The sequence below is a fragment of the Phacochoerus africanus genome, chromosome 8 (genome assembly GCF_016906955.1).
Source record: "Phacochoerus africanus isolate WHEZ1 chromosome 8, ROS_Pafr_v1, whole genome shotgun sequence".
Taxonomy (NCBI): Eukaryota; Metazoa; Chordata; class Mammalia; order Artiodactyla; family Suidae; genus Phacochoerus; species Phacochoerus africanus.
Genome location: NC_062551.1, coordinates 147,715,211 through 147,837,106, shown reverse-complemented (window position 1 = coordinate 147,837,106; position 121,896 = coordinate 147,715,211). Strand labels below are relative to the sequence as shown.

At 39.2% G+C, this 121,896-nt stretch overlaps 1 protein-coding gene across 1 annotated transcript; it reads left to right on the top strand.

Moving 5' to 3' along the window:
• The first annotated feature begins 390 nt into the window (after window positions 1-390).
• On the top strand, window positions 391-47,553 carry UBE2U (ubiquitin conjugating enzyme E2 U). Its single transcript, XM_047788807.1, has 8 exons — window positions 391-884; window positions 2,394-2,475; window positions 3,475-3,567; window positions 11,635-11,732; window positions 17,311-17,431; window positions 32,997-33,045; window positions 40,860-40,948; window positions 47,468-47,553. Exons 1-8 carry the CDS (start codon window positions 819-821, stop codon window positions 47,551-47,553), a joined length of 684 nt encoding a protein of 227 aa, XP_047644763.1. The 5' UTR covers window positions 391-818.
• Window positions 47,554-121,896: the final 74,343 nt, after the last annotated feature.

The following is a 121,896-nucleotide window of genomic DNA, read 5'->3' as shown; positions in this document are numbered from 1 at the left end:
GTGTACTACTGGTCATTTATCACCTGATAGTTTCTGATATCCAAAGAAAAAGAAAGGATTATTTCGGTGAAGGACCACAAGCGAAGCCTTCTCTGATTTATGGACTTAACTTGCTGGATTCTCTGACTTTACCTCCACCCTCCAACCCCCTAGTTGGAAAGAGTCCAAAGTTGGCTGACCAAGCGGGGCAAGGGTGTGGAGGGGGAAGGTTTCCTTAGCAACGGATCTCATTGGCCTTTCAAACAGAAGCGGTTGAACGATTGGCTGCGGAGGTTTCCAGAGGCTGCCCCATATCGCTGATTGGATGAGGAGAGTCCAAGCTCCCACCTCCTTCTCTCCAGTCCCACAAATCCTGTTGCTTGGCAACCGATTTGCGTCCTGCAGCTAAGCGGGCACCCAGTGAGTTACACCTGTGAAGCGGAGACAACCACCGGAAAAGACAGCCCTAAGCTTAGCCTTTCACGCCCACTTCACGCACAAACAGCACGGGTGGCCCCAGGTCGTCATCCACTTTGCGTTCTGACTGGGCTGTGGGCTGACACTCCAGCAACACACCACACACTGCATTGGAGAAAGTGTCCAAGCTTTCCTTCTGAAGTACTCCTTTAGAAGAGTCAGGGGAGAAAAGAAAGTCACTGTTTTATGCCCAACTTAGAGTCACTTATCTCTGGGGCACACAGCGTTCTGAAGCTCTTTAGAAAGCAACTAACTTATGTCAGTTAACTAGGTTTGGAAAGGTGACCCAAAATCTCAGATATCTGCCTCAGAGTGAACTCTGGGAGTGCGAGGACCAGTGCCAGATCCTCTGTTGCCTTATCATGTACAGCAGAGCTTACATCTTGCTGCAAAGAGACTTCCAAGAGTTGAAGAGGAACAATTATAAGGTGAGTACTGGAGACCTGCAGGGTGTGTTTCATTGGAGTGGGAATTTTTAAAAGCTGTTTAATCCACTTAACTTATCGAAAGCATAATTTAGTTAAACCTAATTTACCAGTGCAGAATTGTTTAGAGAACCTATTTCACTGTGATAATCTATTTCATAATAACAATTATTAGTACTTCGTGATAATAATAGTTAATATTGGACACGTTGTGCAGAGTAATTTATGTACATTTAAGCTCTGAATATCAGGGTCTATCAGGTAGTAAGTGACTAGTAAGTGCAGAGTTGAACTCATTAATTAAGATACTCTAAGTATGTAGCGTTTTGTTTCACCTGCCAGAAACCTACGCCTCAGAAAGTTTCAGCAAATATTTGGCCACAAGATTCCATCATGGAGTTTTCTAACTCCAAAATCCCTTGCTCTTAAGGCTTGGGTTCTATTCCTTCCTGTCTAGTGCACTTTTTGCCGACTGCTGTCACATATAGTACTTAAGTGCCTTTCACTTACAAGTTTAACACAGAGGAAGGCTTTACCCCAGGTGCCACCAATGATGTTTTCAATGTCCACAGGTGCCATAGCTGTTTCATCACAAACAATATGGAGAATTTTAAAAAAATGGAAGGGGCAAGGGACTACTTAAGACTAGAAAGCTGTGCATAGGAAGGTGTGGAGTCCTTATCAACAGCTCCTTCAGGTATAGTTCAATGGCGTTGCTCGGTTTCCACTCCTGCCGTGGAAGCATTGTCTTAGTGGATGCTAGGAACAATTACTGAGTTCAACATCAAACATCCTAGAGGCGTGAAAGTAACATTGGATACTGTTCCTGCTCCACCTGAATTTGTGGCTTGCTGTTGAAAGAAAATTTGATGAAGGGAGAAATGATATGTAAATATAGTTGATGTAGATAATAAGAGATGTAATGGTTATTCAGACTAGCACTCAACATAGCTAATAACTGTGTGGTTGCTCAGAAGTGTTTATTGACTATGTTTAAGCATATTCCTCAGTGTAATGAATAACCTTTATCTATGAAATGTGTTCTTGTTTCTCCATTGGAATAATAGCTCAAGTGTTTTATTCTTATATATGAGCGTGCTATTGGAGTTGTGTTTTACTTAATGAAATTTTTCTTACTTTATACTTATATAGCGTCCATATGGCTTTTAAAGGCTTTGAAGAAATGCATGCTTCTAACTATTCTTTTCAAAATTTGAATCTTATATTGTCTGTTGATTTACATAAGCCACACATTCCATTCATGACCTTCCTATCCCATGCATGATTTCCACACTAATGATTTATTTTAAATGTACTTTTTTTTGTGTTTTCTGGTATCTGCCTTAACTTCTGTGAAGTAAGACAATATATAACACCTTCCCAAATCAAAAAATAAATAAATTTATCAGAAAAAGAAAATGCAGAGCTTCGGGAATTTATTGCAACCTAATATTTGATTTTCAAAGCTGCAATAACTAATCCTTTTTCTGCTTTGATTTTTCTTAATTAAAGGGTATTAATGCCTTTCCTATCAGTGAAGATATGTTGGAATGGGAAGTTGATATTAAAGGTCTGCAGAATACAATTTGGCAAGGTTTGTGCTTTCAAACATACTTTACTTTTTTAAAAGTCTTTATGTTATTAGTCTAATTTCTTTAATGTTGCATTATATACTTTTTTGAGAATTCTAAAAGTATTCACATGTTATTTTTTCATCGTATGGCTTAATTTTATTGCTATTTGTCAACATGGGTGTGAATTTCAGGTCTGAATTTTTCTTTATGCCACATCTTAATATCATCATGTTTTTAAGAAGCAGAACAGTAAAGCATATCAATTGAAAATATCATCTCACAGTCTTCCATGAAACCAGAGAAGGGAAATTAAAATGCATACTGGCATAAAAATCCCACAGCTATGTCTCATTCTTTTCCCTCTTTGATTTTCTCACAAATCTCCACAAATCAAATTCTCAAGAAGACTAGGGTGCTATAAACTTTAATGACCATGCACTCGTACAGCAGCAGATTAACAGGATATATTTGTTTGGGTGAAGTAGGAGAGAAAAACAGGTTAAGTGGATAATTACAGTAAAATATAATGTGCCATTATGGATTTTGAATGGACGACTGAGAAGGCCGTGATTAATTGTGCCTTAGAGACTCAGGAACAGCTTCCCAAGGAAGTGACACTTGAGTTGAGTCCTGAAGAATGTATGAGTGATGGCCAGATTGAGAATGAGAAGGTGATCCAGGCAGAGCAAAGAGCCTAGCAAAAGCCTCTATACAAGAGAGGGTTCTGAAGCAATGAGCTCAGTAAATATGAGGTGCACAATGAAGGGGACACAGTAAATATGAAATTCCACAGAGTCTGTGGGTGGAAAGGACTGGTGGGAATGGAAATGCTGAAAACAGGAGATTAGATTGTGAGCACTCTTATTACACTGTTTAGTGGGGTCTATAATCCAATTTACCTGTTCATAAAATCTTTGGGACCTTGGGGAGTCGAAACTGCAAAGAAACTCCAGTGTTAATCAGGTTACAGTTAATCAGTACATGACACTTTAGTAAAAATGTTTATTTCTATATCATAGGATCATTCTTCCAACTGACAATAAGTTTTACATCAGAGTACAATTTTGTCCCTCCAGTTGTGCGATTTAGAACGATTCCTTTTCATCCAAATGGTAAGGAACAAATGAAGTTATTTATTGTCATGGGCTTTTTCCCTATTAACCTATTCTTTGTAGTGTTTAACAATGTTTCCTTTTAATCACTTTGTTATGATTATAAAAGTCAGCGTATTTACTCAGGAAAATATTAAAAGGCATAAAAAATTATCCATCTGAATCCTAATTCAGACAGATGCAACTCTCAACATTCAACCAAATTTATTTCCTTTCTTCTGCATATGCATTTTATCTGCATAGTTGAGGTATTTCCACATAAAGTTTTATATCTTTTTTACTTAAAATGACAGAATACATTTATTTCTGTATTATTAACCATTCTTCAAAGAAAACTTTTAATGACTGAATGATAAACGTAACCATTCCTGCGTTGTTCAGTATTTTCGTTGGATCTAATTTTTTACTTAAAAAAAATGATGCACTGACAAATTAACATCTTAAAAAGAAGTTAGATTGCAACTTCAAGTTATATGCAAATTGTTGATCAGTTATAAATGTAAAAATTTCGACTATTAAAAAGAAGACAACCTAATAGAATTTTTAATAGGCTGGTGAGGAAGGCTTTTCTAAAAATAACAAAACCTAGAAACTATGAGAAAAGCATGACACATTAAATTGCATAAACTTTAAAAAATGTCTCTGTAACTAACAACATTATTAAGAGACAAAAATGCATTGACATTTGTAAACTGAGGAAAAATATTTGAAAGGCATAAATTAGAATGTTTATAATATGTAAAGACCACCTGTAAATCAATAAGAAAAACATGAAGCAATAGAAAAGTGGGCAAAGGTTATAAACCAACATTTGATAGAAAAAATGTAGTGAAAATAAACATAAAAAGATGTCAGCTTCACTAGAAAGAAAATAAATGTTAAAAATAATAACACAGGCATTCCCATTGTGGCCTAGCAGTTAACAAACCATGAGGACGCATGTTCGATCCCTGGCCTCGTTCAGTGGGTTAAGGATCTAGCATTGCCATGAGCTATGGTGTAGGTCACGGACGTGGCTCAGATCCTGTGTTGCTGTGGCTCTGGTGTAGGCCTCTGACTCCAGCTCTGATTCAGCCTCTAGCCTGGCAACCTCCATATGCCGTGGGTGTGGCCCTAAAAAGACAAATAATAATAATAATAACAACAACACAGGAGTTCCCTCCTTGTGGCTCAGTGGGTTAAGGATCTAGCATTGTCATGCTGTGGCTTGGGTTGGGGCTGTGGTGTGGGTTCGATCCCTGGCCCAGGACCTTCCACATGCTGTGGACATAGCCAAAATATAATAATAACATACAATTACAGTACGGGTGGGCAAACAAGAGTTCTCTGATATAATGATATATAGAGTGACCTTGTGGGGAAGCAATTTGACGGTTTCATATCAGATATAAAGTGCAAATAGCCCTAAATCCTTATAATACCATGTTTATAAATTATTTCATAGAAATGCTAGCACAAGTATGAAAGAATATGTTTTCTTCTATTTGAGGTATAATAGATTTACAATATTATGTTAGTTTTAGGTATGCAGCAAAGTGTTGCAGAACTTTGGCAGATTATATTCTAGGTTATATTATAGGTTATTAGATTATATAATAGATTATATTATAGGTTATATTATAGGTTCTTGCAAAATAATGAGTATAATTCCTTGTGCTTTACAGTATATCCTTGTTGCTTATCTATTTTATGCACAGTAGTTTCTGTTAATCTCATGCCCTTGATTCATCTTTCCCTCCTTTTCTTTCCTCTTTGATAACCACAAGTGTTTTTTTTTCCTTTATCGGTCAATCTGTTTCTGTTTTGTATACACATTCGTTTGTATTAGTTTTTGATTCCACTTATAAGTGATTATTTGCCTTTATCTAACTTATCTCACTAAGCATAATATTCTCTAGGTCCATCCACATTCCTGCAAATGGCTAAGTAACCTTCCATTGTGTGTAAATGGCACTATTTTATGTTTTCTATAGCTAAGTAATATTCTAGTGTGTATATGTGTGCATCACATCTTCTTAATCCTGTCATCTGTTGAGGGATACTTGGTTTGCTTCCATATCTTGGCAATTGTAAATAATGCTGTTGGGGTGCACATATCTTTTCCAATTAGTGTTTCTGTTTTTTCTGGATATATACCCAGGAGTGGAAGTGCTAGATCTTAGGCTAGCTTTATTTTTAGTTTTTTTGAGGAACCTCCATATTGTTTTGCGTAGTGGTGGCTATTTATATTTCCATCAACTGTCAACAAGGGTTTCTTTTCCTTCACTTCCTTGCCAGCATTTGTTATTTGTAATGTTGATGATAGCCATTCTGACAGATGTGAGGTGATAGCTCACTGTTGTTTTGATTTGCCTTTCTCTAATAATTAGTGATGTTGAGCATCTTTTCATGTGCTTGTTAGCCTTTTGATATCTTTGGGAAAATGTCTGTTCAGGTCTTCTACCCATTTTTTGATTGGGTTGTTTGTTTGATATTGAGCTGTGTGAGCTGTTTGTGTATTTTGGATATTAACCTCTTGTTTGTTGAATCATTTTCAAATATTTGCTCCCACTCTGTAGGTTGTCTTTTCATTTTGTGGATAGTTTTCTTTGCTGTACAAAACTTTTTAAGTTTAATTAGGTTCCATTGTTGTTTATTTTTGCTTTTACTTCTTTTGCCTTAGGAGACTGAGCCAAGAAAATGTTGCTATGATTTATTTCAGAGCATTCCACCTATGCTCTCTTCTAGGAGTTTTATTTTTCCTGGTCTTACATTTTGGTCTTTAAACCATTTTGAGTTTAGTTTGTATAAGATGTGAGGGATTGTTCTAATCTCATTGTGTTACATGTTGCTGTCCAGTTTTCCACTTTGTTCAAAAGGCTGTCTTTTTTCCATTGTATTTTCTTGCTTCCTTTGTTGGAGATTAATTGGCCATAAGTGTATGGGTTTATTTCTGGGTTCTCTATTCTGTTCCACTGATTTGTGTGTCTGTTTTTGTTCCAATACCACAATGTTTTGACTCCTGTAGCTTTGTAGTATAGTCTAATGCCTGGGAGGGTTATACCTCCAGCTTTGTTCTTTTTTTCTCAAAATTGCTTTGGCAGTTTAGGGTATTTTGTGGTTCCATGTGCATTTTAGGATTATTTGTTCTAGTTCTGTAAAAAATGCCCTAGGTATTTTGATATGGATTGCATTAAATCTGTAGATTGCTTTGGGTAGTATGACCATTTTAACAGTATTAATTCTTCCGATCCAAGAGCACAGGCTATTGTTCCACTTCTTTGAATAATCATTTTCCTTCATCAATGTTTTATAGTTTTCAGCATATAGGTCTTTCATCTCCTTGGTTAAGTTTATTCCAAGTGTGGGGGGATTGGAAGCACTTTTAAATGAGGTTTGTTTTTACTTCCTCTTTCTGATATTTCATCATTAGTATATAGAAATGCAAGGTATTTCTATATCTTAATCTTGTATCCTATAACCTTGCCAAATTCATTTATTAGTTCTAATGGTTTTGGAGTTTGCTAAAGAATATTTTTAACATTCTTATTAATATTCAATTAACAAGGACATTTGTTTCTGCTAACAATGTTGGAGATAGGGAAAAGGGAAATAACTCCAAAGTCCATTAATACAGGAATTTTTAGATAAAACACCCTATAGCTATATACATTGCTTTTAAACATAGCAAGGAAGATATATGAAGACTTTACTTTTTGGTGATTGTTATATCCCTAGACTCTTCACTACCTGGCATAATGGTGCTCAAATATTTTTTGAATAAACACGTCCAGAAGAAATACGTTGACAATTTACTCTTAAGTGAAAAAAATACTTTTAAACCTAAAATGTAGAATATAATCCCATTTAATAAAAAAGCAAAACAAAAATATATGTGTATTTGTGTGTTTGTATATACCAGGTGGTAAGATTCTGAAGAGTGGCATTAATAGGAAGTGGGACATTCATTTTACTTCATACAGATTTTTTTTTTTTTTTTGCTATTTTAGGGCCACACCCACAGCATATGGAGGTTCCTAGGCTAGGGGTTGAATTGGAGCTATAGCCGCCAGGCTATGCCACAGCCACAGCCACGTGATATTCAAGCTGTGTCTGCGACCTACACCACACCTCATGGCAACGCCGGATCCTTAACCCACTGAGCAAGGCCAGAAATTGAACCTGCATCCTCATGGATCCTAGTCAGGTTCATTAACCTCTGAGCCATGAAGGGAACTCCATTACCTTATACACTTTCATGTTATTTTTCTCCAAGTACATTATTATTTTTGTAATTAAAACCTATTTTTAAAGGGTAAAATTAGGCATTAGAATTAGTAGCATTAAATATGGTGAGGAAGGGGTGGTATTCTTATCCTCAATCCTTACCCCTCTCACTGCCATAGGGAATAGAGAATCTCTGTCTCTAGGAGGGAAAAATACCAGAAAACTTGTGATTACTCTTCTTTCCCTCCGTCACTCCTCCTAGAGTGACTTATCTAACTGGGGACATGGGAGCAAGAATTGAGCATGCGTGGCCCAGCACTTTCTCTCCATTCTCTTTGCAAACAGCCTGGCCTTAGGGTGGGTGCAACCTTGATTTCTCCGGGTAGGAATCTTAAGCAGGCCTTCCGTTTAGGGATTAGGTTCAAATCAGGATGAGTTTTGTGGAGGTTAATTAAAGCCTTTGATCAAATGCATTCTCCGTTTCAGTATGACGGTAAAGTTGATATTCTTCACGAACATCTTTAAACATTGTGGCCTATTTCATTGTATGATGAACGTGGGAGGGAAGGAGTCTCATTTACTAGCCCCCAAACTCCAAAAGATGGCTCTATATGGTACTGAGTTTTTAGATACATGAAATGAAATTGCCTTTCAAGATCTTATTTTCACTCCCACCAGGGAGTGTGTATAAAGTTCTCATTTTAGCACTCTCCACTGAACATTGAAACTTGAGAGAAATTTTTTGCCAAATTGATAAGAATCTTGCTGTTTTAATAAGCATGTCTTTAAATACTTGTGAGTTAAACATTTTCTCACATGCGTTGATTGTATTTCCCTTTTTTTTTTTGTCTTTTGTTGTTGTTGTTGCTATTTCTTGGGCCGCTCCCGCGGCATATGGAGGTTCCCAGGCTAGGGGTTGAATCGGAGCTGTAGCCACCGGCCTACGCCAGAGTCACAGCAACGCGGGATCCGAGCCGCCTCTGCAACCTACACCACAGCTCACGGCAACGCTGGATTGTTAATCCACTGAGCAAGGGCAGGGACCGAACCCGCAACCTCATGGTTCCTAGTCGGATTCGTTAACCACTGCGCCACGACGGACACTCCTGATTGTATTTCTTATTTTGTGAATTGTCAGCCTTATGATCAATGTTATCACCTTGTCCTAGATGTGTCCTAATATTTGCCTTTATCACTAATTCTAAAATTCCATTTATGCTTTCTTTTTAACATCAGGAATTTAAAAATTTTTATGTAGTCATATCTATTCGTCTTATCCTTTGAGACGTTTGCAATTATCTTTAAGCTTAAATGACCCTTTCTCAAAACAGTCAAATCATCATTTTCTGATTCTATAGTTTTATTTTTCATAGTTAATTGTACTTTTTCCAAACACTGATTTTGTTAATGAACTGTGTTAGGGCCTAGGCCAACCTTCTATATGTTTTTCCAATTTGTATTTAAAAGAACAAAGCTGGCTGGGAGGTTTTGCCATCTTCAACGTGTAGGTTCCATTTCGGGACCTAAGGCATTTACTCTGTCACTGTTTCCAGCCAGTGGGAAGGAGAAAAAGAGAAGAGGGCAGAACAGCTTCCTTAAGAAAATGTGCTCTACATAAGACTGAAAGCCAGGGACTGGGTTGTACCTGGTTTTCACAGTCAATAACTAGTTATAGTAGATAGTCCAGTGGGACACAAAGTGTTCAGTGGACAAGGGTTTGTGTCCAACTTCAACAAAACTAAGGTGACTCTACATTTCAGTTCATCATAGAATGGATGCTTCTAGTCCAACAACAATTTAATTTTGCGATAATTTTGTTAATAAAGGTTTTAGCTGATAAAATTTTAAAAATTTGACATTATGTCAGAGGAAAAATAATTGCTTGGTTATGTCAGCTACTGGATTGTTTCTATGGTTATTACACTGTAAACCTGCAGTACCAAGTAGATACTTCCCACTTAGGTTAAATGAGGGACAGTATACTTTTTTTTATTAACATTGTACTCTATGTCCTTTATTTTACTCTTTCTGTATAATAGTTGTGTGAACATAAAAGTATTCATATTTTTATCTACACTATTTGAAAGTAAAACATAAATAAAATGACACTTCACCCCATGGGAAAAAAAAAGAAAAGAAAGAAAATGTGCTCTAGGAGGTGCACACTTTACTTCTACCAATATGCCATGATTAAGAAGACATAGAAGGAGTTCCCATCGTGGCGCAGTGGTTAACGAATCCGACTGGGAACCATGAGGTTGCGGGTTCGGTCCCTGCCCTTATTCAGTGGGTTAAGGATCTGGCGTTGCCATGAGCTGTGGTGTAGGTTGCAGACGTGGCTTGGATCTTGCGTTGCTATGGCTCTGGCGTATCCCGCGTTGCTGTGGCCCTGGAGTAGGCCGGCAGCTGCAGCTCCGATTCGACCCCTAGCCTGGGAACCTCCATATGCTGCGGGAGCGGCCCAAAGAAATAGCAAAAAGACAAAAAAAAAAAAAAAAGAAGAAGAAGAATACATAGAAGACACCTGGCCACCTCTTGCTAGAGGAAAGGCTGGGAAAATGTGAGCAACCGTGTATACATCTAAAACTTCATGGGAGGATAGGGTTAGGGGCAGGCACCATTTTTCTTATTACAGAGAGAAGAAATGGAAAAGAGCAAATGCTGGAGGGCCATATGCTGCACCTGTGGCATATGGCAGTCGATTCAGGGCTACAGTTGCCGCCACAGCCACAGCATCACCAGATCCAAGCCACGTCTGCTACCTACACCACAGCTCATGGCAACGCCAGATCCTTAACCCACTGAGTGGGGCCAGGGATCGAAACTGCGTCCTCATGGATGCTCGTCAGATTCGTTTCCACTGAGCCACTCTGGGAACTCCTGTACCATTTCTCGATCATCTTTTTTTTTTCACCACTGAGTCATAATTTCACTTTTGGTGTACAACAATTTTAATTCAGACTAGGATTTGTTTCTAAATTTGCTTATCTCATTGTTTAATCTTGTGTCCCAGTGCTCTGTGACAGTTATTGTAGTTTTACAATACAATGGGTTAAAGACCCCTCTTTTCACCTTTCAAAATTTTCTTCCTGATTAGATTGTGGTGATGGTTGTACAACTATAAATATAATAAAAAGTTTTACCTTTTTATTATAAAATTGTTCTATTGGAATATAAATGTTTTTCTCATTTAACCAAAATTATTTATTCATTAATAAATGTATCATTAATAGTGATAGCCATCATTTTTTGAGGATCCACTATATGCTAAGTACCCTGTTCCTTGAAGATAGATACTTTAATTATGTCCCCGTTTCACGTATTAGGCAAGTGAGAACTAGAGGGTAAAGTTTATTTTTTTTTTTAATTTTTAATTTTTGTTCTTTTTGGGGCTGCACCACGGCATATGGAAGTCCCCAGGCTAGGGGTCAAATCGGAGCTGTAGCCGCTGGCCTATGCCACAGCCACAGCAATGCCAGATCCATGCCGCATCTGCAACCAATACCATAGATCACACTAGATCCTTAACCCACTGAGTGAGGTCAGGGATCAAACCTGCGTCCTCGTGGCTACTAGTCAGATTTGTTTCCACTGAGCCATGACAGGAACTCCTAGAGGATAAAGTTAATTGCTCAACGTCACATACCTGATAGGCAGAGGCGTCAACAGTCAAATTTGTGTGTATCTGACACCCAAATCCATGTTCTTGACAGCGACCCCCCAATAACTGTCACATTCATTATAAATAATTTTCCTGATTTCTCATTTGCTTTCTAACTTTGCCTATCATATGTTGATGTTCATAAGTTTACATAATAATTTTGTTATATGTGTCGATATTAAACTATTATTTTGATACAGTAGACCCATACACTGGCCGGCCTTGTATAGATTTTTTGGACAACCCTCGTAAGTGGAATAGAAACTATACATTGAGCAGCATCTTACTTACCCTCCAGGTAAGAATAGATTAATATAATGCTCTCTTAATACTTGAATTACCCCAGTTATTCAAAGTATAAGGAATCAAATATATACCGCATGTTTAAATATTTAAAAGGTTTGAGTAAGCTTATATAAATCAATAGCATTTCTACATCAAGCCTGTAAAATGGAATTTGAATCATCAAGACTCTTATTTTTAAAGTGAAATTGATAGTTTAGGTCCTTCCCCACCAAAGAATATGTATTTTATAAAAGAAGAAAAGAACTGTTTGGATGGTTTCAATTCTGGAAATACAGTCTTAGATTTGCTTTTGGCTCCAAACTTCACTTTATAATATTGAACAGCCCTCTTAGATCTTTTCTCATTCGTGAGCCTTGCCTTCCTCAGAGAGGTGAATCGAGAGACTACAGCATAAAATGTTCAGCTTTATCCTTTGTTGCTGACATTGTTAGCGACTCGCTTTTATAAGTTTTCATATCAAACCCAATGAACACGAACCAGGAATTTCCTCCTCTTTTCAGATAGATGCCTGTTTCTAGAATGCACCCTTTACCTCCTGGATCCATGGTCTTTAGAAGAATCCTCAGTGTTGTGTTATTCCCAACCCTCAAAGAGCCTCCCTTCTCATCCTACCTGAGGTGCTAAAATAAATGATTTCAATGGCACTTGCTTGGACCACTCCCATCTGGCCCAGCAAGATTCTGTCCATGCACCTACTCATCATTAATCACATCTAGAGATAAACTATTGCATTTTGATTATCTGGAATACCTGGAGTATACAATATTCTGGCTTAATTGAATTTTCTCAGTAGCATAGAACTATAACACACACGTTCCATCTCTCCCATTTCTTTCTTTCTCTTTTCTTTTTAGGGCCACTCTTGTGGCATATGGAAGTTCCCAGGCTAGGGAGTCAAAGCCAAGCTTCAGCTGCCAATCAACACCACAGCCACAGCAACACTGGCTCCAAGTTGCATCTGTGACCTAAGCTGCAGCTTGCAGCAGTTAACCCACTGAGTGAGGCCAGGGATCAAACCTGCATCCTCATGGACACTATGTCGTGTTCTTAACCCACTGAGCCACAATGGGAACTCCTCCCATTTCTAATTTTTGAAAATGAAATAAAACTGACCATTGATTTTCTAGTCATCTTGGTATGCTGAGTAAAATTTAGCATTTTTTAAAATGCAATGTTCAATTTATTCATTCACTCATTCTGCAAATCTGTATTGAGCCAGATGTACCAGTGCCAGGCCAGGTCTGGGAGAGAGATTTGAGCAAAAACCCTGAGGAAGTAAGTGGGCATAATATGCAGATTTGTGGTTGATCTTTTGGATTTCTTCAAACTGAGTCATCCTATCTCTTCCACCTAAATAGGACCTGCCTTAAAGATAATAAAAATGAATGTTCTCAAAAACGTAACAAGTGAGGGTAAACCAGAATGAAATGGTGGACATTTGAATTGCAGCATAATTTCATAAAAGGTAAATTGGGGACTTGCTTGGCTTCATATCTTGGTTCTGCTTCTTAATACATTTGCACTATTGGACAGGTTTCTTCTCAATGCCTCCGTTTCTTCATCAATAAAACGAGGCTCTTAGCAACTACCTCATATAGTTTATGATGACGAAATGAGTGAATACGGAACCATGAGTGGTCCAAGAAAGTAAATCAGTAAAACCTAGTTAATATTTTGATCTTAATTTTAACCAGTAATATAAAGTGGCAACTAACTGTTACCATATACATCATGGAAAGCCAGTAGATTACACAGTTGTTGTTGTTTTTAATAGATTTATTAAACAAATATGCATCCATTAGAGGAGATTTTTATGATGATGGAAAGGAAAAGAAATCGTTGATAATCATAAAGAAAATTCCTTACCCTATTGTTATTAGCATTTTCTTCTGAGCTTTTCTCCTGTGTTTTGGTTTAAAATCTTCAGTTCCACATTTCCTACAGGGTCAAGTCCAAATTTTATTGCCTGACAAATGATTTACTTCTCCTCACACCTGGGCTTTAGACTCTTCCAAACACATCGTGCCATCTCACTCCTGTTTATGTCTTCAAGCTTTTCTTCACTCACAGTGCTTAGTTCAATTCAGGTGAAAAGGCATTTAGAGAGTTCTAAACTTTAAAGGTGGAAACCCCAGTCAGCCTTGGACCTTAAAAAGTGCTTGGTCCCATTCCCCTTCTGACTTACAACCCACTTTCTTCCCCCTTTCTCGGTCTGTCTGGAAAGCAGCTTCTTATGTTTTAAGAGGGAGATAATGGAAAAAAAGAAAAATCATAAAATTAAAAAAAAATTTTAAGTAAATAAAATTAGGTGTGCTTTAAAAAAATTAAAAAAGAGTCAGATCAAATGAACCCTCCTCTGGGATGTCCTTCCTGATTTCCTTTCCTAGGTGAAATTAATGGCTTTGGTTGTGGGGGGAAGGTGAGCTTCCTCTGAGACCCACCCAGTAAGGGGTACCCAAAGCAAATCTCCATCAGAGCACTGTAATGCCATAATGCACATACTCTTTCATTATCTGTCTTTCCCTATTGAACTACAAGCTTTCTGAGTTCAAGAAACAAGTCTAATTCATGTGGGAGGTACTAAGTAACATGATTGAAGCCACAAATCTGGATTTTTACATGATTACAATGATGGTATATTTACGTACAAATTACATAGCCTATTTCTTTTTCACTTAATATTTTATCTCAAGTAATTTCCAGATTGTTACAGTTAATTTTTTTTCTTTTTACGGCCCCACCTGTGGCACATGGAAGTTCCCAGGCTAAGGGTCAAATTGGAGCCACAGCAACATCAGATCTGAGCCACACCTGTGACCTATGCTGCAGCTTGAGGCAACACCAGATCCTTAACCCAGTGAGCGAGGCCAAGGATAGAACTTGCCATCTTCACTGATGCTATGTTAGGTTCTTAACCTGCTAAGCCACAACAGGAACTCCCAGTTAATATTTTTATGGCTACTTAATAGTCCTTTGAAGGTCAGTGCTGCCCCCAAAAGCGTTCAGCTCTTATAGAAATGTGCAATATCTGTGCTGTCCAATATAGTAGCCACTAGTCTCATGTTCAGTACTGAGCACTCGAAATGTGGCTAGTGTAACTAAGGAACTGAGCTTTTCATTTTATTTAATTTTAAGTAATTTAACTTAGACTGATTTCTGACTACAATCAGTAGTACAGGTGAGACATCTGTAATCATCACACTGTTATCCAAGGAAGTGATACTTGAAATGGTGTTTAAAATATTATAAAATCTAAATATGCTAATCATCTCCTCCTAAAATTTTTCCAATCTTAATTTCTTCAAAAAGTTGTACTTCCATATTCAATGCAAGAGTAAATATCATAGAAGAAATTTCATCCATAGAAGAAATTGGCAATGGGCTTTAACTACTGAATATTATAAAATATAGACATTGGTACAGTTGCTATTGATGCTTCAAATTTTTGTGTTTATCCTCTGGCTGGCCTTTTATGTTATTTCATACTATCACATGGCCAATTTAAAGGTAGAATTAAAAAAAATTTTTTTTACTATTTTTAGCAGAGTCTTATTTGCACACTTTAATATAGTCCTCATGTTTTTGTTCTTTAAAAATCTTTAAATATACTGAATACCTTGTGTGCATGTTATATGAGCGGTAGGTAAATGCAAAGACTTGAATAAACTTTACCAAATGTGCCTCTCTGAGTAAGATTATCTCTCCAGCCAAAGACCAAAACTTGCTCTTCAAGCTGTTTCATCTGCTTCACACCTGCTTTGAAAGATAAATGTAATCCACATTGAATCCCTTATTAAGCAATTATAATATTCCTTGAAATATAGCCAAATGTATTTTCCAAATAGGAAAAAAAAAAACCAGCAGAAAATTCTTGTTGCCTTTGAAATAGCAGATGCCAAATATCAGATGCTTTCATTAGTGAAAGATTGCCTTTATTTCCATGACTCTTAACCCACAATAACCCCCGTTGACCTGTACCTACACTTAGACATTCTGGTAGTTATTATTTTGGCTGTATTTTATTATCCAGTTTGTATGTTATAGTGTAAGAGTCACTATACTGAATTATTAAATAAATATTTAAAATTTGAGCTAATATTCATTTTGAGATGCCAACTAATAAATAAGATCATGGTCCAGCAGAACTATTAAGTTGTGGTTATTGCTGGTCACCTGTTTTGTCCAGATGTCCAGATACTATTGTAGGCAGAATTTTGAAGATGTCCCCCCCCCCCAAGAGTCCCATCCTCTGGTTATTCAAAGACTAATTTGGCTGTGAAGGAACTTAGCAGATGGAATTATGGTTCCTAACCAGCTCTCCTTGAAATAGAAAAGTTATCCTGAATTATGCAAGGGAGCCCAAGGTAATCGCATGAGCCCTTAATGGTAGAAGAGGAAAACAGAAGCGTCACTCAGAGAAATTCAGTAAAGAAAGAGAAAGGAGGGAATTCCTGCTGTGGCTCAGCAGGTTACAAACCCTACCAGCGTCCATGGGAAAAAAAAAGAGTAAAGACAGGAGAGGTCCAAGCATGAGGATGAGGCTTTTACCTTTCCCTCTGAGATGCAGGGATTCACGTGTAAGGTCTGGCAAGAGACATCTCAGGGCTGTAGGCAGCCCCCAGTTAACTGCCAACAAAGAAACAGGAAACTCACTCCTACAAATACTGAATTTAGGAACTGAATTCAGCCGACAAACAACCTGAATTATTGGGGAAGCATATTCTTCCCAGAACCTCTGATAAGAGCCCAGGCAGCTGACACTTTGATTTCAGTCTTCTTAAATCTGGAAGAGAGAAACCAGCCCAAGCAACTCCGACTTCCTACCTCTAGAAATGTGAGATTCTAAGTCTGTATTGTTTTAGACATTGAATTTGTGCCAATTTGTTACTGCAGCAGTAGAAACCTACTACAGATAGCAAATTAATCATTCAGTGATCTGGAGGGATCTTAAACTGTATGCAAGCTTTTTTTTTTTTTTTTTTTTTTTGCTTTTTAAGGCTGCGCCCATGGCATATGGAGTTTCTCAGGCTGGGGTCCAATTGGACCTACAGCTGCCAGCCTACACCACAGCCACAGCAACGCAGGATCCTTAACCCACTGAGGCAGGCCAGGGATCGAACCCACATCCTCATGGTTCCTAGTTGGATTCGCTTCCACTGCACCATGATGGGAACTCCAAGCTTTTAATACTTTTTTTTGTTTATCCATGATTTAGCATGATTGGTAGTAAAATGTAATGTATTTTTAATGAAAATGTTTCAATGTTTACTGCTATGTTTGCTACAATGCTGTTTAGTTCCTTTTACACATAAATTTAAATTTATATGATAGGAAGGGGTGAGTTACAGGAAAGAACTTGTAACTTGCTTTGATCCTAAGATTTGGCTCATGAATATATAGTATAAAACCAAGATAGATCAAGAGTTTCTTGAGATTAGGGACCACTTCTCGTTTGTCTTTGTATACATTGCAGGTATTTAATGAATGCTTTTTGAATATTGTATGTATTGTTTCGTTTGCTCTAAGAAAAAAGTTACTTTAAAAACTTTATTCTGTGTGTTATTTTATAGGTTATGCTTTCTAATCCAGTGTTAGAAAATCCGGTGAATTTGGAAGCAGCCCAAATATTGATGAAAGATGAAACTCTGTACAGATTAATAATTCTAAGACTTTCCCGCCAGGCATTAAAATGTAAGAAGTGCCTGCTTACTGTTATTTTGCCAATTGTTAATTATTTATAGTAAGGAAATGATCTCACAAATAACTTGTATATGGGAATATTTTCTGTACCCATTTTTAGTAATGAAGTCATACTAAGATCTCTCTTACGATCCCTCTTTGTCAAACCCATCCGTCTGATCCTTTTTTAAAGATTATTAAAAACTGTAAGCTTAGTAGCTTTAAATGTCATGATCATATGGACAAATGGTGGCCACTGAAACTAGTCTACCCATCGTAAAGATAGGACATCAGTGTTAACGCTCTGATCTATAGCGGATACTTCTTGTCTTCACCTTTCTTACCCCAGATCTCACTGATATGGGACACCTTTCCCCTTGGTTAGCAAAATGTTCCATTTTGGTTTTCTGGAGAGTCCTCCTTCCACGTATTTCTTCAAAGATCCCATGTGGAAATGACACCTGTGGCTCTTCAGTTTTTCTGCCCTTTTGACCAGAGTTTTTCTGATACCCTTGGTTTGCTCTCTCTCATCCTTCCAGCAACCTTTTCATGACTCTTAGCTCCATCACCTCTGTTGCTCCTGTGCTCTCTCTGCAGTTAGCAGAGCAGTGCTCTTGGCTCCTTGTGCCCAGAGGGGTTTGCCACAAATGAAGGCTGGGCTCCTGGTGACACAGCTCTTTGCTTTATATTTGGCCCCTCTTTTCCACAGGGCGTACTAACTGGTATTGTCACCTCTCCAATTGGCAGGCCTTGTTGTTCAGACTCACCATGCCAAACTGATCTCTCTCGTGCCTTTTCTCTCTTATGTCTGTGATCTCTTTTTCCAGTCCCTCTAAGACCTGCCAGTCCATTAGTCAGATCTGTATAATTTGTGACCAAGTTCAGGTGCTCCTCCACAGGGTGTCCAGGTCTGATGCAGTGCTCATCAGGCATCTTTTTCAGTATCTTCAAATATGTCATGGTTGTCCCAGAGTTCTTCAAAATCCCCTGACGGTTTTGAAGTGGGTTTGTATACCGAAGAATGGTACTGCTTCCCTCTGATCATACTGGAATACTGCAGCATCCACCTCCGTGCCCAGTATCCTTGACACTCATTAAATGTTTGTGGAATGGCTGAATGAATGATGTGCATCTCTTAACCTTTTGTTGAGCCCCACAGTACTATCATCATACAGAAATATTCTACACAAAGCTATGTTCATATTCTGGAGGATGGAAATTTAAAAACAGGTTTTAAAGAATTTTCTATGGCAAATAATTCTGTGCGATAGAATTTGGTTTTGCCCTGCAGAGAGAAGGATGAGAAGAAACCAGAAGACAGATTGGCTCTTTCTTTTCTCTTAGGCTGACGTCACCCCTCATTCCTTTCAGTTCCCCAGCATTACCATCAGACCAGACAGGAAAACTGTCCGTGTTGCCAAAGCACCCAGCAAATGAGTGACAAAGCAAATAGTGCTTTGGCAATTTCTCACTATAGTCTTTATTTGTGTTGCTGAAATATATGGAAATCCAAGACAGAAAATAGTTATTATCTTGCCTGCCACCACAGCAGGACTGGAATGGTACCTACAGAGCCAGGAAGAGAATGATTTTCTGCAGCTTCATATGGGTAAAGTGCTGTGATATACAGTGGAGGCAGTTGCTATGGTGGGACATGCAGAAAACTCATTCACTCTAAATTAAATGGTAGAGTAGTATTGTGTGGATTTCTGTGAAAAATTGCATCCAATGAGAATGAATTACCGGTAAAAACTTGGGGGAAAATAAGGTCTCTACTACAATGCTGCAAGAATCAGTTCTTGGAGTTCCCTTGTGGTGCAGAGAGTTAAGGATCTGATGTTGTCATATATATTGAATATATTAATAGATCTAGAAAAATGTAGAGGAAATTATTGTCCTGTTTTTATTTTTTGATTTTTAAAAATTAAACCATAGTCAGTTTATTATGTTATTTTAGATTCAGGGGTACAGCAAAGTGATATATATTTTTTCAGATCTTTTCCCTTCTTGGTTGTTGCAAAATATTGAGTATAGTCCTTGTTGGTTATCTATTTTATATATAGTAGTGTGTATATGTTAATCCCAAACTCTTAATTTATTGCTCTTTTCCTTTCTCCTTTGGTAAACATAAATAAGGTTTTTATGTCTGTGAGTCTATTTCTGTTTTGTATGTAAGTTCATTTGTAAAATTTTTTAAAAGATTCTGCATATAAGTGATATTTGATATTTGCCTTTCTCTGAATGGCTTACTTCTTAGTACAATAATCTCTAGGTCCATCCACGTTGCTCTAAATGGCATTATTTCATTCTTTTTTATGGCTGAGTAGTATTTCACAGTCGAAATATATATGTATTCACACACATCTTCTTCATATTCATCACATCTTCTTTATTGATTCATCTATCGATGGACATTTAGGTTGCTTCCATATCTTAGCTATTGTAAATAGTGCTGCAGTGAACACTGAGGTACATGTATCTTTTCAAATTATGATTTTCTCCAGATATATGCCCAGGGGTGGGATTGTGGGATCATATAGTAGTTCTATATTTAGTTTTCTGAGGAATCTCCATACTGTTCTCCATAGTAGCTGTAACATTTTACATTCCCACCAATTGTGAAGAAAGGTTAATTTTCTCCACACCTTCTCCAGCATTTATTATTTGTAGACTTTTTGATGATGGCCATTCTGACCAGTGGGAGGTGATAGCTCACTGAAGTTTTGTTTTGCATTTCTCTAATAATTAGTGATATTGAACATCTTTTCCTGTGACTTTTGTCTATCCATATGTCTTCTTTGGAAAAATATCTTTTTAGATTTTTTTACCTTTTTTGATTGGGTTCTTCAGGTTTTTTGGGGTTTTTTTGGGGATATAAAGCTGTATGAGCTGCTTGTATATTTTGGAGATTAATGTCTTGGTCACATTGTTTGCAAATATTTTCTTCCATTCTATAGGTTGTCATTTTGTTTTGTTTATGATTTCTTTTGTTGTGTAAAAGCTTTTTATTTTAAGTCCCAGTTCCTTATTTTTGTTTTATTTTATTTTTATTTTCCTTACTCTACGAAGTAGATCTGAAAAGATATTCCTGCAATTTATAGCAAAGAGTGTTCTGCCTATGTTTCCTCTTAAGAGTTTTATAGTATCTGGTTTTACACTTAGGTCTTTCATCTATTTTCAGTTTGGTGTAAGAAAATGTTTTAATCTCATTCATTTACGTTTAACTGTCCAGTTTTCCCAGCACCACTTATTTAAGAGACTGTCTTTTCTCCATTGTATATTATTTGCCTCCTTTGTCATAAACTTATGAATCCATAGGTGCATAGACTTATCTGAGCTTTCTATCATGTTCCATTGATCTATATTTCTGTTATTGATGATGACAACTTTGTAGTATAGCCTGAAGTCAAGGGCGTGATTCCTCAAGCCACAATTTTCTTTCTCAGAATTGCTTTGGCTATTTGGAGTTTTTTGTTTACATAAAAATTAAAAATTTTTTTGTTCCGATTCTCTGAAAAATACCATTGGTAACTTGATAGGGATTGCATTGAATCTGTAGATTGCCTTGGGTAGTATAATCATTTTTGACAATATCGGTTCTTCTAATCCAAGAATCTTTCCATCTGTTGTGATGGAAAGATCACTGTCAAATGGTTTATCTTTTCATGTTTGTGTCATCTTTGATTTCTTTCATCAGTGTCATAGTTTTCAGAGTATAGGTTTTTAGGTAGGTTTATTTCTAGGTATTTTATTCTTTTTAGGTAGGTTTATTTCTAGGTATTCTTTTCAATGAGATGGTAAGTGCAATTGTTTCTTTAATTTCTCTTTCTGATCTTTTATTGTTAGTGTACAGAAATGCAAGAGACTTCTGTGTATTAATTTTGTATCCTGCAAACTTTTCTAAATTCACTGTTGAGCTCTAGTAGTATTCTGATATCATCTTTAGGATTTTGTATGTATAGTATCATGTCATCTGCAAACATTAACAGTTTTACTTCTTCTTTTCCAACTTGGATTCCTTTTATTTATTTTTTTCTGATTGCCGTGGCTAGGACTTCTAAAACTATGTTGAATAGAAGTGGTGAGAGTGAAATCTTTGTCTTGTTCCTTATCCTAGAGGAAATGCTTCCAGCTTTTCACCATTGAGTATGATGTTATCTCTGGGTTTGTCATATTTGGGCTTTATTACTTTATGAGGTAGTTCCCTCTATGCCCACTTTCTGGAGAGTTTTTATCATAAATGAGTGTGGAATTTTATCAAAAGCTTTTACTGCATCTATTGAGGTGATTGTATGGTTTTCATTCTTTAGTCTGTTCATGTGGTATATCACATTGATTGATTTGTAGATATTGAAGAATCCTTGCAGCTCAGGATAAACCCCACTTGATCATGGTGAATCATCCTTTTAATGTGTTGTTGAATTCAACTTACTAGTATTTTGTTGAGGATTTTTCCATCTATGTTCCTCAGTGATATTGGTCTGTAATTTTCATTTTTGTGGTATCTTTGATTTTGGTATTAGGGTGATGGTGGCCTTATAGAATGAGCTTGGGAGTGTTCCCTCCTCTGTAAATTTTTTGCAATAATTTCCAAAGAATAAGTGTTAGCACTTCTCTCTCTCTCTCTCTTTTTTTTTTTTTTGGTCTTTTTAGGGCAGCATCAGTGGCATATGGAAGTTCTCAGGCAAGGGGGTCAAATTGGAGCTGTAGCTGCCAGTCTATGCCACATCCACAGCAACACCAGATCCAAGCTGCATCTGTGACCTATACCACAGCTCATGGCAATGCCAGATCCTTAATCCACTGAGCAAGGCCAGGAATCAAACCTGCATCCTTATGGATACTAGTTGGGTTCGTTGCTGCTGCACCACCACGGGAATTCATCTTCTCTAAATTTTTGACAGAATTTGCCTGTGAAGCTATCTGGCCCTTGACTTGCATTTGTTAGAAACCTTTTTTTTATAACCAACTCAGTTTTAGTACTTGTAATTGGTCTGTTCATATTTTATATTTCTTCCTGGTTCAGTCTTGAGAGATTATACTTTTCTAAGAATTTGTCCATTTCTTCTGGGTTGTCTATTTTATGGGAATATGGTTGCTTGTAGTCATCTTTTATGATCATTTGCATTTCTGTAATGTCGATAGTAGCTTCTTTTTCATTTCTAATTTTATCGATGAGTCTGGCTAAGGGATTATCACTTTTGTTTATGTTTTTGAGAACCAGCTCTTAGTTTCATTGAGCTTATCTTTTTTTTTTTTAAATCTCCATTTCATTCATTTCTACTGTGATCTTTATGATTTCTTTCCATCTACTTACTTTGGGTTTTGTTTGTTCTTTTTCTAGTTGCCTTAGGTGTAAGATTAGGTTGTTTATTTGAGATTTTCCTTTTTTCCTGAGGTAGCCTTGTGTCACTATAAGCTTCCATCTTATGACTGCTTTTGCTGCATCATATAGGTTTTGGATTGTTTTGTTTTTGTTTTTATTTGACTGTAGATATTTTTAATTTCCTTTTTGATTTCTTTGGTTATTTTTTCGTTATTTAGTAGCTATTGTTTGGCCTCCATGGGTTTGCTTTTTTTTTTTTTTTTTTGCAGTTTTTCCTTATAATTGATTTCTAATCTCATAGTTTTATGTCTGGAGAAGACATTGATGTGATTTCAGTTTTCTTAAATTTACTAAGAAATTTGTGGCCCAGCATGTGATCTATCCTGAAGAATGTTTCATGTGCACTTGAAAACAATGTGTATTCTGCTGCTTTTAGATGGAATGTTCTATAAATATCTCTTAAGACTATTTCATCTAATACATCATTTAAGGCCTGTGTTTCCTTGATTTTCTCTCTGAATGATCTGTCCATTTCTGTAAGTGGGGTGTTAAAGTCCCCCACTATTATTGTGCTATTGTTGATTTCTCCTTTTATAGCTGTCATTTGCCTTATATATTGAGGTGTTCCTGTGTTGGATGAATGTATATTTATAATTGTTGTATCTTCATCTTAGATTGACCCCTGATTATTATGTAGTATCCTTTTTCTCTTGTAACATCTTTATTTTAAAGTCTATTTTGTTTGATAGGAGTATTGCTACTCCAGCCTTCTTTTGATTTCCATTTGCATAAAATACCTTTTTCCATCCCTTCACTTTCATTTTGTATATGTCTCTAGATCTAAAGCATGTCCCTGTAGACAGCATATATATGGATCTTTTTTTTTTTTGTATCCATTCAGCCAGTCTATATGTTTTGGTTGGAGCATTTATTCCATTTACATTTAAGGTTATTATTAATATTTAGGTTCTTATTTTCATTTTATTCATTGTTTTGGATTTGTTTTTGTAGGTCATTTTTTCTTCCTTTCCTCTTTTGTCCTCTTCTCTTATGATTTGTTCACTGTCTTTAGTGTTGTTTTTAGATTCCTTTTTCTTTTTGTATGTGTATCTATTATAGATTTTTGGTTTGTGGTTACCATGAGATTTTAAAATAGAAGTACATATATTTATGTGTATGATTGTTTTGAGTTGCTGATCTCTTAATTTCAAATGCATTTCAAATATCCAGCATTTGTACTCTCCTGCTCTCATGATTATTGGTTTTGATATCATATTTGTGTGTGGATAATTTCTTACCTTTACTGTATGTTTGTCTTTATTGGCGAGCAGTCCCATTTCATAATTATCTTGTTTCCAGTTGTGGCCTTTTCTTTTCTGCCTAGAGAAGTTTCTTTAGCATTTGTTGTAAAGCTGTTTTGATAGGGCTGAATTCTTTTAGCTTTTGCTCATCTGTGAAGCTTTTGATTTCTCCATCAACTCTGAACTAGATCCTTGCTGGGTAGAATATTCTGGTTGTAGGTTTTCCCTTTTTCATCATTTTAAATATATCATTACACTCCCTTCTGGCTTGCAGAGTTTCTGCTGAAAAATCAGCTTATAACCATATGGGAATTCCCTTGAATGTTATTTTTGCTTTTCCCCTTCTGCTTTAAAATTTTCTCTTTGTCTTTTTGTCAATTTGATCACTGTGGCATGTTCCTCCTTGGATTAGTACTGTATGGGACCCTGAACTTCCTGGACTTTGGTGACTGTTTCCTTTTCCAAGTAAGAGAAGTTTTCAGCTGTTATATCTTTAAATATTATGTTAGGCCCTTTCTCTCTCTTCTCCTCTGGAACCCCCATAATGTAAATGTTAGTGTGTTTGATGTTATTCAAGAGGTATCACAAACTATTCTGATTTCTTTTTTCTTTCTTTCTTTCTTTCTTTTTTTTTTTTTTTCAGGCCACACCCCTGGCATGTGGAAGTTCCCAGCCCAGGGATTGAACTCAACACCACAGCTATAACCAGAGCCACAGCAGTGGCAATGCCTTTCCTCATTTCTTTTCATTCTTTTTTCTTTATTCTGTCCCATAGCAGTCATTTCCACCACTTTATCTTCTGCTATTGATTCCTTATAGTATTTTTTCATTTCACTTAATATATTCTTCAGTTCTGTTTGGTTTCTCTTTATATTTTCTCTTTGTTAAAAACTTTTTATAACTTCTCACTCTGTATGTCTATTTTTTTTCCCCTGATTTCTTGGATCATTTTAATGATCATTACTCTGAACTCTTCTCAGGTAGATTGCCTTTCTCCACTTCACTTAGTTCTTCTGAGAGTTTATCTTGTTCCTTTGTCTAGAACATATTCTTTTGCCATCTAATTTTGTTTATAATTCTATTTGTATTTTTATAAATGTAGTAGGATAGTTACATTTCTTGACCTTGGAGAAGTGGCCCTCTGTAGGGGATATCCTATATGTCCCAACAGTGCCCTCCCCTCTCATCACCTAAGGGCCAGAGACCAGTTGGCCCCAGGGTAGTTTCTGACCTGTCTTTGAGGATTCTGTTCTGCAGGCTGTTTATGGTAAGTTTTCTTGCTTCTGGTGTCTTCCCTCTGGAGGATAAGGCTGGTCTAAAGGCTTATGCAGGCTTCCTGGTAGAAGGAGCTAGTGCTTGCCCACTGGTGGGTGGAGCTGGGTCTCGGCCCTATAGTGGGCAGGACTGTGTTAAGGGGTATGTCTAGAGGTAGGTCAGGAAGTATTTAGGTATCCTCTCTACTGATGGATGGGGCTGTGTTCCTGCCCTATTTGTTGTTTGGCCTGAGGTGTCCCAGCCCTGGAGCCTACAGGCTATTGCATGGGGCCAGGCTTGGTGCCAAAATGTTAGCCTCCTAGAGAGCTCATGCCAGCAAATACTCTGTGATTCCTCCACCACCATTGTCCTTGTCCCAGAGTAAGCCAGAGCTGCCCTCCACCTCCTCTGGAGACCCTCCAAGACCAGCAGGTAGGTCTGGCCCAGAATCCTATGAAGTCACTTGCTTTTGCTCTGGATCCTGTGGTGTACAAGACTTGTTGTATGCACCCTCTAAGAGTGTAATCTCTGTTTCTCCCTGTCCTATGAAGTGCCTGTAATCAAACCCCAGTGGCCTTCAAAGCAAAATTCTCTGGGGGCTCCTCTTCCTGATGCCAGACCCCTATGACATGGGGTTCAGGGCTCTTACTCCTGTGGGAGAATGTCTGTGATATAATTGTTCTCTAGTTTGTGATTGCCCACCTGGGGTGGGTATGGGCTTTGATAATATGAGTTTGCCCCTCCTCCTGTCTCATTTTGGGTTTTTTTTTTATGTCTTTGGATGTAGAATATCTTTTTTGGTAACCTCCAACCTTTTTTTTTTTTTTCATTCAATGCTTGTTCAGCAGTTATTTATTTATTTATTTATTTTGGCATTCTCATGAGAGGAGGTGAGCTCAAGGTCCTTATACTCTGCCATCTTGTATCTTTCCATCCTTCTATTATCCCATTTTTAGATAACACAAAACTAGAATAGATAGTTAATTGTATCATGAGAAACTCAAGAGGCAGCTAACTGTATCATCTCTATAGGCATTTATTTACAGCAATAACCTCAGTGCCCAGCATGGCAGTATCTGGTTGTAGGTATTGAATAAAAAAATTGAAGATTGAATTAATGGAAAAAATACATGTAAACTTAGATCCTGATTTTACTTAATAGTTTAAAAAATGCTTTCACATCCTTTTATTTATCTAATTCTCTACCTCTTCCTCAGTGAGGAAACTGAGGACCATGAAGGGATTAGCCCAAGGCCAAGCACAGCAAGCTGCAGAGCCAGAGGTCCAAACTGTGCATTCCCAGTGGTCCTGTATCTCCAGTTCTATGAGATGAGCATAAAGTCATTCATTCCTGATCAAAGAATTAAAATTTTTAAATACAGAATAAAATAGACCTGACTTCATAGCAGAACTTTATGAAACTATGAAATAGTTTTTGGAGAGCTATTTGAAAACAAGCTTAACGTGAATAGAAAGTACCCTCTTATAAAACATGTGTAGTGTGATAACTTTCCCTACTCTGGTTTGGGGTGGGGGCTCTCTACTAGAATACCAGCATGCTCAATTTGGAGCATCACATTTCTTGTGGCTGAAAAAACTGTGTTTAGCTAATGGAAGAAAAGGTAAAAGACAGCTGCAAAAGCTGTTTTTAAAATTTTGAAGGAATTTCCTATGGAAAAGGGAAATTTCTTTTTTTATCACTCCAGGAATCTTAAGTCAGGCTAATGTTGAAGCTACTAGTCAGTCACAGCTTCCATAGGCTTGCTAGGTTATAGCCACTGATGTCCAGGATATATGCTTGTCCCTTATTTGTGCCAGAACATATCTTGAATGTACTGGGGGCTTTTTTCTCATAATTAGTGGTCTAGAATTAATTTTGTTAGCCTAAGTCTAAGCCTGGCATTTGATATGTAGACATGCCAATGCCTCTCATTCCCCAGACTTTCCCTAACATCTGTTCTTGGCAAAAAGCTAGGTCTTTGCCTTAGGGTACTGACAAGAACACACAAGCTCTGAGTTTAGATTCTATTAGTGGAGGTCCTAATGACCTTTCCATGTCCTGGCAGCATCTTCTTGTGGCCTAGACCCTGACTCCCTTACTTATAGTTTTGGTGCTCATACAGACCAGACTACCTAGGATAGTCCTGGTATAATTATTTCTAGTTTTCCCTTTCACTCCATGTTCCAGTTTGGACAACAAGTTACATGGTCAGTTGGATTAACTGATCTTCCCTAGAATCAAATGCCATCATAGTTGTAGCATACCCAGTGGTAAAGTCCATCCACGCCCCAACTGGCCAAAGATGAAGGACTTTCTAACAATTCAAGTTGCCTAAGAATGAGCAAAGCTGTGTTGGCAGGTGGTAAACTCCCTATTGCTAAAGGTATGTTTTTGTAGCTAGTATTCATTCAGTAGAACTTACAGACTGTTTTTCAGGGATGTTGTCAAAGAGCATTTTGCCCAGTGTTGGAAGTTGGACAAGGGGATCTTTCAAGTGCCTTCCAGGTCAGACTTCAGTTTGGTTATGAAAACTTGGAGATCTGGAAAGAGACAGTGCATAACAACTGTTTGACCTCCTAGACTCTCAGTATTGCTACTTATTTTCTAATTTATTACAAAAGGATTTCATATATAGTAGTTCCCCCTTATCTGCAATTTCACTTTTCCAGTTTTCCGTTACCTGCGGTCAACCATAGGCTGAAAGTAGGTATTAAGTAGAAAATTTCAGAAATAAACAATTCGTAAGTTTTAAGTTGTGCACCATTCTGAGTAGCATGATCCAGCTTCGACCCTCCTGGGACAGGAATTTTCTCTTTGGCCAGTGTCTCCTGCCTGTTAGTCACTTAGTAGCTATCTGGGTTATCAAATCAACTGTCTGATATTTAAGGTATTGCAGTGCTTATGTTCAAGTGACACATCTTATTTAATCATGGTCCCAAAGCACAGGAGTAGTGCTGCTGGCCATTCAGATATGCCAAGCAGAATCCATAAAATGCTTCCTTGAAGTAAAAAGTGAAAGTTCTTGACTTAATAAGGAAAGAAAAAAAATCATATGCTGAGTTGCTGCTAAGATTTATGGTAAGAATGAATCTTCTATCCATGAAACTGTGAAGAAGGAAAAAGAAATTTATGCTAGTTTGGCCATGATACCTCAAACTGCAAAAGTTACAGCTACAGTACCTGATAAGTGCTTACTTAAGGAAAAAAAGTCCTTAAATTTGTATGAGCTATTTTGTGAGAGAGAGAGATCACATTCACATAGCTTTTATTATAGTGTATTGTTATAATTTTTCTATTAGCTATTGTTATTAATAGCTTTCTGTTCCTAAGTTACAAATCAAGCTTTATCATAGATACATATGTAAAGGAAAAAAAAAAAAACAAACCCTAGTACATATAGGGTTTGATACTATCTATGGTTTTAGGTATCCACTTGGGGGCTTGGAGTGTATCCCTTGCCAACAAGGGGAACTGCTGTAAACCCATATGGCTTTTCTTTTTTCCAGTTTGTCCTAGTGCATTTTTGTTCCTATGTGGTTATATGGTCAAATTACTTTCTGTTTATCATGTTTGTTTTGATGTTTAAAACATAGGGATCATATAATCTATAAAATCTTTGGTTGAAAGAAAATGCAAGCATATAAAAATAATTGACTAATGGTACCAAGCCTAAGGTAGTAATTTTTCTCGTAGCCAGATATATCCCTATAGCCTTTGTTAAGGGAGAATCATTCTACTAATAGTAGTTTCAGATTCTTATCTAAATGAACTAAACTGTAACACAATTACTGACAAATATTATGACAATCCTAATACAAGAATAGAGAATTATAGAAATAGTAGGGAGATTATACTACTAATTCACATTATGTACTTTTAAAAAACCTGATAATTGTGCAAATACATCCCGTTCTGCTTGCAGTTAGGAAGGTGTTGTGATAAGCGTCTGATTCTTCTTCAGTTTTTCAATTTATCCTCTGTTTTTCTTTTTAAGTCCTCATCACTATAGATCATTTCTATGATTGGAGCAGGTGACAGATCATAGGATTTTAGGTGTTGGTTTTTTTTCTCTTTTAGAGGGAGTACTTGTTAGATGCAGGAATGCTCTTTCCTCTGTTTCCAGAGGAACCTTCTTTCTGGATGTCAGAAGAAAACTTGAGTGCAGCAGCATATAGCTTACTCATTAAAGAACTTGAGCTTCAGCACCATTATTCATGACTCCGGTATTATTACAGATACTCTGTTGTCACATGTGGGAGACCTGAGTTTAACAGGATGGTGTGCAGGATCTGTTTGCTGGGGTCACAAACCTCTTTTTTCCTATTTGTATTTCATTGCACCAGATAGTCCAGTAACTTTTAGCAAAGTCTCTAAAGTTGTTTGTTTTAAATAACACTGTTAAAGTATTTATTTTCTGTCAAAGAAAAATTGTTCATGACTTTATTTTATTTTATTTTTGCCATTTCTTGGGCCGCTCACGCAGCATATGGAGGTTCCCAGGCTAGGGGTGGAATCAGAGCTGTAGCCACCAGCCTACGCCAGAGCCACAGCAACGCGGGATCCGAGCCGCCTCTGCAACCTACACCATAGCTCACGGCAACACCATAGCTCACGGCAACGCCGGATCATTAACCCACTGAGCAAGGGTAGGGACCGAACCCGCAACCTCATGGTTCCTAGTCGGATTCGTTAACCACTGCGCCACAAAGGGAACTCCTGTTCATGACTTTAAAGGACAAATAATACAAATCATTTTTTTTAAGAAAATAAAGCAGGCCTTGGAAGCCACACCCACCATGGATAAGAGCCACCCCACAAGATACCAACAGCTTTCAACACTTTTAGTTGCTTCTTTTCGTATTTACCACTATATTTCTAAGTTTATTCTATACTAATATTTCTGAGGTTTTCAGTTACTTCTTCTGAAAGGTAAAGATTTTTGTTTGTTTTGTTTTGTTTTGTTTTTTGGCTACACCTGAAGCACTTGGAAGTTCCCAGGCCAAGGACTGAATCCAAGCTGCAGCTGTGACCTATGCCACAGCTGTAGCAATGCCAGGTGCTTAACCTACTGTGCCACAGCAGAAATTCCAAGATTTAGTTTTTATACTGCCATTTTCATGCACATTTTCTCCCTCCCATTCTCCTAACCTAATTTGTCTACATTAATATGACTTAGTAAGTATGTATCACAGATGAGCCATAAATGATTATTTTTCTTTTCTTGTGAAAATAGCCTATTTTCTCATTTCCTTGTCTTTGTTTCCTGGGATTTTTTTTTTTTTTGGCTTTAAAAGAAAATCTACCATTTATTCTTTCCATAAATTTTCCGACAGAGCTATAGGAAAAAATGCCAGGTGTTCAGTCAGTTTGGTTTTTCCCCTGGGAGACATCGTTCCTGAGGCACTCAGCCTCCTCCTCCAGTTCTGGGTTGGCAATTCTCTCACTGGGATCTTGGGTGACCCTTTTAGCCTGCTTTTTGGGCTGGAGCTCCTGCTGGATCCCTCCTTTTCCTCTTGGTTGGTTTGTGACTTCATTTTGTTGGAGCTCTTCCTCCAGGAACTTCCTAGTACGTGAGAGCTGAATCTTTTTATTACTTGGCATGCCTAAAAATGTATCTGTTGCATTCTGAGATGTTCATAATTTGGTTAAACTTTTGGTTAAATAGTTTGAAAATAATTTTCTTTCAGAGTCGTAGAGACCCTTTTACCTCCCAGTTTCTAGCGTTGCTCTTAAGAACTCTGGTTTTATTCAGACGTCCAATTCTTCACAAGTGATATATTTTCATTCTGGAAGCTTTTAAAATCTTTTCTTTATTCCTAGTGATCTGAAATTTCTCGATAATGTTTCTTAGTGTAGTTTTAATTTTTTTTCTTCCTCATTCATTATTTAGGGCTTTTAGTAGGCTGTTTAAATCTCAAACTCTAATTTTTCAGTTTTGGAAATTTTTATGTGATTTCTTTTATAATTTCTTTTCCCTCCAGTTTTCCTGTTCTCTATTCTAAATCTCCAAAGGTTTGAATGTGAGATCTCTGATCTGTTACACTCATTTTTTTAAAAAATTCAATGAATTTTATTATATTTTTTGTTGTACAACCATCATCACAACCTAATTTTGGAACATTTCCATCCCAAACCTCCAGATGATCCCTCCCCCCACCACCACCCTGTCTCCTTTGGTAACCAGAGTTTTTCAAACTCTGTGAATCCATTTCTGTTCTCAAATAAGTTCAATGTATCCTTTTTTAGATTCCACATATAAATGATAGCATATGATGTTTGTGTCTCACTATCTAATTTCACTTAGCATGATAATTTCTAGGTCCATCTGTGTTGCTGCAAATGCCATTATTTCATTCCTTTTTGTGGCTGATTAATATTCCCTTGTGTCTATGTACCACATCTTCTTGATCCACTCCTCTGTCAATGGGCATTTAGATTGCTTCCATGTCTTGGCTATTGTATATAGCGCTGCAATGAACATTGGGGTACATGTATCTTTTCAAGTCATGGTTTTCTCTGGATAGATGCCCGGGAGTGGGATTGTTGGATCATATGGTAATTCTATTTGTATTTTTTTGAGGAATCCACATACTGTTTTCTAATTTACATTTCCACCAACAGTGTAAAGGAGTTCCCTTTTTCTCCACACCCTCTCCAGCATTTATTGTTTGTAGACATTTTGGATGATGGCCATTTTGGCTGGTATAAGGTGGTACCACATAATAGTTTTGATTTGCATTTCTCTAATAATTATATTACTCTCATTTTAAAAAATCTGTTTTCTCTGATTATCCATCTCTTTGCTTTTTGTTCTATACTCTTGAAAATGTCCAGAAAAGTATGTTCCTCATTCTTATTTTTCTCCCTGTTTACTTGTTTTGGTTGTTATTGTTCATGATAATGACTTTACTTAAATATCTACTGATCTTTGACTATCCATCTGTATGATAGACATGTGATGAATGAAAATCATTGAAAAGATTGGAAATTTTGAATGCAAACTGGACGTTGATGGTTTTATCTCATCGTAGGGTTACCCAATGAGGACCTGAACTTAGCATCAGTTAAGGCTTGACTGTTTTTTCTAAGATGAATCCTCCAGTTTTATGCCTGAAGAGAGAGGTTTTAACTAGTTACACTCTAGGAGCTGGACAAGGAGAGGGAGTAAGGAGTCCTTCTTATTCAATATGAATCATTTGATTTATTCCCTGCCTTCAGTCCCTTACCATACTCTTGTTCGGCTTTATACCTAGTCTTCCATCCTTCTTTCTCAGTTTCTCCAGAATTAGACCTCCTCCCTCCTGCCCAGATAGTGATGGCCATCTGGTTGCATAGGATGAAGGGTATGTCTTTGGTGTCTGTGCTATACCTTTCACCTTTCAGGGGTATCTGGGACCTCTAATTCCTGCATCATTTCTCAAATTCTGAAGTGTAAATCTACTTGCTTTTTATTGGCCCCTTCTCATCCTGACATAAAGTTTCAAATTTCTGTGGTCCATGAAGAAGATTACCAGTTGACATTTGCTTTCTGTCTTGAAATTTTTTCTTGCCATCTTTCTCTTACTGTCTTTGAGGTTTTACACCTTATTTTTATTCCTTTATTATCATCTTATTGAGGCTTTGGAAAGATTGCGCTTAAGGCCATATATTCAGTCTTCCAAGTAAACTGGAATCTTTTCATATTTTTCTTTGCAGTGAACAATGACAGTTCTGAGTCACATAAAGAGCCAGATAAACTTATCAGGTAAGTTTTTCTCTATATAATTCCATACCAGTTTATGTACTAAAAGAACCATTGATTTAAGCTATGTCTTCTATTTTCATTTTTTTTATCTTTGAAAACTTTTTATTTTTCATTTAAATATATTTTATCTTACAATAGCTCCCTACAATGATATTTTCAGGAAGAACATAGAAAAGATTGAATTCTTTCTAGATCATTGAATTAAAATTGAATGTAACTACATTAGCTTGCCTATTCTTTTAGTTTTTATTTTTTGTGGCTTAAAAAGAAAAAAAAAGCATGTTTTCTACATTATAGATACAACCAGTATAGATCACAAAAGTCCAGACAATTTAGAAGAATATAATATTATGGAGGAAAATGGTGAGACTTAGGACCAAAGCTGTTGTATACTTGGGAGACCACCTGACAATGTGACATCAATTCAGCCTTAAACACCTGGACAAAGTGTAGGTCTGTAATCTCAAATAGGAGTCTGCATTTAGCTTCTCTAGAATTTCCGTCAGTCTATTTTGATAGTCAGTCAGATGTAGAAAACAGCCAACTCACTAGCGTTGACATAATGGTCGATCTATCTTTTTTTTTTTTTAACTGTTCATGCTCTAAAAAAGGATCCTCTTAGTGGATTATTAACAGCAAAAATGTTCCCAAGAGACTGAAATCAAAAGAGTACATTGAAGAAGGAACCCTCACATCAGGGCTCTGTCCCAGAATGTGAGGCAGGGTTGTATCAAGGGGCTTTGTGCCTGGAAGTGTTAGAAGTGCAGAATTAGAAGACCCAGAAGAACCGACAGTGTGATGAATTGGGATGTGATAGCAAGGGCATTGACCTTGTCTGTCCCCCGCATTCAGATGAGGACCAACCAGTAACAATGGTGGGATCTATCTTAGGTAGGAGCAGGAAGAAGGGGAAGCCCCATTACAGGGAGGAAATTTGGCCCTTCAGTTCTTTGTCCAAGACCCTGAGTCCTTCATCAGACAGGCAGCAAGGCAGCATGAGGGTCCAGCCCTGATCACAGGGCTCTAAAATCTGAGGTCTGGGAGAAAGATTGAACTATTATTTAGTTGAAATGACTCAAGAACCATGGTGAGATAAACTTACAGATGGTGTTATCCTGAAAAATCAAGATTTGTGACAGTGAAAGGAAAAAAATTAATGGGAAGTTGGGAGAGAGTGTTATCTCATGGGTACTGGGAGATTCTGGGCAGAGAGAATAACTAGGGTATTGATCCTACCGGTGTGTGGGAGGATGAGCAAGAAAGCCGCTGAAGCTGGAACCCAGCAAGGGGGGCAGAAGAGGTGGGTAGGGGTTGAGGTAAGAGAAGAAGGTAGGGCCAGATCACTTAGGGCTTTACATACCACACAAGGAATTTGCATTTTATTAACCTGGCAGTGGGAATTGGGACACAGCTGGACAGCTTTTAAGAAGGGGAAAGACACAATCAGATTTACACTTTAAAAGGACTGCTCTAACTGCTGTGTGGGGAATCATTTGTGAAGAATCTAAGGCAGAAGCAAGGAGAAGAAGGCCACGGGAGACACTCGGTGTTTCAGGCTAGGATTGAGGGCAGAGATGTGGAGAGGAAGGTAAGTGGATAAAGTGGCTGGATTCAAGGCTGGTTTGATTAGGGTATGTGAGAAAGTGGAATCAAGGGTTGTCAGTAGATTGTGGTTTGAACTAGGGGGGCACTGCTGTGCCATGCTGAGATGGGGAAGACTGGAAAAGCACACCCCCCACGAAAACTAACCCCAGTTATTTCATAATCCCAGTTATTGATGAGGATGTGATTTCACTGGACTCTCTGACGTCACCATCTATGTTGTGCCATTTGACATGCCCACAGCCAGTGTGAACACAGCGTAGCAATTTCTTATAATGTCAAAACCTCGTCTGCCCTCTAACCCACTCCCAAGTATTTATCTTAGAGGAATGAAAATATATATTCACAAAAAGATGAGTACACAAATGTTCAGAGGAGCTTTATGTATAATATCTCAAACTGAAAACAGCTAAAATGTCCATCAACAATCAACATTATATATTCAACAGTCGAATATATAAATAAGTTGTTCTGTATTTATAAATTGAATAGTCTCAGCAATAAAAGTGAACTGTTGATAGGTGCAACAACTTGGGATGATAATGCAGACATTATGTTGAGTGAAAAAAAAAACAGAGTGGTAAAAGAGTCCATGCTGTATGATCCAATTTATATGAAGTTCCAGGACAGGCAAAACTAATCTGTGGTGATGGAGATGGGACCAGTGATGACCCAAAGTGTCAAAGGAGATGGGAAAGGAGCAGCAGGGAACGTCAAGACTAATGAAAATATTCTCTATCTTGTTTGGGCTTGTGGTTAAGCAGGTGTATGCTTGTATCAAAACTCATCCATCCGCACTCTTACAACCTGTGCATTTTATTGAATGTAAATTACACTTTGACAAAGTTGGTTTTTAAAAGTATCCAACTAACTTCATTAACTCTTTTGTAAATCTAAAGTTACTTCAAAATTTAAAAAAAAGTAAAGGCATTCAAGCTCTTTCAGGAAATAAAGTAAGCATGCTTCCAAACTTCCAAACTCGGATCCTAAATCCTATCACAGGAAAGGAAAATTATGGAGTTCCCATCGTGGCGCAGTGGTTAACGAATCCGACTAGGAACCATGAGGTTGCAGGTTCAGTCCCTGCCCTTGCTCAGTGGGTTAACGATCCAGCGTTGCTGTGAGCTGTGGTGTAGGTTGCAGACGCGGCTCAAATCCCGCATTGCTGTGGCTCTGGCGTAGGCCAGTGACTACAGCTCCGATTCAACCCCTAGCCTGGGAACCTCCATATGCTGTGGGAGTGGCCCAAGAAATAGCAAAAAAAAAAAAGAAAGAAAGGAAAATTATAGGCCAGTACCTCTCATAAAACTGAAATGCATACATCCTAATCAAAATTTTAGCAAATTGTGGAGTTCCTCTCATGGCTCAGCAGAAACGAATCTGACCAGCATCCATGAGGATGCCGGTTCAATCCCTGGCCTCGCTCAGTGAGTTAAGGATCCGGCATTGCCCTGAGCCATGATGTAGGCCAAAGATGAGGCTCAGATCCTGTGTTGCTGTGGCTGTGGTGTAGGCTGGCAGCTATAGCTCCTATTCGACCCCTAGCCTGGGAACCCACATTGCCACGTGTGCGGCCCTAAAAAGATTAAAAAAAAAAAAAAAAAAAGAATAAGTATGCTCATTATCTCCACTTCTATCTGACATTGTATTGGCATCCTAGCCAGTGCAATGATGGAAGGAAAAGAAACAAAAGTTATAAAATTTGGAAAGAATGAAGTAAACCATCTTTGTTCAGAGATAACACATATATATGTAGTAAAATCCAAATGAATATGCAAATCTTGAAATTTTTTGAAAATTAATGAGTAAATCTAGCAAGGGTCCTGGATATAAGATGAATATTTTAAAATCAACTATATTTTTATATACCATAAATCAACACATGGAAAGTGAAATTTTAAAAATACCATTACAAAAGCATCAGTATGTAACACAAGATGAATAAGATATCTACTCTAAAAATCACAAAATAGATCTGGGAGAAATTTCAAAAGACCTAAAGCAGTAGAGATACACAATGTTTGTGGCTTGAGGAAGACTCAACATTATTACATTTTCAGTTCTTCCCAAATTATCGATTCAGTTCCATTTCCATCAAAACTTCAAAGGCCTTTTTTTTTTCTTCCCCTGGAAATTGGCATGGTGGTCTAAAATGTATCTAGAAAGGCAAAGGATTTAGAATAACAAGGCAATCTTGAAGAAGAATAAAGAGAATTGACACTCTCAGAGAGCGAGAATAAATTTCACTCGAGCTTTTTAGGTCAGATTCCTGTCCCTAAATTAGTTATCATTTAGGTCCTGACTTAGAGCCGGGGTGGGCTCAGTCCCATCAGACCACAGGGTGTGTAGAGAATGGGAGAAGAATGGAACAGCTATTGGGGAGGCAACCACAGTATCCACTGTGACAACCCTTCACGTACGTAATGTTATTGTTAGACCTAAACCTGTTAAGTAAGGCTTTGACAGGCACAGGGGCAAAAGAGTCTCTAGATAAAACTGCTTGCATAGGGAGTTCCCACTGTGGCACAGTAGGTTAAGAATCCAACTGCAGCATCTTGGGTCACTGCAGAGGTCCAGGTTCCATCCCCAGCCCCGACACAGTGGGTTAAAGGATCCAGCACTGCCATAGCTGTAGCTTTGATTCAGTTCTTGACTGGAGAACTTCCATATGCTGCTGGTGTGACCATAAAAAACAAATAGGTAAATACATACATACATACATAATAGTTTTTTAAAATACTGCTTGCACAGACATGGAAATGTAGTATCGTGGTATCCTCAGGATCACTATTAAAGGAGCCTTAATCCACATTAAAGGAGCCTCTGGGTGAGGGCCTGAATGGTGGATGAAAAGGTTGGAAGTCCAGGCCAGAGGATGAAGAACCTCGAGTTCTATTTAAAAGTGTTTAGACGTCCTGTAGAGACGTAGATACCAACTGTGGCTTTCAAGCAGAGGCATGGCAGCCTGGGCGAGAAAGAGACCGAGGTAGAAAACAACCCGGAAGCTGTTTAGAGTTTGCAGGAGAAAAATGATGAGATACTTAGCCAAGGCAGTTGAGGAGACCAGCGGATACTGAGGGCGAGGGGAGAAGGGGGAGGGCTAAGCCTCTCCTTGGCTCTTTTCATGCACAATTTTATTGAATGCTCACCACTACCACGGAGGATGTTCTATCTCTGGAAACATGGAGAGGTTAGGTGACTTGCCCAGAGCTACACAGCCAATCAGTAATGGTGCCAGAATGTTTTAACCCAGGTCAGCTGATTCCAGAGCCTGTGCTCTTAGTCATTATGCTACATGACTAAATATCCAGAGATATTTAGGAAATGAGTCATTAGGCTTTGGCATTGGCCAGGACGTTGCTTCCATGAAATAGCACTGCCACCATTCTCTTGTTCCCTTAATGATCCTTTTGGTTTCCTTCACTGACTCCCCTTAATGAGGAATTGGTTTCTGCTCTTTCTTTTCTAAACAGTAACTCTTTTGCAGTTTGTTTTCCCTAATGGCGTCATCTATCAACCTTTGTGTTGATTTGACCTAAATCTCTTATTTCCAGTCCCAATTTCTCAATCACACTCCCAAAGGTCATCACCTACAACCCATGTTTAAAATTAAACTCATATTTTACTTCAGTTTCTCTAGACACTTTCTATTAATAGCAACACTAACTGGTCTTCTGGGATTTCGGAGAATATTTGACCCTCAAATTCCTTCACTTTTCACACCCTATCAGGCAACCACTTCAGTCAATTCTTTAGCATTCTCATGGATCCATCTCTTTCCCCTCATAATATCTGCTCTCACCCGTGTATTAGCTCTTAGGATCCCTTGCGTGAATTACTGAATTTATTTCCTAACTAGTCCCCCTGCATTTAATCTCTCATATAATCCACTCTGCATTCTAGTGCTGGAGAGAACTCTCACCCAAACACCCAAGTTCATAGCTTACTTGCCTTATTGGCGAATTTCTGATTGCTCTCTAGCACCTAATAAATCAAGAGTACTGAATCAACTCTAATCCATTCTCTGCCTAAATTTGAAGATCCAGCATTGCCTAGCTTCATTATTTGATTATTTTTATCAAATTCTAATGCCTCTGAAATTGGAACTCTCCACTCTAGTCAGTTATTACTATCACCTCTCCCCCCAACATCCTCCCTCTGCAGACCTGTACACACTGTGCTCCTTGCAATCTAAGCTATTGCTAACACTGTTTCCCTGGCCTAAAACGCCTCCTTCCTTTGTCCCAGGTTCATAGCCAAGTGATTCTTCCCCTAATGGCTCCAAAATAAGCTATAGCTCCCTCCTCCAACTTTTTTTTTTTCGTTGCTCTTGCCGAAGAAATATCTGCTGTTGTAGTCTCCAAATGTCTGTGTTAAATGATGTAACGTTATGTTAACATATAAAGCCATTCTATTTACTAGTTCAGATATATCTCTCATTTTCCCAGCAGGATAATAAGCCCTGATGTTCAGTTAAAATTATGTCTCCTACTTTTTCCTATTTGTAATGCCAATGATAATACTCAATAAATTCCTATTACTGGTTGAAACTATAAACACATGTATTTTTTATACTGTGTATATCCCTGTAAGGTTGGTAGTTTATCTGGAAGTACAGTAAATAGTTACTGTTCTCTTATTTTAAGGGGCTATTTCCTTTATAGCTTTGGAAGGGCAGATAGTGCCAAATGTTTAAGGCATTCTGTTTTGCATGTCCCAGCTATACCAAAGTTATACCTTTTAGGGTAATATTTTTAATTATTCCGGGGAAAAAAGAAAGCTCCCGAAGGCTAACAGTTTGAAATTGAACAGGACACCGTTGGGAGGGGAGAGGGTCATGGGTCGTCGTCAAACAGACAAAAAACAATGGAGACGATTGTGTCTGAAGATGGTGTATTTTTTTCACGAGACAGTATGTTGACAGTTTCCTTCCTCTTGGGTCATTGTTGTTTGCTAAATGATCTGTGACAGCAAATTGATCACAAGCTTTTTCATTCAGGAGATATAATGCAGCCTTTCATTTTGTTACCTCCGTTGCCAAATGCTGAAACATTTCATTGGCAAATTAATGTTAGTTTAGTATATCATTTAGTAGTGTAAGGCACTGAATGTACCTCTGGAAGCAATAATAATAGTGATTAATTTATCTTCACCAGGTTTCAGGTTTCTACTTAAGTGTGACTGCAAAAGCAATAACACACTTGGAAAATGTTAGTCTTAAAGCTGGGTGTCCGTTAATTATCATTTAAATAAGCGAAGGCATTCACACATTTAAATATTGCCCCATTAATTTCAAAATTGCGTCAAATATTTAAGGCACCTAGGATTAACCTATAAAAACTAATATTCAAAACCTGTTCTAACTGAAAATTTGCTTCTTCCTCTGAAGAGCTAGGAATTTAAAATCAAAACAGACATAAGGTCTTTTGCATTTGCTATTTAAGCACCTATTTAAGCCAGTGAATTGATGATTTCACACGTTAGAAGAGTATCCCAAAGTAATGTTTTGTTTACTGAGTGTTGAGAATCTTTGCATTCAGAAAGTTTACAGGGAAAAAATAGGAAATGCAATTATTTAAGAGTAAAAGACTGTTTCAAGTTCCTATTTAATATCTGCAACAATCTTTGCTCTCCCATTAGGATTTGGTAGTATTAGCACAAGGAAGGAAATGTGCTGGCAGTAATATAAGAAAAGAATTGTTTATTTTCCCTCCTTGAAAGTGGCCAGATTCTGTGTGAAAATTAGACTAATCTCAAGTCTGGTGTTTCATTTCTCCTCATAATAAAAAGGAAATAAAAGGGATTTCACTAAAATTTGGCATAGGAATTGAAGGAAGTTGTTTATTATAGAAAGATAAAATGTACATGTATGGAGCTTTTTTAAAGTTCTTTTCGATGTTAGTCATGAAAGACATATCTTAATATGTCTTTATTAAGACACAAAGACATATATCTTAAAAAAATCTGTATTTTTCTTTTTATAAGATACATATGGTGGTATATTTACACTTATTATTGAAAACCGATTTGGACAGATTGATACATTAATGGAAAATTATGTTGAATTCATTTGTTAGAAATGCATTTGTTAGAATTTGCAAATCAGCCTAATGTCTTGTGACAAGATATCTGAAAAAGTCCACTCTGATAAAATAATTTTAAAAAGCAACCTTGCATGCTACTCACTGTCTGATTTTAATTTATATTTTCAGATCAATTAAATCAATCTCATTTAATGATTACTTCAAGACATGGTCTGGAATAGCCACATCAAAAGCCACAGAATGTTACAGAACTCCATGTAAGGTGATCTGGCCTTGTTCTCTTTTTGCTAGGGAGTGGGATATATCAATTTCTTAAACATCCTCAGCTTGTCTTACTTTCCCAGACTAATTGACACATATTTGGAGTGTGAGGGTGATAAACTTCTCTGTTGGCTCTGTATACTAATCATTCAACAAGTATTCATTTAGTCTCACTTTTGTATAGAGCCCTGGACTGAATCTGAGTATAAGCCAGAAAGAAAGAGAGGCCATTGGAGGAATGAAAGACAGAGTTGAGTTCTCAGTCTTATAAGGTTTGTTTTACTCCCTTCACCCCAGAAGGAAGGCTTCATAGCAGGAGGAAACTTTGATCCTAAATGCTTTTATCCCCAAAGCCAGAGATATTAAGAAGAAAGACGATGAGAAAACCAAGGGCTGCTCCATTATATCAGTCTAAGGAAACATCATCCATTACTGTCATGCTTTAGGAACTAAAAAGACAGAATGAAGAGCTGGGCAACTTTCTGGTCCATCTAATCTAATCTTTAGAGTACTATTTCATTGTTTGTATCTAATCTTTAGAGTACTATTTCATTGTTTGTATCAAAGTTTGATATTTGTATCGAAGACTAGGTTATCCAACCTACACACATTTACTCAAATATGACTTTGAAATGCTGTATTCTGAAGTTATCAGTGACTTCCAAATTCCTAGAGTCAGTGGTTACTTTTTTAGCACTTATCTTACCTGAACCCCCATTGGCTATGCTCTCCTTGAATTAGATGACACCATACCGCCATGGTTTTCCTCCTACCGTCCTAAGGACTCGTCTGTCTTTCCCTAGCAATAGCTTCATCCAGTTTTCTCTACTCAGCTCTTTGAAAGACCTCATCCATCACCATGCTTTCCATCAGCCCATGTGCCAATAATCCCTAAAGCCTCATGTCTGGCCAGGTTCTCTTCTGAATTCTGAGTGCACACTGACAACTGTCCTTTCGACATCTCACACATGTAAGCAACTCCTCCTTTGTTATGTCTCTCGGTTAGTGCAGATCACCAGTCTTGTATTTATTTGCCAAGCCAGAATCGTAGATATTTCCTAGTCCTCTTTATCTCCCTCTTAAGCTTTATTGATTTTATCTCCTGCAACATTACAAATATTTCCCCTCTATTCCAGCTACATGACCACTGCCTTAATCTGTGGTCTCATCATGTTTTGTCTCATCGTTGTGATAGTCTACTAATCAGTTTTAAGAGAACAAAATATCACAAAAAATAGTATCTAATTTTAAGGCACAAATTAGGGTAGAAAGTAATACTAAGCTTAATAAACATAAACATGTAATTTAACTCAATAGTTTATAAGAAATTGCATGTTCTTTCAGACGTTGGTTATTAGTTATGTTGTAATTACCCATTATCTTCCTCACTGACACACAGATTAGTGGTTAAGAAAAATAATTTAAGGTGCTTTATGAGATCCTGCTGTGTAGCACTGGGAACTATGTCTAGTCACTTATCATGGAGCATGATCATGTGAGAAAAAAGACTGTATACATGTATGTGTGACTGGGTCACCGTGCTGTACAGTAGGAAAAAAAAAATCATGTATGGGGAAATAAAAAAAAATACATAAATAAAATAAAATAAATGCACTCTTTAAAAGCAACACTACCAGAATACATGAATGTTTACCTCATTTCAGAGATTTTGATCGAGTGCTTCTTAGTCCATTCAGCAAACATATTTTGAGTTCTTGCTATGTATGAGGCCCTGAGGTGCTCGGATGAGTTCCAGGAGGCGATAACCTTCAACAAACATGATATCGAGAGGTGATTGGCATGCTCTAGGGAGCGATTCAGCATCCAAATCCTTTAACCAGAAAAACAAACAAATTATTATAAGATGGTGCTTTATGAAATGACATGTAAATACATGAGGCATTTGGAAACTCCAAACTGCTAGGGGAAAAAAAAAAAAAAAATAGCAGCACATGCCCAAACAAAGAAATTTGGAAATGATTGTCTTATATAAAGAACAATTTTAAAATGGAAGAAATAATGAAGTATCACTGGCTGCAATTTCTTCCTTAAAGGAGTTTGACACCAAAATATTTAATTTGATTCTTGTTTCTACATCTGTCACTAACCTAGTGTGTAATTCATTCCTTTTTGTGAAGGCAATAGCTGGTAATCATTCCCTGTAGCCCAGAAGAATTTCTGAGGCTTTGATTCTAGTCCTTGGTGCAAGATTTCACAATCACTCTGACTCCTTTTCCTGCAGGGATTTGTTATAAGAATGTTTCAAAAGCTTTCCTTGAGTAATAACCAGCACTTAATTAAAAAAAATTAAATGTAAACCTTACATGTGCTGCTGACCATTTTGTCTTTGGATAGTTGAGCTGGATGAGGTCCAATGTATCTTTTTTAATGGCCCAATTTCCTGGCAATAATAAAGATGAAGCTTTTAGATTATAGAATGCTTCTTCAACTACTCAGAAATAAAAGGGAAACTTCTAATAACTTCATTTTCTACAGTTATATTTTTATCACTGGAAAGGTTATTAAACTCGTGCATATTTTAAAAAGCTTTTCATTTTATGAATAAAGATGAGTAGTTATGTTATGATTTTGAGTATTAACTCTATTGCATATCCTTGTGCCCCAAATCTACACAGTTGTGTAATAATTGTAAGTTTACATAATAATTGTAAGTTTATTCTTATATAATACCATTTACAGAGTAAACTCTATATTGGGGTTTTTTTTTTTTAGAGGTATAATTGATGTACAATATAATGCGTCAGGCGTACAACATAGCAGTTCACAATTTTTAACAGTTATGTTCCATTTATAGTTATTATAAAATATTGGCCATGTTCCCTGTGTTGCACAATATATCCTTGTGGCTTATTTATCTTATGCATAGTAGTTTGTGCCTCTTAATCTGTATTTGTAGTCATCCCAATCTCATTGTTCTTTTATCCATTCATCAACCAGTATTTATTGAACACCTAATATATGCCATGCATAGTTGTATATCAACCCAGTGAGTTAGGCATTATTATTATTACTCTGTTTTACACATGAGAAAACCACGACCAAGGGAAGCTAAGTAATTTACCTAAGGTCATACATGAAATACCATGTATTGGTAAGAGCGTAAATTCTGGATGCAATTCACTAGCAGCATGACTTCGAGTAAGTTTCTTAATCTTTGTGCCCCAGTTCTCTCATCTGGAACATGAGAGTAATCACAGAACACACCTCACAGTGTTGAAGCACTAAAATAGTGCCTCGTGCATACTGAGTGCTCAGTAAGTGTGGCTGTTATTTATTAGTACAAGTAGGCTGTGGCTCAAGGACTGGAACTGCATCCAGAATAGGATATAAAATTGTTATCCCTGTATCACTTGAGATTTAAATTCAAACTCTGAAGAACATGCAGTACATTTTCAATAACTAAAAATTTTAAATTCATAATCATAGGCAGTCACATGGGGAAAGGTACTGGCGATCTGCTGTTTTCTATCCATGACCACAGAATGGCAAATCAAAAGTTTAGCAGAGAACAAGTCAGTACATCTGGTTGTGGGCAATAGCACCTTAAGGACAGAATCTGATCCCCACAAGGAAATGTTTATGTTAGAGGAAAAGAATTCTTTTAGACCAGTGTACCCTGTATACTGAGTAGAGGCTTCCTGATGTTTGCTGTCATCAGGACAAACGAGACAGCCTGCAGCATCCTGGGGGTATCTGCTTTCACCTGGGGGTCCTTTCATTCCCTGAGTCTTTGAGCCAGCAACAAGAGCAGGTGTTTCCAAAAATGTAAGAATCCATATCCTCTACTTCTGATGCAGTGGTCTCAGTCTTGACTGCTTGCTAGAACCACCAGAGAAGCTTGTGAAAATTCCCACATAAAGGGCGCATCCCCAGACCAATCACATTGGGGTCTCTAGGAGCAGGACCAAGCGGTAGTCGTTTTTAAAGCTCCCAAGGTGGTTATGATATGCAAACAATGGAAAGGCCCAAGACAGAAGAGCACAGTATCAGGAATGAGAGACTCCTAGCCTTGTACTAGTGTTGCACATACAGTTAAGTGGATTTAGGTTTCATTTGATTCTTTGTACTTCATTTTTCATTTGTATTCATTGACAAAAACATTCCACTCTCTTTTAGCATGAGACAGTATGTGTGAAAGTAAAACATGCTAAGTGTAAGTTGGTGCTTGTGTATTTCTTTGGACATGACAGTTGTAGATTAGAAAAAACAGCTATTTTTATTTTATTTATTTATTTTTTTTAGGGCCGCACCCAAGGCATATGGAGTTTCCCAGGCTAGGGGTCGAATTGGAGCCGTAGCCACCAGCCTACACCACAGCCACAGCCACAGCCACGTCAGATCCGAGCCACATCTGCGACCTCCACCCCAGCTCATGGCAACACTGGATCCTTAACCCACTGAGCGAGGCCAGGGATGGAACCTGCATCCTCATGGATCCTAGTCGGATTTGTTTCCGCTGAGTCACGACAGGAACTCCGGAAAAACATTTCTTTAGATCAACCGGTGTGATGTTGGACAATAGGTGTGTCATAGAAAATGAGAGTCGAAGCAATATTAAGTAATACTCAGAAGGAAAAGGGGGAAGAACTCTATTATGGAGGCAGTAGAGGCTGCTTTTCCACCACAGATCACAAACTCCTGGAAGGGTAATATATGACAGTGATGGGGGAATTGTAGCTTCTGACAAAATGTCACCGGCCCTTATTTCCTCATTGTTTCCCTTCCATCAACATCCTCCAGTGATCATCTTCTATGTCGAGACAATGGGCTCTGGGTTGAAGACAAGATAAGTATTACGAAAAGCTTTTTGAGGGGTTTATAGTCAGATAGTAAGAGAGAGTAGTGAAAAAAAAGTATGGGGATAAAATAGGTAGTGTTCAAAATTTGTACAAATACTGTGACATCTTTCATCTCTCAGGTAGTAGATAGAAGAAGAAATGGAGAAAATGAGTCAATGGTAGAAAAGTAATGAGAATATTCAGGAAGGATGACCAGGCCATTTGAGGTTTCATAATATATAAAGAGACTGCCACACATAATCCAATAGAAAATGTAGGAAAGGCAATTCCAAAAAAGTTAAGGAAAGACATGGGATATCCTTGAATAGAAATATCAAATTTTAAGTTTCATTTAAGGAGTGATGAATAGTCCATGTGAGAAGACATTACTCCACCTTTCTAGGTCTTTGTTCATCTGTGAAGTCAGTATTACAGTGGTAAGCGCTGCAGGTGTACTTTACAAGTGCCCCAGGATATAGTAAGAATTCTAATAATATTAGTATAATCTCCTACAGGAAATAATGAATCCTACTAAGAATTCTGGGGAGTCCAGATTTGCTCTCTGGGAGTTCCCTGGTGGCCTGCCTAGTGTTTAAGGATCCTACGTTGTCCTATCCCACTGCTGTGGCTTGGGTTCAGTCCCTGGCCCAGGAACTTCCGTGTGCCAAGGACACAGCCAAAAAACAAAACAAAACAAAACAAAAAAACACCAGTCTCTCACAGGGGAAGGGTACGCTTACTCAATATTGCTCCAAAGGTCAGAGTGAGGAGTTGGGAGACTCATAGCCCAAAGATTAGGGAAGGACATTATGACCTTGCTGACTGTCGGTGGTACAGACTGTCTCCTAATAACAAAGAAGAGGGAGTTCCCATTGTGGCTCAGCAGAAATGAATCTGACTAGCATCCATGAGGATGCAGGTTCGATCCCTGGCCTTGCTCAGTGGGTTAAGGATGCTGTGTTGCCATGAGCTGTGGTGTAGGATGCAGACCCAGCTCGGATCTGGCATTGCTGTGGCTGTGGCGTAGGCCTGTAGCTACAGCTCTGATTCGACCCCTCACCTGGGAACCTCCATGTGTCACAGGTATGGGCCTAAAAAGACAAAAAAAAAAAAAAAAATTCCCGTCATTGGCAAAGGAATCATTTAGGGGCTGGATGATTATATATTGTAGATTCTTGCTTTGTTGAAGCCTGAGATCTGTAATGTCACTTCCAATTCCAAGGTTTAATTTTTTCACTTGAAATGCTCAATTAGTATTTTGTTAACCTATAGTGTCTGTAGTTTCTATAGGAGTCATTTTAACACCGTCCTCATTTCCATAAATGATATGTAAACAAATATCAGGAGTCCCCTAGGGGCTCAGCAGGTTAAGGAACTGGCATTGTCACTGCTATGACATGGGTGACTGCTATGGTGTGGGTTTGATCCCTGGCTCTGGAATTTTTGCATGCCACGGCCGTGGCCCAAAAAATACCTAAATACTATTATAATGAAAAAGTTACAAAGTCGCAGTCAGATTATTTTTTTTAAAATGTCCAATATCACAAAGTTCAAGAAAAAGGAAGACATTTGAAAAGTATCTGAGGATGGTAATGTGACTTGAATAGACCATGTTATTGCCACATAATCAGCTTAAGGAGAAATGTACTATTTTAAACTCTGAGCTATTATTAAGGAACATATGCATAGCTCCTTTTAAAAATACTCTAATTTCAGTGCTTGACGATCCAGATTTCATTGGAGAGTATTATAAGTGGAAGAAAAATGAGATAAGACATCCCAAAGAATGGCATTTAAAGTAAGTGATTTTGCCCACTAGGAACCATGAGATTTTGGGTTCGATCCCTGGACTTGCTCAGTGGGTTAAGGATCTGGCGTTGCCGTGAGCTGTGGTGGAGGTTGCAGACACTGCTCATGTCTGGCGTTGCTGCGGCTGTGGCGCAGGCTGACAGCTGTGGTTCTGATTCGACCCCTAGTCTGGGAACCTCCCTATGCCTCAGGTGCAGCCTAAAAAGCAAAATAAATAAATACATACATACATACATACATACAAATAAAATGATTTTAAGTATCTATATTATCCTATGAACTCAAAATATCTATTATTCACTTTCTACCAACTGAACCATCAGAAGAAACCCACTGGATTTCTTCTAAACATAAGAACAAGATGAAGAAGTATCATCTTTCCCCTTTCATATGAACCCAGGTGGGACACATCTGCTACCTATTGGCTGCCAAAAATGGAGAGAGGGCGTGAGCCACGGTGAAGGACTCTCATAATACCTCCCCTATTATCCTCTGATTTCCGCCCCCATTATCGTTATCAAAATAAAACTGAGAAATGGGCGGGGGGGGGGGGTCAAACCTCTTTATATATCACCAGTTACCGTTTCATCCTCTCTTGGTTCCAGATATTGTTTCCTCTTTCACAGATTTCTCACTCAGGAACCAAATATATTGAATGTGGAAGTATGCAATGAAATATAAAGATAAATTACTACGATACCCTTAGAAATCGTTTAGTCTCAGACCATATGAAGGAAGGCACTTTCCTCTCGTCTGTGGTATCTTGGCTCCTGAAGGCAATTTTTGGGCTGCGTCATGTTACAACGGAGATTCCATCTCACCTTTGTGGTACTGACTGTGTTGTGGTCATTGGGTCCTGGTGCGCTGATTTCAGAGGATTCAGTGAATGAGTTTCCGCAAAGCTAGAGCAGTTAAAGTTCCTATTTTTTGTATTTACCTCCTTTGACTTCTTTTTTAGTTCCTTGACTTGTTAGCAGTGTGACCCCCTTTCTAGAGGAAAATACAGGATTAATGTAATCTGCCATATTTTGACTTTGTGTAAAAATTAATGCTCTTGAAATCGACTTTCCTAGCCTTTAACACTGCAGTTCAGATTAGATTTTTTTCTTTTTTTTTTCTTTTTTTGTCTTTTTGCCTTTTCTTGAGCCGCTCCTACAGCATATGGAGGTTCCCAGGCTAGGGGTCCAATCGGAGCTGTAGCTGCCAGCCTATGCCAGAGCCACAGCAACGCGGGATCCAAGCCACATCTGCGACCCATACCACAGCTCACAGCAACACCAGATCCTTAACCCACTGAGTGAGGCCAGGGACACAACCCACAACCTCATGGTTCCTAGTCGGATTCGTTAACCACTGCGCCACGACAGGAACTTCCAGATTGGGTTTTTCAGTTAGATATTCTTTCTTTAGTTGATTGCTACAACTTTCCTTCAAGCCCATGTGGAGAAAAAGCTTATGCATTAGCAACTTTGCTGTTTTCAGAATAAATTATAGGCAGTAGTCAAGTATTTATTCAGCAGAATTAGAAGGAGTAAGAGCAAGGTTTTTTCTTGAAGGCATGTTTCAGGTTTTGTTTAGAGTTAAGGAAACCTCCTTAGAATAAAGGTTAATTTTGCTTTGACGTGACTTCCTTTTTTGATTTCTCTTAACAGAACGACTTTATTTGTTTGATTATTGATTCATTTTGTAAGGCCAGCATCCTACAGAACCCAAAGATGTAGAAAAAGTAGGACCATGTCATTTTCAACTTCTCCACCCACTTCTCCATATGGCTGAAATAATTGTGAGCTGTGTGAGTCCTAGAACATTTTCCCAAATACCTTATTTTGAAGTTATGTGTCCAATTATCATGTGCATGGCGACCCCGTCAGAGTAAAACTCTCACACCTTATGCCATCTGGTGGTTGACGAGAATATATTTAGATCAGATGATATAAAACATTGATTTAAGCATTATTGAAATAAAGTGTAAAAAAGATATTACCTTTACCTACCTCATTTTATTACAGCATAAATATTTGAGCATGCAAAAGCAAAGTATGGTAAAATCAACTTCTTTTCAAATAATTATTAATGGCCTCATGTTCATCAATATACATGAAGCATAATAAAGGGGTCAGTTCATAGACACTCAAGTAGAAAATGTTGGAGTCTATGCCAGTGAGTAATTGATCTGTGTCTCCTTGCGCTAGAATACCATCTGCATCTCTCTGGTTTTAATATTTGGAAATGCTTCCCTTGCCCTGAAGTTTCCCACGAAAAACAAACAAACAAACAAAACCCCAGAAAATGCAAATCGAGAGTCTTTCATCTGCAGCGCGTTAAGGAAAAAGTGACACAGCTCTCCTGCCTCACGTCCTCCCTCCCACTGTCCCCCCCACCCCCTCATCAATCAAGACCCAATTCTTAAGCCACACTAAATTCTATTTTTTCCCCCCACTATTGTTTGGGAACATAAGACCTTTTCACCACTTTGTGCCTTTTGCCTGGGCTATCTTTCCCAGCAGGGTCTTTGTTGGTGGTCTCAAGTTAGGATTCGGTCTGAGTTGAAAGGTGGCATTGGGGGGGTGGGGGTGGCGGGTTGAAGCACAGGGATGTGAGGAGCCAGACTCTTTGGATCTGAATCCTGGCTCTGCCAGTTTCCAACTCTGGACCTCCGGCGTGTTATCTGACTGCTTGGTCTCTCGGTTTCCTTATCTGTTAAATGGCCCTAATAACTCTACTTACCTCCCAAGGAGATCGTGAGGATTACACATGCTGACACATACACGGAAAATGCCTCAACCAGTACGTATCTGGTAGTAGGAAGTCCTCAGGGTTCCTATTATTCGTGCTTTTCCTCCTGGGGCCCTCATTCTGTTCTCCTGTGGAAAATCTTTCTTTGGAGGCAGCAGGGGGAAAAGGAGTGTGGGCTTGAGCGTCTGATCTTGAGAGATTCTGATCCACTCTGCCCTTGCTTCCTCATCTGTTCAATGGAGGGATTTCCTACCTTGCAAAGTTGTTTTGCATATGATCTCTTGAATGATCTTAGATATAAAACCCACATAGTGTTGGCATGTGGATAGTCAGTAAATACTAGTTCCTGAGAGAGAGGGGCAGAAAAAAGCCTGTGTCCCCTAACTTTTCAGAAAATGAAAATAGTCAGAAACAGGTTAAAAAATGTAAGATTGTCTCAGTCTAGAAACCTGAAAATAATACCTGTCCCAACCACGTTTATCTTAGCCACACTATGCCATGGTTCTTTTCCCTTCTCTCATCTCTTGAGCCTGGCAAAGCACATCACAAAGATGGCATGAAGGTCCAGCTCAAATGTGTGTTTTATGGAATGGTCCCTGATTCAGGCTCCCACGTCCCCCCATCCCATCCTTCCTATCACTCTCTTCCTGTCTCTCTCAGCACCTGCAGTTCAGAAATTCATCTGCTAAGAGTGACTAAGGCAGGACATTTTTGTAGCTTTAGAATCACTGCATTCAGCCCGGTCCCTGGCAACTAGTAGACACTCAGTTAGTGTTTGTTGCATGACACATCCTCACCCGTTTCCCCACTTAATCACAGGATTACATGTGAAGGCAATTAATTCTAAGAGAAGTAAAATGTAAGTGCTGACTTCTTTTAAGGCCCATTCTAATGCAGAGAGAGATTATGGTCCTATTGGGGTATTCTAAGCGTTAGTCAGAGAACAGTGATTGAAAACTGGAATTAGAAATGGCCCTCATGAATATATTATGCAAATTCTTAAGTTTTACACATGTTTTTAGTTAGTATTAATAGGAATTCATTGTCATTATAAGCAGCTCATAAATATTCATGACCTGATTGGCCTTCATTTCTAAAGCCTTTTTTTTTTTTTTTCTTTCCGAGTCCCTTGCCAGTCTTTTGGCTAGTCCTACAAATGGTTTCTTTCTACCAAAACATGGGAAAGAATATGAATCTAGCATCTAAGCAGTAGTTCATATTTACAGTTCTATGGAGAAAGTGAAAGTTGCAAAATAAAGCAGGGCAAGCTGTTCCTTTGACTATTCTTACTTTAGTGCATGTAACACTGCTTTCCTATTCTAGATCTAGTGACTGCTTATGTGACCACGGAAAGAACTATGCCAGTCATCTAAGCTTTGTCAGCCAGCAAGTTCTCTAAATAAAAGTTATCAATTCTGGAGTTCCCATCGTGGCTTGGTGGTTAACGAATCCGACTAGGAACCATGAGCTTGGGGGTTCGGTCCCTGGCCTTGCTCAGTGGGTTAAGGATCCGGCATTGCCGTGAGCTGTGGTGTAGGTTCCAGACGAGGCTCGAATCCCGCATTGCTGTGGCTCTGGTGTAGGCTGGCGGCTACAGCTCCGATTGGACCCCTAGCCTGGGAACCTCCACATGCCTTGAGTGCAGCCCTAGAAATGGCAAAAAGGCAAAAAAAAAAAGTTATCAATTCTGAAGAAGTTTTACATTCCGCGTAGCTTCAGAAAAGAATATTGCCCTTGTCTATACTTTGAAGTACAAAGGAAACAAGTTCACATGGTGAAGCGCTCGCTACCTACTGTGTGCAGGCATTCTCCCATTTCCTTTGTTTTTGTTTTGTTTGTTTTTTTAGGGCCATACCCACAGCATATGGAAATTCCCAGGCTAGGGGTCAAATAGGAGTTCCATCTGCCGGCCTACACCACAGCCACAGCATCATCAGATCCGAGCCGCACCTGCTACCTGCTACCTACTCCACAGTTCATGGCAATGCTTGATCCCCAACCCACTGGGCGAGGCCAGGGATTGAACCTGTGTCTTCATGGATCCTAGTCAGGTTCTTGAACCGCTGAGCCATGAAGGGAACGCCCTCCCTTCATTTCCTGATGTCATACTGGCCACACTGTGGAGTTGCCAGTTATACTTCTGAGTATAAGCACCTGCCTCTAAGAGTACCCCATGAGCCTATGCATCAGCCTCCTTCAAAGCCACAGCACATCAACCTGCACTTCAAGTCAGACCACTTTCCTGTCATACAGACCTAGCTTCACGTCAAGGTTCCTAGCCTCCCTTTTCAACTGGAGTATCACCCCTATGAGTTTCTGAACAGAAAGTCTGGAAAAGTAGAGGTAGATGTATCTGCAGTTTACTGTGAGAAACATGAGTCACAAAGAGATTAACCAATGTGCCCAAAGTTATTGACAAATATAAATTGTTTTTGAAAATTAAAACTTTATTCCGATCTGCCTATTAATATGTACTTATTAAAAAACAAGTTTTTTAGTAAATGTAAAAATATTGCCTCCCCAAGTACTAACACAAAGCAAATCTATTTTTGTGGATTTTTGGATCAATCTTTTTAATTTTTTATATTAAAGTGTAGTTGGGGAGTTCCTGCCATGGCTCAGTGGAAACAAATCTGACTAGTATGCATGAGGATGCAGGTCCGCTCAGTGGGTTAAGGATCAAGCGTTGCCATGAGCTGTGGTGAAGGTCACAGACGTGGCTTGGATCTGGTGATGCTGTGACCCTGGCATAGGCTGGCAGCTACAGCTCTGATTGGACCCCTAACCTGGGAACTTCCATATGCCATGGGTGCAGCCCTAAAAAGACAAAATAAAGTAAAATAAATTAAAAAATAGTAGCAGTCGAGTTACAGTGTTGTGCCAATTTTTGCTGTACAGCAAAGTGACTCACTCATACATTTATGTATGTATATAATTTTCTTTAAATATTATTTTCCATCATGATCTATCTCAGGAGACTGGATATAGTTCCTTGTGCTATTTGGTAGGAGCTTATTGCTTATCCATTCTAAATGTAATAGTTTGCATCTGTTAACCCCAAACTCCCTGTCCATCCCCCTCTCTTCCCCCCGACCTTGACAACCACAAGTCTGCTCTCTATGTCTGTGAGTCTGTTTCTGTTTTGTAGATAGGTTCATTTGCACTATATTTTAGATTCCACATATAAGTGATATCATATGATATTTGTTTTTCTCTTTTTGACTTCACTTAGTATAATAATATCTAGGTCCTCATGTTGCTGTAAATGGTATTATTTCATTCTTTATGGCCAAGTAGTATTCCATTGTATATATGTACCACATCTTAATCTATTATCTGTTGATGAACATTTAGGTTGTTTCCATGTCTTGGCTATTGTGAATAGTGCTGCTATGAACATAGGGATGCATGTATCTTTTTGAATGAAAGTTTTGTCTGGATAGATGCCCAGGAGTGGGATTGCTGGATCATATGGTACTTCTATTTTTAGTTTTCTAAGGCACCTCCCTACTATTCCCCGTAGTGGTTGTACCGATTTACATTCCCACCAACAGTGTAGAAGGGGTGACTTTTCTCCACACTCTCTCCACTGTTTGTTATTTGTTGACTCGGTCAATCTATTAAGCAGTGCTAGTTTCTTTCAGCATGTGTTATATCAAATGTCACCATAAAATTTTCTTATATTTGTAAAATATGCTCTTAATTGTAATGTATTTTAAGTTAAGGAGTTTTTATTATTCCTAAGTTTCTGTCATATTTGATTTTTTTGAGTATATGTTTAAATTCACAAAAACATGTGATCTTCCCATAGTATAATGGTTTGGCTCCCTTTTCTCCAATTATATGGAAAATACTTATGCTGAGTACATTAACTTAATGTATATTTGTGCTATTCTTTCAGGGTTATTGATGTTAAACATTGACCTTGTAAGTTTACATAGTTACATGTTTAATGCATTTTTTAAGTGCTAATTTTTTTATTCCCCAAAGGTTAAACCTTGAGTGCCATCTTGTGGTTAAAGAGAGAATTGGCATTAGAATCCGCATTGAAAATGTCCCTTTTAAAAGATAGGCATGAAAAAAATCAACCAAGAGGAAAATTCCTTTTAAAAAATAATTTTTCCAGACAACTACTTAGTCTCTGCTTTGGTGTTTTAAGAGGAAGTACTTCAAAGAACTTTGAAATAGCTCTATCTGCTCATTTCCAGCTTAAATCTAGCACCTTGTGATTTTTAACCATTCCAGATTTCTTTCATTAATTTAACAGATTTTTATTGAACTCCCACCATGTGCTTTTACCTTTGTCTGCAAAACCACCAAGAAAATATTATCTCCATTTTATAAAGAAGATTTTAACAGAAAAATTTAAAAAACAAATTTCCTAAGCTTACACACTCAGTAACTGACAGAATTGAAATTAAAAATCCAGCTACAACTACATGCTTTTTCTCTTTTCTTTTCTTTTCTTTTCTTCTTTCTCTCTTTTCTTGTTCTTCTTCAGCTGCACCTGTGGTATATGGAAGTTCCTGGGCCAGGTTTTGAATCCAAGCTGAAGCTCTGACCTATGCCACAGCTGCAGCAACATCAGATCATTAACCCACTGGCCCATAGTGGGAACTCCCATGCTTTTAGATATACTGTTAGATCAAGTAGAAGTTCAGACACTGAGGATCCAGGCTTGGCTTTGGATATGGGTAGAGGGCATGATTCAAGGGACTGCTGTTGAGGCAGAAAGAAAGTACCCCAACTTGTCCTTGGAAGCAGCACAAATAAGATTCTTCTGTTTTGTGGCGTTTCCCTTTAAGTCTCAGAAGATAGCCGTCATGCTTTTTTCTTGCTTCCCCTTAAGTTTTCTCTTTTTCAGAATAAACACACCTAGTTTTTCAACTTTTTCTTTAAAAAATCAATTTAATATTCTCTCGTACTCCCCTCTTGTGAATATGATTCATTTCATCAGTTTCTCTCGGAATGTAGCCCCAGGTTCGCTCATGGATTTCTGGTTGTAGCTCAGAATCTGGCAAACCTCCTTTATTACAAACAGCATGGCGTAAGGCTGCTTCCCTCTACCTCTCTCTTTAGAACGAGGGGTTCTGAGTCATAAACACATACTGGGCTTTTTTCCCACTAAAGGAATTTCTCCTTTGATTCTGCTTCTGCATAGAACACTCTATTGAGGGAGAGATCTGTCTGTCTCTTTCTGTTTCTCCTTCTCCCCCTTGCCCTCTCCCTTCTACTCCCCCTGACACCCCCTACTCCCATGGCCACAGAAATGTGATACATGGATTGGCTTAGGCCTTGGTCTGAGCAGGAGTGAGAGTGAGGAGAGCTATGGTTCCCTAAAGGAACCTTCTTACCTGAAGGAACAAATAACAGGGAAGCCAAGAAGTTCCCTTAGAACATGTCACCAGTGGTCATATTACTGGATGGAAGGATACAGTAAATTTCATAATACTTTGTATGTTCATAGAGCAACATCTCAAGAATGTGGAGCAGTTTACAGAGCCACCAAAATTAGATGAGAATCTAAAGGGAACAAATATCAGGGGGGTTTGTTTTACTTTTAACTTAATAATTGTGGCCTCTTCCTTTGTGATCATTTGAATTGCATTTTTAACATGATGACCATAAAAAAATAAAACTGTGACAATACACATTTTTGTTTTTATAATTTATGTTTTCAGTTATGTAAGTGCACATGTTTGAATGAAAAAGGAAGTATCAATACTTATGGGGAAAAAGATTTATCATTGAGGGACAAAAGGTATAAATCAAGTTATGTTATTTTCTAAAGTCATGTTTGCCTTGAGGGAAGTTAGACTCTAATGATTGTGTTTGTTTGTTTGTTTTGGAATTCACACACAAGGCTCACAGGGCTAGAAATAGTGTGTGTTCCTAGAGTGGTAAGAACGCTTAATTCAAAGGACACCGAATGGAGACTTCAGAAGGGTCATCCCTTGGTAGTGGGGCTATAGTCATCTCCAAATAAAGGCTATTCTAGACTCATATGGAAGACTAAACTAAACCTTGAAGTACGAAACAGATTTGCAAGACACTGAACTTCATGACAGAACAGTGGACAACCACATATAAAGGAAAACAACAAAATTCAGCACCTAACAACATAAAATTTACATTGTCCAGCATCCCATCAAAAATGACAAGCCCCCAAGGGGTGCCCTAGTGGTTCAGCTGTATAGGACTGCCATCTCCAGGCAGGACCCCCTACAGCCCCGAAAAGCTGCAACAAGCCTGGCCAAGCCAGGAAAAGATCTCAGACGGTCTTTCTGAGTCGGGCTGCCCCGGGGAGGAGCCTCTTCCGTTTCCAGTGGCCCTGCTACCCGCCCAAGCCCCTAGGGGGTGCCCCACTCCCACGGAATAGCTGCTCAGCATGACCAGCCCCCTAGAAGAGCCCCTGCAGCCCAGAAAAGCTGCAACAAGCTTGGCCAGACTGTGAAAAGATCTGCCTACATTCTCAGGCCATCCTTCTGAGTTGGGCTGCCCTAGGGAAGAGCCTCTTAGGTTCTCAGTGACCCAGATAGCTGCTCCAGCCCCCAGGGGGTGCTACACTCCTGAGGAACAGCTGCCCAACACCACCAACCCCCTGCAAGAACCCCACAGCCTAAAAACACCAGGGCAAGCTCTGCATGACCAAGTGAAATCTGCTACCATCGTGGTGTGGACCTCCCAGTCCTGTCTGCCCTCAGGAAGCCCTCTTTTGCTTCAAAGAAACACTGTTAGCCCCATCAACACTCCAGAAAAGCCACACTGCCTCAAAAAAGATTGACCAACAACGCTAGCCCTCAGGAAATATTCCACAGCAGTGACAAGGCAAACACTGCCCGATAACGGAGAGTACAACTCCCTCAGGAGAAAGAAAACAACAAGCAAGATGAAGAAGCAGAGAAACCACCCCCAGTCAAACCAACAGGAGAACTCACCTAAAACAGTCAACAATGAAACAGATCTCGGCAGTCTGACAGACCTGGAGTTCAAAAGAGAAATAGTGAAAATACTGAAGGAATTAAGAGAAGATATGAGCAGTAATGCAGATACCCTCAGAAAGGAACTAGAAAATATAAGGAGGAGCCAAGGAAAACTAGAACATTCATTTGCAGAGATGCAAACTGAACTAAGGACAGTAAAAACCAGAATGAATAATGCAGAAGAACGAATCAGTGATATGGAAGATAGAATAATGGAAATCACTCAATCCGGTCAACAGACAGAAAACTAAATCAAAAAACTGGAAAGCAATATAAGAGACCTATGGGATAATATAAAGCGGGCCAATCTACGCATAATAGGAATTCCAGAAGGAGTAGAAAAAGATAAGGGAATGGAAAATATATTTGAAGAAATTATCGCTGGAAACTTCCCAAATCTAAAGGATGCTGGGTTCAAGATACAAGAAGCACAGAGGGCCCCAAACAAACTGAACCCAAATAGACCCACAGCAAGACACATCATAATAAAAATGGCAAAAATTAGTGATAAAGAGAGGATCCTAAAGGCAGCAAGAGAAAAACAGAATGTTACCTACAAGGGAACCCCCATAAGAATATCAGCTGACTTCTCTACAGAAACACTACAGGCCAGAAGGGAATGGCAAGAAACATTTAAAGTGCTAAAAGGAAAAAATATGCAACCTAGAATACTCTATCCAGCAAGAATATCATTTAAAATAGAAGGGGAAATAAAAATTTTTTCCAACAAACAAAAACTTAAAGAATACTGCAACACAAAACCCAGGTTAAAGGAAATATTGAAAGGGCTTCTCTAAACCAAAAAGAAAGGAAGGAAAGGGAAGAAAAAAGAAAAGAAAAGAAGAAGAAGAAGAGGAAGAACTAGGACTGAGGAAACCACAATCAGAGAGCAGTCACTCAAATAAGCCAGCATACAGATTTAATCATGAACAGGCCTCAAACAAAATAAAATTAAAAAGAAAAAAATAAAAAAGAGTCATCAAAACCATAAAATGTGGGCAAGGGATGTTAGGAAGTACATAACCCTTTTTGTTTGTTTGTATGTTTCTCTTAATTTTAATATAGTAATGAAGTGTTTGAACTTACAGGACCATCAGGCTAAAACACACAATTATGGGAAGGGGTTAGCATACTTAAAAAACAGGGCAACCACAAGCCAAAACCAAATATTGCATTTGCAAAAAATGAAAAAAAAAAATACACTCAAGCAGATAATAACAGGAGACCATCCAAACAAAAAAAAAAAAAAAAAAAAAGAAAGGAAGAATGGAGAACCATAGAATCAACTGGAACACGAGGTTCAAATGGCAATAAATAATCATCTAACAATTATCACCTTAAATGTCAATGGACTGAATGCCCCAATCAAAAGACACAGAGTGGCTGAGTGGATAAAAAGGCAAAAACCTTCAATATGCTGCCTACAAGAAACTCACCTTAGGACAAAAGATACATATAGATTGAAAGTGAAAGGGTGGGGAAAAATATTTCACGCCAATAGACATGACAGAAAAGCAGGAGTCGCAATGCTCATATCAGACAAAATAGACATTAAAACAAAAGACATAAAGAAAGACAAAGAAGGACACTACTTAATGATTAAGGGATCCATCCAAGGAGAGGATGTTACTATCGTCAACATATATGCCCCAAATGCAGGAGCACCCAGATACATACAACAAATATTAACATACATAAAGGGAGATATTGATGAGAATAAAATCATAGTAGGAGACCTTAATACCCCCCTCACATCAATGGACAGATCCTCTAGACAGAAAACCAATAAAGCAACAGAGATCCTAAAGGAAACAATAGAAAAGTTAGACTTAATTGATATCTTCAGGACCCTACATCCAAAAAAATCAGAATACACATTCTTCTCAAATGCTCATGGAACATTCTCAAGAATCGACCACATTTTGGGACACAAAGCTAATCTCAATAAATTTAGGAGCATAGAAATTATCTCAAGTATCTTCTCTGACCACAATGCCATGAAATTAGAAATCAACCATGGGAAAAGGAAAGAGAAAAAACCTACTGCATGGAGACTAAACAACATGCTACTAAAAAACCAATGGGTCAATGAGGAAATCAAGAAGGAAATTAAAAACTACCTTGAAACAAATGATAATGAAGACACAACCGCTCAAAATCTATGGGATGCTGCGAAAGCAGTGCTCAGAGGGAAATTTATAGCAATACAGGCCTTTCTCAAAAAAGAAGAAAGATCCCAAATTGACAACTTAACCCTCCACCTAATGAATTAGAAAAAGAAGAACAAAAAAGTCCTAAAGTCAGCAGAAGGAAGGAAATTATAAAGATCAAAGAAGAAATCAATAAAATAGAGACTCAAAAAACAATAGAGAAAATTAATAAAACCAAGAGCTGGTTCTTTGAAAAGGTAAACAAAATGGACAAACCCCTGGCCAGACTCACTAAAAAGAGGAGAGAAAGAACCCAAATAACCAAAATTATAAATGAAAAAGGAGAAATCACAACGGATACAGCAGAAATACAAAAAACCATAAGAGAATACTATGAACAACTATATGGCAACAAGTTTGACAATCTGGAAGAAGTAGACAATTTTCTAGAATCTTACAGCCTGCCAAAACTGAATCAAGTAGAAACAGACCAACTGAACAGACCGATCACTAGAAATGAAATTGAACAGGTCATAAAATCACTCCCTACAAATAAAAGTCCAGGACCAGATGGCTTCACAGGTGAATTTTATCAAACATATAAAGAGGAACTGGTGCCCATCCTCCTTAAACTCTTTCAAAAGGTTGAAGAAGAAGGAATACTCCCAAAGACATTCTAGGATGCCACCATCACCCTCATTCCAAAACCAGACAGAGATACCACCAAAAAAGAAAACTATCGCCCAATATCATTGATGAATATAGATGCAAAAATTCTCAACAAAATCTTAGCCAACCAAATCCAACAACATACCAAAAAAATTATACACCATGACCAGGTTGGGTTCATCCCAGGTTCACAAGGATGGTTCAACATACGCAAATCAATCAGCATCATACACCGCATTAACAAAAAAAAAGTCAAAAATCATATGCTCATCTCAATAGACGCAGAAAAAGCATTTGACAAAGTCCAACATCCATTCATGATCAAGACCCTCCCCAAAGTGGGTATAGAGGGAACATTCCTGAATATAATCAAAGCCATTTATGAGAAACCCACAGCAAATATAATCCTCAATGGGGAAAAACTGAAAGCCTTCTCACTCCAATCTGGAACAAGACAGGGATGCCCACTCTCACCACTGCGCTTCAACATAGTTTTGGAAGTCCTAGCCACAGCAATTAGACAAACAAAAGAAATAAAAGGCATCCATATAGGAAGAGAAGAGATCAAACTGTCACTGTATGCAGATGACATGATACTATACATAGAAAACCCGAAGGACTCAACCCCAAAACTACTTGAACTGATTCATAAATTCAGCAAAGTAGCAGGATATAAGATTAACATTCAGAAGTCAGTTGCATTTCTGTATACCAGCAATGAAATATTAGAAAAGGAATACAAAGATATAATACCTTTTAAAATTGCACCTCACAAAATCAAATACCTCGGAATACACCTGACCAAGGAGGTAAAGGACCTATATGCCGAGAACTATAAAACTTTAATCAAAGAAATCAAAGAAGATGTAAAGAAATGGAAAGATATTCCATGTTCCTGGATTGGGAAAATCAATATTGTAAAAATGGCCATACTACCCAAAGCAATCTACAGATTCAATGCAATCCCTATCAAATTACCCAGGACATTTTTCACAGAACGAGAACAAACAATCCAAACATTTATATGGAACCACAAAAGACCCAGAATCGCCAAAGCAATCCTGAGAAACAAAAACCAAGCAGGAGGCATAACTCTCCCAGACTTCAAGAAATACTACAAAGCCACAGTCATCAAAACAGTGTGGTACTGGTATCAAAACAGACAGACAGACCAATGGAACAGAAGAGAGAACCCGGAAATAAACCCTGACACCTATGGTCAATTAATCTTTGACAAGGGAGGCAAGAACATCAAATGGGAAAAAGAAAGTCTTTTCAGCAAGCATTGCTGGGAAACCTGGACAGCTGTATGCAAAGCAATGAAACTAGAACACACTCTCACACCATGCACAAAAATAAACTCAAAATGGCTGAAAGACTTAAATATATGACAGGACACCATCAAACTCCTAGAAGAAAACATAGGCAAAACACTCTCTGACATCAACATCATGAATATTTTCTCAGGTCAGTCTCCCAAAGCAATTGAAATTAGAGCAAAAATAAACCCATGGGACCTCATCAAACTGAAAAGCTTTTGCACAGCAAAGGAAACCAAAAAGAGAACAAAAAGACAACTTACAGAATAGGAGAAAATAGTTTCAAATGATGCAACCAACAAGGGCTTAATCTCTAGAATATATAAACAACTTATAAAACCCAGCAGCAAAACAGCTAATCAATCAATGGAAAAATGGGCAAAAGACCTGAATAGACATTTCTCCAAAGAAGATATACAGATGGCCAACAAACACATGAAAAAATGCTCAACATCACTGATTATAAGAGAAATGCAAATCAAAACTACCATGAGATATCACCTCACACCAGTCAGAATGGCCATCATTAATAAATCCACAAATAACAAGTGCTGGAGGGGGTGTGGAGAAAAGGGAACCCTCCTACACTGTTGGTGGGAATGTAAACTGGTACAGCCACTATGGAGAACAGTTTGGAGATACCTTAGAAATCTATACATAGAACTTCCATATGACCCCGCAATCCCACTCTTGGGCACCTATCCAGACAAAACTCTACTTAAAAGAGACACGGGCACCCGCATGTTCATTGCAGCACTATTCACAATAGCCAAGACATGGAAACAACCCAAATGTCCATCGACAGATGATTGGATCTGGAAGAGGTGGTATATATACACAATGGAATACTACTCAGCCATAAAAAAGAATGCCATAATGCCATTTGCAGCAACATGGATGGAACTAGAGAATCTCATACTGAGTGAAATGAGCCAGAAAGACAAAGACAAATACCATATGATATCACTTATAACTGGAATCGAATATCCAGCACAAATGAACATCTCCTTAGAAAAGAAAATCATGGACTTGGAGAAGAGACTTGTGGCTGCCTGATGGGAGGGGGAGGGAGTGGGAGGGATTGGGAGCTTGGGGTTATCAGACACAACTTAGAATAGATTTACAAGGAGATCCTGCTGAGTAGCATTGAGAACTATGTCTAGATACTCATGTTGCAACAGAAGAAAGGCTGGGGGAAAAATGTAATTGTAATGTATACATGTAAGGATAACCTGACCCCCTTGCTGTACAGTGGGAAAAAAATAATAATAAATAATTTTTTAAAAAATGACGGGCTAAATAAGCAGGAAAATATGATTCATAACAAAAAGAAAACCTCTTCATGTAAATAGATCCATAAAGAATGAAGATGATAGATTTAGTAGATATGGACCTTAAAAGAGCTTTTATACATCCTATAAAATATACTCAAGGATCTAAAGAAAATCATGAATGTGATGAAGAGTAATGGAAGATATACAAAAGACCAATGGAGATGGGATTAAGATGGCAGACTAGTAGGAGTGGAGCTCAGCTTCTCTCCTAAAAACAATAAAATTTACAACCAAATGCTAAGCAGTCTTCAACCAAATGGACTGGAAACTTTCAAAAAGATATCCCTACTCCAGAAGACAAAGAGGAGGCCACATCAAGAGGTAGGAGGGGTGATTACATGATATAAGCAACCACATGCCTCCTGGGTGGGAAGCCCCACAGACTGGAAATTAACTGTATCATAGAGACTCACCTACAGGAGTGAGAGTTCTGAACCCCACATCAAACCCCCACTTGTGGGGATTTAGCACTGGGAGAAAGAGCCCCTGGAGCATCTGGCATTGAAAGGCAGTGGGGCTTGTGTGCAAAAGCTCGACAGGACTGGGGGAAATGGAGACCCCATTCTTAAAAGGTGCACACAGACTTTCATGTGCACTGGCCCAGGGCAAAGCAAAATCTCCATAGGAATCTGGGTCAAACCTGACTGCAGTTTTTGGAGGGCCTCTGGGAAAACAGGAATGAAGGTGGCTTGTTGTGGGGGAAGGACATTGGAAGCAAAGCTCTTGGAAATATTCATCAGTGTGCCTTTCTCTGGAGGTGGCCATTTTGGAAAAATCTGGCCCCACCCATCCATGCTGAGAAGCTCCAGGCCAAACAACAATCCAGGTGGGATCACAGCCCCACCCATCAGTAAACAGGCTGCCTAAATATCCCCCCCACAGGCACATAGCTGCCTCTAATCTCATCCAGAGACAAAGCCCCACTCATCAGAGGGCTAGGAATCAGCTCCACCTACCAGTGGGCAGGCATCAGCCCTTCCCATCAGGAAGCCTACAGCAAGCCCCTGTACCAACTTCAGCCACAAGGGTGGCAGATGCCAGAAGTAAGAGAGGCTACAATTCTATTATCTGTGAAAAGGTCACCACACCAAAAAACTTGTAAAAATAAAAAGACAGAGAACTATAACTCAGATGAGGGAGAAAGAAAAAACCCCATAAAAACAGCTAAGTGATCAGGAGACTCTCATCCTCCAGGAGAAAGACTTTAGATTGTTGATGCTGAAGATGAGACAAGACATTGCAAATAAACTGGAGGCAAAGATGGATAATTTACAGGAAACACTGAGCAAAGAGATACAAGATATAAAACTTAAGCAAGAAGAGATGCAAAGTAAAATAACGAATAAAAAATTCACTAGAAGCAGCCAACAGTAGAATACAGCAGGCAGAAGAATGAATAAGCGAGGTGGAGGACAGATTAGTAGAAATCACAGATGTGGAACAGAAAAGAGAAAAAAGATTGAAAACAAATGAAGAGTGTCTCAGAGAACTCTGGAACAACATTAAACACACCAACATCCATATTTTGGGGTGCCAGAAGAAGAAGAGAGAGAGAAAGGGACAGAAGAAATATTCCAAGAGATAATAGCTGAAAACTTCCCTAATATGGGAATGGAACCACTCACTCAAATCCAGGAAGAGCAACGAGTACCATATAAAATAAACCCAAGGAGGAATACCCTGAGACACATATTAATCAAACTGACCAAAACTAAAGACAAAGAGAAAATCTTGAAAGCAGCTAGGGAAAAGAAACAAATAACATACAAGGGAACCCCAATAAGGTTATCAGCAGAATTTTTTTCAGCAGAAACTCTGCAGGCCAGAAGGGAGTGGCATGATATACTTAACATGATGAAAGGAAAAAACCTCCAACCAAGATTACTTTACCCACAAAGGCTCTCATTCAGATTTGAAGGAGAAATCAAAAGCTTCACAGATAAGCAAAAGCTAAGAGAATTCAGCAACATTAAACCAGCTTTACAACAAATACTAAAGGAACTTCTCTAGGCAGAAAAGAAAAGGCCACAGCCAGAAACAAAACTACTGCAAATGACAAGGCTCACCAGTAAAGGTATCTATACAGTAAAGATACAGAGTCATCCAAGCACAATTATGGCACCAAAATCAGAAATCATGAGAGGATTAGGGTACAAATGCAGGACACTGGAGATGCACTTGCAATTAAGAGACCAACAACTTAAAACAATCTCATGTATATATATATATAGACTCGTATATATATATAAGACATAGACTGGCTGAATGGATACAAAAACAAGACCCATATATATGCTGTCTTCAAGAGACCCATTTCACTTCCAGAGACACATACAAATTGAAAGTGAGAGGATGGAAGAAAATATTCCATGCAAATGGGAATCAAAAGAAAGCTGCAGTAGCAATACTCATATCAGACAAAATAGAATTTAAAATGAAGAATATTTTAAGGGACAAGGAAGGTCACTAAATAATGATCAAAGGATCAATCCAAGAAGAAGATAAAATAATTTTAAATATCTACACACCAACATAGGTTCACCATAATATATAAGGCAATTGATAACAACCTTAAAAGGACAAATTGACAATAACACAATGATAGTGGGGGACTTTAACACCCCACTTACAGCAATGGACAGGTCATCCAGATAGAAAATCAATAAGGAAACGCCCTGAATGAAGCATTAGACCTGATGGACTTAATAGATATTTATAGGACATTGCATCCAAAAGCAACAGAATACACATTCTTCTCAAGTGCACATGGAACATTCTCTAAGATTGATCCCATCCTAGGCTACAAATAAACCCTCAGTAACTTTAAGAAAATTGAAATCATGTCAAGCATCTTTTCCGACCACAATGCCATATGACTAGAAATCAACAAGAAAAAAACTCCAAAAAACACAAAGACGTGGAGACTAAACAACATGCTACTAAACAACCAAGGGATCACTGAAGAAATCAAAGAGGAAATTGAAAAATACCTAGAAGCAAATGACAACAAAGATACAACACTCCAAAACACATGGGATACAGCAAAAGCCATTCTAAGAAGAAAGTTTATAGCAATACAAGCCTACCTCAGGAAACAAGAAAAAACTCAAATAAACAAGCTAACTTTACATCTAGTGCAGCTAGAGAGAGAAGAACAGACAAGGCCTAAAGTTAGCAGAAGGAAAGAAATCATAAAGATCAGAGCAGAAATCAATGAAGTAGAAATGAAGAAAACCATAGAAAAGATCAGTGAAATGAAAAGCTGGTTCTTTGGAGTTCCCGTTGTGGTGCAGTGGTTAACGAATCCGACTAGGAACCATGAGGTTGTGGGTTCGATCCCTGTCCTTGCTCAGTAGGTTAACTATCCGGCATTGCCATGAGCTGTGGTGTAGGTCACAGACATGGCTTGGATCCCACATTGCTTTGGCTGTGGTGTAGGCTGGCAGCTACAGCTCCGATTAGACCCCTAGCCTGGGAACCTCCATATGCCGTGGGAGCGGCCCAAGAAATGGCAAAAAAAAAAAAAAAGCTGGTTCTTTGAAAAGATCAACAAAATTAATAAACTCTTAGCCAAACTTATCAAGAAAAAAAGAGAGAGGACTCAAGTCAATAAAATTAGAAACAAAAAACGAGAAATAACAGTGGACATCACAGGAATACAAAGGGTCATAAGAGACTACTATATGCAACCAATAAAATGGAAAACCTAGAAGAAATGGACAAATTCTAAGAAAAGTACAATCTTCCAAGACTAAGCCAAGATGAAACAGAAAATATGAACAGACCAATCACAAGTACTGAAATCGAAACTGTCATAAAAACCTTCCAACAAACAAAATCCAGGACCAGATGGCCTCACAGGCGACTTCTATCAAACATTTAGAGAAGAGCTAATACCTATTCTTATGAAACTATTCCAAAAAATTGCAGAGGAAGGGATACTCCCAAACTCATTCTATGAGGCCACCATCACCCTGATACCAAAACCAGACAAAGATACCACAAAAAAAGAAAATTACAGGCCAGTTTCACTGATGAACATAGATGAAAAACTCCTCCACAAAATACTAGCAAACCACATCCAACAATACATTAAAAGGATTGTACATCATGATCAAGTGAGATTTATCTCAGGGATGCAAGGGTTCTTCAATATCCACATTCAATCAGTGTGATACACCATATTAACAAACTGAAGAATAAAAACCATATGATCCTCTCAATAGAGAAAAAGCCTTTGACAAAATCCAACACCCATTTCTGATAAAAACCCTTCAGAAAGTGGGCATAGAGGGAACCTACCTCAACATAATAAAGGCCATATATGACAAACCCAGAGATAACATCATTCTCAATGGTGAAAAGCTGAAAGAATTCCTGCCGAGATGAGGAACAAGACAAGGATGTCTGCTTTCTCCACTACTTTTCAACATAGTTTTGGAAGTCCTAACCTCAGCAATCAGAGAAGTAAAAGAAATAAAAGGGTCCAAATTGGAAAGGAAGAAGTAAAACTATCACTATTTGCAGATGACATGATACTATACCTAGAGAATCCTAAAGATTCTACCAGAAAACTGTTAGAGCTCATCCATGAATTTGGCAAAGTCGCAGGATACAAAATTAATACACAGAAATCGACGGCATTTCTTTACACTAACAATGAAAGATCAGAAGGAGAAATTAGGGAAGCAATCCCATTTACCATCACATCCAAAAGAATAAAATACCTAGGAGGTGGAGTTCCTGTCTTGGCGCAGTGGTTAACGAATCCGACTAGGAATCATGAGCTTGGGGGTTTGATCCCTGGCATTGCTCAGTGGGTTAAGGATCCAGCGTTGCTGTGAGCTGTGGTGTAGGTTGCAGACACGGCTCGGATCCCGCATTGCTGTGGCTCTGGGGTAGGCTGGGGGCTACAGCTCTGATTCGACCCCTAGCCTGGGAACCTCCATATGCTGCAGGAGCAGCCCAAAGAAATAGCAAAAAGACAAAAAAAAATACCTAGGAGTAAACCTACCTAAAGAGACAAAAGGCCTGTACTCTGAAAACTATAAGACATGGATGAAAGAAATCAAAGATGACACAAATAGATGGAAAGACATACCATGCTCTTGGATTGGAAGAGTCAAAATTATCAAAATGATTATACTACCCAAGGCAATCTGCAGCTTCCATGCAATCCCTATCAAATTACCAAGAACATTTTTCACAGAACTTTAACAAAATATTTTAAAGTTTGCTTGGAAGCACAAAAGACCCAGAATAGCCAAAGACATCCTGAAAAAGAAAAATGGAGCTGGAGGAATCAGACTCCCAGACTTCAGACTATACTACAAAGCAACAGTCATCAAAACCATATGGTACTGGCACAAAGACAGACATATAGATCAGGAGAACAGGCTAGAAAGCCCAGAATTAAACCCACGCACCTACAGCCAACTAATCTATGACAAAGGAGGCAAGAATATACAATGGAGAAAGGACAGCTTGTTCCACAAGTGGTGCTGGGAAAACTGGATAGCCACATTTAAAATAATGAAATTAGAACACTCCCTAACACCATATACAAAAATAAACTCCAAATGGATTAAAGACCTAGATATAAGGAAAACATAGGCCAAATGCTCTCCGACATAAACAACAGCAACATCTTCTCAAAACTACCTCTTAGAGTAATGACAGTAAAAACAAAAATAAGCAAATGGGACCTAATCAAACTTAAAAGTTTCTGCACAGCAAAGGAAACCCTAAACAAAATGAAAAGACAACCCACAGAGTGGGAGAAAATCTTTGCAAATGAATCAACTGACAAGGAAGTAATCTCCAAAATCTATAAACACCTCCTACTGCTCAATACCAAAAAAAAACAAACAACCCCTTGAAAAATGGGCAGAAGATCTAAACAGACAATTCTCCAAAGAAGACATACAGATGGCCAAAAAACACATGAAAAGATGTCCACCATCACTCATTATCAGAGAAATGCAAATCAAAACCACTATGAGGTAACACCTTACAACAGCCAGAATGGCCATCATCGAAAAGTCTACAAACAGTAAGTTCTGGAGAGGGTGTGGATGAAAAGGAACCCTGTCACACTGTTGGTGGGATTGTAAATTGGTGCAACCACTGTGGAAAACAGTATGGAGATGCCTCAGAAAACTAAACATAGAACTACCATTTGATCCAGCAATCCCACTCCTGGGCATCTATCCAGAGAAAACCATGACTCGCAAAGACAATGTTCATTGCAGCACTATTTGCAATACCCAAAACATGGAAGCAACCTAAATGCCCACTGACAGAGGAGTGGATCAAGAAGTGGTGCATATACACGATGGCATATTACTCAGCCATTAAAAGGAACGAAATACCAGCATTTTTAGCAACATGGATGGACCTAGAATTTATCATGCTATGTGAAGTTAGTCAATGAGACACCAACATCAAATGCTTTCACTGACAGGTGGAATCTGAGAAAAGGACAGAATGAACTTTGTAGAACAAACACTGACTCACAGACTTTGAAAAACTTATGGTTTCCAAAGGAGAGAGGTTGGGGAATGTGCTTGGGTCGAGGGATGGAAATCCTATAAAACTGGATTGTGATGATCATTACAAGTACAAATGTAATAAATTCACTGAGTAATAAAAAATAAGACCAACAGAACATCTAAAGATAAAATATATTTAAAATGTTTTAAATGCACACTGTCTGAAAGAACAGCAAATAAGATACTGCAGAAGAAATGACTCATGAACTTGAAAATAAGCATAGAGAGAAAAAAGACTAATAAAAAAAAAAAGCCCCAGTAAGCTGTGGGACATTTTTAAGAAGTGTAAGATACATGTAATTGGTGTCCCAGAGGGGGAAAAAATAATTGACAGAAAAAAATATGTGGAAAAAATAAATGTGGTGGAGAGTTTTCCAAATTTGATCAAAGATATAAACTTCAAGACCAAGAAGCTCAATGAATTCCAAAAAGCAGAAATAATAAAGAAACCATTCCAAGGCACATCATAATCAAATTGCTGCAACTCAGTGATAAAGACAAAAGCCTTGAAAGCAATAAAGGATAAACACACAATATTGTATGCAGAGGAACAAAGATGGAAAAACCAATAACTTCATGTCAGAAAACTTGCAACCAAAAGTTAATGGGTGACAATTTTAAAGTGCTTAAAAGAAAGAAATGGCTAACCTAGAGTTTAATGCCCTGTGAATATCTCTCACAAATGAAGATAAATGCTTCTTCCCATCAGTCAATTTAACAATGTAGATGGAATGATAAAATTTCTTGAAAGGCAACCTCTATCAATGCTCACTTAAAAAGAAATGAATAACCTAAATAATTCTGTGTTAATAAAGAAATTGGATTTGTAGCTAAAAGCCTTCCTACAAAGATAACTCCAAGGCCAAATGAAGAATTTTCCAGACATTTAAGGAAAACATAATACCAACTATACCAACTCTTTAGGAAGCAGAAGTGAAGGGAGTACTTTCCAATGCATGTTATAAAGTCAGCATTACCTCAATAACAAAACCAAAACAGTACAAGAAAAAGAAGACTGCAAATCAGTACACCCTGTATGCATCAATGAAAACAATTTAGCAAATTGAATGTGGAAAAAAAATATATATATATGTTAAACGTGATTTAAGCATTTTAAATACTGATTTGTTAAAAGTGTTAAATCAAGATTACATTCCTGGTATAAACCCACTTGGTCACAATTAATTTTAATAAATAATTATGATAATTATACATGACCAAGTTGAGTTTATACCAGGAAAGTAACCTTGCTTTAATATTAGAAAAATTCAAACAATGTAGAGTAAGAAAGAACAACCATATGATCATCTCATTAGGTGAATAAAATTTCAACACCAAATCCTGATTTAAAAAAAAAAAAAACTTTCAGTAAATCAAGACTAGGAAAGAACTTCTTCAACCTGATAAAGCACATCTATGGAAATACTACAGCCAACGTGCATCAAAGTAAAGGACTGAATGTTTTGCCCCTAATGTCAGGAACAATGCAAGGATGTCTGTTCTCAGCATTTTGTGGTTTTATTTTCATCATAGCACATATCATTACTTACATATCTTGATTTTTTTGTATTCACTTATTTTTACCTCCTCTCACTGGGGCCAGAGACCTTGTTTGCCTTGTTCTTCCTGTATCATTAGGTCCTCGAACAGTTGCTGGCACAAGGTAGAAACTCACTGAGTATTTTTCTTTTTCCTTCCTTCCTTCCTTCCTTCCTTCCTTCCTTCCTTCCTTCCTTCCTTCCTTCCTTCCTTCCTTTCTCTCTTTCTTTCTCTCTTTCTTTCTTTCTCTCTTTCTTCCTTTTTTAGGGCCGCAGCTGCAATACATGGAAGTGTCCAGGCTAGGGGTGGTACCGTAGCTGCAGCTGCCGCCTACACCACAGCCATAGCAATGCAGGATCTGAGCCAAGTCTGCGACCTACAGATCTACAGATCTACAGACCCACTGAGAGAGGCCCAGGGATCAAACCTGCATCCTCATGGATACTAGTCGGGTTCGTAACCTGCTGAGCCACAACAAGAACTCCTTCACTGAGTATTTTTCAAATGAATGCATTTTTCCATAGTATTACAAAAGTGAGATATACCTGTAGGACAAAAGCATTTGTATTCCACTTAATTTTGATTACAGTAAACAATACCTTCACCAGAAGTTTTTTTGTCATATTAAAAAAATTTAGCCATTCACCCCTAAAGAAACTTTTGTAAAAATTTATGATTTCTATATATGAACTCCCTCTCTAAGGAGATGCTGTGATAGCTTGACTTGGATTCCTTGGTGTCTCCTACCACGTGGATGTCTTTTTCCTGGATAAGTCCTGAATTTTTCGGATAGAATCGTTCTCTTGTGCAGTGGGTTGAAGTGTTCCCCTAAGACTCATGTCCACCCAGAACCTCAGATTATGACCTTATTTTGAAATAAGATCTCTGAAGATATAATTAGTTAAGGTGGGGGTTCCCTTTGTGGCATGTGGAGTACCCATGAAGATGTGGATTCGATCCATGGCCCCACTTAGTGGGTTAAGGATCCCGTGTTGCTATGAGCTGTGGTGTAGGTCACAGATGTGGTCAGATTCTGCATTGCTATGGCTGTACAGGCCAGCAGCTGCAGCTCTGATTTGACTCCTAGCCTGGGAACTTGTGCACCTGTAGCCCTAAAAAGAAAAAGAAAAAAAAAATTAGTTAAGATGTGCTACACCAGATTGAGGTGGTCCCTAAATCCAAGGACTGGTGTCCTTATAAGAAGAGGAGGTGTTTCCTTTGTGGTGCAGTGGAAATGAATCCACTATTACCCATGAGGATGCAGGTTCAATCTCTGGCCTCTCTCAGTGGGTCGGAGATCCGGTATTGCTATGAGCTGTGGTATAGGTCGCAGACACCACTCTGATCCCACATTGCTATGGCTGTGGTGTAGGCCAGCAGCTGCAGCTCCAATTTGACCCCTAGCCTGGGAACTTCCATATGCTGCCGGTGTGGTCCTAAAAAGCACAAAAAAAATAAAAAAGAAGAGCAGAGGACACAGAAACAAAGAAGGCCATGTGACCATAGCGTCAGGGATCAGAGTGGTGCAGCTACAAGCCATGGGGCGCCAAGGATTGCTAGGAGCCAGCAGAAGCTAGGGAGAGGCAAAGCATAATTCTTCCCTGCAGCCTTCAGAGGAAGCACGGGCCTGCCAACACCTCGGTTCTGGACTGGAGCCTCCAAAACCATGAACATTTACACTTCTGTTATTTTAACTCACCGTGTTTGCAGTAATTTGTTACAGTGACTCTTGGACACTAACATACTTTGCTCTACCAAATGATGTTCTTATTACCCTGAAAATACTAATCTAACACCGTGTATCATTTGCTTAAATACTCTTTTGTTGGAATACACATATCGGAATAATTTCCGTTTACCCCATTGCATTCTCCATACTCCCAATGGCACCACAGCCAAAGCCCATGGCTCTGCTTGTCCGTCTCATTTGATGTGTTGCCTTCTTTTCCACCAAAGTAATGTACACATCCCAAAATTCATTTGGAAAATTAGATAATTTCTTCTTTTTTTAATTCTAGGTATGCTGCTGCCTTGGCTCGGATTGCTAGAGAAAATAAAAGCCCTCACAAAAGCAATTATCCAACTGAAAGAAGTTATCTCTGCACAACTCCAAGTATATTGAGTTCAACCTACTTGTTTGACTCATTTTAGAATTAGTCATAATGATAGATTCACAATTTTCTTCCATTCAAATAAGTTTGAAAATGTGAGGCCTAAGGTTTTAAAGTTGTTTTAAAGTTGCTTTACCTCTTTCTGACAAAATTAACTCAGTAAGTTATTTACATAAGAATTGGGGCTTTGAAAAGAATGAATCGCTTATATGTTCAAGCTTCGTGGCCTTTGCTAGGTGAATACACAATTTAAAAATCTAAGGCTAAGTTTCCATATGTATAAAAGCAGCCCAAATAAGCAAAACACTAAATAAACTGACCCCTTAGAACTCATTTTAGATTCAGAGATACGTGCAGTATGGCTGAAAGGAAAGGAATAATGTTAGCTGAGATGTTTGGGGTACTTTTTTTTTTAGAATTCACATTTTTTCAAAGAAGCATTAGGGACAGATTCAGGATAGGGCTTAAACAGGAAGAGAGAGCTGATAACTTAGAGAAATCAGCTGTTGTAGAAGCCAACGTGAGACCTTCAGGGTCAGAGAACTTGGGTTTAGATACCAGGTCTGTGTAATTATAGGAAAGTCTCTTAACCTCCGGGCCTCAGTTTCTTCATCCTCAGCTGGTAGTGGGTACATGGAAGATGGTCAGTAAATATCTGTTTTGGACATCCTGCCCGATCTCACAGAATTCTTGTGACTAAATGATTCCACGTTTGTAAACATTCTTTGTGAACTGCGAAGTCCTGTAAAGTATTAGTCACTGCTTTGACTGCTGCCTGTCTTAGAAACACAGCAGCCAATAAGTGCCAGGCACAGGCAATGACCTTCGTTCAGGGATCCTTCAAGGTCCGGCTCCCCTCTGTCTAATTTTCTTTTCCGTGGCTCAGTGTCTGCTTCTCTTGCTCCTGTCCTTTTGGTGTGCCACTCAGATTTCCTCCTCCCAGTCGCCAGCCTTGATCTGCTACATTCCACTCTGCCTCCAGCTTCTAAGCTTTCAGGTTCCCTGGGGGCACTGGTGAGAAATGGGACCTTCTCCAGCCTTACTCTGCTTCCTCCATGAACCCTCAACTCCTCTCGGCCGTTCTCTCCTCCAGCATCCCCCCACCCCCATTTTCACCCATGGAAGAGAGCATTCGATGAAGCTGATGATTACAACAATGTCTGTCCATGCTTTGTCAGACTGCTTTCTGCGGCTGAAATCTGCTGATGTTTTTAGCAAGTCTAAAATCCTTTGTCTCCCATTTCCTTCAGGATAAAATGGAGACCCTTTGATGTGGCAAAGTCCTTAGGGCTCTACTATCTGTCTGCCTTTCCAGTGACATTGCTTACTGGTGTCCTACTTACAACCCAAAACACCACACTGGCCTGGTAGGTCGTGATTATTTAGTCCCATCTTCATTTCAAAAATTCACTCCGTTTTCTCATACCCTTCCTCCAAACACCACTTTCTCCTTTTCCTTCCTTCCTAGGCTCTACTTATCCTTTGGGATTCAGCTCAGGTATTAGCTTCTCTAGGAAATTTTTCCTGTGGGCTATTTATTATAGCATTTCTATCATGCCTTATCATGCTTTTGTAGTTTTCTATTGCTACATTACAAATTACTCCACACTTGATGGCTTAAAACAACACATTTTTATTATTTCACAGTTTCAATGTGCCCAGAGTCCAAGCATGACATAGCCAAATCCTCTGCTTGGGATCTCATAAGGCTGTGATCCACGTGTCAGCTGGGCTGCCTTTTCATCTGGAGGCTGGAATGGGGAGGAATCTGCTTGTAAGCTTACTGAGGTTGTTGGCAGAATTCACTTCCTTCCATCTTCAGGACGGAGGAACCTCGCTGGCGGTATGCTGAAGGCCTCCTTCTGCTCTTAGAGCCTGCCTGCTGTTCACTGCCATGTGGACTTTTCCAACATAGCCTCCTACTTCAGCCAGCCAGCAAGGAGAGTCTTCAGAGCAAGTCTGATAGTAAGATGGAATCTTATGTAACATAATTTAATCATGGGAGTGAGATTCCATTACCTTTGTCATATTTTATTAATGAGAAGCAAGTCACCAGTCCTGCCCACACTTAGCAGGGAGAGGATTATACAAGGGTGTGGACATTAGAACACGGGGATCATGACAGGCCACCTAGGAGTCTGTCCACCACACAAGCTATGTTATAACAGTCTCTTTACTGCCAGGTTGCTTCAGTAGTAAGTGACCTCCCTGAGGGGAGGGGCTGCTTCCTCTCAATGTGGTGCTTAGGATATGGTAGCCATTCAAGGCTCATGGACAACCAAGAGAATGAATGACAGGATGGAGTAGAGTTGTCATGGCTTCATCAGCCCTGTGGTTTTAGAAAAGGGGAAATAAACTCAGAATGCATGAGATGAAGTAAGATAGGTGAGCTGGAAGAGAGACCACTTTAAGGAATGTCAAGAAACTCTTGTGATTTCCAATGCTGAGCCGTGTCCTCTTTGAAATTGAGGTAGACTCTCTTTTGTGTCTAATCTTACTGCGAAGAGAAGAAACTCTACCTAAGAGATTGTGGCCAATTAGAATACTGTTCAGAAATATTTACTCCCTGTCCTGTTCCACTTCCATAGAAAAAATGTACTCCCTTGACCCTTGACTTTGAACTTTGCCATGTGACCTATTTTGATCCATGGAGTATCAGTGACTGTGATGCTCAGGGTTTGGGCAGTTTGGCTTGCTCTTTTCCACTCCGGCCATCATCACAAAAACATGTCTGGGCTAGTCCTCTGGTCACCTAGCTTCCCAGCCAGCCCCAACCCAGGGAAGCCACCCCCCAGCTGACCTGCAGGTGTGTGATCTAAACAAATTCTTACCCTGTGTCACTGAGTTCTTGTGGTTGTTTATTATGTAGCAAAAAGCTTATACAAGATCCCAAAGGGAAACATGACTCAATGAGAAAAGGAATGAACTTTGTGCTTTCCTTCCGCAGAGAGGGTTAGTATCTTTGCCAATGTGAAAAAAATTCATCTGAGATTTCAGAGGGGAGAGGGGAGAAGAGGCCATTATTCTTGAGGAGTTGTGTATATCATACCTGGCAGCTTCCTCAGACACAGCAGATTCATGCAATTCTTCATAGACTCTCACTTTCCAAGTGTGATGGTTTCACAGAAACCTGCATGAGCTCATGGTGTTTGTCCCACTTGGGTGGTTAGGTGTGTGCAACTCCTTGGGCTCCCCACGCACTCCTGGTTTCCCCACTTGTGTTAGTGCATCAGACTGAAGTAGACAATGATGTTGTTCAGTTCTCCAGCTGTAGCCTCCCAGACCTCATGCCTCCAGGTCTTCCCATGCATGTATGATCTCTTTTTCAAATATTAAATGCTCATTCTGTAATTGCTTGTGAGGGCTCTCTTTTGCTAACTGAACTCAGATTGATAGAGAAATGAGGGGATCTTATTGCTTATCCATTCCAAAGGCAATAGTTTGCATCTGTTAATCCCAGATTCCCAGTTCATCCCACTTCCTCCCCCTCCCCCTTGGCAACCACAAGTCTGTTCTCCAAGTCCATGAGTTTCTTTTCTGTGGAAAGGTTCATTTGCGTCATATATTAGATTCCAGATATAGGTGATATCACTTACATCACTTACTATGAGAATCTCTAGTTCCATCCATGTTGCTGCAAATGGCATTATTTTGTTCTTTTTTTGTATAGCACTGGGAACTATATCTAGTCACTTGTGATGGAGGATAATGTGAGAAAAAGAATGTATATATGTGTGTGTGTGTGTGTGTGTGTGTGTGGCTGAGTCACTTCGCTGTATAGTAGAAAACTGGCAGAACACATAAACCAACTATAATAGAAAAAATAAAAATCATTTAAAAAAAGAAATAAATAGAAAAAAATCACTTGGCAATAATCAGAGCCCACCAATCAGAACAAAATCCAGTATCTTCCCTCATTAAATACTTTTAAGATTAGAAAAAATTCTAGGAAGCAGGGTTTTCAGGATCCATCCCAAGAAAGACATGCAAACCATAAGGCAGTTAGAATCTGTACTTCCATAACTATATTCATATAGTAACAAAGTTATTGTTATTGTTTCCAATCAGCAAATTCAAGGTTTCTTAGAGAGTCTTATAATACTTGATTTTCTGGAGAATAAAAATTCAAAATATTTTTTCTATACCATGAGAAAACATTTTTACATTTGTTTGGTGTTATATTTTTCTAATTTAGCCAGGATTTCTTTTTATGCTTCCTAGAAGTTTCCTTTTTTGTTTTTATTTGTGTTTTTTTTTAAGCAGAACTAAGAGGGCATGTGGTCAAGGGCATTGATTCCCAACATCCATTCCACTGCAGCACCTGGAGTTGGCCAATCGTAGTAATCCTGCTTCCCTGGCCAGTGATCATTTAGGAGTAAGGTGTGACAGAATCCAGCCCGAGAGGAAATATACTAGGAGCTTCAGGGTGTGGGTTTCCTACTCTTAAAAATGAGACCCTGGTCCTGTCATGGCTCAGCAGAAATGAATCTGACTAGTATCCATGAGGACGCAGTTTCGATCCCTGGCCTTGGCAGTGGGTTAAGGATCTGGCATTGCTGTGAGCTGTAGTGTAGGTCGCAGACATGGCTCAGATCTGGCTTTGCTGTGGCTGTGGCATAGGCCGGCGGCTACAGCTTCAGTTTGACCCCTAGCCTGGGAACCTCCATATGCCATGGGTGCGGCCCTTTAAAAAAAATCAGACCCTGGAGAGAAGACCCCTTTTTCCTCTGAATGTTGCCATGTCCAATATGAGTAGAATGGCCACATCTCTCTTCACCTGCCTCTGAAGATGAAGACAATACCAAAGATGGCAGGGCAGAGCAAAGCAGTGGGAAGAACTTGTCCCAAGCTACATTGTTGAGTCACTATATCATTCAGTCCTGCCCTACTTCTCATCTTCCTCTTCTAAGAGAGAAAATATTTGTCCATTGTTTAAACTGGTTTGAATTGGGCTCTGTGTGCCTTGTGACCAAAAGCATATGAATTGAGAATTCAAACATGATTAGAAAGAACTGGAGTTAGTCTATCAACGATATGATTGTAGAAAAGATTTTATTGAGAAAAACAGAATTTAGTTTTAAATTAGTGAAAGCTAGAGATTTATGTTAAAATATAAAAATAAGGAGTTCTCACATGACACAGCAGGTTAAGCATCCAGTGTTTTCACTGTAGCAGCAAGGGTCATGGTTAAGGCATGGGTTCAGTCCCTAGCCTGGGAACTTCCACCTGCCACAGGTATGGACAAAAAAAACCCCAAAAAACAAAAAGAAAAACAAAACAAGCAAAAGCAAATAATAAAGTAAAATAAAATATAAAAATAAAACAATTGTAGGTGACCTCAGTCTTCTTATAGGATAATGGCAGCTATTTAAACTCAAATCCCTCTATAGGAGTTCCCATTGTGGCGCAGTGGTTAACGAATCCGACTAGGAACCATGAGGTTGCATGTTCGGTCCCTGCCCTTGCTCGGTGGGTTAATGATCTGGCGTTGCCATGAGCTGTGGTGTAGGTCGCAGACGCGGCTTGGATCCTGCGTTGCTGTGGCTCTGGTGTAGGCTGGCAGTTACAGCTCCGATTAGACCCCTAGCCTGGGAACCTCCATATGCCGCGGAAGCGGCCCAAGAAATGGCAAAAAGACAAAAAAAAAAAATCCCTCTATAAATCTTTCCATAACCAAAGAGAACAAGAGAACAATTCATTGGTAACCCTTGTCTATAGCACAAGTAGAAGACAATGAATATTACAAGTTTGATTTGATACATAGCTGGGGAAGTAAACATATGAGATCAAAAGAATTTGTCCTGGAGCCACTCTTTGTCCCTTCTGGCAAGCTCCCCATGCTGAGTGGTAATACTGAGAAATATAGATACTGTATCTATATTCTTCTTTTAAAATGTAAGCAGTTTATTTCCCTGAAGGAGAAAGATAAAACTCCTTTGTATGACATGAGGCTTTCCTATGTCATGCCAGCCTAACTAGCCAGCTCCACTTTACTCTTCATGCACACAGTGATTTTTGGACCTGATGGCCCTGGGATTAACTATTATTCGCTGGATGTCCTTGGCCAAGTTACTTCTGGTTACTCAGTTTTAATTTCCTCATCTTTAAAATAAGGATAAAATACCTGCTTATCACAAGTGTTGTATCTAAATTAAACTGTATTTTACACGTAGCACATGCTTAGGTGGCAGTGGGTAAATACTGAAGTATCAGCTCTGATCATCTCCAAACCTGTCAAGTTCTCTCATACTTCTGTGCTTTAGTATGTACTGTCTCCTTGATCTAATGTGCTCCCAACTCCCTTCTTTGCCTTTCTCTGTTTAGCCAATTTCTCCTTCTTTTTCAAAGTCCAAGTCTGTTTTCGCTTAGACCCGGTGGCTCCATCCTTGTGCTGCTTGAGCACTCATGAACATCTTTTCCCTTGCAAATCTACTGGCACTCAGCAGGGGCTCCGTAATTGATGAGAGTAAAAAGATTGGCCAAAGTGGAAAGTGATTGACAACAAATTCATTCATTGCCAAGTGTGAAATTTCAAAACTTTTAAGTTTCCTTGCATTCATTTAGCTGATCTTAGACTTTATGCTACAAACAGAGGGATACTTTATCGGTTTTCCTGCCATGTCTATTAAATTTCTGTTTTTCATATTCTCCCTTATAGTTCCAACTAGTCCTGATTCACAAACTGAAACAGATACTGTCACAGGGGCGGATAAAACAAAGGAGCGGTGGAAGAGAAAAGTTTTACCAGATGATGTTAGCATAAATGAGCCATGGGAAGAAGAAGTGGAAGATCTGGTTGCCTGGGCCAACACTCTTGATACAGATGCTTTAGAAGATTAAGCCTAATGCTCCAGGATTTAAAAAAATAAACAGGCTCCACCACAACTTATCTTCGTGGAGCAACTTTGGAAGGTTCTCAGAATGTGGATTCCATTTATTTTTCAAGTTGTCTCATCCTCTCACTGCAAGAACAAATTAGAAATATAAATGCAAATCAGTGACTATGTTGCTTTGAGTTTTTGGAGCTCTCCTTCATGGTCTCACCCTAAGTTAGCTGAGCATCAGTGTTCATTGTGGTTTTCCAGCCAGAGGTGTCATACCCAGAGTTGTCAGGCTACTGGATGCACATTTTTGCCAGCAGGACAGGGGTTGGGAGGAGGCTGGTGTAGGAGGAGAATTCCCAGGAGCTTCAGAGGCTGGACATTAACCCAAGGAAGGAAACTCTCTGCTTGGTTTCACGTTTTTCCTTCCATAGTCAAGGGACAAGATGTCACCCGTCCAGTCCACTAGTGTTCCTCTCTGCTGTCTCCCAGAGTACATGCTCTATTTTCTCTTCAGTCTTAACTAATCATCCCCTCATACTCCCATATCTTCATTTTCTCCTTCTCTTTTTGCTGTGTCACCCCAACCTGCAAATATACTGAGGTCTCTCCTGATCTAAACCATGTCTCCACCTTTGACCCTGCATTTCTACTTCCTTCAACACTGTATCATTTGTATTTTCTCAGATTTATTAATAGTTATCTATCATTTGTTTCTGTATTTCTTTAGTTCACATCATGTTTGTACCCAACGCACAATAAAATCTATCTTCTGTTTATACTGCTAGTTTAAAACTTACTGTGATCACCAGAAACTTCCCTGTTGCCCAAATGCAACAGACGTCTTACCAGGCTTCTAGGTTATATTGGATATTACTGATCACTTCTCCCTCTCTCTCTCGTTAATGTTTATGGCCTTGCTTTAAGAGAGACTCATTTTGAGGCTCACCTACCTACAACACAGTTCTCCCCACAAATACCACAAATCATCTATCCATCCATCCATCCATCAATTCATCTATCCATCCAACCTTGCATCTATGTATTAAATAGCTCTTTTTCTCATTTCCAGAGAAACTGATTTTAATTCCTATGAAAAAAGAAAAAAGTTCTGTTGTATGTAGTTTGGTGTCTGGGCACTTCCCTGGCCAGTGAATGATTCCGAGTCTGCCTGTGGCAGTTCAGACTAAGGCCTCAGTCATTGCAATGCCCGACACTTGCTATCTCCCCAAACTGAACCACAGGATTCTGGCAGCTAGCTCAGATTCTCCCCTCCTTTTGTCAATGTCAGAGTACAGTCAAGAGCCGATTTCATGACTCCTACTCAGCTTGACAACAATTACAGTTCTTTCTGCATTCAATAAGAGAGCCATTGTGAATGGCCCACCCCATACCTCAATGAAACTATAGAATGTAGCCCAGAGGTGCATTTTGCTGATAGTCCCACCAGCAGAGGTTGAGCCTCTGACTCCTCTCTGGTGGTTTTCTAGGAGGACAAATATGTGGATTGTCAACAGGTAAACCACAATCACCAAGAAAGCAAACCCCAAAGGCCCAGGACAGTCAACCAAAAATTTCTCCTTGGTATCAGCTGCCTCGTGTTGTATTTTATCCTTTCTGTTTAAACTCACCTTTTCTTTCAGAACAAAGAATTGTATTTGTTGCTTTCTTTTCCTGCAACCAGAAGACCTAGGGGTGAATGTGGGTCATGGGAGGAGGTAGGGAGAGAACCAGACTTTGGAATAGAGGCATTGGTTAGTAGAACAGGATAGTTAATTTAGTTAGCTTCACTGTAACTCTAGCTGTTCATTCTGGGTCTTCAGTAGGGATTTCTTTTCTACCTCTAGACTTTGGTGAAAGGTTCTTTTGGTCTCTAGCCCACTGCTCTTCTCTACGCATGTTTCTTGGACAGTGTTGCCCTATGAGAGTTGTGCCAACCATGTGTATTCTCATTTTCTGACCTTTTTTTCTACCTTGAAATGTATCTTCACCTCAACTACTTGATGCATCTGAAACTCAACATGCTCAACTTAAAATCCTTTCTCTCTCTTTGTCCCACGCCCAGCAAACCTTCTGCCCCTTGTGCTCTTTTTTTCAGTTAATGGAATGACCCCAAGATAAAAGCTTGGGGATTGCTATAGACTTCTCTCTTTCACTTATGGCCGGTTGATTGCCAGGACTTAGAGTATGACACTTTAGATGTCTTAAGTCCATCTTCTCTTTCCTATCCTTACCATCACTTTATATTACAAAGCCCTTTTCATCCATAGAGGAGATTTGCTTTTCTTTAAAGACACCATCCACCTGCTTAAAATTCTTCAGAGAACCTCTGCCTGAAAGATTGTCCAAATCATGATGTCTGTTGTGTCAGCCCTGAGCCACCCTCTCTGACCTCATCTACCACAACCCCTCACCTTGTACCTAAACTCCTGCTTTCCCATGTATAACATGTTTTTTCCTTCTTCCCTGCCTTTGCCTATACCATTTTCTGCAACTGGAATGTCTTTTCCCTTCTTAACTTGGCAAACTCCTGTTCATACCCTGAAACTCAATTCAGCACCATGTCCACAAAGTCTTCTCTGCACACCACATACCCACCCCAGGCTCTCCATGGAATATGTGTATGTGTGCAATTATATTACATTGTTTGCCCATCTGACTCTCCCACTAAACCTTCACAGTATAAGTCAACCAGACTGACTCTATTTTAGTATATCTCATAAGACCCACATGAGAACAGTTGTCACAATTTTTCCACCTCAAGCAAAATCTCCTGTTTCACTGTCTTGGAACCTGCCATAAAAAAATGAAGTTGGCAAACTTAGAGAATTTGTAATTTTTTAAAGTTTTATTGAAGTATACCTACTTTACAAGGCTGTGATAATTTCTGCTGTACAACAAAGTGACCCAGTCATACATATACACATATCCATTCTCCCTGATTCTTTTCCCACATATATTATCACAGAATACTGGGTAGAGTTCTCCTAGCTATACAGCAGGTCCCCATTGGCCAATCATTCCATATACCTCAGTGTGCATAGGCCAATCCCAAACCCCCAGTCCATCTCTCCCACCTCACAACCTGTCCCCTTTGGTAACCATAAGTTTTTTAAAGTCTGTGAGTCTGTTCCTGTTCTGCAAACAAGTTTGTTTGTATCCTTTTTTTTTTTTAGATTCCACGTATAGATGATATGATGTTTGACTAACTGACTAATTTCACTTAGTATGATAGTTTCTAGGTCCATCCATGTTACTGCGAATGCCATTATTTCATTCCTTTTTATGAGTGAGTAATATTCCACTGTATATATATGTACCACATCTTTATCCATTCCTCTATTGATGGACATTTAGGTTCCATGAATTGGGTATTGTAAACAGTACTGCAGTGAACATTGGGGTACATGTGTCTCTTTGAATTATGATATTCTCTGGATAGATGCCCAGGAGGGGGGAATTACTAGATCAAAAATTAGTTCTATTTTTAGTTTTTTTTGAGAAATCTCTACTTTTTTCCATGGTGGTTGCACCAATGTACATTCCCACCAACAATGTAAGATGGTTCTTTTCTCCACACCCTCTTCTGCATTTATTATTTGCAGGCTTTTTGATTATGGCCATCTGGCTGGTATAAGGTGGTACCTCAGAGTAGTTTTGAGTTGCATTTCTCTAATTACTAGTGATGTTGAGCATTCTTTCACGTGTTTGTGTTTTTTTTTTGTTTGTTTGTTTGTTTTTTTGGCCATCCATATGTCTTCATTGGAGAAATGTCTATTTAGATCTTCTGCCCATTTTTTTTTATCAGGTTCTTTGTTTTTTCGATATTGAGCTTAAGGAGGTGTTTGTATATTTTGGAGATAAATCCCTTGTTGGTTGATTCATTTGCAAATATTTTCTCCCATTCCATGGGTTGTCCTTTTTTTGTTTTGTTTATGGTTTCCTTTGCTGTGCAACAATTTTTCATTAGGTACTATTTGTTTATTTTTGTTTTTATTGTCATTAATCTAGGAGGTAGATCTAAGAAGATAATGCTCTGGTTTATGTCAGAGAGTGTTTGGCCTATGGTTTCCTCTAAGAGTTTTACAGTATCTGGTCTTATATTTAGATCTTTAATCCTGTTTGAATTTATTTCTTTGTATGGTGTTAGAGAATGTTCTAATTTCATTTTTTGCATGTAGCTGTCCACTTTTCACAGCATCACTTGTTGAAAAGAATGTCTTTTCTCCATTGTATATTCTTGCCTCCTTTGTTATAGATTAAGTGAACAGAGGTGCTTGGGTTTATTTCTGGGCTTTCTATCCTGTTCCATTGATCTATATTTCTGGTTTTTTGTGTGTGTGCCAGTACCATGCTGTTTTGATGACTATGGTTTTGTAGTATAGTCTGAAGTTGGAGAGCCTGATTCCTTCAGCTCCATTTTTTCTTTCTCAGTATTGCTTTGGCTATTTGGGGTCTTTTGTGTTTCCAAACAAATCTTAAAATATTTTGTTCCAGTTCTGTGAAAAAAATGACACTGGTAATTTGATAGGGATTGCATTGAATCTGTAGATTGCTGTGGGTAATATAGTCATTTTGACAGTATTGACTCTCCAATCCAAGAGCATGGTCTGTCTTTTCATCTATGTCATCTTTTACTTCTTTCATTGATGTCTTCTAGTTTCAGAGTACAGGTCTTTTGTCTCTTCAGGTAGGTTATTCCTAGGGTTTTTTTTTTTTAATGTGATGGTAAATAGGACTGTTTCTCTAATTTCTCTTTCTGATCTTTCATTGTTAGTATATAGAAATGCCATAAACTTCTGTGTATTAATTTTGTATCCTGCAACTTTACCAAATTCATTGATGAGCTCTTAGAGTTTTCTGACAGTGTCTTTAGGACTTTCTATGTACAGTATCATGTCATCTGCAAACTGATAGTTTTACTTCTCCCTTTCCAATTTGTATTTATTTTATCTCTTTTGCTTTTCTGATTGCCATGGCTGGGACTTCCAAAACTATGTTGAGTGGAAGTGGCGAGAACAGACATCTTTGTCTTGTTCCTGATCTTAGTGGGAATTCTTTCAGCTTTTTCACCATGGACAATTGAGTTGTGGGTTTGTCCTATGGCCTTTATTGCATTGAGGTAGGTTCCCTCTATGCCCACTTTCTGGAAGGTTTTTATCAGAAATGGGTGTCAGATTTTGTCAAAAGCTTTTTCTGCATCTATTGAGAGGATCATATGGTTTGCATTCTTCAGTTTGTTACTGTGGTGTATCACACTAATTGATTTGCAGATATCAAAAAATCCTTGCATCCCTGGGATAAATCCCACTTGATCATGGTGTAGGATCCTTTTAATGTATTGCTGGATTCAGTTTTCTAGTATTTTGTTGAGAATTTTTGAATCTATATTCATCAGTGACACTGGCCTGTAATTTTTTTTTGTGGTATCTTTGTCTGGTTTTGGTATCAGGGTGATGGTGGCCTCATAGAATGAGCTTGAGAGTTTTCCTTCTTCTGCAATTTTTTGGAATAGTTTCAGAAGGATAGGTGTTAACTCTTCTCTAAATGTTTGACAGAATTTACCTGTGAAGTTATCTAGTCCTGGAGTTTTGTTTGTCGGAAGTCTTTTTTTTTTTTTTTTTTGTCTTTTGCCTATTTAGGGCTGTACCCATGGCATATGGAGGTTCCCAGGCCAGAGGTCAAATTGCAGCTGTAGCTGCTGGCCTACACTACAGCCACAGCTACACAAGATCCGAGCTGCATCTGCAACCTACACCATAGCTCACAGCAATGCCAGATCCTTAACCCACTGAGCAAGGCCAGGGATTGAACTTGCATCCTCATGGGTACTAGTTGGGTTCTTTAACCACTGTGCCACAATGGGAACTCCTGTTGGAAGTCTTTAATCATAGTTTCAATTTCAGTGCTTGTGACTGATCTGTTCATCTTTTCTATTTCTTTTTGGTTTAGTCTTGGAAGATTGTACCTTTCTAAGAATTTATCCGTTTCTTCTAGGTTGTCCATTTTATTGATATATAGTTGCTTGTAGTCTCCTATGATCCTTTGTACTTCAGTGATGTCTGTTGTAACTTTTTTTTAATCAATTTGGCTCATTTATTTTTTGCCAATATTTTTAATAGTTATTTACCCAATACAATTTTTTTTCTACTGTACTTATTTCTAATATTATCAAGTCTACTTTTTTTCTTGATGAGTCTGTCTAAGGATTTATAAATTTTGTTGATCTTTTCAAAGAACCAACTTTTAGTTTTATTTATCTTTTCTATTGTTTTCTTCATTTCTATTTCATTTATTTTCTCTCTGATCTTTCTGATTTCTTTTCTTCCACCAACTTTGAGTTTTCTTTGTTCTTCTTTCTCTATTTGCAGTTAATTTGTTTGAGATTTTTCTTGTTTCCTGAGGTGGGCTTGTATTGCTAAAAACTTTCCTCTTAGAATTGCTTTTGCTGCTTCCCATAGGTTTTGGATTGTTGTGTCTTTGTTGTCATTTGAATCTAGGTATTTTTTTATTTTCTCTTTGATTTCTTCAGTGATCCATTGGTTATTTAGTAGCATGTAGTTTAGTCTCCACCTGTTTGCAGTTTTTTGTAGTTTTTTTTTTCTTGTTGATTTCTAGTCTTATAGAATTGTGGTCAGAAAAGATGCTTGATATGATTTCAGTTTTTTTAAACTTACTGAGGCTTGATTTGTGGTTCAGAATGTGCTCTATCCTAGAGAATGTTCCATGTGCACTTGAGAAGTATGTGTATTCTGTTGCTTTTGGATGACAAATTCTATAACTATCTATTAAGTCCATCCAGTTTAATGCATCATTTAAGGCCTGTGTTTCCTTGTTGATTTTTCTCTCTGGATGATCTGCTCATTGCTGTAAGTGTGGTGTTAGAGTCCCCACTATTACTGTGTTATTGTCAATTTCTCCCTTTAAGGCTGTGAGCAGTTCCCTAACATATTGAGGTGATCCTAGAATGCATATATATATTTACAATTGTTATATATTCTTCTTGGTCATTATGTAATGACCTCCTTTGTGTCTTGTAACATTCTTTATTTTAAGGTCTACTTTGTATAATATGAGCATTGCTATTCTGGCTTTCTTCTGATTTCCATTCTCATGGAATATTTTCTTCTATCCTCTCACTTTCAGTTTTTATGTGTCCTTAGAGCTAAAGTGGGTCTCTTGTAGACAGCATATATAAATGGGTCTTATTTTTGTATCCATTCATCCAGTCTGTGTCTTTTGATCAGAGCATTTAGTCCATTAAATGGTCATTGAGTCCATTTATGGTTATTATTAATATGTATGTTCTTATTGCCATTTTGATAATTGTTTTTGTTGGTCTTTTTTCTTCCCTTCTTTTCTTGTTCTCTTCTTTTGTAGTTTGATGAGTGTCTTTAGAATTGTGTATGGACTGCTTTTTATTATTCATGTGTGTATCTGCTTCAGGCTTTTGGGTTGTGGTCACCATGAGGTTTTGATATAGGAGTCTATACATATACAAAGTTTCAGTTTTTTTCTTTTCTTTTTAGGGCTGCACCCACAGTATATGGAGGTTCTCAGTCTAGGGGTCCAATTGGAGCTACAGCTGTTGGCCCACACCACAGCCACCACAATGCAGGATCTGAGCCGTGTCTGTGACCCACACCACAGCTCATGGCAATGCTGGATCCTTAACCCACTGAGCAAGGCCAGGGATCAAAGCCACAACCTCATGGTTCCTAGTTGGATTTATTTCTGCTGCACCATTATGGGAACTCCTACAATGTTGTTTTAAGTTGCTGGTCTCTTAATTGCAAATGATCTCTAGTATAGTGCATTTGTATGCACCTCTTCTCATGATTGTTGGTTTCAATATCATATTTGTGTCTGGATGATTTCCTACCTTACTCTATGTTTTCCTTTACTGGCAAGCCTTCTCATTTGTAATTTTCTTGCTTCTGGTCATGGCCTTTTCTTTTCTATATAGAGAAGCCCCCTTAGTATTTGTTGTAAAGCTGGTCTAGTGGTGCTGAATTCTCTTAGCTTTTGCTTGACTGTAAAGCTTTTGATTTCTCCTTCCAATCTGAATGAGAGCTTTGCTGGGTAGAATAATCTTGGTTGGAGGTTTTTTTCCTTTCGTCACTTTAAGTATATCATGCCACTCCCTTCTGGCATGCAGGGTTTCTGCTGAAAAATCTTAATTGAGGGTCCCTTGAATGTTATTTGTTGCTTTTCCCTAGCTGCTTTCAATGTTTTCTCTTTGTGTCTTTAATTTTTGTCAGTTTGATTAATATGTGTCTTGGGGTATTCCTCCTTGGGTTTATTTTATATGGTATTCGTTGTGCTTCCTGGATTTGAGTGAGTTATTCCTTTCCCATGCTAGGGAAGTTTTCTGCTATTATCTCTTCAAATATTTTCTATGGCCCTTTCTCTCTATCTTCTTCTGACACCACTATAATGTGAATGTTGGTGCATTTAATGTTGTCTTATAGTTCTCTTAGATTTGCCTCATTTCTTTTCACTCTTTTTTCTTTGTTCTTTATGCATCAGTGATACCCACCAGTCTGCCCTCTGCCTTGCTTATTCATTCTTCTGCCTCCTGTAATCTGCTATTGGTTCCTTCTAGTGAATTTTTTAATTTCAGTTATTGAATTTTGGATCTCTGCTTATTTAATCTTTAAATCTTCTATTTCTTTATTCAGTTTTTCTTCTAATTTTTCAATCCTTGCCTCCAGTTTTTTTTTTCCAATAATCATCTTGCATCATCTTTACTACGATTATTCTAACGTTTTCTACTGGAAGCTGCTAATCTCCAGTTCACTTAGTTGTTTTTATGGGGTTTTGTCTCGTTCCCTCATCTGGCTTATATTCCTCTGCCTTTTCCTTTTGTATAGCTTTTCAACTGGTTTTCTTTTTGCAGAATACAGGGTTGTGGCCTCTTTTGCTTCTGGTGACTGCCCCTTGTGGCTTAAGTTGATAGAGGGGCTTGTTGCAGGCTTCCTAATGGGAGGGACTGTTGCCTGCCCACTGGTAGGTGGAGCTGTATTGTCCCTCTGGTGGGTGGGGCTTTGTCTCTGGGTGTGATTAGGGGCGGCTGTGTTCCTAGGAGGACTTTAGGCAGTCTGTTTGCTGATGGGTGGGACTGTGTTCCCACACTGCTTCTTGTTTGGCCTGTGGTGTCTCAGCCCTGATGGGTGGTGCCAGATTTTTTCCAAATAGCAGCCTCTGGGGGAGCTCACACCAATGAATAATCTTAAGACCTCTGCCTCCAATGTCCTGCCCCCACAATGAGCCACAACTGCCCCTTTCTTTAGCAGCATATCCTCTAAGACCTGCAGGTTGGTCTGACCCAGATTTTTATAGAGTCCCTGCTTTGCCCTGGGACCCAGTGCCCATGGAATCCTGTGTGTACCCTCCATGGTTCCTGGCACATGCCCCACTGGCCTTCAGTGCCAAATGCTCTGGGGTCTTCTCCTCCAGATCCTTGGACTGGGGAACCTGATATGGAGTTCAGAACTCTCACTCCTGTGGAAGAGCCTCTGTGATACAGTTATTTTCCAGTCTTCAAGTCACCTACCAGTTGGGTATGGGATTGCTTATATCATGAAAGTGCCCCTCCTACCACCCCTTTGTGGCTTCTTCTTTGACTTTGGGTGTAGGATATCCTTTTTGGCAGTTCCCAGTCTATTTCATTGATGGTAGTTTAGCAGTTAGTTGTAATTTTGGTGTTTTCATGAGAGAGGATGAGCTCAAGTCCTTCTTCTCTGCCATCTTGTCCCAATCTGCAAATTGGTAATTTAAAAGTGAAAAAAGGGAAGCTTTTATTAATAGGTAAGAATAACTTTGAGAGAGTTTATTCTGGAAGATGTTAGTTTCTTAAAAACAACTTCACCAAGGTATAATTCACATACCATAAAGTGAACTATTTAAAGTTTGATAAGTTTTGATATATAATATTGCCATGTAATCCTCACTATTCTCAAGATTGTGAATATATCTGTCACCCCCAAAAGTTTCCTCCTGCATTTTTGTAATTCCTCTCTCCTGCTCAGGCACTTCCTACCTTTGATTCTTATTTCCAGGCAATCCCTGACCTACTTTCTGTCACTATAGATTAATGTGCCTTCTATAGATTTTTGTAGAAATTGAATCATTCTGTAAGTACTTGTTTTTGTCTAGCTTCTTTCACTCAGCGCAGTTATATTGAGATTGATTCATGTTTTGTATATATCATTCACCCTTATTGCTGAGTAGTATTCTACTGTATAGATATACCACAATTTTTTTTACCTTTTCACATGTTGATGGGCATTTGAATTGTTTCTGACTGGAGTCTCTCACAAATATAAAAGTTGCTGTGGCAGATTTACCATAAGATGACACAGTGAGTCATGCTCTTGGTATAATCAATCTCTTCTCCTTGAGTGTGAACAGTCACAGAATCTGTGATGTTTTTCTAGCCAATAGAATATGATAAAGGTGATTGGATAATCACCTCTGTCAATAATGTTACATTATATAAAACTCCATCTTAGCACGCTGGGAGAGCAAGGAAATAAGCTGCCATGTCAAAAGAAGGCCAGATGGCTAGGAGCTGTCCACGGCTTCTAGGGAGTAGCCCTGAGTAACAGCCAGAAATAAAATAGTGACCTTAACCCTACAACTGCAAGAGATTGAATCTGTTGGCCACCATGTAAGTTTGAAAAAACCTGAGTTCCAGAAAGGAATGTAGCATGGTTAACACCTCAATTGTAGCTTTGTGGGATCGTGAGCATTCAGCTAAGCTGTATCTGGATTCTTGACCAGATATGGTCAAGAACTTATATATTTATATATATAAATATATAAATAGTATATTGTATACATTTTATATAACATATACTGTACATATTTATTTTGGGCCTGCATTCTGTGGCATACGGAAGTTCCTGGTCCAGGGGTGAAATCCGAGCTACAGCTGCAACCTCTGTCAATGCAGCAATGACATATCCTTAACCTGCTGTGCCACAGTGGGAATTCCAGTACGTGTTTTTGTTTTGTTTTTTTCCTTTTTTAGGACTGCACCTCTGGTATATGAAAGTTTCCAGGCTAGGGACTGAATGAGAGCTATAGCTGCTGGCTTATGCCACAGCCATAGCAGTGCAGGATCCAAGCCGCATCTGTGACCTACTCTGCAGCTTGCAGCAATCCTGGATTCTTAACACTGAGCAAGGCCAGGGATTGAACCAACATCTGGATACTAATCAGGTTCTTAACCCACCAAGCCACAGTGGGAACTCCCGGTATATGTTGTTTTTAAGCTGCTAAAATTTGTGAGAAGTTGTCATGTAGAATAGAAGATTAATATAGCCGATAGGAATATTTATGTAGACGTCTTTGTATGGACATATGCTTTATTTTGTCTTGAGTAAATACCTAAACTTGAAATGACTGAAACATATGTTTTTAAGAAATGACCATATTTTCAAAGGGATTTTACTATTTTACATTTTCACCAGCAGTGTATGAGAATCTTAGTTTCTCTACATCTTGTCCAACACTTAGTATGTTCAGTCTTCTAAATGTTAGTCATTCCAAAAGGTGTATATTGGTATCTCATTGTTTTAATTTGCATTTTCCTGAAAACTGTGATGATGAGTCTTTTCTGTGCTTATTTGCCATCCTTATAACTTCTCTGATGAAGTATCTGTTCAAATCTTTTACCCATTTTTTTTGTTTGTTTTGCTTTTTTCCCTAATATTAAGTTTGTTTTGTTTTGTTTTTTGGCTGCACTCATGGCATGTGGAAGTTTCTGGAGCAGGGATTGAACCTGCACTATAGTAGCAGCCTGAACCACAGCAGTGACAACCCTGGATTCTTAAACCAGTGAGCTGCCAGAAAATTCCTTTAATATTAAGTTTTGAAAGTTGTTTATCCTGGATACACGTTCTTTATCAAATACATGTTTTACAGATTTATAATTTACAAACTAGTAACTAGTCTGTCACTTGTTTTTTGTTGTCTTAACAGGGTCTTCAAAGAGCAGAAGTTTTAAATTTTGATTAAGTCCAACATATATATTTTTTTCTTCATATATAGATTGTGCTTTTGGTGTCGTATCTAAAAAACTCTTGCTTGCCTTCCTGCCTTCCTGTTTGCCTTCCTTCTTTCTTTCCTTCCTCTTTCCCTCCCTCCCTCCTTTCCCACTTTTCTCTCACCATTTGTTCAAAATGCTATCCTTTCTTCACTGGATTATTTTAGCTCCTTTGTCAGAAATCAGTTATCCATATATGTGTATATCTATTTCTAGATTCTCTGATCCTGACTTGTGTATCTTTATATTAATACCATATTGTCATGATTATACTATAGTTTTAATATGTCTTAAAATAAGTTAATGTTAAACCTCTAGTTTTTTAGTTTTTTCAAAATTATTTTGTCTATTCTAGGTCCTTGATATTTCTACATGACTTTTAGCATAAGCCCACCAATTTCTACAAAAAAAATCATGTGAAAATTTTGAGATTGAAGTGAATCTATGAGTCAATTTAGAGAGAATTGACATCTCAACTGTATTGAGTCTTCCTACTCATGAATTTTCCTTTATTTGGGTCTTTTCTAATATTTCTTTGCAATGCTTTATAATTTTCTGTGGTCCATGTGTTGAATGTGGGAATTAGATTTTGTCAGATGATTGTTCTGTGTCTATTGAGATAAGCATATGAGTTATTAAACCAACTTTAGATTCCTAAAGTAAACTTCACTTAGTCAAGGTATATTATTCTCCTACATGTTGTTAATTTGATTTCTTAATATTTTGTTTAGAATTTTTACATCTATGTTCATGAGGGAAATCAGCTGTGGTGTTCTTCAAAGGTCTGTCTAGGTTTGGTATCAGAGTAATGCTAGCTTCATAGAATGAACTGGGAATAATTCCTTACTTCTTAATTTTCTAGGAGAATTTTTGCAGATTTGATATTATTTCTTCCTTTTATGTTTTATGGAATTTTCTTTGTGGGGTGTCATTTACTTAAAATTCATTTTTTAAATGGCTTTATGGCTGTTTAGGTTATCCATTTCTTCTTCAGTGGCCTTTGATGGTTTTCATCTTTCATGTCATTTATCCATTTCATCAAAGGGGTTTATTTTTTAGCATAAAGTAATTAATAATTTTCCCATATTATCCTTTTAATATCTGTAAACCCTGTAGTTATGTCACTTATGTCTTCTCTCCTAGAGAGTTATCAATTTTATTGATCTCAAAGAACTAGCTTTTGGTCTAATTTATGTTCTCTGTTGTTTTCTGTTTTCTATTTTACTCATTTCCACTATAATATTTATTATTTTTTCTTCTGCTTAGTTTGGGTTTAACTTACTCTTCCACCCCCACCCCCTGCCCTGGTTGATTAAGATGGAAACCAAGGTCACTGCTTTGAGATCTTTCTTCTTTTCTAATGAAGAGATTTCAACCATGCATTTCCCTCCAAGTACTGCTTTGGCAGCATCCTAATAATTTTTGTGTTATATTTTCATTCTCATTCAATTCAAAATATTTCTAATTTCCTTTTTGATTCTTCTTTGATTCATGTGCTATTTTAAAGTGTTTTATTTACTTTCTGATATCTGGATATTTTCCAGTGATGTTTCTACTGTTGATTTCTGTTGTAATTTCATGAGGGAAAAGAACATGGTGTGTATGATGTAAATCCTTCTAAATTTATTGATGTTTGTTTCATGGTTCATAGTATGATCTATCTTTGTAAATGATCCCTGTACATTTGAAAAACATGTATATCCTGCTACTGTTAAATAGGTAGTTCTATAAATGTCAGTTAGGTCAAGTCGGTTGATTGTGTTGTTCAAGTTTTCTGTGCTTTCAGTGATTTTTCTACCTGAATGTTTTATCAATTAGTGGGAGAAATGTGTTGAATTCTCTGACTATAACTATGGATTAATCTATTTCTTCTGTCATTTCTATCAGTTTTTGCTTCATGTATTTTGTAGCTTTGTTATTAAGTTTGTAAACATTTAGGATTATTGTATCTTCTTATGAATGAGCTCATTTATGATTATGAAATGGCCTTCACTTTGAATACTCTTTTGTCTGATAATCATGTAGCCACTCCAGTTTTCTTGTAGTCGGTATTAACATGGCATATCTTTTCCTATTCTACTTTTCACTTACTTGTTACAACAGTATGGATTTCTAGAACTGTCAAAAAGTTAAATAAGGTGAATTACTTAGAACCTAAAACATGGTGAATATTCCCTGTATGTTAATTCCTGTGACCACTTGCTATTTCTTATCACTATATTCAAGGCAATGAGAACATTCCTTAACATATCAGAATGTTCTTCTCATAACTTGGCTACAATCCTATTCATATATATTTTTTTCTTTTTCGGGCCACCCCCTGGCATATGGAAGTTCCCAAGGTAGGGGTCAAATCAGAGCAGCAGCTGCTGGCTTACACCACAGCCACAGCAATGCCACATCTGAGTTGTTTCTGTGACCTACACTGCAGCTCATAGAAATGCCAGATCCTTAACCCACTGAGCAAGGCCAGGGGTGGAACCTACGTCCTCATGGAAACCAGTCAGGTTTGTTACCACTGAGCCACAATGGGAACTCCTCATGTTTTCTATTTTTAGGTGCAAATAGAAGAAACATACTAAGTATATATGAAGCCAAAATAGAAGTATTTTTTTAAAAATCCAACTGAGAATATTTCTTCCATTTATCATAAGCAAGGCAACGTGGGATAATAGTTAGGAGCTCAGATCTGGAGCCAGGATGCCTGACTGGACCCTGCTGCCGCCATGTGCTTATTAGCCACGTGATGTTGGGCAGATTACTTACCCTTCCTGCATCTTGGTTTTCTCATTAGTCAAGGATGGATAATAATGGTATCAAGGTTCCTATGGTTGTTGAGAAAAACCTAATACATTGATACATTACTATTTATGAAGCACTCAGAACAGTGCTAAACTCCTAAGTGTGCTCTCTGCTTATGTTTGGTAAAATAAAAGAATTCAAACTTTACTTCCCTTCAGTGATTGTTGTAATGAAGTTTGAAAGAATTTCATTTTCAGAAGGCCTAAACTAAAGCCCATAAACCTGCAGGTTCATTAAATACCCCAGGTGATTCTGATGGGAATAATCAGTGGATGCCACTCTGAGACTCAAGGAAATTCATCTCAAGTATTACTAACAGGGTGCAGCAAATGTTGCCAGTTGATCCTGGGAGGGTCACTGTGTGCGATGAAGCCCATGACTAATTTGGAGAGAGATGTCAGGTCCAGTGCTGAGGTCCCCCAGCCCACTTGTGATTGGCCCAGACAAGAGAGGAGAAAAGAAGTAGCCCACTCTATTAATTTTTTTTCCCTACAGTGTTTGGATTTATAGGCATGCCTTGTTTTATTGCACCCTTTATTACACTTTGCAGATAACATATTTTTTTACAAATTGAAGGTGTGTGACAGCCCTCCATTGTCAGATGATGGTTAGTATTTTTTAATAACAAAGTTTTTTTTTAAACCTCTGTCAATTCTTTCGTTATTAACAATTTTGTTTTTCTGCTAGGTATGTTTGTTTGTTTAGGGCTGTATCTGCGGCATAGGGAAGTTCCCAGGCTAGGGTTTGAATCAGAGCTGTCGTCGCTGGCCTGCACCACAGCCACAGCAATGCCAGATCCAAGCCACGTCTGTGACCTACACCACAGTTCATGGTGACGCCAGATCCTTAACCCACTGAGCGAGGCCAGGGGTCGAACCTGCATCCTCATGGAAACCAGTCAGGTTCATTACCACTGAGCCACAACAGGCGCTCCCTCTTCTAGTTTTATTAAGATATCATTGGCATACAGCACTGTGTAAATTGAAGTTGTACAGCAAAGTGATTTGACTTACATACATCATGAAATAATTACCATAATAAGTGCAGTGAACATCATATCACACAGATACAAAATCTAAGAAATAGAAAAATATTTTTTCCGTGTTATAACTCTTAGAATTTACTCTCTTCACTTTCATATATAATGTCAGCAGTGCTAATTATATTTATCATGTTCTATATTAGGTCCCTTCTGCTTATTTATCTTCATGACTAGAAGTTTTATTTATCCTATTGTACATTACATCCCTCATACTTATTTGTCTTGCAGCTAGAAGTTGGTACCTTTTGACCACCTTCGTTCAATTCCCCCTTCCCTCACCCCCTGCCTCTGGTAACCACAAATCTGATCTCATCTATGTGTGTGTTTGTTTTTGTGGTATAATCGACCTACAATACTATGTTATTCCTGATGTACAATAGAGTGATTCAGTATTTCTATACATTTCAAAAAAAATCGTCTTAAGTCTAGTCCCATAAAAAAGTATTTTAATTACTCTGTACATTACTTTTTTAGACATCATACTGCTGTGCACTTAATAGGCTACAGTACAGTGTAAACATAACTTTTATATGTACTGAGAAACCAAAACATTCACGTGACTCACAGTATTGCATTGTTTGCTTTGTTAAGGTGGTTCGTATCTCTGGGGCATTACATCCTTAGTTTTAAGTTTTTTGAGATTTGCTTTAGTGTTTTAGACACATCTTCCCCTCCAGATGGCGCCAGTTAGCTGCTGTTGTCTGTACTCGCGTTGACATCCACTAAGATTTTCCTTGGAAGCCTCTCAGTCTTCTTAAATAGTTAAAGGTTTGCACGGCATATGCGCATGTTATAAAAGTGGGAATGTTTTGCTTTCCCTCTTCGGGAAGATGTGGACTCAGTATTAGGAAACGTTTACTAAAAGGGAGGTAACCCAGAGCTTACAAATTATGTGTGTTGATAAAATATAGGACCATCCTGGAGAAATCAGTCCATACTGACCACTGCCTTCAGGGAGGACCACACAGACAACCACCCTCTCCGAGATGAGAATGAGTATAAAGGGAGAACTAGGAACGCTCAGGGATTTGTGTAATGACTTCCAAACACCAGTGCATCCACGGAGAACTGCTTTACGCCCTACCTGGGGGCGGGGCGGGGGGAGGGGTTGTTCTCTAGGGGCCGGAAGAGAGCCAGAGGCTTCAGGGCCCATCTGCCACCACCTAGGTGGCCTTTGCCTCCTTGCTTCTCTCTTCCAGACCATGCAAATCCCTAAAGAGTAAGTGCTCAGCATCTTTGCATGTGGCAGGGCTCGGGGGAGACCCTATCTTGTGCATCTTTATTTATTGGTCTATTAATAAAAGGTATAAGGAGACCCAGAATTTAATTGGATTTATTTATTTGTTTGTTTGTTTGCTTGTTTATTTATGAGATTCAAATTTAAGCCGCTCTCTCCAGAGAGTAAGATTTAAGCCTTATTTAAACATTCAATTCCAGGAGGAATATTCAATGTTCACCTTCCAGGAGGGAGGTTGTTTTGGCTACCCTGAGTTCCAGATGCCAAAATGTAAGCCCCCTTGATAGGGGTTTTCATCATGAAAGGTAGAGAATAGCAGACGCTCCTAGTCTGAGCAACATCTCTTAATAGATCTGAAGGCTAATTTTAAGTGTTCCATACTCAGCTACTATCCATGCGAATCAACCCCAGCCCTTTTTGCTTTTTGTCATGGCATGAATGTCCAAACTCTGCCTCTGCCTCTTCATTTCCCCTTTTAAGTTCGAGAGACCAGACTAGAATTCAAATGAAAAGTGATCACTCTAATGACCAAGGATAATTATATTTACAAGTTGAATTCTGTTTCAACAAATACAATTACAGCATCCCGTCTGATCTCCGGAGGCTTTTTTGCATGTCTCAACAACTACCTCATGTTAACAATGTGTTACTGATAGAGAAAAATGCTTTCCATAGAGGAGAAAATCATATACAATAGACGTGTTCACACGTTACACATTTTGAAGTCAAACTACATAGTTAAGGTATTATTCTGGTTAAGTGTAGGTATAATAATTACGTATGTATAGTATGTCCAAAATAAACCTTAGTCTGTGTTACCAGTGAGGGCTATTAATAAGATAATGCCACTTTAATGCTCAAAAATGTTCAGATTATAACTGATTCCTCACATTTGTGTGACCACTGGAAGCAAAAATTTCCCCATGTTCAGCTGCAAATAATGAAAGACCTAACAGAGGATTGAAGAAATAGATTCGTTTTTCTCACAAAACAAGGCATCCTGAGATGGGAAGTTGTTGACAGTGGTCCAGCGAGTCGTGCAATTATGCCATTCAAGATCAAGCTTTCGCTCTATTTCCAACCTGCCATTTTTGGAGCATTGGCATTTGTCTTCTTACTTTTTGTTTCAAGATAAGACGGCTGCTAAAGCGCCAGACTTCACTCTGTGTTTAGGTGGAAAGAAAGGGAGAAAAAGAAAGGAGAGTGATGCAGCTGCTCCCTCTGTTCCAGAGCAAAGGGCCTCAAGATGACTCAGTGTCGTCAATGCTAGAAAATAAAATTGCTAGAATATTTAAAGTCAGTTCTGATAATAATACAGTTTTATCCATACTTTCACTTTTTCATTCACGGTTGATCCAATAGGTAGTTTACAATATCCTTTGCCACATTTTATTTATTTATTTTTTACTTTTCAGAGCCACGCCCGCTGTGTATGGAAGTTCCCAGGCCAGGGGTCGAATCGGAGCTGCAGCTCCCAGCCCATGCCACAGCCAAGCAACATGGGATCTGAGCCGCATCTGCGACCTATACCACAGCTCACGGCAAAGCTGGATTCTTAACCCACTGAGTGAGGTCAAGGATCAAACCTACATCCTCATGGATACTAGCTGGGTTCTTAACCCACTGAGCCGCAATAGCAACTCTGCCTTTGCCACACTTTAAAATGGATGAAGTGATAAGGAAGGAGATGAATGATTATAAACAATGTATAAATTTTTTTTTTTTTGCAAAAATGACTCACTTTGAAACAGATGAGAGACAGATAATTGAGATGACAGATGTTCTAGGCATTTATATCTTGGTTAGGTAACCGATTATCTTGGGTGGCTTAGGACAGGAATTTTAGCTTTTTCTGTGAAATCAGCAGATATGAAGAATCCTTAATACAGGATCCTCTCTGAAGTAAATTTTTCTCAGTCCTAAAATAGCTTGGAATGAAGGGATGGTGGAATGATAGTCTCATTCTGTATTCCAGAATTGGTAGCCTTCAATGAAGAAGGCAGTCCATTGTCATCTCATTAACTAGGGTGTGCTCAGACGCTGGCCCACTGCAACACGGGGACCAGCAGTCAGGGGTGGTCAGGCCCAGGGTGGCCCCAGACAGAGATGGCTTAATTGTCAGCATCCGGTATAAACTGCAGCTGAGAATCCAAGAGCTGTAGACAGGGTCCAGTGAGAATGCTGTACTTGTGATCAAGAGCAATTTAGATAAATATCTAAGAGCAGTAAATTACAGTATCTGGAGCTGGGGAGGTCATGGGGGAGGGAGAGCAGGATTCAGCGTGCAAGTCTTTGACTTGCAGAACTGATTTCACTCTGTAACTAAGAACGCTCTGAGACTTAGATAGCCAGCCCCTCCAGACTTGGACCTGCAGTTGACGCCTTAGTGATAGAGTCAGTCCAGTGCCATTGGTCCACATTTAAAAAAATCTGTGGGAGTTCCTGCCGTGGCTCAATGGAAACGAATCTGACTAGTATCCACGAGGACACAGGTTCAATCCCTGGCCTCGCTAAGTGGGTTAAAGGATCCAGCGTTGCCGTGAACTGTGGTGTAGGTTACAGATGTGGATGGGATCCTGCGTGGCTGTGGCTGTGGTGTAGGCTGGCGGCTACAGCTCCAATTCAACCCCTAGCCTGGGAACCTCCATATGCCGCAGATGTGGACCTCAAAAAACAAAAAACAAAAAACTGGAAAAAGAAATCTGATCTGCACAAAGAGAAAACCAGAGGAGCCCAAGAATCTTTAACATGGTGGGGACTTAATATAATTTGGCCAAAAATTAAAAGAGAATCTTACCAAAGAAAATCTGAAAAATGTTCAGGCTCTTAAGGTAGCTACACAGAAATGAATTTTAACTTACAAAGACATAAAGCCAAGGAATGTGCTCACTTTTTTTGGTCAGAGCATCTAAAAGATACCCCATCACTGACAAAAATAAGTAAATAAACATAAATTATTAAATAAAAAGAATTTGGGAATAGAAAAAAAAAGTCTGAATTTCATCCAGAAGCTTGGGAGATTCAGATCCCAATAGATACAATCTTCCAAATACAATGTCTTCCCGTTTAAAAGGAGATACATGAATTTAAAGAAAAACGTGAATTTCTACACTATAAAACCCCAGCTCATGATTTTGCCAAAATCTATTCGTTCAGTACTAAAGTCAAGTCATCAAGACAACCTTTCTATGGACCAGGGTTATCTATTTTGGCATCCAGATGGAATCCTCACTGTATCTATCGTAACATCTACAAGGGTATGGTAATTGACTTATTGCTCAAGAAAAGAAGGCATCAAATGGTGTATCAGTTAGCTTTTGCTGTGTAACAAACTACCTTAAAACTCTGTGACTCAGACCAACAGCCATTTATTTAGCTCACAGTTCTTCACATCTGCAGTTAGCGTTGGGCTTCGCTTCTCAGTTCTTCTGGTAGCATTGGGGTGCACCCATGTATATCTGCAGTCAACATCCAGCTTAGTCGAGGTCTTTCTGATCTACAGGGCCCCAGCTGGGATAGCTTGTCTTGTTTTTTTCAGTCTTTCATCATTAGCTGACTAGCACAATCTTGTCTGCATGGCAGCTGGGCAGGTTGCCAAAGAGAGAGTGGAAATGTTCAAGGTCTCTTAAGGCCTGGGTTCAAAGCCGACACACCATGACTTCCACTCAATTTTATTAGCCAAAGCAGGTTACACGTTTAGCCCGTACTTGAGGGGTATTCCTCCATCTCTTAGTGGGAAGGGCTGCAAAGTCACATTGCATAGGACCTGAGGCGTTCCTGTCATGGCTAAGTGGAAATGAGTCTGACTAGGATCCATGAGGATGCAGGTTTGATCCCTGGCCTTGCTCAGTGGGTTAAGGATCCAGCGTAGCCATGAGCTGTGGTGTAGGTTGCAGACATGGCTCGGATCTGGCAATGCTGTGGCTGTGGTGTAGGCCAGTGTCTATGGCTCCGATTGGAAACCTAGCCCAGGAACTTCCATATGCCACAGGTGTGGCCCTAAAAAAAATAGGGCCTGAATACAGAGAGGAGTGAAGGGTCGTGGTCATTTTTGCAATTTTACTACAAAATGGGTAGATGAATCAATACAAGCCTCTAATACATGTACATAGTCATTCATTCAACAAGCAGCTCACTACTGGGAACAGTGATAAACTTGCCCTCATCAAGTTTATAATTTAAAGGAAAGCATGAGTTCCTGTCGTGGCTCAGTGGTAACGAACCTGATTAATATCCGTGAGGAAGTGGGTCTGATCCCTGGCCTTGCTCAGTGGGTTAAGGATCTGGCATTGCCCTGAGCTGTGGTGTAGGTCACAGACACAGCTCAGATCCTGCGTTGCTGTGGCTGTGGCGCAGGCTGGCCACTGCAGCTCTGATTCGACCCCTGGCCTGGGAACCTCCATACGCTGTGAGTGCAGCCCTTAAAAAGATGAAAATAAATAAATAAGGAGAGTATAAATGAATAAATGGACATGGTATGATGGGTGAAATTCAAGCTGGGTTGGTGTCACAGGGACCCTTAACTTACACTTGGGGGCTAAGCCAAAGCTTCTCAGAGGACATAACTTTTAAGTTGAGCCCTGAAGAATTAGTAGAGTCAGCCAGGCCATGAGGAGAATTGTGGGAAAGAGAATGGGCAGACAGGACAGTTTGTCTGGCAACCCGCATGAGCCAGGTGATTGGACATAACCCCTGAGAAGACCTCAGAGTAGTTCGGTATCACCGTTTCATAGAGTAGATGGGGAAGTGGAGAGAAAAGTGAGGCCAGAGAAAGATGCAGGGGCCAGATGATGCAGGAGACGGCAGGCCAGGAGGAAGGGGTGGTGCCCTGACCAGGGCTCTGCAGAGGGAGAACCAAGAAGAGTGTGGATTCAAGGGTTGTGCCGGAGGCTGAATTGATAAGGGTGGGTAATGTATTCAACTTGAAGAGAAAGGGCTCAGGGTTTCTGGATGGCCAGAGAGTGGGGCCGTTTACAGAGATGGGAGATTAAGAAATCTGGAGTGGGATGATGCTGCTAAGAATCTCCTCAGCTTGTCTGACTTCTTTTTTCCTTCCAGGGTCAAACTTAATATGTTTTTTTTGTTTTTTGTTTTTTGTTTTTTCTCCTTTTTTGGCCTCCCCGCAGCATGTGGAATTCTCAGGCCAGGCATCAGATCTGAGCCACAGCTATTGCAGCGCCAGATCTTTAACCTACTGTGCCGAGCCAGGTATTGAACCTGTGTCCCCAGCACTCTAGAAACACTGCTGACCCTGTTGCGCCGCAGTGGGAACTCCAATATCCATTTTAATATGATGTCAGATGGATAAAACTGGGTTCTGGAGGGAGCCAGCCTCAGCTTAAAACTGCTAGATCCACCACCTGGGCTACAAGATGTGACCTCGGGCACATCAATTAACCTCTTTGGGCCTCACCCGCCTCATCATATAGTGGAGAAGATAATAGTGCATATTCCACAGAGTTGTGGCTGGAGGAGTCCAATAGTAAATTGTATATAATTTGCTTTGCAGAGTGTTGAGTTCAATGAATGCAATTGTTGTGTTGAAAATGATAGAAAGAGAAAGGAAGGAAATTAGACTCAGGCTGTTCAGAAAATTCAGGAGGAGTCAGAACTAAGCAGGAGCTTGAGGAACAGGAAAAACACAGGGTCTGAGGAAATGGGGGGGGGGGATCCAGGCCCCTAGGTCATTGTCTTAATCTCGGTGGAGACACATCATCCCTGCAAGGCTGACAACAGACACACTTGCTCTCTGCCCTGGGAAAACATGCCGAGCCACTCGTTGGCCCCGTATTGTTCCTCAGTATTTGTCTTTCACCTGTTTCTCAAATTCGAGCACCGAATTAGATGCTAATTTTAATATTTACTTATTAGTAGTAGTAATAAATATTAAAAATTTTGGGGAGTTCCCATCCTGGCTCAGCGGAAATGAATCTGACTAGGAGGATGCAGGATCCTGGCCTTGCTCAGTGGGTTAAGGATCTGGCGTTGCCATGAGCTGTGGTGTAGGTCGCAGATGAGGCTCGGATCTGGCATGGCTGGGGCTGTGGCGTGGGACAGCGGCTACAGCTCTGATTTAACCCCTAGTCTGGGAACCTCCATATGCCGTGAGTGTGGCCCTAAAAGACAAAAAAAAAAAAAACAAAACAAAAAAAAAACACAAAAGCTTTCTTCTTCAACAAGAAGGAGCACAGGTCCTGTGGCACCAACCTTCAGCACCTGCCTCTGAAACCAAACCGCCTGGACTCCCATCGGATCACCACCCAACACAGGGCCCTGGTTTTCTAATCTGTACGGTAAAGACATGAGCAGTAACCACCTCAGAGGGGGTCCGTGAGGATGAAACTAATTACTATTTTCTTTTTCTTTTTCTTTTTCTTTTCTTTCTTTCTTTCTTTTTTTTTTTTTTTTGTCTTTTTGCCTTTTCTAGGGCTGCTCCCGTGGCATATGGAGGTTCCCAGGTTAGGGGTCAAATCGGAGCTGTAGCCACCGGTCTACACCAGAGCCACAGCAACCCAGGATCCGAGCCGCGTCTACAACCTACACCACAGCTCACGGCAAAGCCAGATTGTCAACCCACTGAGCAAGGCCAGGGATCAAACCTGAAACCTCATGGTTCCTAGTCAGATTCATAAACCACTGCGCCACGACGGGAACTCCTAATTACTATTTTTGAAGCGGGTCGGACAGTGGCTGGTCTGAGTGCACCTTCGGTAAATGTCAGCCACTGTCACCGGGTCAGCAGAAAAATTAGTGAGCCAGCCTGGTGCCTCCTCAAGCCCTTAGGTCTTGAACTGAAGCAGTGTCCGGACCAGTAGGTAACAAGAGAGGCCAGCTGTCCTGGGTACCCGCCGCAGGGGTGATAATGACAGCAGTACTCGTCAGTGAATGGGCCTTGTCTCATTGACGTTCATGATGCCTGGGAGGGGATTTGAAGCTCAAGATCTCTGTTGGAATTAGGACCCAAGACTCCATGAAGGTCTCTTAACAGTTTATTCTGTTGGGGAATAAAAGATCAGAGATAAAAGTATAGACGGGGAGCCCAGGAACAGCCAGAATCTGCAAATGACACTCCCTGGAAAACCTGGGAATTAAAGAGGGTAGGAAGGCATGTTTCTGGCATCCTAGGAGAAGTTGCATGGAGTTTCTTTTATCTGGATGATGACAGCTGCCTCTCCGGGCCCCTGCAGTGCCCCCCAGCCTGGCGGGAAGATCACATCTGCCGGCCTCCTCCTCTCCCAGCCAGGCTGATCTGGCAGGCAGCCAGCCTAACAGCCAGGGCATTTAAGGAGGCCTGATTTTAATAAATTTCTATTTCCTGTAGAAAACTGGTTTTTTCAGTGGCTTTGTAACTCAACCATTCTTGATCACATCAGGACTAAAACTGGCAGCTCGCTTGGCAGCTTGTGTGCAAATTGTATACAATGGCAGATTGTTTAGCCTTTATTGCAATCCAGAACGACTTAAGGGAAAGGGAGGGAGGGAAAGCAAAAGAAAAGAAAGAAATCCAAACCTCATATATAATTACATAATACAGTGAAGTCCCAATTCTCTTTAAGAAAAATACAGAATCAATTAGCCTCTCTCTCTCTCTCAAACATACACACACACACATACACACACCCCAACTATAGAACAGACAAATGATGAATTCAAAATTGATGTCTTTTTCTTTCTGTCTTTTTCTTCTTTACCACCATATCTCACATCCAAGGGGAGCTGAAGGAATGAAAATAGCATGTTTAAAGGATCTTGGAGACAAGGAAGAGAAATAAGAGTGGGTCAGAGAGTGCAAAAGGAGAGAATGAAGATATCAAATGAGTAACAAGTATCAGCATATTGAAATTACCTGGTTGAGGGACCACATGAAGTTAGAAATGATGTGAACTGAATGGTCAGAACGTGTCCTTTTTCCTCCGTGTTAGGTTTGCATCATTCTGAAGGTAGGAAAATATAGCATTGTCCCCTTAGAGTGGCTAGGCACCCAGGCAGGGCTGTTGGGGAGAATTTTTCTGGGTGAGCAGTCCTCTTATGTGCAATCAATCCTATCAGGGGGAACCCATGATTCATTTACAGTGGAGTTGATCTTGTTGGGTCATATGTCATGACCAAGGGCAAGGTTTGCTGGTAGCCAGGGCACGCTTCAAATGTGATGCATGGCTCATGTCGATGGTCTGAATAAAGCAGAATGTACTGATTGAAAGGATGTGGGACCTAATGAGGGTGGGTTTAGAATTTCCCCATGGATTCCAATGCGGAGAGACAGCGGAGCAGACAAATGCAAAGACACAAGTAAATGAAACCAAGAATGGGTTTGGATACCTGGATGGGCCAAAAACTAATTTGATGGGAAATGGGTTGTGGCTAAAGGAATGGAATAGAACTTTAATTCACTAAACAGTTTCCTATTGAACTCCATTATGTCCTTGGCCTTGTGTTGGATTCAAAATTGTAGGTCATGATATTTTCCGTCAGTATCTTAATCTCTTTTGGGGTGGGGGTGGGAGGTTGCACATCACAGTGCATATACGTGAAGCAATTAGAAATGGGTTGGCTGGTTTGTTTATTTTGCCTGACTGCAAGCATGGCATGCAGAATTCCCACATCAGGGGTCAAACCTGCCCACCGCAGTGACCTGAACCACTGCAGTAACAACTCTGGATACATAATCTGCTGAGCCACACAGGAACGCCAGAAGTCAGTTTTTTTTTTTGTCTTTTTGCCATTTCTTGGGCTGCTCCCATGGCATATGGAGGTTCCCAGGCTAGGGGTGGAATCGGAGCTGTAGCCACCGGCCTACGCCAGAGCCACAGGAACACAGGATCTGAGCTGAGTCTGCAATCTACACCACAGCTCACAGCAACACCGGATCCTTAACCCACTGAGCAAGGCCAGGGATCCAACCTGCAACCTCATGGTTCCTAGTCGGATTCGTTAACCACTGAGCCACAACGGGAACTCCAGAAGTGGGTTCTTAACTGAGGCAGGAGTTGGGAAGGAAAACCTGGGAATCATCTAAGAAGGTTTTTCAAAGCATTCTAGAGTTCATGAGCCAGAATCTCTGAGATGGGTAGAGATAAAAATGGGCTTGCCTGGTGTGAAAAGCTTCCCAGGACATTCAGGTGTGTGCTCTGGTTACTAGCCCTTGAATTAGACCAGCCCTTCCCAGCCTTACCTGATCATAAGAATCACCTGAACTGCTTATGGAGCATAGACTCCCTGGCTTCATCCACCTCCAAACCTGTTGACTCAGCAGGCCCGGTCCCAGGGCACAGAAAAGTGTATGTCTAATAGTTGCTCCAATAATTTATACAAATGGGTACATTTGAAGAATATCAAACTAGATAATATGCATGTTTTCAAGAACTACTCACTGAGCACCTTCGAATGTGTTGAATGCTGAGCAAACAGAGGAGTTTGATGTTTCTGGCCTCCGGGAGCCCACGGAGAAGGCAGATACAGGTAGGCACCAGGAAGGGCTGGGTGGGAGATGAACGGAGGTTTTGATGGGGACCACCGTCCAGGGAGATTTGTTGAGCGGGGTGAGTGTTGGATGGGCTGTAAAGGGAAGGAAGGAGAGGTGAGAGATGCGCAGGCGGTAAGTCCGAGTGTGGCATGTTCTAAGCCGCGGAGAAGGAAGAACGGGCAGGGCAGGGGGTGAATGGCTGCCTCTGTTAGAGCCTCGGTGGTGAAAGCGTGAGCTTGAGGCATGGAGCCTGTGCAGACTTTCAGCTCTGCCACTGTGTGCTGTGGACCTAGAATGTGTTACTGAACCGCGTGTACCTGGCTGTCTTATCGGCAAAGTGGAAATAGTGATATGTGTCGTAGGTGGCTGCGAAGTATAGTGAGCAACTATATGACCCAGCACTTCATCCAAGTACTTACTTATGTGCTGGTGCTGCTATTACAGTTTATAATATGTACTGCTGAGAGGGCTTTCATCAGCATGCATTCATGTTCTCTTCACAGCAGTCTTGAGAGGTAGGTATTAGGGTGAAGCCCCTTTACAAATGAGAAAATTGAAGCTAACAGAGGTCCATTGGGCCACACCTGCAGTGTATGGAAGTTCCCAGGCTCAGGGGCAAATTGGAGCTGCAGCTACAGCCATAGCAACTCAGGATCTGAGCCATGTCTGCAGCCTACACCACAGCTCACAGCAACGCTGGGTCCTTAACCCACCAAGTGGGGCCAAGGGTCAAAATCCACAACCTCATGGATACTAGTCAGGTTCATTACCACTGAGCCACAAGGGAAACGCCAAGAAAGTAGATCTTAAAAGTTCCCATTATCCAAAAAATAATTTGTAACTGTTTGGGGACCAATGTTAACTAGACTTATTGTATATACAATTATCACATTGTCATACACCTGAAACTAATATATGTCAGCTAAAAAATGAATAAATAAATAAAAGAGGTTGAGAAATCCAAACAAGACAGTCAGCACCACATCACTGAATCTTTCTCTTACGCTAAATGAGGTCTTTGGATGACAGAGGAGTCCTGGAATGTCAAGGGAAGAAAGTTAGACTTATTTCTGCACTTAGTAGGAAGCAGTCAAGCAGAAGAGGGACATGTTGAAATTATGTTATGCAAAGTTGAATATTCTGGGTCAGATGGAAAGTGGATACCCTGGGAGGCCCTGAGAGAGACAGAGAACCGTGTTAACTACAGTATTTTTGGAGAATGCAGAACCTTAAATACAAAGTTGGTGAGGAAAAGAAGAATGGGGGAGAGGGACTGAAAAGAAAAGGAAACACACCCTAGTAAGCAGTGACAAGTGACATACAAAATGCTTGGAAGGGGACAATCCAGCATTCAAACTTTAGAGCTGCAGTGTTCACTTCTAATTGCTGGAATCAAAAGCGGGAGGCATTCCTTTCTGTTTCTCATGTTCATCCTGCATGCTTGAGCGTTCTTTCTACAACCTTGCACAAAGCTTTATATGTGCCAAGTGCTGCAGTCATTATTATTTATTGTTTCTCACATCAAGGGTCCAAGGTCTCAGCACTTAACTCTAGAAAGTGGTATTAGAATGCCCTGGGGACCTGACTGTGGTGGGAGAAGATTTCCAGCATCCTAAACATAAATATCTTCCAAGTAAAAGCATTGATTGGGAAGCCTGGATGGATAAAATTAACGGCTACAATCTTAAAGATGTCTGGTTCACATCCTGGGTAAAAAGGGGAAGAGCTTTATGGAGCCTATTAATGTCAATATTCAATGACATGAAACAGCATCATGGTAACCTCCTCCCCAAATCCCATCTATTCTGTTATCTACTGCTCCTCCGTGTGGTTTGTGGTTCGGAGTCCGAGAAAGGCCCCCACGGTACAGCCAGGTGGGAGTCACACGCTGCCTGCTTCCTTGTCAAGTAGAGGATTTGATTTCTGGAGAGGTTACGTTGATTGCTGAAGGTCACAAGCTAGCAGGTTGCAGAGCCAGTACTCAAACCTGTCTTCCTATCTGTCTTCATTGCTCTTTTAAGGCTCTCTGAGAATTACGGTATTGAAATTTTTTTTTTTTTCTCTTTTTAGGGCCGCACCCGTGGCATGTGGAAGTTCCCAGGCTAGAGGTTAAATCGGAGCTGTTGCCTATGCTACAGCCACAGCAATGCCGTATCCTTAACCTATGGAGCAGAGGCCAGGGATTGAACCCAAGTCCTCATGGATACTAGTTAGGTTTGTTACTGCAGAGCCACAATGGAACTCCTAAAAATAATTATTAAATAAAGTGTTGATGAAAAAACTCAAATAGCACAAAGGTGCATGAATCAGGAAACAAGGTCACCTCCCCAATCCCCTCTTAGAGATAATTGCGGCTCTAGTGGGGTGACCTCCTACCAGGTACTGTCTGGTGCACCTAAGTACGAGCACATGTAAGACGGCTCATCCTGTCCATCCAATTCTGTAACCCTCAACAACACCTCCCGGGCAGCTTTTTTATTTATTTATTTTTTGTTTGTTTGTTTGTCTTTTTGCCTTTTCTAGGGCTGCTCCCACGGCATATGGAGGTTCCCAGGCTAGGGGTCGAATTGGAGCTGTAGCCACCGGCCCACACCGGAGCCACAGCAACTCGGGATCCGAGCTGCGTCTGCAACCTACACCACAGCTCAAGGCAATGCTGGATCCTTAACCCACTGAGCGAGGCCAGGGATCGAATCCGTAACCTCATGGTTCCTAGTCAGATTCATTAACCACTGCGCCACAACAGAAACTCTGCATGCAGCTTTAATATGTAGATCTGCCTTGCTGACCTTCCAAGCTGTTTTCCACAGCACCCAAACCTATTTAACCAATTCCCTATTAATGAGCATTAAGACTGTTTTGATGGGTGTATTTTATTCTTACCAAAAAATACTTGTGTATAATTAGCCATATGTCTTTGTGAACTAGTACTATAATGGGGGAAAGTGCTAGAAACTGAGTTGCTGAAGCAAAAGGCAGGTTCATCTTTCATTTTGACAGATATTTTCAAGCGCCAAATAGCTCTCTAAAGCATTGGTCTGGATTCATCCTTCTGCCAACGCTGCGTCTGACTCATCTTTTCATTTTTCCAGTGTGATAATAAGCAAGATGTTCATTCATTTACTCTTCCATTCATTCATTCAATTAACACAAATGCACTGAGGGCCTACTATGTGCCAGGCACCATTTCAAAGTCTCTGTCCACGCAGAGATCCATGCTGTTTTAGAGTGAAATAGGTAATAAATGTAACAGCAAATATATACTGGGTATGTAATAGATCAGGTGGTAACAAGTGTGGGGAAAAATACAGCTGTGTAAGGCTGATGGAGAGTGAGGGAGAGAGTCAGAATTTAATAGTGTCTGCACTGGGAGGGTCTCTCTTATCAGAGACACCTCAACAGAAACCTGAATGAAATAAGGAAATGGACCACGCCTCTGTCTAAAGGAAGAGCCCTCCTGGCTCAGAGCAGAGGAAGTGCTACCAAAGACCCTGGGGCGGGAGCCTACTTGGTGCCTTTGAGGACAGTGGAAAGGGAGTCAAGTGAGCAGGCAAGGAAAGAGGGGGCAGGAGGGAGGGGCATGTAGAGACCTTTGAGTTGGTGTTTGTTTGTTTGTGGGGTTTTTTGTTTGTTTTGGTTTTGTTGTGTTTTTTGTATTTTTGTATGTTTGTTTGTTTGTTTGCTTTTTAGAGATACACATGCAGCATGTGGAATTTCCCAGGCTAGGGATTGAATGGGAGCTGCAGCTGCCAGCCTATGCCACAACCACAGCAAGGCAGGATCTGAGCCGTGTCTACAAGCTACACCAACCACAGCTCACGGCAACACCAGATCCTTAACCCACTGAGTGAGGCCAGGGATCGAACTTCCATCCTCATGTACACTAGTTGGTTTGTAACCCACTGAGTCACAATGGGAACTCCCAGGACACGTTTTAATGGGTTGCTGTGGCTGCTGGGTGGTGAATAGACTATGGGGAGGCTGTGAGATGAGAGAGGAGATGCTGCAAAAATCTAAGGGGAGTGTGGTGGTGGCTTAGCCCAGGGTACTAACAGGGAATGCAAGTAGAAGAGTCAGATATTTTTGAATGTAGAATTTACAGGATTTGCTGATGGTTTGGATGTAGGGTGTAAGAAACGTGTGTATGTCAAGAATGCCCCCCCCAGCATTTTTCGCCTGAACAACTAAAAAAATATAATTGCCATTTACTAAGGGCAATTGTGGGAGGAACAGGTTTGGGGTTGGGGGAGAAATCAAGAGTTTAGTTTTGGTGATGGTACATCTGTGAAGAGCCAAACAACAGGGCCAGCTAGATGACCCCCAGACATCCCCTCTGAGTTGCCAGTGATGACTTAGTGGGGGCAGGTGCTCCCAGTACCTTCTCAGGAAGGTCAGGGTTCCAGGTGCTATCAGTACCACACCACGTTTGTAAGGAAGCAGCGAACAATAAAAGAAGAAGAAGGCTCTAACTGACCATCTAGGAGACTGGAAGAGTACCTGTAGGCAGAGAATTGCCTGTGCATCATTGGCTTTAGGACTGAAATTCAGCCGGTGTGTGCATGTGTGTGTGTGATCATCACACATTAAGACTGGCCTGGACAATCTTTTGTGTTCCATCTACCTCTAATTCTCTGCTTTTAGGAATATAGCATCTTTGGGTTAAACTTTTTACAACATGCTATTCTCTCTTTAAAAAAATTTTTTAAATTATAGTTGATTTACAATGTTCTTTCAATTTCTGCTGTACAGCAAGGTGACCCAGTTTTATATATATATACTTTTCTGATATTATCTTCTATCATGTTCTATCACAGTATTCTCTTTTAATTAAAGTATAATTCACTTATTTCAACATTTCAGGCTGGCCGTCTTTACTTAGTTGTCTCCTCTTTGCTGGGAAAAATTTTCTACATTCTTAAGTACAGCCTCCAGGCTGGGCTAAGAAGCACAGTGGACAGGCTGATGCTGACTGGGGATTGGCTTCTCCATTCATCCACAGATTGCGTCTTGTAGAATGTAGGAGAACATGCCTACAGTGATTTGCCATATATTGTCCTGAACTTCATGTCAGGGATAATTACATTTTAGATGAATATGGTCTTTATACAGCCCTCCTTTTTTAAGCACTTTCTATGCATCGGGCACCAGATAAAAGTAAGGTCTAGTTTCTTGCCTTCCCTGGGTTCACAGTTCAGTGAAGAAGGAAAGCTCATAAACACGATGATAATAAAATAAGGAAAATGCCGTTAAAAATATTGTAGACACACGGAGAATGAAAGCCTCATTGATCCCTATAGAGTTTGGAAAGCTTCCAATGGAAGTGAAACAGTCAAGTCTTAAAGATGATGGGAGGTTGTCAGGTTAAATGGGGAGAAAGAAGAGGAGACAATTTGGGCAGAGGTGAGAAACCATACAGACTGCATAGGGAACTATGTGGGTGACGGTTTTTGCTGGAGCTCAAGGCCAAGAACGGCAAGCAATGAGGCTGAAGACTCCAGTAAGAACCCCCAGTGATGGGGCTTGGACTTCCTTCTGGGTTTGGGAAGCCAGTGAGGGATTTACATGTGACACGGGCAGGTCAGCCTTCCCTAACAGGACAAATGCACGTGCTATTGGACTCAGCATTATTTAAAGAGAACTCACTGATGCTCTGCCCTTTCAGATTACCTAAGAGAAGCATAATAATACTGCAGATCAAGTGAAGGACTTGAAACTTGACTCCTTTTTCTCTTTGCCGTATTAACGTGGGCTAGTCAACAACTCTGAACCACTATTTCTTCATCTGTAAAACTGGGATCATACTTTTCATATACTTCATGGAATTTTTGTGAGATCCAAACAAATAAAAAAGCGCATAAAGGCCTTGTGTAAGCTATAACACTACACTTCATATAAAAGCTATTAAACGTCCTTAATACACAGTACTTTTTAATAACAGTTTTCATATGATCTCATCTATCCATGCTATTTGGTACGTATTTGTCTTCTCCATTATACTATGAGATCTTAGAAGCATTTATTCATCTTTATGCCTTCTTGATGTGTTGTATCTTGTTTTGTATTGACTGTGTAGGTGTTTAAATCATGTTCATTGAATTGAATCAATGTTGGTGGTCACGTACCATCCTTGTTGCTAAATTTTATGATGTAATACCTAGCACATAGAAGGATAAGTCTAAGTAGTATATATATGACAATTCTCAGATGTTTCCAAGGAAAACAAGTCTTAGGCACTTATTTATTTGGCTTTCTACTTAGAATCAATTATCTTCCTCCTTTCAAAAACATACGAGGCATCTTGCACAATTAAACAATGCTAAAGGACAATGAACATCAAAACAAAATTAATCCCATTAAAAGGAACAGAGGAAATCAAAGAGCATAGGAATGTTATCAAGCACCTGGAATGAGTTAGTTACTGCGTTTGAGGCAATTAGTGCTGAAAGCATCAATGTTTCTCTTTCCTTTTTTTATTTTTTTCCATAGTGGAAGGTAGTTTTCAGGGAGGAGAAGGAACCCATTGTTTCATCTCGCATGCCAGCACCTCAGATTTGTTTTGTTCTAAGCATTAATCAATTTATTTTTCCATTTTCAACCACAATGGCGTAGAAAGTGTTTTGGTGAACTTCCTGTCATTGGCCCTTGAAAGCAGCATCTCCTTTGTATTAAGCTGCACTCATTCTTGAGGCAATTGTGCATTAACATCATGGTACATTAACTGCTACAGCACTGCAGAATTCCTTTGGAAAAGCGTATTACAAGCTCATTAAAACCACATTAGTTTATCATGATTTACAGTGAAAGAGCTAGGAAATGAATTATTGAGTGACTTCTTATTAATACGAAAGAAGTCTGTTGTGCTAAATCATATACTGTAGTCTAAGGCACCAGTTACAGGCTTCAGAAGCAGAGTATACAAGATGCTCTTCAGTCCAAGTGCCCCCACTCCGCAAGAATGGTCCTAGTCCTCCTCAATGTCGGTATCTGTGGAAAGATGTGATTCCTATTAGGTGCTTCATAAATTATGTATACATAAATGGGACTTAACTACATGAAGTTATTATAGGAGATGAATAGTGTATGTAGGGCCTGGTACGTTTGTATGGAAGGGAACGAATGAGTTTCCATTCTGCCTGACACTTTGAAGAATCAAATTCCTATTGACACAACTGGAAAACCCTTGGAAAGAAATATAAGCCAACAGCTATGGAACACCTACTAGTTGTCCGTACAGTGTATACCTCTAACTTAGTCTTCACAACTGCTTGCTCAGCAGCTTATTTTTGAGATGAAGAAACTGAAGCTCAGAGGGGGAAGGAACTTGTCCAGATGAGTTAGGGACAGAGTTGAGTTCTGTTTGATCTCTGTTTGACTTCAAAGAAGGTCCTTTCACTACTTCACCATGTAGCTTTCATGCTGAAAGACCTCATTTAGCTCTCATGCTTGGGAGGAGAGTTATACAAGATAATTAAAGTTTTCTCTTTAGGCACAGAAAATTTTAAATGGAAATATTTCTAGAATATGTTGCTTTACTAACTTAAAAGCCAGGATATTCTGAATGTAGTTTAATCCTCTTTTGGAAATAGGGGAACATTATATAATAATTGATTTTTTTATACTGTAGGTGTTGGTTGACTGGAACTTGCATGATCCTTTCCCCATAGCTGTAACGCAGACCCCATAATGGGCTATTTTGTACTATATGGATACATGGTCAAATGACAAGATAGAAAATCCTGAACCTCAGAAGACTTCACAGAAGAGAGCCATTATAACTGCTTGGATGTTTACACAAACGAAAAATAGCTATACCAGGAGCAGGCAAATTTTTTTCTATAAAGGATCATGAAATAAATATTTTAAGCTCTTCAAGCCATATGATTGGTGTTGTGACTACTAACTCTGCTATCATAGCACAAAAGCAGCCATAGATGTTTCATAAATAAATGGGTGCAGGCATGCTCCAATAAAACCTTATTTAAAAAAACAAGTGGTGGGCCAGATTTGGCCCCAAGACCATGATTTTAACTCCTGACCTATATAATTGAAGGCATGCTATTATAGGTCTGTCAGAACTGAACCTATATTCTAAGTTATTTAAGTACTAACCTGAAACATGTTAAACATGTTTTCCTTACCATCTGGTTGCTATCTAGCAATTTTTCTTTTTTCTCATGATAGTAGAGAGAAAAAATTTCAGTTGCGTGACCTCCTAAATAGAGTTATATGACCATGTTTCTACAAAATTATTAATCACTGATTTCATGAAAATAAGAGTTCCTTCAATCAAAAGAATCATCGTCTTCACAGTTTTTATCAATTTACTTTTTTATTTTGGCAAAACTCAAGCATTATGTTTTTTCAGTACTAGAATCCCCTTTGAGACCTTGTCAATTTTAACCCATTTTTCTTTATTTTATGAATATTTTCAGGTGCACATGTGTCAGGCACTAAGCTAATTCTCTTCCCTTCACTTATTGCCCTGTAAAATGAGAAATGTAATTTACATGGGTAAAATTTTACACCTTATAAATTTTTAAATGATTTGCACTAAAACAGAGCCATTTTTGGAACTATAGCATCAATAGACTTCCCATCTTTCTATCTATGTAGCTTAGTTCTTTGAGTCTCTGTGGTTATGCCCAAATTCATTATAATAACCTAAGAGTGTAAGATTTTATATACGTATAACTAAGGTTTCATTGTAAAAGAGAATTAATATATGACTTTATGAGAAAATGTATGATTCCTGCATGTGGATTCTTTCTACATTTAAAATTAAATTAACTGTGGCTATGATGGAGTAACTTGCAGCAGAACAAACAGATAAGTAGGAAAGCTACATTTAAAAAAAGAACACTCAGGTAGGAAACCTAGATTAAAAATGAAAGCAAAAACAGGCAATAAAAAGTAAATTGCATGAAGCTATTGGGATATAGAGACAGCCAGGATATGAGGGATCAAGAGCCTAAAGAGCAGGAATTACTACTGATTTGAGCCTGGCAATTGGATCATGACTTTCTCCTCTGGAGCATTCATCAGCTATTAAAGGGTGAGATGAGAGGCTAAGAAGATGGGTGGATGACAGCTGATAAGAAAGTAAAAAACAGCAGAGCTTTTAGCAATCCCATGAGACTAGGGAGACAAAAGGTGGGTTTAGGTATCTTAGGATTTGAGGGGCCAAACTCCAAAGAGAAAAGAGGTGCAAAGAACTGAGACCAATGTTCTACTCTAGTTTTGTCACCAGGGATTTATTGTTTCTTAAACTGTATTAAGTGAAAGGCTAAGACAATGAGGATATGGCTGGAAATTAAACAACAGCTTTTGACAGTTTTATGATGCTGAGATAAAACTGGATTTTAGGATTTGCCAAGAGGAAGTACCCTGGTAAAACTCCAGTCTTTCAGTTGAAACCCTACTTCAGGGGTGGGGGCAAATCAGAAGTAAACCATGTTAAACAAATTCTGCAACCGAGGCTTGAGGATATACCCCAACCTCAAATCAGCTCAATCCCTGAGTACATTAAGACAGTCTGCATCAATCCTATCTGCCTGCCAGCAGGCAGGGTACATTTTCTCTAGAGGAAAAGAACAACATCCAGAACCTCACATCTTTTCTTCAACAGTTTCTATCATTCAAAATTAACAGCCATACCAAGAAATAAAACAAAGAGGAAAAGCAGAGAATAAAAGCAGACCCACAGGCAATACAGACATTAGAGTTATCAGGCATAGACTTTTAAATTGCTAATTATTTTGATTCAAGAAGTTGATGATGAGATAGAAAATTTCATTTTAAAAACATGTTCTAGGAGTTCCCATCGTGGCACAGCAGAAATGAATCCAACTAGGAATCATGAGGTTCCAGGTTCAATCCCCGGCCTTGCTCAGTGGGTTAAGGATCCAGTGTTGCTGTGAGCTGTGGTGTAGGTCGCAGACACAGCTTGGATCTGATGTTGCTGTGACTGTGGTGTGGAACAGCAGTGGTAGCTCTGATTCAACCCCTGGCCTGGGAAACTCCGTATGTCATGGGGGCAGCCCTAAAAAGCAAAAAAAAAAAAAAAAAAAAATTCTATTTAAAAGATGGCTTTTCTAGTTTGTGTAAATAAAATAAGTGATACTAAAAACTCAATGGATGGGTTTAACAGCAGATTAGAGCTAAAACAAACAAACAAACAAAAAAAAAAAACTAAGTGACTTGGGATATAGGTCAATAGAAAACATTCAGACTAAAGCATGGAGAGCAAAAAGTGTCAAAATTGCAGAAAAGACCTCATAAGACATATGACTCAGGGTGAAGTTTTACTGAAAAAGAAAAATAGCCCCAACTCAGATGCTAGGACTTGAGGAATAGACATTAAAAAGATAATAATAGGATTTGATCAGTAATGTTATACCAATAAATTTGAAATTTTAAATGATCAAAGTTTTTGAAACACACAACTTAGCAAACTGATACAAGAGGAAATAAAAAATCTAAATAGTTTTTTTCCTAATAAAGGAGTTAATTTTGTAATTAGAAACCTTCCCACAAGGACATGTCCAGGTCCACATGGTTTCACTGGTAAATTCTCTAATCATTTAAGGAAGAAATGACATCGATCTTTAACAAACTCTCATATATATAAAATGCTATCATAGCCTTGAGATTGAAAAACTGACTAGAACATTACACTATAAAATTTGAAAATTCAGGCCAGTCTCTTCCATGACATAGATACAAAAAAACTTAAAGTATTATCAACTCAAATACAGTGATATATTTAAAAGATAACATATCATTACCAAACTGATGCCAGGATTGCAAAGCTAGTTTATTATTAAAAATCAGGAGTTCCCGTCGTGGCGCAGTGGTTAACGAATCCGACTAGGAACCATGAGGTTGCGGGTTTGGTCCCTGCCCTTGCTCAGTGGGTTAACAATCCAGCGTTGCTGTGAGTTGTGGTGTAGGTTGCAGACGCGGCTCGGATTCTGAGTTGCTGTGGCTCTGGCGTAGGCCGGTGGCTACAGCTCCAATTAGACCCCTAGCCTGGGAACCTCCATATGCCACGGGGAGCGGCCCAAGAAATAGCTAAAAAGACAAAAAAAAAATCATTCAATGTAATTAACTATAGTAAGAGAATAAAGAAGGGAAATCATATCACATCCATAAATAAAGAAAAGAAGCATTTGACAAGATTTTGCATCCATTCAAGATTAAATATATATATTAAAGAACAGAAGGAAATTGCCTTAATCTGGTATAGTATTTGCCAAAAACAATACAAAATAAAACAAAACTACCCCGTACAATATTTAAGTCTTTTACTCTGAAATTCAGAATGAAACATAGAAAAAACAAAGGAGTTCCCATTATGGCTCAGTGGAAACAAACCCAGCTAGTATCCATGAGGATGTGGGTTCGATCCCTGGCTTCACTCAGTGGATTAAGGATCTGGCATCGCCTTGAGCTGTGGTGTATTTCACAGTTGCAGCTCAGATCTGCCATTGCTGTGGCTGTGGCATAGGCCAATAGGTGTAGCTCCAATTTGACCCCTAGCCTGGGAACTTCCATATGCCACAAGTGTGGCCCTAAAAAGAGAAAAAAAAGGTGAAAAACCGTGGATCTCTGCTATTCCTATTTCTAGTCAACATTACCAGGTCAAAAACAGAGGGATAGAAGTAGTAGGTAGCAATACCTCTAGAATCATGAGTGACATAACCATTTTCCAATCTTATTGTATGCCACCCAGAATTATTCCATATCTACGTCTATCACAGTACCTAAAACACTTGATTGTATTTATATTTATTTGCAAGTTGGCCTCCATTAAGTGATCTATAAACTTCTTGAAAATAGGAATCTTGTTGACTCTTTGCTATAATCCCCAGAATCTTATACAGTGCCTCACACATGGAAGACACTATATTAGTTAAATGTTTTGTTAAATTGTAATGTTCCCCAAAGCTCCTTGTCCAAGTTACTATTGCTGTGGACCAAATTATTTCAAAACTAAGAAGATTAAAACATTAACCCTTTTATATATGTTCAGATTCTGTGGACAAAAAATTTCAGTAGGGCTTGATCGGGTGATTCTTCTGTTCCTTAACTAGCTACTCAGCTGGCACATGAGCTAGACTGAAGTCTGAGACTGTTTCATTACCATGTGTGGGTCTTAGTGGGGACAGCTGGATGAGCAGGTTCATCTATGGCTATCGACCAAAGTGTTCACATGTGGTGTCTCCACCATAGAGCTCTTATGTTCTTGTCAAGGTAGCTGACTTCCCCTGGAAGGAAAGTCCCAAGACAGCCAGGTGGAAGATGCAGGACCGTTCTTGACTTAGCCTCAGAATTACTTCTGTAGGGAGTTCCTGTTGTGGCACAGCAGAAACGAATCCTGAAGATGCAGGTTTGATCCCTGGGTTTGCTCAGTGGGTTAAGGATGTAGTGCTGCCGTGAGCTGTGGTGTAGGTCACAGATGCGGCTTGGATCCTGTGTTGTTGTGGCCTTGGTGTAGGCTGGCAGCTGTAGCTCCGATTCTACCCATAGCCTGGAAAATTCCAAATGCCACAGGTCTGGTCCGGAAAGAAGGAAAGAAAGAAGGAAAGCAAGCAAGCAAAAAAAGAATTACTTCTGCAGCATTCTGTTGGTTATCAGTGACTCAGAAGGCCAGCTCAGCTTCAAAGTGAGAGAAATAAGCCTCAGCCTCTCGATGAGGGGCATGGAATGGTCAATTTGTCAAATAGCATGTGGAATGGGAGATACTGCTGTGGCCATCCTCAGAAATATGCTGTCCCTATCTTGTCTCAAATGGTTTCTCGGACAACTCACCAGAGTTTATGACATTCTATCATTACAAACATATTTAAGTAAAATATTTACAATATGTGTTAATAATAAAAATAATATAGGAGGAAGTACTTGGATTGAACTAAGCCATACTCTTAAAAAGAAAGAATGATATCCTCTAAGAATTAGACTGCCAAGTCAGCACATTTTTATCACTGCCCCTTCTCTGTCAGGAATTTGACCTGGCACCAGTAAAATGGAAGCTCAGTGAAAGCCTGGTTTTTTTCTTCGTTCTTTTCAAAATCAGAGTCTCCTGTTGTTGTAGCTGGTGTCTAGCTGTAAAGGGAACCCAGGAATTTGAGCTTTGACTTCAACATTGAGGAGACCGGACTCATCACACAGGAATTCCTCAATTCCTGTTATTCAAAACGTGATGGGCACCCATGATGATGAATGCAAATGTTTATTGTATAGAGTTAGTAATTGATGATGTTTTTGCCATATATTTTCAAAGACTTTTCCTAAGTTTGTCTTTTCCTTTTGATCTTACTCATTTTTTGTCTTGGGTTTTAGCTTTTTTTACACAGAGAAATTTACATCTTCTGTATTTATTGTTGTGATCTGTGCATGTGGGTCGGAAAAAAGAATTTTCCAGCATAGCAAGGTGAAAACAAAGGAGAGTTTATTGAGATAAGAGATGCTGCTAGCACAGGGGCACAACTTCCTGACAATCTTGGAGAGTCGACCCTGAGTACAAGGGCATGGCTGTGTCTGTTTTTATAACCCAGGGAGAAAAGAGGGGTCTTATAATATACCTACTGACCTGCTGATTGGTTGGAGAAAGGTGGGCTCTCCCAATACACTTGCTGGTTGGTTGGGGGTGTATGTTGCCCCTATAGGGGCGGGGTGAGGAGTGGGCTACATACATTTCCTGGTAGGGGGTAGGAAGGAGTAAGACAGGTTTCTCAAGGTGCAGCAGGAGCCATTGCAATGAGACAGGTGGGGTGATGATAAAGGTCTGGCAATTCTTGTTTTGGCCACAGACTTTGAGTTCTACCTCCTTGAAGCCCAACACTTATTATTGTTTATAATCAATTATTTCTTTGTGCTTTCTTACGGGGAAGCTTTAGAGTGTGTTTGAGTCACTAAGTGGTCTGTCTACAGAGAGAAAGTACCTCATCATGCCCATTGGAAGCATTCTGATCCTTACCCTCCAGCGTTTTACTTCCAATGGTTAGCACTGTGCCGATATGCTCTTGTTGTTATTGTTCAGTGTGTGGAAACAAATTATAAACTTAAAAACCTTGGTTTCAGCATGCGTTAAAAATTGAAGTGTAAATCACAGAGCACAATGGTGTTTAATCAGAAGTCTTGAGAGGAAATAACCCTGTTGACATAAGTACTTTGCCTCTGACATTTCAAAGCACCGGGCTAGTCATTACCCCCCTCATGAGATAAGGAAAGGAAGCTGGAAACATTTACATTTCTGTGCCCTCGAAGCACAAGGACCAAAGAGTCTAGACAAGTGGGGAAAAGGGCAGTTTAACTGTAACATATCCTATGTGCTCACATATGCATAAAATACCTCTGAAAGAATGGGGGAAAGAAACTAACAATGGTGGTTTTCCTGAAGGAGGAGAAGTGGGAGATGGTGGGATGTGGATGGAATGATTCTTCACTATTGTACCATTATGCTTTTTGAGGTTTTTGTTTGTTTTATTTATTTATTTTTTGCTTTTTGAGTTTTTAATCATGTGCCTATGCCACCTACATACTAAATAAAAGAGTTTAAAAATAATATATTTAAAGGAAGGCAGATGTTTAAAAATCTTATGTTATTGAGACGTATCAAGAAGCTTGTGATATTCAAAGGTTTTAAAAATTCTTCTGGGACTATCCAATAAAGACTTTTTGTTTAATCTCACAGTCACGTAACCTCTGACTGTAAAACTTGAATTGACCACAAAAATGTATAACTGTTATTGTTCATTGAACCTCTAGCATATGTGTTGTAGGAGAGAGATTTTGTTTTCCTAAATTGCAAATCCACCATCCAGTCTTGTGTTAATCTAATCCATCACTATATGATAAATCAGGTAAACTCTTCCATTTATTAACAAAAGCCTTGGATGCTTGGTTTACATGTTCTCCTTTTTTAAAAAAATTAAAATTAAGGCAGTCACATTTCTCTCAGCAAATTGACAGATTGACATTTGGATTTATATTTCTGCTTTCTATGAATTTGACTGATATAAACAAATTCCTGAGAGACTGACAATGCCAACTTGGTACTTGGCAGGCAGAGAGCCAGGCCTCCAGGTGTCAAAAATTTGGTCAGGAGTTCCCCTTGTGGCTCAGAGGTAATGAACCCGCCTAGTATCCATGAGGATGTGGGTTCAATACCTAGCCTTGCTCAGAGGGTTAAGGATCCAGCGTTGCCATGAATTGTGGTGTAGGTCCTAGACGCGGGTCAGATCTGGCATTGCTGTGGCTGTGGTGTAGGCTGACAGCTACAACTCCATTCGACCCCTAGCCTGGGAACTTCCATATGCTGTGGGTGCAGCCCTAAAAAGACCAAAAAAAAAAAATTGGTCAAAAATTTTGTATGCAAGTAAACTATACCTTCCACCATATAAAAACTTGGATGTCTGCAAATAAGAGCTAAAAGAGAATAGGGAAATAGAATAAGAACAAGGATATCAGTCACTACTATTAATTGAGAATGGACTCTGCACCAGGTGTCATACAGATCTTTACAC

What these genes read in the sequence shown, in the direction of transcription:
- UBE2U (XM_047788807.1), top strand. Translation starts at nt 819, where the DNA reads ATGTACAGCAGAGCTTACATCTTGCTGCAAAGAGACTTCCAAGAGTTG. An exon ending in TGAAGAGGAACAATTATAAG is followed by an intron (nt 885 to 2,393) that starts GTGAGTACTGGA and finishes TCTTAATTAAAG; the next exon opens with GGTATTAATGCCTTTCCTAT. An exon ending in TTCCCGCCAGGCATTAAAAT is followed by an intron (nt 17,432 to 32,996) that starts GTAAGAAGTGCC and finishes TTTTCTTTGCAG; the next exon opens with TGAACAATGACAGTTCTGAG.